The sequence below is a fragment of the Periplaneta americana genome, chromosome 5, assembly GCF_040183065.1.
Source record: "Periplaneta americana isolate PAMFEO1 chromosome 5, P.americana_PAMFEO1_priV1, whole genome shotgun sequence".
In the NCBI taxonomy this organism is placed as follows: Eukaryota; Metazoa; Arthropoda; class Insecta; order Blattodea; family Blattidae; genus Periplaneta; species Periplaneta americana.
The window spans coordinates 155,141,689-155,258,999 of NC_091121.1; the positions used below are offsets into that span (position 1 = coordinate 155,141,689).

The 117,311-nt window shown below is 34.3% G+C and overlaps 3 protein-coding genes, 1 long non-coding RNA gene and 1 other non-coding gene across 12 annotated transcripts; 3 read left to right on the forward strand and 2 right to left on the reverse strand.

Annotated features, from left to right (window-relative positions):
- Positions 1-2,065: 2,065 nt before the first annotated feature.
- On the forward strand, positions 2,066-12,983 carry LOC138700447 (uncharacterized; the record flags this gene model as incomplete). The annotated part of the gene is made up of 4 exons (XM_069827061.1): positions 2,066-2,271; positions 7,174-7,363; positions 7,745-7,928; positions 10,256-12,983. Coding segments are annotated over 4 exons (1,143 nt in total), but the record flags the coding sequence as incomplete, so codon positions are not given.
- Positions 7,935-8,997, forward strand: LOC138700228 (uncharacterized). The gene is made up of 2 exons (XR_011332308.1): positions 7,935-8,274; positions 8,341-8,997. It is a non-coding gene; the product is annotated as an uncharacterized lncRNA (long non-coding RNA).
- Positions 12,984-15,226: 2,243 nt separating the features above from the next.
- Positions 15,227-79,988, reverse strand: Mlf (myeloid leukemia factor). Of its 3 annotated transcripts, XM_069826703.1 has the most exons (8): positions 79,778-79,988; positions 59,371-59,566; positions 57,361-57,444; positions 52,028-52,229; positions 47,888-48,026; positions 37,976-38,056; positions 33,239-33,303; positions 26,596-26,738 (listed from the first exon to the last, which is right to left on the reverse strand). In XM_069826703.1, the coding sequence occupies exons 1-7, from the start codon at positions 79,828-79,830 to the stop codon at positions 33,285-33,287; spliced, it is 774 nt and encodes a 257-aa protein (XP_069682804.1). In that variant the 5' UTR covers positions 79,831-79,988; the 3' UTR covers positions 26,596-26,738; positions 33,239-33,284. The 3 variants fall into 3 exon arrangements, with proteins under 3 accessions (XP_069682802.1, XP_069682803.1, XP_069682804.1); XM_069826701.1 differs by lacking the exon at positions 33,239-33,303 and having other exon boundaries at positions 15,227-26,738; XM_069826702.1 differs by lacking the exons at positions 33,239-33,303; positions 37,976-38,056 and having other exon boundaries at positions 15,227-26,738.
- TRNAC-ACA (transfer RNA cysteine (anticodon ACA)) lies at positions 51,612-51,688 on the reverse strand. The gene has a single exon. It is a non-coding gene; the product is annotated as a tRNA-Cys (tRNA).
- Positions 79,989-80,105: 117 nt separating the features above from the next.
- Positions 80,106-90,214, forward strand: heix (UbiA prenyltransferase domain-containing heix). 6 transcript variants are annotated; one of them, XM_069826698.1, is made up of 3 exons: positions 80,106-80,124; positions 80,486-80,582; positions 80,701-90,214. In XM_069826698.1, the coding sequence occupies exon 3, from the start codon at positions 80,719-80,721 to the stop codon at positions 81,682-81,684; it is 966 nt and encodes a 321-aa protein (XP_069682799.1). In that variant the 5' UTR covers positions 80,106-80,124; positions 80,486-80,582; positions 80,701-80,718; the 3' UTR covers positions 81,685-90,214. The 6 variants fall into 6 exon arrangements, with proteins under 6 accessions (XP_069682799.1, XP_069682801.1, XP_069682798.1 ...); XM_069826700.1 differs by having other exon boundaries at positions 80,110-80,247; positions 80,680-90,214; XM_069826697.1 differs by having other exon boundaries at positions 80,110-80,247.
- The last annotated feature ends 27,097 nt before the right edge of the window (positions 90,215-117,311 follow it).

Genomic DNA, 117,311 nt, shown 5'->3' on the forward strand with positions numbered 1-117,311 from the left:
TGTTTATTCAAGCCTATGCACAGACAAATTTGATTAATAACCTTAACAATGGTAGTATTTAAAATTAAGATGATTGCTATATTAAAGGAAAACTGACAGCAATAAAACAGAATAACAAACTGTTTTTAATAGTATGGTTAATTCTATAGAACAGAAATAGACCAAAGTAGGCACATTTTTTTTAACATTGCGTACTTCGAATAGTATAGGTCTATTAAGCACGTGGTTTTACTTCCGACACCCAATACTTTTCACAGAATAATCTGGAAATATTCACCTGTTGTTTTATGGATATATCTCGCCTTAATGGTAAGTGCTGATGAGACGTGTAATTTGTAGGCCTACTTAAGTTTGTTCGAAGTCCACACCTGTGGAGTAACGGTCAGCGCTTCTGGCCGCGAAACCAGGTGGCCCGGGTTCGAATCCCGGTCGGGGCAAGTTACCTGGTTGAGTTTTTTTCCGGGGTTTTCCCTCAACCCAATACGAGCAAATGCTGGACTCCGGACTCATTTCATCTTAAGAGGTCCAGGTGCAAATTTCTGGGTGTTTGGAGGCCTGGACCGCATCAACAAGAAAGCATTTTCAGTGCTAATGAAAATAAGGCTTATGTCGAAGAAGGACATATTTCGACATAATTAACAATCTTGTTTTACATTTAAATTGTGATCCGTTCACTCCGACGTCTGATGTGCACAATATGGCAGCGATACCCTATTTATTAACTACGTACAACAGGTGAATAGTTCTAGGTTATTCGGTGGAACGTACTGTATTTGGTCCCGTGCTCTATAGTCTACCAATCGTAGTACGCAATAAAATTGTAAAAGAGAAAATGGTGCCTCCATTGGTCTAGTTCTATATAGAATTACCAACAGGTAGTAAACGTCTGCTAACAGATTACCAAATATCATTCTGATAAAATATGTTGGAACATATGCTAGCCTATACGTTATAGATATGCCGGCTAGGAGTATTCTACAACCTTATACAGATTTCCTGTTGCGAAATACAGTAATAAAGAGATAATGCTGTAATTATGTAGTAAGCACCGGCCAGGCCATCTTTCCGCAACAGAGGTCCAGGGCACATGCATTACCAGATATATAATTACATTTTAATATTTTATGATTTTTTATATATTGTCAGCCTCTTTACACTATAGCGGGGAAAATAGACTTAATGTTCCCTGGACCTTTCTTGTGGGAAGATGGCGGCCTGGCCAATGCCTACAACACCTAATAATAAAATGTACGTCTTTACCGTCTGAACTTTAATAACTGGAGTCGATTATAACGTTGGTCAAGAGCAAGCCTGACAGAAAGACAATGTAATCGGCGTGTAAAACACAGTTACAACAGGTGCGGTAGGTAGCCGAGGCTCAAAGACCTTTACACATTATTTATAATTTTGCCAATACTTCGAAATTTATATACTGAATAAATCATGAGACATTTTTATTTCCGTTAGAATAATTATGCTTTTATCTTGATTGGACAATAAACGTGCAAAATAATACCACAAAACATGTAACGAGGTTATTAATTTCAATACAGAAGATTCAGAAGAACGATATTAAAAAGCATATGACAGTTATTGTTTTCACTTATTCACTAGTCCGAACTCACCCAATTATGAAAAAGATTAAATTTGCTGCTATAACTGATACGAAAACCTAGTTCGTCATCTTTCATCTTGCTTTGAAGTAATGTTCAGTTGTTTAATTGAATTTTTAGTACATAGCCTACACTTGAAGTGTGATTTTCATTCAAAATGCTGTGAAGGGATTTAATAGAACTTAAACTAATTATCCTTAATAAAATATTCTACTGAATAGAGAGTAGGGTATTAAGTTTTCTGATTTTCTAGTGCCAATTTTTTTTTTCTCGAAAGCCTTTATTGAAAAGTCATTTTTTAAAAAATGATGTTAACTGTGTCTATTTCTATTACAGAGCGTGAGAAGAGTCTCTTATTAACGGATCCCCCTGTAGAGCCTATAAGCAGCTGCAGGGATGAGTCTGGTTATGTGCCAACGGTTGGCCGCTGGGGAAATGAATGGCCGAGTTGACTCGAGACTGAAAATTGGGAACAGCTAACGGGGAGTGGCGAGTGGCCCTTGGGCCACCCTTTGCCTCTTCCCTCATGGGGTAGCCCAAAACCGGCACTATGTGTGCCAAGCGTGGAACAATATGAGGACCTTGCCTCAAGAGTAGAGCTGACCGTGCAGCAACTGCTGCAGGCACACAACTACAACAGTGTGGGAAACCTGGTCAGGTAGGTGTCAGTGTTGTTTGTATGAGTAATCAAATTCTACAGAAACAATTACAGTATTAAGTATTTTCAATTAAAGAATATGCATATACAGATAAAAATGTCTTAGTTTACTTGCAGTTATAGAAAAACACCGAAATGTATATAATCAGTACACATTATGTTATACGATCTTGTTCTTAGATAATTACACAGAGCTATTATTATCATACGTCCCAGAAAAGAGCGGCCGGCCGGCCGCGCCCTGCTTGGTTTCCGCCGAGCGCATAATCATTTCTCCGGCGCTTCTCCAATATATAAAAGTACTAACAATAAATGTTCAATAATTTTGACTTACCATGCTCACAGTCGTTGCTGAAAATGGCCCTAATTTGCCGCCACACACAACTGACATCTTCTGATGAATGAATGAACAACACTCTGAAGTTCCACATCATTGATAGCTTGGATTTCTTCTCGTATATAGTCTTTTAGTTCATCTATAGAATGAGGATTTTTCCTATAACCCTACCTTTTAGTGTTCCCCATAAATAAAAGTCACAGGGTGTTATATCTGGGCTTCGTGGAAACCACAAATTATTACTGATTGATTAATCTCGTACGCGAAAATACGCCTCAATTCCCTCATTGACACGGCAGCTGTATGAGCAGTGGCGGAATCTTATTGGAAATAAATTGACAATCGTTCCGCGTAAGAACACTACGTTTCCTGCTTGATTTTCGATTCTTCTCAGAGCCTGTTTCTTTAAATCTTTTAGCGAGTCATCTAATTGTTTTGGCAGAAGGACAGGTCTGTTTGGAAACTTTATTCGAAATTTTCGTCTTGTTTTCACATACGACCTTCTGCCTTTTATGTACGTATTGTACATATACACACGTTCACACAGTGAGAATTTTTGCTAGGCATTACTTAAATACACAATAATCACTAAACTTTATATACTAACGTTGTACCCTTTTCTGCTAATTTGTGATGGAGTTAAACGAGCGCTGAGGTATACTTGTTTTTTGAAAGATGGGACATGACAGGAGCGTTGCGATCGGAAAAAACAACTGAATGTCACATAGCGTGGTAGGCCTGTTGCTATGGTAACAACGGTTGAGTTGCCAAACTTTACAGTTCGCACGTGGCGAGTGCTTAATAGCTTTCTTGGCGACATTTATTGTGCACACAATGACAGCATTGATACATTTCGTCTTTGATTCTCTGTCGATTTTTGTATTGTTTTCTTACCTTCGCGTCAATTGTCAATGAATGTTTTAGCGTCAGCCATCTTAACGACAATTGCTAGCTTCCATCAGCTGGCACCGTGGTAGTCCATGTTGGCAACATGGCACTGTAGTTCCAAGCTCGGCTGCTTAACTGTCATGTCCCATCTTTCAAGAAAACAAGTATAGTTCCTTTCCCACTTCGCTTCCACACTTTCAGCCGTCTCCTATGTAATACCAACATAACTTTGGTGACATTACGAAAGTTTCACGCTAGTGTACACTCAGATTATGCCTTGCATATACCAATCTGTGACAGGTTAGGTTAGGTTAGGTTAGGTTAGGTTAGGTTAGTTTAGTTTAGTTTAGTTTAGTTTAGTTTAGTTTAAGATTTTGTTATGTCTTGCATATACGAATCTGCAGGATTTTCAAAGCTTGGTGGTTTTTGTTTAGTGATGTCAGTACGAGCAGGTGTAATGGTCGACGTGAAAGCGAAGTTACAAATAGAAATTTTGTGTCTATTTCATTATTATTTGTTGTGCTTCACTGTATTCCAGTGATTATTGAATTAATATAAGTTTTACGTTCTTTACATTGCATCGTGTGTTTTATGTCCCTACATTTCTTTCCTTCACTAAAAACCACAATGTCTGCACTTGCATTACCACGCACTTCTCATTTCACACGTAATTTACTACATTTTCGAACAATTTCCTTTTCTTGAAATATTTCCCTATAAAATCCTTAACTTTTGAAATCCGTCTTCGCAAGAAATCCCTTACAAATTCGACAATTTTCACGTTCAAAATCACTGGAACTATCTCAACGCTCGTTTTTCCTTAACGTAAAAATAATTACCATAATTTCAATATTTTGATCAAGTATCTATATGGGACCACGCAATTGAATAAACCACTGTGAAGGTGATCTAATCCATACAAGCATTTTAAGGAACATGTTTCTATTACGTCAGCATGAAAAATCTGGTTTTAACATTTCCGTTAGTTTGCCATTCACTTGTACTGTTTTTACAGACATTTAATAATTAAAATACTCATTCTATTTACACACTAAATATATTTATTCTACTTAACTACTACTGGTATTTTCAGAAGAGTGAATTTTTTTTAAGCAGGTCTTCTCTGGATCCCAATTTTGCAGCAAATTCCTGATAGATCATGTTGAAGTTGGTTAAGGTAGCAAGCATGACTCGAACAGTTTCTAAGCTCATTCTGGATTTTTTGGATCTCTACTTCTTGTTTATAGAGGGTATATCAGCAATATACTGTCAGTGACTCAGGAGAAGGCGACGGAGTGAGGAGAAAGGGTGATTAATAATGTTACGACAATAGTGCAATACTCGTACTACTAGTAAGCAGAAATAATGTTTCCACTTACTAGTAGTACAAGTATTACACGTGTTGTCGTAACGTTATCTATTGATCACTTTTTTTTCCTCACTCGCTCGTCTTCTCCTGAGTCACCGACTATACACTCCACAGATATCTTATCTTGTGGATGAATAATCCAGGCATTGAGATATTCAACAGCATTTTCATAAAATTGTAATAATTAACACTTAAAATCCGGGATATTTGGGGACAAATTATGAAATTCGGGGATGTTCCTCAGACGAAATTTGTTTGGGGACAAGAAGCAAAATTTGAGAATTGTCCCTGGGAAATGGGGACGTCTGGTAACCCTAGGTACTTTAGAAAGGATGATATAACATGTTGAGCTGTTTACTGTCTGTAAGAAGGCACTTCTTTATTCCTTTGGTCACGATAATAGCGGATAGCAACTAGGCTATTTTGCTGAAGATGTTAACTTGATATAATATCCATCCATACGTTAGGCGTGGTATTTTATTTAGTGTCTGTTATCTGATTATTTTTTAAGATGCAGAAACGAGGCATTGGATAAGTATTGCTTGAAAGTCACTTCGTTCTCTGCACACCACTTGAATTTTATTAACAGCTAATTAATGCAAATATGCCAGTGAATGAGATTCGACATTATATTAATTTGTGGTGACACAATGTCCCAGATTACTGGTTTATCTACTCTCTCAGCTTTAATACTGGCTAATACGGTATATACTCGTATTTTCCATTAACTTAATGTTTAAGATTTACACATTGGAAGAGTGTCTAATTACCTGTATATTTATTAGAAAAGGAACGTGTTCATATCATATGGTTGTTATTTGTAGGTGTTTAACAAAGAAGGTGTGAAATAGCCCTTTAAGGTATGAAGTACTGATCTCCTGTCCAATTCGCTCATCATTTATGGTCATTTCGGATAGAATGTTCAAGTTGGTCCATGTTTGAGCACAAAGCAATAGTGGTTCGTACAGTGATCATTTTCCTTTCAGTAATTTCTTCTACACACTTTGAGTAACAAAGTATTGATACTCTCACCATTTTCCGTAAATTTGTAAAAACATTTTATACAAACTTAGCTCAAACACATTAAAAAAAACGGTATTCCAATCTTTTGGCACATTTAAAATGTTTCGTGCAAACCTAGCTTAAATATTATTACTATTTAATACGAGAAAAATTCGTACCGGCACCGGGAATCGAACCCAGGACCTCTCAGCTCTGCTCGCTGAGCGCTCTTTCCAACTGAGCTATGCCGGGACACGATCCACGGCGCCGGCCGAACCCCTCTCGTAATGCTTTTACGGCCTTACTACCTGCATTTGAGATGATACAAGTCATATATGCAGGAGCGCATATTTTAAATGACTTTGTGGCCATATTCACCATCAGTTCGTGACAACTGCTAACAGTTAATACATCACATATTCATTTTGAGGTCTCGCCCACCTCATTGAATATTACACGGCTACTATGAAGTAGCCAATATGTATTATTACTATTTAATACGAGAAAAATTCGTACCGGCACCAGGAATCGAACCCAGGACCTCTCAGCTCTGCGCGCTGAGCTCTCTTTCCAACTGAGCTATGCCGGGACACGAATTTTTCTCGTATTAAATAGTAATAATACATATTGGCTACTTCATAGTAGCCATGTAGTATTCAATGAGGTGGGCGAGACCTCAAAATGAATATGTAATAGCTTAAATATGTTTTAAATTTTAGTCATACTACATTATTGAGAGGGAGTACAGACCATCTTGATAGCTCAGTTGGCAGAGTGCTGGTTTACGATACTAGAGACCTGGGTTAAAATCTGGTGATTGCGGAGTCGTATTTGGGGTGGACAAGTTTAAGGTTCTTGAGGGTTTATCTCGGATTTCTCCCATTTCTCTTCATCATTCTACCGTCACTCACCATTTCAATATTATCTACTCAAATTAGTATGGCATGATGTAGTATTCTGACTGGCATACAGTTGGCATCAGTCTGAGGAAGCACTCGGGGATGAAAGTACACTTTAGTGAGACTTCATAATCGGACCATGAGCATACATGGCTGCATTGACAGATGGCACCACATAACCGAGTTATGATGTCTACAAAGACTCGACTAAGGAAGTGGTAAACTACAATAAGCCTATTTTAAGACTGCAGTGCTAGCCTTCAGTTTTTCTTCCATACAAAAGGGATGAGGGAGTACAAGAGTATTACGTAATTTCATAGCTGAAAGGGCATGCGAGAAACAGGCACACTTTTATATTGATGGATACCATTAATACATATATAAATTGATTATCTATTCAATTTCAGATTCTATGAAGAGTTCCATGCAAGTGGGGACTCAAACTTGGCTGACTTCTACCGCAGATACTTGCCGCCAATTACACCTGAACATTACACCTGTGTTGGGCTGGCACTTGAATTATTGCGTAGATTGTCCAACCTTGAAGCCAAGTTCCCTGGGCTAACCAATCGACTGTATTTGGCCTCTTGTGAAGAAGTACGTATATTAACGGGAACAAGTATTCTGTTTTCATTAGTGTAAAACATCTCTCCAAAATTCATATGACTAATCTATTTTCATCTCCAATTACTCTTTAGAATATAATTTTACTCCAGGTTAGTTCTTTTGAAACTATTACTTATAAATCTAAAAAAACAGATTGTTCTTAGAAAAGACTAACTAATCTAAGATGTAATATACATATTAAGCATTCCTTATAGAATTTAGCTATGAATATTTAAATCCTAAATCCTTTATGGCAGATGTATATGTTTAATACGTAATGAAGCAAACAATTTTAACGTATTGAAATCATACAGTGGCAACTATTTCCTGTGAAACTGTAAAGCGTTTACTAAAATGATGTGTTCTTTGCAGTCAATTGAAGATGTTGATGGCTATGTAAGAGAAGAACCATGCAAAACATCTGTAGAAAAGGAACACGTGTTGGTGGCCCTGCATGTAGAAGTTGCAGGAAGACCTGGAGTATTACTGTTAGATCCTGGTTACCATATAGCAAGAGTCATTACCGTCATGGCGGACAATTTGTATCCTCATACTGGTAAGTAGCTGCCAATTTTTGTATCATTAAGCAATTAAAAGGTTTTAATTTTTTTTCCCTTCCATTAAGACAGAATGTTCATTTGATTGATTTTATGTTAGTACAACCATCACAAGCTTTCTGTAATGACACTCTCACTTCTCTCTCCACACCCAAAGTCCTCTGATCTTATTTGATTGCTTAGAAGTCAACCAGTATGACTGATCTTGTTTTAATATTATTTGAAACACTTGTAATTAGCATTCTATCAGTGAGCATGCTTATGTGATGGATACTTAGCAGGAAAATAAATCTACATAGTATTCTAACAAAATAGACCATTATCCATCTTCCAAACATGTATTAGGTCATGTGGTCTGTTACTAGTATTCTAACAAAATAGACCATTATCCATCTTCCAAACATGTATTAGGTCATGTGGTCTGTTACAGACTCGATTCATCTTTTTCAGACATCCTGTTGATCTTTTTCTTGGTACTCTGTAACAAAGGATAATTTTCTGGATTCTGTTGTTATTCATTCTATTAACGAAACAGACAAAAGTACATAAATTAAGAGAAGGCCCTTATCCCTAGAATACCAGGCACTCTCAAAACATTCATATGCATACATACATACATACATACATAGTGAACCGTAAGTAATGTCATTAATTTAAGAGGTTATTTTTTGAGATAGGCCTATATCAAACAAAAAAGTTTAACACAATTTTGCTTGTTTTTGCTTCCTTTCCAAGATAAAAATTCTTTTATCAGTGCAGTATATTATGATAATGAACGATTGAAAGAATTTTAGTTTTGCTCTTTAAATGTGTAGAAATTTGATCAGAACAAATGTAATATTAAAAAATTCCTTTCCAGAATAAAAGTTACATATGTTCGGATCAAATTTCTACACATGTAAAGAGCAAAACTAAAATTCTTTCAATCGCTCATTATCATATAATACACTGCTCTCTTAAATTGACTAGGCATATTGGGAAATCAATCAATGGCTTTCCCAAAACAGGCTTTGAAATGTTTCATATAAAACAATTTTTATCTCGGCAAGGAAGCAAAAACGAGCAAAATTGTATTAAACATTTTTGTTTGAAATACCTCAAAGAATAACCCCTTGAAATTAATGACATTACTTACGATTCACCCTGTATATATATATATTGTTACTAAATCTATATATTACTCTGTGAAAAGATTTATTAAATCTACATACTTAGACTTCAACAAACAAAATTTGATAACACAATCTCAAGGGAAAAAATGGAACTCTCTGCATTAAAATCCACAGTTAATTCCCGATTTACCACGAAAATCGTCTGTAGCTGCATTTAGATTGGCAACAGGCCATGATTATTTGGCCAAACACCTGCATAGAATTGGAATATATCAGTCCCCTAACTGCCCATTGTACAACTCAAACCAAGAAATCAAACCAAGAAATGGATTCGAAACACCTCAAAATCTGTGCTTCAGTGGCTGACTAATGATAATATCTTTGAAAAATATTGGAGTGCAAGAGGTCAAATGACTTTATTGTCAAAAGCCTGGCATTAGAAAACAACATATATATATATATATATATATATATATATATATATATATATCTATATCTATCAGGTAATCTATGGCGAATTGTCGGCTTCATCTCGCTATCACCAATCCCATCAATGCTAAATAACCTCATAGTTGATACAGCGTCTTTAAATCACGTAAAAAAAAAAAGTATAACATGCTAATGCTATTGTGATTCTGTTGTAGCACATTTCAAATCTCTCAGTCAAGATTATTAAGTGCCTTAGATTTATGACGTTTAAATAAATAGAAGAATGCTCCTGTTCAACAAATAGTAAATGTTACAAAATAAAAAGTGAGAACTATACAATTTTTCGTCACATAATGTCCACAAAAATTAAAGTGCAATGGGTATGACTGTGATGTTAAATGACAATCAATCCATTCATTCATTTATTTTATTCCATAGATCTTACATGAGCAATGAAGTTTTAAGATGTGGAACAAGTCAAAATTTTACAATATTACAATTACAATTTTTACAAATTTTTATAGTTTTACAATTTAGTAATTTTCTAAAATTTTTACAATTTTGTGCAATCTTTTACAATATTTTGGCGAGATGTAGTGAGATGAGGTGAGGTCCGAGGATTCGCCAAAATATTACCCGGCATTTGCCTTTTGGTTGGGGAAAACCTCGGAAAAACCCAACCAGGTAATCAAATCAAAGGGGGATAATCTAATCAAAGGGGTTGATGCCAAGGATTCGCCATAGACCATCCGGCAATGTGTGTACAATCTCGTCATTTCTTTCAGGTTGGTTTACACAATCAGATGAGCCTCACTGCCGCAAGGAATATCAGTACACTCTGACTGCAGATGGAAAGTACATCTTGTGGAGAGATCGTGAAACTCGCAGTGGCCTAGAGTCCATATCTATGGCTGTTGTATATGTTGGTCGACCATTCCTATGTCCAATAACTGTCACCGAACGTCGAAATCTTGTATATAACTTCCGAAGTTTGCTATCGAGGGACACCAAAGGTCATCTTGTGGCAGGAATATATTTCAAGATAACTGACAAAGTGGGAGAAGGCATAGAAAATGGTTCAATGGGCTTCACGGCTTTTCATCAAGCAGGTGGAAACACTAAACGAATTAAAGTAGATTTCAACAGATACCTTAATTTGCAGCAGCAGTCTTCCAGTGATGTAAGGATAGATGCTTCCATTGCACTCTGTGGTCAGCAGCTAGGATTACCATCCGGTCGACTGGAGGCAATGCTCAGCAGTCTTGCCACACTTCTTGCAGATGACAGTTTCCGAGTACAGTTGCTGGGAATAAATCAGGACATTAATGAAGTTGCATGTGACAACTAGGTGGAGCTGCACCGGTGCCAAGCCGCGGTACCGGTGCCATGTCACCAGGGAAACACGACCTTGTGGGAATATATTATTCTTTGTTGGGTTTTAGTTGCTTTTATATTTGGTGTGTTATGTTCTACAGTTTTATAATACAGTTATTTACATATACTACATGGCAAATATTTACGCGCACGTTCCATCAGACTAGAACAGCCTTTGATAGTATTTGTCAAGATTATTATCTACTACACATTTCGTATAACTGAGATGGTATAACATTTGAAGAGCATGATTGTGTGAGCATTTGGCTGTGTCATATTCGAGTATAACTGTATGACAGTGGATAAAAAGATAAGTTTCAGAATGTATCAACTGAAACAGATTAATTGTAATTTAATTCTATTTTGAATGTAAAGGCATTTCAGTAAATTAATATATGCGTATTTACATGCTATGTATATGACGGCTTTCTGCAATTTTGCATAGTGTTTATGACATTGCACCTTACATACAGGCACAGTTAGTTTAAATAGAAGAAAGGTGTTAATCCAATTTTTAATATTAAAATACTGATTACATATGCACAGGTGTCAAAAAAAACCTAAGAGAAATCACAAATACAGTCTTACTGTTTCTTTAACACTGCTTTGGCACTGATAGTACGTGAAACTTCTGTGAAAAAGGAACAATCATAGCAACCGGAAGTCAGACATTGCCAAACGTCATCTCCTACAACTATCCTGTAATACAGAATTTCTTCACACTTCGTGCCAAAAATTAACAGCCATAAATAAGCTTAAACAGTGCATGAAGCAAATAATTTGTTAGATCTTTTACCAGAACCTTGATATTCAACTACTATTAGTCCTTAAAGGCACTCAAAATATTTAAAAAAATAATTTATACTCTCATTAACTAGAAAACAGTTTTATACCTTCCGAAAATATTTATTGTATACATTTTTTTTTTATTGTCATGACATTTTCGCTAATTCAAACAATCTTGACCATTATATTCTTATATTGTTATTGATATCTCTATATCAATTCATTTGTAAATAATTCTGTAAATCAAATTGTTAAGCTTTGTCTAGAGACAGCAAATTAAACAATAGTATGGCAATATACTTCTAACAAAAGAATGCCAATGAACGTGGTCTGGTCTTGACAAAATAAAATATAAACTAATATATTCAAAATTGTTTAAGTTACGCGATTCATAACTGGAAAGTGATCAATAGAAGAAACTCGCCAAAATGTTTATTTCTAAATATTTTTGTAATTCCTACATTTATTAAAGTATTGAATATGTGATGTTTCTGTCATACCTAATTGTTAAATTCGAAATAACCCATTAAAATTGTAACGACTGACAGTTTATAAAGAATGGAATATGTATTTTTTTCCTAAAAAGTTTATTAAAATAGACTATTAATGACACCTTTGCTGATAAAAAGTGTGGATTAACAAATTATTTTCATATTACGAGCTAGGACATGGTACTAACAGAGGCTGTGTCAAGATTTATACCACATTCTTTGATTCCACTGACTGAAATCAGAGGGGCCAATATTAGGTTATAAGATACATTTATTATTATTAATATTAATATTATTGTTATTATTAATACTATTACTTTTATTATTGCTGTTACTAATGGTAAATACTCGTACTTTATAACGAATTAAAAGGATGTGTTTCCCTGGAGATAAAAGGTTTTCTAGCAGGCAAATGATAATGGTATTGAAAAATTGGTTGATGTGAAGGAGCTTAATATCGCGTTATTGGGAAGACAATTGTAATTGCTAACACTAAATGCACGCAGCTTGTCAATACATGCACATTGACACTGCACTGCCTTTTCATATCAACTTTATTTTTCATTTTACTTGTTTTAATAGTAACTAATTAACTTTAGTTACTTGAAAATAAATATTAATCTAATTTAATGTAGCCTATTCATGACGTTTTACTTAATATCAGTAACAATATTTTACTAGTAAGAGGTTTTCCATTCCAAAATTTGTAGTGTGAAATTTTGTTTCCTTGCCTAAGAACAGTGGCCAAGTATTTTATGTTCATGAAAATTTGTAATTTTTATAAGTTATTTTTATTATGTAAAATTATGCCATGGTTTGTATTTTTCATCATACAGAAATAAAATAATTATGAGTGAACCAGTGTTGGTATTATGTTATTTTCATTCCTATACAACTAGCCGAAACTTCATTCCACAACAGACCCATTCCTGTAAACAGTCGTAATCAGTGAGGGAAGTGGGGGAAAAAACCAGAGGCAGTATGCTGCCCAAAGATTTTCGCCTGGCATACCTCGATTTAAAAAAGGCATACCCTCTCCCTTACAACATACACATTAAATTTATTAATAAAATAATTTCAGTTATTTACTAGATTATTACCCATTGAGTCTTATTTAAAATAATGTTAAAGCTTCAAAGTGCCTTACTTATTAAAAGTGCAACAACAAAAATTACATGGTCACTAAATTGGCAACAGTGGCCACTACAAGCCACACACTACAGCCTTCTATACTTGAAATACTACCTTTGTAAGCATTCCAGGGTTGACTTATCAAATAAACGTGTCTAAATACACATTGAATTCAGTTCCAGAAGGCTGTGGTTTAGATTTACGAAGCAAACAGATAATACTCTTTGCTGTGTTGAAATTTATAAACAAATTTTTACGAATCACATTTTTTCAGTGACGATATGTCATTTTTCACTAACAATATGGTTTCTGGCCATAAAAACCAGTGGCGGTATTCCATACCGGCGCATACCGTGCCACTTTCCTCACTGGTCGTAATGACACCAATTTGAAGAATACAATGCCAGTTGCAGCACATATAACTCATTTTAGTAGTCAGCTGTGTAGATTGTCACAAAATTTCACTCTCATATTAGTTGTGCAATGAACTAGAAACTAAAGTCATTAATACAATAGAATTCAAAGCATACATGAGCAGTGGCGATTTCTCTTATGGAGCACAGGAGCAGTAAACTATGTGAGTGACATAATTCTTTATTATAATACTATGTAAAAATAACCTGCATGTGTACTGGTCTTGTTGACGCCTGAGACATTTTCCACACAACACTTGTGGCACACTATTCCATTCAAGCATGCTCACTAGTAGTGTTTCACTGGCAGCCTTTGGAGCATGGTAGGGAGGCAGTACAGTGTGCGTAGAATGGTTTAGCAGCACTTTCAGATGTGTCCTCAAGCTGTCTACAGTAGTAGTTAGCTCGTTCCATCATAAATGTTACAATGAATAGTGTGCAAAATCTTTTAAATAAGACATTTACATGAAAATAACGAAATAAAGAAGTCGGGTAGACCTACACCTAAATTGAAATTACAAGTGACGAAAAACAGTAATAGAGAAGTGACAAGAAATTTAACAGTCGGACTTACGAAAAATGTGAGTGGGTATGCAGCTGCAATATAAAAAAACACTCTCTTTTGTTTTCCTTGCCTATTGTTTGACAGCAAACATTCATGGTCAAAACAAGTACGTCTCATCAGTTTTATTTATTTTTCTGTTTGAACTTAGGACTGTGCGAAGTAACTTACTCATGGCTTTTAAGGAATCTGGAAGTTCATTGCCATCCTCACATAAGCCCGCCATTGGTCCCCATCCTGAACAACATTAATCCAGTCTCTACAATCATATCCTACCTCCCTCAAATCAAGTTTAATATCTTCCCATCCACGTCTTGCTCTCCCAACTAACACTCTATATGCATTTCTGGATTTGCCCATACATGCTACATGCCCTGCCCTTCTCAAATGTCTGGATTTAATGTTCCTAATTATATCAGGTGAAGAATACAATGCACGCAGTTCTGTGTTGTGTAACTTTCTCTATTCTCCTGTAACTTCATCCCTCTTAGCACCAAATATTTTCCTAAGCACCTTATTCTCAAACACCCTTAACCTGTTCCTCAAGTTTCACAACCATACAGAACAACGGTAATATAATTGTTTTATAAATTCTAACTTTCAGCTTTTTTGAGAGCTGACTGGATGATAGCTTCTCAACCGAATAATAACACGCATTTCCCATATTTATTCCACATTTAATTTCCTCCCTAAGTTGGTGCACAAGTTCGTAGCGTTTTTTCGTAAGTTTATTAAACACATCAGATACACATAAGAGAGAAGTTAATCATCAAAACTATATTCACCTTCACTATTTACAACAGTCTGCCTACACTGGATTAGTTTTTCGATTCCACGCATGTAGAAATCCCGTGGTTTTGAGTTAAAGAAGTCGTCAAGCCATATTCAGAGGAATTTTAAACACAATCGTCAAATTCAAACTAATATGAGAGTTTTATTTGAAAACTTTAAATTTAAAGCAATAGGTTTCAGGTTGTATGCTACAAAAATACAAATAAGTGTTTTATTAAGATTTATTTTAAAGTAATACCCCACACACAACTGAAAGTACAAACATCCTATAACACAACACTTTGCGACATTATACATAAATATGAAGTGAAACATGTACTGGCACAAACCAAAATTAAAACCAACTTTCACACCTACCATGAAGATAGGACCTATTATTTTTGTGTTGGTTATATCTTCATTATTACTATAATAATGATACCCTATCACTAATCATTGAGCTTTCATCATGATATCAAAGTTTCACTACTAATCTTTACACAGGTAGGAAAAAACGGATATTCCATACTAAAAGTAACATGAGCTATGAAGCTTACAGTATGTTAAGACCTCAGAGACAACACAGCATGTATTAACATATGTAATAATCATTTAAATTTCAACTTGGTTGAAGATATGAAGGACTATTCTACACTTCTAATTAACTATCTCATACCAAATAGAACAATTATTACATTAGTCTAACTTCTTCCAATTTTTGTTTACTTCAGAACATTATATTATCAGTATATTTGAATAATTTCTTTAAGAGTAAGAACAAAAAGAGTTACATGTCTTGTAACATATGTAATACTATTTATTTTACGCAATACACTTTCCTATACATTAATTACGAGTGGGGGAAGAGATGGATTTACTCATAGGGGAAATTTGCTTACCATGGTGGCAATTCACTGCAAATGAAATCGTGCATTAGCAAAACTGCAGAAACAGTTTTAAAAATGAGTATTTTTTTGCAATGCCTAGCAACAAGAAAGAAAAATAAAATGTCAATGGCAAAACATGTTTACTTCGTAATCTCTTACTTTCCCCAACATCAAAGTGTAACACATCAGCAAATCACATAGAAATAACCAATTTATCAGCTAGGTACAAACTTCTTAAATTAATTATTAAAGAGTATCTGGCAAGGCCCATCTCTCAGCACTTCTTTTAAACCACAAGCTTCCTATTCTTGTGCGAGCTGTTGAATAAGAGACATTATTTTCCTATAAAAGAGAGTTTACAAAAAAAAAAAAAACAATAGAATACCAAAGCATAAATGAAACTGGGTATGTAAATAAAAGTACAAGTTGCAATATATGGCTAAAATAATGGAACAGGTTACTAGTTTAATTCAAATGAGGATGACGAAGAGGCAATTTAAATACTTGAAATGATTTATAGTTGCAGTACCATACTACCCTTCTGCTTCTATATGCAATACATTTATGATGTAAGCACATATATGCTTATAGTTTTTTAGAAGTACAAAATTTGTTATGTCTGGGCAAGTCATTTTGGTTGCAGGGCTCCATCATGCTCTCTGCCTTCTCTATTCCCTACAGCAATGTGTTTTGTATCTTCAGCACTTGTACTAACTGATACAAAAACATTGTTACATATTTATTTCAGGTGCATTCACACTTCCATCAGTATGAAAAGCATCCATTAACAACCGTCAGTTCAGTCTGTCAGTCTTCCAAAAACTGCCCAATTGATTAGTGTGTGTTGAAGCTCCGATAGACAACTCTGCTACACAGTTTTTGTGTGTACAGTAGAAAGCAATTCAATTTGGACCTGCCACAGTCAGCTACAGCATATGCTGGAAATGATGTCCCTCCATTTGTTCACATGTTTCACCATGTTCTAGCAATCTTATGGAGCATTCTGAAATCTACACTTTGGATAGCAGAGATCTTCAGCTCTTCTAAGGTGTGTGGATTGTGTTTGTACAAAATTTGTTTCAAATGTCCACATGAAATGTAATCTGAACTGATAAGATCTGGAGATCTTGGAGGCCATAGTCCTGTTGATATGATTCTGTAGCCAAAAAATCCCCTCAGCATTGTCATGGTTGCACCTATTGCATGACAAATCATACTGTCTTGCTGTATCCAGGAGTTACGTTCATCCACTTTCAGTAAGGCTATGAACTGCACTGACAGTATCTTGGTAGACTTCAGCATTCAAGGTTGTTTTAAAAACAGGAGCTTGACTATTTGTTGTCTTGATATGGCACACCAGACGCCAATTTTCAGAGGATGCAGAGAAGACTCAACCAATAATTAAATCACATTCACAATAGTCAAAGCCAACAATGCAAGTGATTGCTGCACATGGTTACTAATTACGGCATAGGAATATATATTACAAAAAAAGAAAAGTGAAACCTCTCTGAAAGACTACTCCTATTAACAGACCAACCCTCTTAGAGATTGGTTTTTCTTAGAACCAATTTAAAAATCCATAAAAAAATCAAATGCTTCTTTTTTTTTTACCTCCATTTAAGTACCACTCATTGAATAGCCTTTTCTTAATTTTACCCCTTTTAAGAGACCAGATTTCAAAATTAATGTACAGTATTATAATTTTACAATGCAGTAGTTGAGGCATTAAATACATTCTGAAAATCTGATAAGAGTACTGCACTGTACCTTCCAAAGTTTAAATGAAATTTGAAGTTAAGTATTCATAGTCAATGTCCGATTCTTTAATCCTATATCTGAGAAATGTTGGAATTTCTAGTGAAAAAGAGGTTTTTGTTAAGGGTTGTGACTACTGCACACAGCCTTCAGGGTCTGACCATAGAATACCTATATGGTATTTGCTACCTTGTTTAACAGTAACATGAAAAGTGCATTATTGTTGGAGGATGAAGTCAAAGTGATTCGCGAAAGTGACAGTGTTTTATCTGAAAGACAATTAGCAGAAAATTTAGATGTGACAATACTCACATTAATTCAGTTTTAAAATCGAAGGAATAAATTGAGAAGTTTAATATCAAAGACGGACATCTGTCGTCTCCATAGTTTTGATCTAAAGGTAATTTTTTAATTCACAGTGTTCTCTGTAATATTTAACACAATTTATTTTATAAATGTAGTGTTAGAGTTTGCATATGGTTTCACTATAACTGGAAAAAGCATGAAAAATTGTATAAAAAAACCACAGCTATCTAGATTTTGATTGAGGTCAGATGTCCGTCTTTGATATTAAGCTACTCAATTATAACCGAGTGAAATGCCATTGAAAGACTGTTGACTTTTAACTCATTACTTGTGTTAAAAAAAAGGCCTCTCCCTATTAAGTAACCAACCCTCTATAACAGTGATTCCCAAACTGAGGTTGTGTAAAGAGCTTAGGGGGTTGTGAGATGATTTACAACATAAACAAAAAAAATGCCTTATTAACATACACTTATTGTGTATAAATGTTTATCAATATTGATATACAGAGAATGTTTGTGTGTTTGTATGAAGTAATCTCAGAAGCTACTTAACCGATTTGGATAATTTCTTCACACTTTAAAAGTGTAGTTTCTCTCGATGGACATAATGCTATAATGCTATTACAGTAACTCCTGAGTGAATCGAGGATTGGGGAAAGATTAAAATAGAAAACTTGATTCAGTATTCTGTCGCAATATTGTAGTCTATTATTTGATTATGTAAACTTTATTTGGTCCACATAAACTACTCTAATTTTATACACTTCAGTTTCTTTTTATCCACAGAACATAATATTTTTAAGAGTTTTGTCGTAAAGATGAGTATTTTACCTTTGAGCTCACTGTAGCCGAGTTATTTTACAAAGTATCACGAAATGGCGCTCATGCGCCCATAATTTACCCATATTCGTTTCCTGTGTTTCTTAAAATAATATTGAAGTACATTTATTTTCTTTTTTTTTTATTTACATAAACAATTATGCTTAACCGAGCAAGTTGGCTCAGATGGTAGAGTTTGAGACGCCCATTCGGGAGGTTACGGGTTCAAACTCTGTGGCTGATCAATCTGACTGGGATTTTTCATGGTTTCCCTTAGTCATAAAGGCAAATGCCAGATTGGAAATTTACGTATCATGATTCATCACCACCTCAATTACCAATACAATAAACATTAATCAAAATCTATAACCAGTTACATGAATAAAAGCCATCTACAACACAAGACAGAAACAGGAACTCAACAAGAGTAAAAATGGCCTACTGGTATACCCACACATTCTGAAGACGCAACATGACCACAGATGTTAAAGCGTGTATAAATAAACTTAACAAAGAAACAAAAGATGCACAGTGAAGCCAACATAAAAAATTATCTTCATACACAATCCACTCTATATTTACATTAATTTGGAGTGATTTATTAAAGGATGCATTCAAGACTAATTTAGAAATATGTTAAATGAATTATCCTTGGACCAAAAAGGGATGTTCCCTGAACCAAATGATCCTATTTTAATTATTTGCATATAATAATTAGGAAACATGTTAAAGGAATTATCCTTGCACCAATTAAGTGCTCTCTGCACCAAAATGATCGCATTTTAATTATTTAAATACAATTTCTTAAGTAACATATTAAACAATTTACCTTCCTATCAAACACGGATGTTCCCTGGACCAAATGTCCTATTTTAATTATGTAATTACTTTACATTTATTTCTAACAAGTGCAGCAAAGTGCACAGGTATGGCTAGTTTATGTATAAAGGCTCTGTGATGTAATACTTAAGGGTCCTGTCCAGTTAAAAATATCTATTTATTTTATTAATTGTTAAAGTCAACACTGAGATAAGAACAATGAGGGTGGGGGGAGGACACAAACCACGTTTTTCTACCATGTTTATTTTCTGTTGTAATGTGGCATGTTACAATGATGTAACAGCAGATCATACTGATTTTGACACATGTGAAGAAATACTAAGCAGTATTAAATAGCCGTGTTTGTCCCAGTCTTCATTTTAATCAGTATTTCTAAGGCAATGGCCGGAATTAAATCGTTTTAACCCCAGAAGGGAATTAATGTATTAGTGTCAGAAGTCGGTTTACTTGAGAACAGAAATAATAATCATCATCATACATGGCAGGACAGCCCATTACAGGCCCTAGCCTTCTTCAGAATGTCCTTCCAGACTTCTAAATTCTTCCATTTTCTAATTTTACTAATTCTAATATCCTGCAAGACATGAACAGAAATAATACAGAATGGTTTAATTGCAGTGAAATTAGGTCATGCCATCAAGAAAAGTGTTTTTGTTGCTGAGAAAGTGTTAGCATAAATAATATTGAAGGAATTGCAGAAGGTATAAGTTTTTCAAGATTCTTTCTAAAGTGTTGTTCTAAACATAGATACACTAACAAAGAAACCATCCAAGGTCGTGTAGCTTGACTTTAATAAAAATGCATATTTAAGGTATTTTCGTTTGTTAAGGAACATGGTGATAGTCGTTCGATTCACTTTTTCCTCATTTACAAAATGACCTGAAAATCGATGCTACTTATGCCGCTTCTTGCTCGCATTCGGATCCTCATAGTTCCGCAACACAGTATCATAGCTCCCACATTAATGCTCTAGTCTATTTTCTTTTCCTCTTAACTCATATTAATAGAGTACTCTTGCTGGAATACAAATTCAATTTGAATTTAAAATATGTATTAACATTGTGACTCACCTTAAATATGATAGTGGGATCGAAATGAAATGGTCGGATGAAAGAGCCATTGAACAGTACAAACATTTTATATATTTAATAAAAAAAACAGAAATTATTCCAGAAATCCCACGTAAACCTGCGGTAGCAAAATTCAGACTGCTTACAGAACACGATTATTTGGCCAAACACTTGAATAAAATAGGAATTTACACAAATCCAAATTGCCCTCTATGCAACAAAGAAGAAGAAATGACTGAAGACCATCTACAAACCTGTGAAGTTCTACCTGATGGATCCACCAAAGAGAAATATTGGAGAGCAAGAACGCTAATGGCTTCGTTGCCAAAGCCCAGCATTAGATAACAACAACACACATTTTATATAGGTTGGTTTTTCACACTCTTCTGTGACACACACACTGTTTCCAACATGGAACATTGTTGCAAGAACATTATCAAACTTCTTTGCATGTTTCTCAGTCACAAATCACGTATAGACTATTAGCATGTCTCAGAAGACAGGTGAATGAAACTGTTGATACACAACAGAATGGAATGTCATCATGAAGCATGTGTCTGGAATGTTTTCACAGATAATTTTGTCTGAAATACTCTTCTAGCTTTCGAATTACAATTTTATATTGCCTAAAAGAAACACACATCCAAGAGTTGCAAAAATCTTGTAGTTTTTGGGGGGATAATTTGTGTTTTGCCTTATCATCTAAAGTATTGTTTTCTCCTTCAAAAGTAAATATAGTGTCATCTGACCACTCCAGGAACTCAGTAGTAATGGTGTCTCTTTCTTAACATCCAGGAGAAATAAATCTCTTGTGATTTTTTTGTCAGTTTACCAGAACTACTTGCATCGACCACAACATTAATTGGCTTATAATTGTCTACACGTTGTTTTACTTTAGGTCCAAATTCCCCTTTTGGTTCTTGAAAGCATAGTATATACTTCCATCTGCATACCTATAGATTTGGACGGTGTATGAATGAGTGAAAGATGTCATGGATTGCACTACTACTGTATTAATGTGAGTTAAGAGAAAACAAAGTGACTGGAGCATTAATGCGAAAGCTGTGAGGATCTGAGTGTGTGCAAGAAATGGTATAAGTAGCAATGATTTTAAAGTCTGTGTATTTCATAAACGAGGAAAAAGTGAAACGAATGATTATCACCATGTTCAACGAATGTAAATTAGTTTAGATATGCATTTTCATTAAATTCAAGCTACACGATCTGGGACGGTCCCCTTGTAAGAGGCTACAACTAAGTAATTATGGTTAGGGCGAGGCCTTTAGATAAGAGAGAGTAATCACATTTTTATATGCCTGTTTTTCTAGTTATCCTTCTGCAACAACACAAAATCTAAAATGTTATCCATCATATTCAGTGCCATATATGTAATGTATTTGTCATTAAAATCGGGGCTGTCATAGTGGCCATCACCAGCTATCTGAACTCTGTTTTACTTTCCCATAATTTTCAACTGTTCGTCTCTCTTTTGTTTCCACACTTTAATTCCAGGACCTATATATGTTTTTAATATATAATGCATACTATCATGTCCCAGAGTGGCTACATTTGTTTCACGAAAACGTTTGAAAAGTAAAAACCCATACCATTTACATATATGGATGTAGCTAATCTCGCATACATTACGATTGCCTACTCGAGTTTTCTTGTGAACATCACACATTTCTGTGCACTTAGTTTCAACACATAAATGTGGTCCTTTGGCTCAAAGTTTCACAGTAACCAGTTTACCACATTTCATACAGGAAACAAAAAAAGAACATGAAACATTCTCTTGTTACAAAGAACATTTTATTTTTCACTCCTTCACTTTCGACAAACACATTATTTTTTTATTCTTCGGTTCCACCACTCTGTCAGGTAGTGTGAATGATTTATTCTGAATTGTTGCTGTTTCATTATAGTTCTCACTTTCAATTCGAAAATTTCCATATATTTCATGTCTCATTCACACTGTACACAGATTTCTGGCAAATTAATATAAAATTGTGTTTTTTCCGTTGATTGGTTCTTCTTCCTAATATTCATCTGGATTGAATGTCTTTTACGAAATTTTCGTAACTAACTTCATAACACTGAAAACTGGTACTTTCTTCCAATCCAATATTACTTCATCATGTACTACTTTTTCTTAGATAGGCAGTTTTTTCTTACATTTTAATGACGAATCTAATAATCATTTCTCTGCCCTTAAATAAACAGAAGGAATCACATTCTGTTTTAAAATTCTGCATTCTTCAGTTTGAAGTTACTGGATTTTAAGAGGCAGGATTGTTCATAGTCATCTTTAGTCAAATGAACAGAGCATACTTGTGTATATCTGCTTGGAATAAACTCTTTGCAATTATTCCTATTCAGCCATTTGTGTATACCATTCTGAAGACTTTTCCCTATTCGGAGATTCATGAAAACTTGTAATATTACTATTCTAATAATGTTCAGGACAATTAGTACAACCACAAACACTACAAATCATAATTATTATTGCAATAGTGGACACAAATACAGCGTGATAAAGAAAATAAGCAAACAGCACTACAATGATGCAATCTAACTGCACATACGAGGGCTCAACTGACATCATCAACGCTGAGGGGATTGCTAAAGAATGATCGACCTTACAACATTCAGATTTTCTTTGCAGTTTTTGTGAGGGAATAAGCTCGTCAATTATAAAAACATGAAATTTAATCAGACAGGGCCTTTAAGTTTAAGCTTCGACAATGCATGAAAACCACATTGTCAGTTGTAATCCAGCCTTTTGACGAAACTCGTATAAAATTTTATGATTTGAAGAGCAAGTTCTAACTCGTCTAACACATCTTATAGATATAAATGGTGGGAAGAGAGAGGGTGAACGACTTCAGTCATTTGTACACAGTGAATGTTTTCCTTTTGTGTGTGTGTAGCAAGTGTAAACACGTAATTTCAAATGTTTGAAATGGGAATAGATGAAATAGGGAAAATTATTTCACAGAAAAATTCTAAAGAGCCAACATTACGAACAATTCTATCTGCTTTTAAATAATAAGAAATGAGCAGTAAAGTGACGAACCTATTAGCAGTAAAGAAATTACATGCATGCTAATGAACATCAGTCTGAGGCAGTTCGATGCTATAGCATCGAGTATCAAAGCTAAAAAAAAATGTAGATGATGTCGAGAGTCAAAAAATTGTGGCAATATTTTTTATATACTGCTATTAAAGGGAAAGAGCATAATGTAATATCCAACAGCTCAGAACTCCTTTTTTAAAATAAGACTTCAAAAAAATAGATGCAAAATGTGGCATGATTACAATATTTCTTTGGACAAGATTAAAGGACTAACTAAACTCTGCAAATTGCTTCGGTGTCCTATGCTAATGGAACCTTCCAGCAAATTTTGTTGAATACAATCAAAAGACGCAGTAAACCACTGAAATATAAAAAAGGAACACAGCTATTACCTGGAATATATTAAGGTGATAAATACTTGTTCGATATGTAATTTTTAATGGGCTCTAAGTAGGTCTTCCAATCTCATCTTTCATTCCGAAATAAGAGCTATTAAATAAGAAAATTGTAGTCATCTGACAAAATCACACAACATAAAAGTTTTCTCAATACAGTTCATTTGTGAACTGTTTAAAAATATATAAAAAAAAAAAAAAAAAAGTATTAATATTCAAGGGAGCATCTGCCAACCTGAAGTGAAATGTTTACCAAAGGACCTGAAGACTTTTGAGTGATTTCAAGGACACAGAACAAGGAGGGGGAGGGGGTCAATTTTTATACATATGAGATTGACTGAAGTTCACTTTACAATAGTGAAATTAAAATCACTTTGTTATTTCACGGCATTTATAAAAAAAATAACAATATCATCTCCTACATGTATTTAAACAAATTTTCCAAGTGCGTAACACATGTAAATTAATTTTATTTAATACTTATTTTCGAGAGTTTTAGGTAGCTAACAGTCTAATTTCTTCTTTAGTCATATTCATAATTTGCTATTTAGGCCAGAGGGATGAGGAAAGAGGGGAAGAGGAAGGGAGGAAGGAGAGAAAAAGACAGAGAGAAAGCTTATTTAAACTTTATATGCGTTTCATAAATCCACACTACACAATTGTTCGGAATTTTTTTTTCAATAAAATCTCTTTTCAAAACTTAAAATTTATTTACGTATATAATTATTATTACTGATATATATATTTAAATGTATAATATCCAACACTTCAAAAAAAAAAAAAAAAAAAAAAAAAAAAAAAAAAAAAAAAAAAAAATCGAGTATTCTGTTATATATTTATTCAACACACTTAGATCCCTAAGATTTTGCAAATAAAATCTCTTCCACATTACAACTAGCAAGTGAGATGCAGTTTATGACTGGTACAACACAACATTAAGGTACGACTAATTGTGCTACTCTCAACCTGTTTTATCTTCACAAATGTTCGTCTAAAAGTCAATTTAAGAGCTTAGCACAGGAGAACACAAAAGTTTTTCTATTCTATAACCGGCTGTCAATATATGATCCTTACTTTCTGCAGCTTACAATGATTACAAATTTCCAATGTAAATGTATATATTTATTATTTCTGAACGATGATATATGAAAAATCAAATCCCACTAAAAGTGGCACACAGAAAGTTCGAAGAGTAGCTGTATACTACCACAAAAATCAGATGAATACAAACTTGTGCAAGATTCCGAACATTTTGAAGTACAAATGCAGAGGACTAAAAGATGCTGATGCTGTAACTCACTAGCGGCCTTATGGTCTATCCTGCCGAAGGTGTACTCTTGTGCACAATAAGCGACCTAAAAAGAAATGCTCTTTTGGTTCAATTTTTTACTTTAAGAACTATGATTAGTAGAGCTTGAAAACATGACAAAATATTTTCAATCCTTTGTTGAAAAACTACAAAGACTAGAGAAGTTATGGTGTCTTCATGGAACCACAGGGCAAGGTTTAAATTCAAGTAAGAGAAGTGACTGGTACAAAATAAAATTTAAGAAAAACGATCCAATAAAATAAAACTCTCAGTAAGTGATACTACATAGATATTACTCCACACAATCATCTTTATTGACAAATGGAGAAAAAAAAAATCCAAATGCTTTCCTTTCTTTCTAATTGATGCAACACTATACAGTAGCTTTATACCATGAATTAAATTTCCATGTTTTCTGCCTAACTATGCACATGTGTTTGTAAGTTATGGTGCATGTTTCAGCATGTACTGGTATCTAAACCTACATTCATGATAAACATCGACAAATTCCATTTTTTTTTTAAATTTCTTACATCCGGAATACAATTTTATACATTCTATTATGAAAACTACTGTACGCAAATTCGAAAATCTAAAAAACTTTAAGCTGCAAATTAATTATTTTTGTCATAATATTCTACAGAGAATATAGAAATCATAATAAATGACAACTGAACAAATAACAAAAAGAATTCAGTCTGTAAGGTTCCACTAACATACTGGCACAATACAACATTCATGAATTTTCAAGAAATTTGAAAATTTACTGATTTCAACCATCTCTAAAGATCTCTGCTATGTTACATACAAACAAGCAGAAAGACACTGTTGTAATGAAGGATACTCCAAGAAGAAATACTAAATTAATCCCGATAGAGTGTCCTACTTTACAAGTATTACAAGACATTTTCACTGGAATATTCAGCAATGTAACTATCTGTAGTGTTTGTATATCTTAATTATCATCGAAACTGTTGCATATTTGGTATTCATAACGAGAATTTAAAATGTGGGGAGAAGTGTAACTCACACCAAATTACGCCCATAAAACAATATAATTTTAAAGGTACAGTATCAAGGTGAAAATATCTTATAATACTTCACAAGTCTATGACAGTCATTCACATATTGGTGTCATCAGATGATTGTTGTGATGGTTTCAAGGCCTTGTGCTTTCTTTCCACATCCGGCTCATGATCACGCTTTCTGGCCCGTTCATGCTGTGGTGGTGGTGGTGGAGGTGGTGATACAGTAGATGCTGTGGTGGTGCTCTCTGCAGGACTGAAAAACACAATCATCATAGGACCAAATTAATATTAAATGTAACTAAGGTATACAATCAGAAGGTAAGCCTTAGAGAGCTGCAGAATAGGGCTTACAACCGGTTTTCATTCGACCAGTCAGAGAGCATCTGACCGAATGTTCGAATTTCAACTGGTTACCCCTGAAGTTTTGCAGGCTAGACAAAACATTGACTTTTCTGAGTACACAAACGAAGTAACAATTGAAGGAAATTTAAAAAAATGTATTTGCCTAATATAGACCTACAATTGACTATATACTTTATTACACTTACCTTCATAACATATATAGATGAACAAATGGACATCGGTAACAACAAAGGAAATAAGTATAATGCATAATATGAAATCTGATGTACAGAAATTCAAGAATAGAATAAATTACAATTACTTACTAAACAGAAGAGAATAAGTACATACATTCTATTGTTTTGTTTCTTTATCAATGCCTCCAGGTTGTCATTTGACATTTCTGGTCCCTCCTGGCAATGGCAAGTGTAACCCAACCCACTTCTGAGGTTGGAGTGCCTGGAAGGCGAAGTTACACTACCCTGACGATATGATAGGATGATTATGAAGTGCCAGAAGAAGTCTTAAACCTAAGTCTAACTTAATTTCCAGACCATGGACGAACACAGGAACAATCCCTTTAAGGAAAAATTCCTGTGTTCTAACCAGGAATCGAACTTGAGACCTCATGAACTGTAGTCAGAAGCTCTGACCACTAGCCCATGAGGCTGGTCACATTCTATTGTAACATTTACACTTTGAACTAAAAATGTATACCTCTAAAACAGTAGTTAATGTCTTTACTTACTCTAAGCAGATACATTATTTCATTAATAAATCATTTTTAGGAAAACATGTTTTGCTCTTCACTATACCAGCTGTAATAAATGAATGAATCAATCAATCAATCCATTAATGAATGAACCAATCAGTGAATCAGTCAATGGATGGATGATTGACTGACTTTAGTAAGAGAAGAATTATCAATTAAATAGGCCTACACAATGATAATCGCGTCCTTGCAAGGGTTCTTGACTCAATGTGGTCTGCCTTTGCTGTCCACCCACAAAAAGTGAGAAACAGCTCGAATATTCGTTAAACCGAATCTGGAGCACTCCAAGAGATGGAAGAGCTTTGCATACTGACTACAGTGTCAGACGTTTAAATAGCAATATATATAATTGCTATTTTTTGTAACCGGTTGTGCACAATTCTAATAAGTCTAACTGAACATAAAACTATACATCCTAATGACAAATAACAATGATACATATTACTTTCGAACCATAGACAAAGTGAAATGCCAACACTAGGCAATTAATTTAACTGGTTAAAGTTATGCTCATAATCCGCAGTCAATGATATTGCAATAGTGGGGCATCAACGAAATGACCTTTCTAGGAGGAAATCAAACAAGATTAACCTCAGAAACATTCTCGCGACATATTTTTTTTATTCACTATTTCATATACATCTTTGGGATTCCAACCAAAATCCCAGAGGTGTCCTTTAACTTTGCACAGGGGCTGGTATTATTTATGGAGATTAATTTTACCATTTGTATTTTTTAATATTGGTGTCAACGGAGATTGTTGGAGATTGATTTGTACTTTTCGCGGAGATTAATGGACATTTTGGAAAATACAATTATTTTGGAATTAAGAGTATTAACTCAGTATAAATATTACTTTCCAAATAATTAACATTAAAGGTTCGTTGGATTCTGGTAAAGGTGTGGTATGGCCAATAGACAATATTTGTTGGATTGAGGCTGTATTTAACACACATTCATTAAAAACGAAAAAAAACTTGCAGCCCTCAAATTAACACTTTCAAATTATTAGTGAAATGTTGAATTCTCCGTCTTTTGAGTTCACTAATGTAACCAGAACACCTGCAATACTATGTAATGTAGTCTACTTGGATATATAACAAATTCAAGTGAAAAAAAAAAAAAAAAAAAAAAAAAAAATCCGAAAAAAAAATCGAGAATATGAAATTTGCTATAAAAAGACACTATTGTAATAATTCGCCAATGTGTTCATATTTCGCTATTAGAACTCTATTTCGCGATTTGTCGCGTTTTATCCGCATATTATTAATCAGGATCACTTAATTCGTAAAGATTAGTAAAAATCTATTGTACATCTATTATGTCGTGATTTTTACGATATCCATAAGTACCTGCCCTGACTATGCACCATAATGAAGGCCTGTGATTCATATGTTGAAGGAACCACATCCAAATTAATTCCACATGCTCTAAGAAACAAATCGAAAGTACTTTCAATCATCTGACTTCAACATAGTTTTTGTATTCTTTATTATAATTACTCAAAAGAAAATCAGTCGGTTGGTAGAAGTGCCAATGGGCTTAAGGTACAGGTTTGATTCTATTGTATTGGTAAGGGATTAACTTCATAACTTCTGGAAAGATGAGGCCAATTTTATTAAATTAAGCATCACTTCTCTTTCCATGAAATAAAAATACCTGGAGAATCGTTCTCATGATGAAATGAAAAAAGAAAGGAAATTTCTTCACCTTGAGTCCAAATTTGTCCTCAAGACTGTGGAGATACATACAGTACATTATTCATCAAATGCATCCTTATGATGGTTAAGAAAACTATATTAATTCGTTTTACAAATTCTTGGATTCTGTGCTTAAAAGAATGTGGCTACTCATCACAATATGACACTGGCCTAATATTTTATTTATTTTCTTATTTTCTAAATACACAAAAAATAAACTTACTACCATAACTTACAAGGACAGTGGAATATTGTTAAATACTAATGGATTGAAATTTCTGTTCAATACAGATCAAGGTACTATCTACATATGAGGTGTGATCAATAATATGGTGAGTCAAAGCCCACTCCTCAAGAAATAGCAGCAAAGATTTTATGAGGGTGAATCACCCATTTCCATGGAGGAATTTCGTTTACAATTGGAGTTTTAGCAATGAGTGTGTCTGTGATATAGATTGATATTTCTTCCTTGTATTTCTCCTTCATCTGCAAAGTAAATATTGAAGAGTTCATGCAGATAATCGGAATTTTTCCATTGGAATTTGAATCAAGGTTTAAGAATTAAACCTTCTTAGTCAGATTCCCAGCTATTTGGTTCACCATATTCAGTTGATGTAGATCTCAAAAGAGCAAAGTTACAGTTGTCAACAGAGCAGAAAAGTGCATAGAACTGTTGAAATGTAAATAAGCAATAAATGTAATCATTAAGTAATTTGTCTCTCCTTCTTGCCATTTCCAAGGCTTGTTATATGTAACATTCGAACAGCTGTATCTTCACACCCATTGAAAATTGGACATATGTTATATGAACTTTTAAATCAAATTAGTCCATACTATTACTTCAGTTTGTGACTTCGGTTTTATCACCATCCCTTGATATATTGTGAAACAATTTTCACACTTTCAAAGTACAGTCATTGACTTTTCGAAAGTGATTCTGTATTTCCACTAAATTTAGGAGAATGGAAAATAACAGCTGTAATTAAATTTTTAATTAGTTTTCTTTGTAACTCGGCATTATTTTTCAAACCTTTTGGTAAAGTAGATTTCATTTAAAGGTATTAATACATCTACTGTCTTAAAGCTTGTCCACATGGTCATTCTTGCTTCAATCCAAGTTTCTTGACAAATGGCACATGAAACACCAAAAATTGAATTCTGATATGAACTGTCAGCTTTGAATCTTAGCACTTAATCATATAAATGCAACAGTCAATTTAAGCTTCACTCTTTCTTCCGTCATATTCTTTTGATTCGATGTTCATAGTTCTGTGTGCTGTCAACTGAATGGCTAGTAAGTGGAAATTTAAAGATTTTATTGAACTATACAATAGTTTTCCATATTCGTGGAAAAACGTGAGATGGCAACTACTAAAAATTGGATAAAAAATACTGAATATTCTGGAGATCAGCCAATTACTACAAAGGAAACAGTAACATGGGAAAATCAACAGCATAAGCTCATATTATAGTATAGTGCAGCCATTTTCAACTGTGTGCTGCGAGACAATAAAAATAGTAAAGGTTGTAACAAAAACTGAAAAAATAAAAGTGAAAAGAGTAGTAAAAAGTGAGTCCACAAGAGTCAACATTCAGTAAACATATTCCCTCCTAAAACTCTTAATCCTCCTCCTGTTGTGAACCACTGGTTTAGATTATACTAGTGGCTTGTGCAGCAAATGCTGCTGCAAACTAAGTTCGTTAGACATTCAAATAATAATTTTTCAGATTTATTTTCAATGAAGAATACTTGTCTTTTTGATAGTTATTTGCTTCCATAATAATGAAACATACTCCCTCTGAATGGATATTTTTAGGCCAAATACTTTTTCTTGAACCTATCCAACTTCAGTTTTTGAGATTCAATGCGAAAATGCAAGCATCAATGTCAGGACGATAGCAGTAACTATTTCAGGTTATTGTGGATTGTAGGCAAAAGTTAAAAAAATGTCAGGTTTGCTAAGCTTTCGAACAATAGCATTTTCGCATAACTGCTGCATGTAGAACTTGAAATGTAGAGCGTAAAATCATTTTATCCTACTAAGAGATCTTGCTTAAATGATCTGGAGACTACAAAATTTTCTAGGCCTCTTATTTTATCAGTAAGTAATACCTTTTGATCTTTCCTTAGGAACTGTATTTTTTGCGCTCTCTCGAGCCAATACTGAAGACAATGACACAAATCAATATCTACACTACACCACCATTAAGTATATGAAAAAGACCGAACCCCACTGGGTTAATAAGTATAAAAATATTTGATTTTTAATAACAATATTATCATCTTACTCAAGTTTTGTAGTTATATATAGCAGACACTCGGTAAATTATAGAAATTAAGATCTAAATTAAGATATTCTCTACATTTACTTACATAACCACAAAACGTTTCACTTTCATGTCATCAATATAGCATCAATATTATGTACAATTAATGAAAAATAGATGCATCATGATATTAGCAATAATAATATTTAATTTCTAATGGTAATAATGTCATCAAACCACCTCAGGTTTCGTAGATTTGAATATCCAATACATAGCTGCACTCAGAAAATTATACACAGCAGAATCAGTTTTTCATAACAAATTGAATTGAGCTCTAAATATGTCGGCAATTCTGCAGATCATGGCCTTCGTGTAGTAGCCTATTGTTTATTGTAGTGTGTGTTTTGTTCTGAAATTCAATCAAGTTGGCCGTGATTGAATAAACTTAGTTCTCAAAACTGACAACAGATGGATTTTGGAAAATAGGAAAATTTATGTAGGAAAATTGACGTTTCACTGAAAACTACTACTTTTCCGAAAAACTTTGGATGCCAGGCATGAAAATGAGGGGTCACTCATTAAAATCCGTTCAGCCGTTTTCCCGTAATTTCCATTACCAGTTCAAATTATATATATAGATGTGTGTGCAGCAGGATTTTAAATTACACCTTTAGTGTGCCACATGCTAAAAAAGATATAGAGCATAATACAAAGTTCAGTTAACCTTCAGAATCATATTCTGCGGCCCAAGATATCTCTCTGTGATATGATAAATTATTAGATTTGTCTGTGATCTAAGATGTTCCTAGAGAAGGACTAAGCAGTATTGGCTATATGGCCCTTAATGAGGATATGGTAGGAAATCCTGTAACCAAAAATGTTATTTGTACTATAACATATCAACACAGTACAAATACATACATTTTAATCAATTCATATTAGCCTTAGCAAAATACCTACCAATCAATTACTACTACTAATATTGTTATTATTATACATATTATTATTTGCTGATGCAGAAAAATCAACAAGAACTACATGAACTACCCTGACAAATCAGTGTTAACAGACTGATTTATTATTTGAGATACATGAACTTCTAAACTCTGTGTAATGTATCATTTTATCAATGCACGTAAGAATAATTCAAAATAACAAATGAAACTAGAACTAATGTCTAAACGCACCATCGCACTTTAGTTGGCTGAAGCTTGAAATGATTGTGTAAATGGCCTTTAAAATATTATATCAATTTAAAAAAAATTAATATCTTATAAAGTTCCTTAAAACTTAATAATTTTACAATATTTTATTACAAGTTTAATAATAATAACCATAAGTTTAAAGTCAGAAACTTCTATTTCCCTGTTGGTTATCTACCAATAATGCAAGTTAAACCACACTCTACCAGCTTAGAAAAAAATTCCATTGCCACTAAATCGCCTCTAATTTATGGTAAAAAAAAAAAAAAAAAGGTAAAATGAGATCATGCTATAAACGCAGAGTTAATGAACACATTATATTAGTGTAATAAAACAATCTTCTACTGTCAAAGCATGAGTGAAATCTTGGATATTAAACAGGCAAAGGCCTTAGTATTAATAGAAAAGCATTAGCAAGCTCAATAATGTTGCAATAAGCGACTGACGACTAAAATGCCAAATTACTTACATCCATGTGCCCTCCCAGTCTCTTGGTCTCTTTACCAAACCTTTTATCAATATTTCCTTCCGTACCTGTAAAGTGACAAACACAGAACAACATTCCCACCATATGTTCAGCAAGCATATTAGTTATGCAAGAAGAAGTAACAAAGTGATATTTCAACATAAGAAAAAGAATATATGCAGGAAACAAAGAAACACTAGCAAAAGATCAGCTGATTAACTAAACATAGATCAGGCAGGATTATTTATTATACCTTAATCACTGAAGCTCAGAACTACATTTATAGATCAACGTGCACTCTTAAATTTTCTTACTGACAATCAGAACACATTCCCAAAGTTAGCATGCATCAGAAGTGTAAAGTGGCTATTCAGAAGAAATTGAATTTACTTGACATGTTTGCTAATTTTCACAAAACAGTGGCACACCATGATAAGCGCCCGTGAATGTGGTGTTCACAACATTTCAGACATTTAACTAAACTATACATATTCTCTAATTTCCCACATCTCGGGATTATAAAACAAACATAGTCTTCATTGCATACGAAAGAGGATACTTGCATGTGTCTATTCTGCATAATTTGTTTTCTTCACCATCAAAACACTATTTTTTAACATTTTTAATATCATATTACTAAATACCAGAAAATAAGGAAATGGCTAAACTATGAGTGCGGATAGAAGAGAATAATGAATAAATAAAATATATTACATGTATGAGTTTCAATTTCAATGCACCACTCAATAAGGTGTGTAAGTATACACATTCACAAAATTTAAATTGACCTGCTATACTTACAAATATCTTTTAAAGAACCTGGAGGTTCATTGCTACCCTCACATAAGCCCGTCATCGGTCCCTATCCTGAGCAAGATCAATCCAGTCTCTACCATTATATCCCACCTCCCTCAAATTCATTTTAATATTATCCTTCCATCTACGTCTCGGTCCCCCTAAAGGTCTTTTTCCATCCGGCCTCCCAACTACCACTCTATATCAATTTCTGGATTCACCCACACGTGCTACATGTCCTGCCCATCTCAAACGTCTGGATTTAATGTTCCTAATTATGTCAGGTGAAGAATACAATGCACACAGTTGTGCGCTGTGTAACTTTCTCCACTCTCCTGTAACTTCAAATAGTTTTCTAAGCACCTTATACTCAAACACCCTTAGCATCTGTTCCTGTCTCAAAGTGGGAGTCTAAGTTTCACAACCATACAGAATAACCGATAACATAAGTGTTTTATAAATTCTAACTTCCAGTTTTTTTAGAGTAAACTGGATGATAAAAGCTTCTCAACCGAATAACAGGTATTTCCCATATTTATTCTGCGTTTAATTTGCTCCCAAGTGTAATTTATAATTGTTACTGTTATGCTGCGATAAAATGATAAGTAGGAAATAATGACTGATGCAGATCCTGATTGTGAAAGAAAATACGTAGTCTACTGGATTATTATTATTATTATTATTATTATTATTATTATTACTACTACTATTAAAATAGCTGTTCCATCATACAAATGATTATTATTTGTGTGTTCATATTCAACAGCAATTGTAGAATATGTCACGTGTTGTATGTAGCATTCTGGTCTAAGGCATCATGCTTAAAAACCCACGTTACAGAGTACGCGCTGATTCCAGTCCTTTTGGGAAGGAATTTTCTCATGAAATTTCGACCTGTATATGGGACCGGTGTCCACTCCGTATCATGATGACTGTGATGAATTTGGAATGCTAAGTAGCGAAATTTGGCTTTGAAAACCAGATGTAACAGCTGTAGTGTATATATTACGTTGCAGGATGCTATTTAACAGAGCACAGCACTGACACTATATCCTAATGCAGTACAAGGAGCAAATAGTAACAGAAGCTGGCTGACTGACAACCAATGTTCCCACCTCTGTGTCTGGGTCTGGTAAGGCTAACTAGAAATATATTTTTTTTTTTTTACAATTCATTTTTATATTTCAATATGCCTAGTGAATTATTAAATAAGTATATAATAAATTTTCGATCTTAAGACATATCAACTTGCAAATGTTTATTTGCTATTTAATAAGATATATGAACATTTTCGCCGTTTAGGGCATCTTCAGATATAACAAAAACATATAATCTGAACCTATAATAATAATAAATTATGCAAATAACAAGAATAAAGAACAATGTATTATGCAATGAGATTTATGCGCTTTATGTAAAATGTGAAATAATACAGGATAATTGTTGATATATTTGTTATATCTGAAGATGCCCTAAACGGCAAAAACGTTCATATATCTTATTAAATAGCAAATAAACAATTGCAAGTTGATATGTCTTAAGATTGAAAATGTATTATATACTTATTTAATAACTAGAAATAGCTGTTTCCCTATACCCATTATAAACAGTGTTGCCCTGCTGTTTTCAAATCAGTTGCGAGTAATAAGTTGATAGTGTGAGTTGAAGCAAGTTGTTCTTAAAAGTTTGTGGGATAATGTCATATGCGTTATGTAAACATATGTATTTGTACAATACATATACTAAAAAGAAAATTGTGTGTGGCAACAAGATGCAAATTTCAGTATAACCTAACAGATCAGTGCCCATTGCCTTTACGATAAGACTATAAAAAGCTTATGCAGACAGGTTCAATAAATGATCTAAAATACCTAGAAGACAGCATGTTCTTACAGAAGAAAAACTATACGAGACTGGTGAAAGACTAGAGCACATCTCTCTCTTAGGTGTTTGGTGCAGGAAACCAGAATAAGCAAGCATTCTGCTGGAAAAGCACAAGATTACTTAACTTAAGGCCATACAGAATTCTAGTAGTCCCAGAGTTGTAACCTGAAGTTCCTATTAAGAGACTGCTTAAAGACTACATAATAGCTGCTATAAAGTTAGTCGGTAGTGATGAACTTGTGAAAGTGAACAAAAATTTCATAAAAAGATGTGAACAATGTGTTTGCAGTGAATGGGGAACATTTTGAGCAACGAATGTCAGGTAAGTACAAACTCTACAATATTCTTATTTTAAGTGTTATATCATCAGTGCTGGGGACACAGGCGCACACCTCACAGTAACCAAGCCATAGCTTGGTGGTGACTGTAGCACCTAGATCTGATTATGATAAATGTTCCTCACTGTATCAACAATGCCATACAACTTCGCAGTTGATACAGTATTGTGTGTGTGTGTGTGTGTGTGTGTGTGTGTGTGTGTATCTAATGCTCTGGAATTAACAATGAAGTCATCATCCTTCTTGCTTCCCAATATTTTGATGGAAGGTCCACAAATGTCCTAAGAGTTTCACAATTAGCCAGATGCTCCATCTCCATGTCCTCTTCTCTGGTGCACAGTAAGCATTTAGGTGAATTCAGTACTCTAATACGATGGAGGTGTTTACTGAGGCAATCATGACAAGTAATCAATCTAAACATGGCCACGGCAGATTTTCGAGGTAGATCAGGAATTAGTTTTGTATCTTTAAATGATTCTTTCCATTTTGAATTTTGATGTTTTGCCTGTTCGCTGTTACTTATTCTTTTTATGACTCGTTTTATTTATTCATAAGGGAACTTTAAATTTGTTTTTACGTTGATTTTAGTTCCTTTCTTTGCTAACATACCTGCTTTCTCGTTACTGTTCAGTCCACAGTGGGCCGGGATCCATTGGAAGACCACTTTATTTAGCATTTGAATTTGTTTTACCATGCAATGAATTTCTTTTACTTCTTCCATTTTAGGGGATGTAGTTGAGCTGATGGACTGGATTGCAGCTTTGGAGTCAGACAGGATGACTATGTTTTCGCACTGGTTTAGCCAAACAAATACATTTTGAAGTGATGTATAAATGGCTTCAACTTCGCCATCAAAATTTGTTGTGTACTTGCCAACAAGTATTGTTACAGTACAGTATTGTTAAATAACTGACAAAAATATTAGAGAATTGGGAAAAGTTATGATTTGTTAGAACTTTTACCACATCTTGTTTCCATATGCCATCAAGTATTACATCTGGATTAATAACAGAAGCCATGGAAAATGTTTACGACTGAAATATGCAAAACACATACTTGTTAGAATTTAATGGTACAGCTTGTCCAAGTCAAGTCTGCGAGTGGGGATATCGGGATGGAATGTAGAGGCAAAACACAGTTGCCACATAGGTCACTTGACGCTCAGATTTCAACGTGTGCACATCGTTTAAAATACACTACGGAGCGCACGCATTTTTTGTTCTTGTCTTCAGATAAAGGCAACAGTTACGCTGTCTCCCAGCCTCACCCCTCATGCAACTTTCTCTACTACGCCCACGCTTGCCAATCAGAATGCCAAACCTCACTGTCAAGCAGAAGTAGAAGTACAGTCTATTTCAAAGTGTCTTAAAGTGTTAGCGCTCTCTGAACTGAAGCGCAGTAGGAAAACTTTGCTATCATATGAGACTGTACTGGTTTCTTCTCGTTACCGCCTCCTTTCACTACAGAACTGCCTCCAACTTCCCCTCTCAGCTCGCAGACTTAACTTGGTAGAGCTGTAAAGCTTCATGACCTCTTCCCATAGTAGTTGTGTTAAAATACACACAGTTATAACATGCAATGCTATTTCAATACTCAGAAGTAAATGTTAATTTTTAAAACTATTACTTAACAGATCAATTGTTGTTACAGTAATGATAAGCTGTTTTGCAAGTTCACACACGCATAGCAATATTACTATACCTTTCAGGTTACTGAATCTTACCTTATAGTCACAGGAGAAGATCGATGATGGCTTCTGCGATCATGTGATGATGATAAATAACTGCGTGATCTATGACGGGAGCTATGTGAAACAAAATCAAATACTTGGGTGATTACTTTAGAAATAAAGAATAGAGAAAACTAAGGGGGATGGAAAGGAAGTAAAAATGAACTATTACAAAGGAAGCATGCAAAGAATACTACAATACAGCAGGCATAAAATTCTTACAGGAATATAAAGACATAAAGAGCAATCTTCAGACTGATGATGCAAATTAACAAGACCTTAAATTAAGCTTAACCACCAAGTAAAGTTTATGACAGCGTGTATAATATAAGTTTTGGTGTATCAGAATAAGTTAATCTGTTTTATACTAATAAATCTCTTCTGTTCAAAATATGGTTTACATTTAAAAATGAAGTGAAGGGAGTAGAGAGTTATTAAGTGAAATTTTGTGGAAAAAGTATTTCATTAAACAAGAATTTTACTCATCTCTTAAGGGGACACTGTGCTGAATTTCCAAGTTCCATATTTTTAAGGGTTCACAATAGGGAATCAATAACTAGCCTACCATACTTCTGAAGATTCAGCAAATTTTGATAACTTGTATATCTGGTTAATAACTACAAACGTACAAAAATTTCATCTGCCTATGATAAGTGGTTTGCATTTTATTAATATTTTATTAAAATGTTGACTAACTGTAGCAACTTTCGTGGAATATCACTTCTGTTGACGTCTTACAAAACTTTGTCCAATATTCTTTCGAGAAGATTAACTCCATATGTATATGAAATTATTGGGGATTATCAGTGTGGTTTTAGACATAATAGATCGACTATTGATCAGATTTTTTGTATTCGACAGATATTGGAGGAAAAATGGGAGTATAAAGGTACAGTAAATCAGTTATTCATAGATTTCAAAAAGGCATATGACTCGGCTGAGAGAGAAGTTTTATATAATATTCTTATTGAATTTGGTATTCCCAAGAAACTAGTTCAATTAATTAAAATATGTCAGCAGAGTCTGTATAGACCAGTTTCTGTCAGATGCTTTTCCAATTCACTGCGGGCTAAAGCATGGAAATGCACTATCACCTTTACTTTTTAACTATGCTCTAGAATATGCCATTAGGAAAGTCCAGGATAACAGAGAGGGTTTGGAATTGAATGGGTTACATCAGCTCCTTGTTTATGTGGATGACAAGACTATAGTTAGGAGAAAATCCACAAACTATTATGGAGAGCACGGGAATTTTACTGGAAGCAAGTAAAGAGATAAGTTTGGAAGTAAATCCTGAAAAAACGAAGCATATGATTATGTCTCATGACCAGAATACTGTATGAAATGGAAATATAAAAATTGGAAATTTATTCTTTGAAGAGGTGGAAAAATTCAAATATCTTGGTGCAACAGTAACAGATTTAAACGATACTCGGGAGGAAATTAAATGCATAATAAATATGGGAAATGCGTGCTATTATTCGGTTGATAAGCTTTTATCATCCAGTCTGCTCTCAAAAAAGCTGGAAGTTAGAATTTATAAAACAATTATATTACTGGTTGTTCTGTATGATTGTGAAACTTGGACTGTCACTTTGAGAAAGGAACAGACATTAAGGATGTTTGAGAATAAGATGCTTAGGAAAAGAGGGATGAAGTTACAGGAGAATGGAGAAAGTTACACAATGCAGAACTGCATGCATTTTATTCTTCACCTGACATAATTAGGAACATTAAAACCAGATGTTTGAGATGGGCAGGGCATGTAGCACATATGGGCGAATCCACAAATGCATACAGTGTGTTAGTTGGGAGGCCAGAGGGAATAAGACCTTTGGGGAGGCTGAGACATAGATGGAAGGATGATATTAAAAAAGGATTTGAGGGAGGTGGGATATGGTGGTAAAGACAGGATAGGGACCGACAGCGAGCTTATGTGAGGGCAGCAATGAACCTGCGGGTTCCTTAAAAGACATAAGTAAGTAAGTATTGAATAACTTAAAAGTCCTTTGTGCCACAATTAAAATTATTCTTAATTGATATTCACTTATATGGATCCTTACATACCGGATGTTCTACTTATACAAATTTAATGATGAAACCAATTGTTAAAAAGAGTGAAAACTGGATTTTTTTTTGTCCCATAAACCTTAACATGGCTTACTTTAGTGGCATGGGAAATGTCCAACCGGTACTCTACCTCGAGCCGTGTTATGAAGCATTTGTGGTGTGACACTGTTGACAGCAACATAAAATCTTTCCTGTAAGTCTGCCAAATCACATACTGGTGCCGTGTAGACTTGGTCCTTAACAAACCTCCGACATTTTCTTCAGAAACTTTATGCTTGGAATGTTTACCTGCTTTGGATAACAAACTTCCTGTTTCTCTGAGCTGCCAATCCCATTTCATTGTTGATACATATGTCAGAACGAATTCCCTCGCTTTAAGGTTGTACTGACGACGACAAAACACTTTCTGCTGTTCTGTCCACATGGCGACTAACTCTTTCCCAAGATACGATAAGATTTTTCAAATGAAATTATCTGTGCATGCACATGATGTATGATTCATCTAACAACAACGGGTTAAAACTTTCATATTTCCTCTTTAAAACAGTACCAACCTTTTCCCATTTGAAAGTGTATTCTTTTATTGTACTTATAAGCAGAACACCACGGTGTACATGGGATCAAAACTTGCTATAGGGTTTTGCTGTAAAATTAGTAGAATTTTTTATTATAAAAGAATAATGTACAGAAAAACCCAATAGTAATGTTTGTTCCAATGTACATAAAGAATAATATAAGTGAATATCAGTTAAAATAATGTAAATTGTGGTGCAAGGGACTTTTATATAAAGCGATACAATATTTTATTAAGGCATTAATAAAATGCAAACCGCTTATCATAGAGGGATGAAATTTTTTACATGTGTTATTATTAACCAGATAAACCAGCAATAAAAGTTTTCTGAATTTAGCTTTAAAAACATGAAAGTTGTTAATTTCAGAATAGTTTCCCTGAAGTATTTACATTCCAGCTATCTCTGATTATGGAAGAGCAAAATTTCAATGAATATACCTGCATAAAATGTGTTCTAAAGCTGCGCAAAACACAATCATATTAGCAAAACGATCTAAAATGCAAAATAAATAACGTAAAACATGTGAACTATTTCAGAATGCAATTAAGAAAACACCATGATGTTGTAAATACATATTATAAGGTGAACAGTACGAGTATTTCAGGTTTCATCAAAGATGTGTTTAGTGACAAAAAAAAAGTTTCAGCTACATAAGTTCAAGTTAACCTTTGCGAATTTTTGCGACTACTATGAATAGAACAGAAATTATGTTAATACTTCAATGCTTCAAATTAATTACTTAAGGGGACACTATAGTGAAATTACAAACTTCCATGTTTTTGAAGCTAGATTCATCAAATATTTATCATTAGCATATCTGGTTAGTAACAACATGTGTACAAAATTTCATCCTTCTATGGTAAGTGGTTTCTGTTTTATTAACATTTTAATAAAATATTGTATCACTTTATATAAGCAGTTCCTTGTGCCACAAGTGACATTATTTTTAACTGATATTTATGTGGGAACAAAACTTGCTATGTTTTGCTGTAAAATGAATCGGTTCATAACTATAAATTTATTATTACTATTTTCTTTATTATTTTTAAATTAAAATTTCTAGTTACTTACTGATTCACTTTACAGCAAAACCTCATTGTAAGTTTTGTTTCCATGCACATAAGGAAACACGTAAGTGAATATCAGTTAAAAATAATGTAAATTGTGACACAAGAAACTTTTTATATAAAGTAATACAATATTTCATTAAAATCATAACATAATGCAATCAACTTATATGCAGATGAAATTTTGTTTATTAACAAGATATACCAGTCATAAAAATCGGTTAATCTAGCTCTATAGATATGGAAGTTATTAATTTCATCATAGTGGACACTTAAAAATATGAACTTTGGGCATTTCAGTATAGTGTCCCCTTAAGAAAACATCGCACTGAATGCATCCACAATATGCATTATATTACTGTCTCTGTCTGTCTGTCTGTCCATTCCTCTGTTCATTCACAAAATCCATCCATATATATATATATATATATATATATATATATATTTATTCGATGTTAAGCAACACTTGCCATATGTTCAACTACAGTGACAGCATCTGAGATAATTTCCATAGTGAAGAGTGTCGTTTCTGAACTTCAAAAGTGTCACAAAGTGGACTGGAAACTGCTACAGCAAGACAATCTTGCTGGATGCAATTAATATGCAGTACTTTGCCTCGTGAGTACATTTTTGCGCTAATGATATTTTATACTAAAAACCAAGATACATTTAGTACAAATAAAAATATTCATAACTTTAGTACAAGACACAAATCAGATCTCCATCTACCCTCTGTTAATCTAAGCTGTTATATATATATATATATATATATATATATATATATATATATAAAAGGAGTTCATTATTCATGTATTACGGTCTTCAATGCACTGCCTAATAAATCTTAAAGCTTTGAAGGGTCACGAGAGGAGGTTCAGAACAAAATTAACCAAATTTCTAAATACTCATACCTTCTACACAATTGATGAATTGTTTTGCTTGGAAACTGAATTAATCTACTTACGGTACTGTGTAATTATTGTACAATTTTGTATAGCTTCTAGAATTATACACTTGCAGAATTTGTAAGCTTCCTTTATTGTAGGAGCAATGAATGAATGCTTTGTACTAATAAGTATTAAGTGGGCATTTTCTTAAGAGAGTTAAATTTTAGTTTAAATCCTATTTTATGAAAGTATTCTATCTTGTGATAATGGACCACTTCTGTAACTATTTTTGATGTATGATTTCGAAGGAGTAAAATTTAAATAATTCGACAAGTTTAAAGAAATAATGATTCTTACTTTCTCGGAGAAAATATTTTATTTTAAATTTGTTATTTTACGACGCTTTATCAACTGCTGTGGTTATTTAGCGTCTGAATGAGGTGAAGCTGATAATACCAGTGAAATGAGTCCAGGGTCCAGCACCAAGAGTTACCCAGCATTTGCTTTTAATGGGCTGAGGGAAAACCCTGGAAAAAATCTCAATCAGGTAACTTGTACTTTCCAACCAGAATTTGAACACAGGCCCATTCATTTCACAGTCAGGCATGTTAACCGTTACTCCACAGCAGTGGACGTTGAACACAGGTCTCTGACCCAGCAGGTTCGGCTTGAACATTCAGACACAGGTCTCCAAAATATATAATTTATTTCCAAAAAATAGTCTGCCCAGGCATCCTGGGTTGCCAAAAACACAGAATAACACACATATAAGAATAATATCGAATACAGTAAAATAGAGGAGTCAAATTGAAATGTGAACTAGGAGCTTAAATTTAAGAAATAATAAATTTGCACATATATCGTAACAATCACACACTAATGAATAGAAGGGGGGGGGGGGAGGATTATGATATTCCATATAAATGATTTTTCAGAATTTCCACAGACCCTTTAATGCTACAAGTAATTATTTTTGGAATGATGTCATGGATTCCAAATGTTTTGATAGTGTTTACAGTTGATCGTGGGATGGTACCCCTCACTCCGATCATTAAACCATGTTATTTATCAAATACAATTTTCAAGAAATACTTAAGATTTACATTTAATATTTTTTCGTATTTTCAGAATGCTACTGATTTTGGGATAAATTTACCGAAACCTATCTACCGATTGATTTTTAATTGTCGTTTTATGTATTTTTTTTAATATTGTTTGATTTTAACTTAATGTATATTTTATGATTCAACTTTGTCAGAGGACTCAATGAGAATAATTGAGGGGCTGGGTGCAAGAAGGACATTTTAGAGGATGTGCCCTTTTTGAGTAAAATGCTTTATTGTGTTCTCTGATCTGTTATGCATATGATCACCAAGCTGTAGTTCAATACTGTGATCATTGAGGTCAGGAGTACCCAAAATGTAAAGGCATGCATAGTTAAATCATTACGGTTTGAATTTTCAACGTCAATTTTCTCAAAACTTGCATTTGAGAGAAGTGCCTTTCTTGCACCCAACCCCTCAATTATACCTTCAACTGAAAACTATTCAAACAAAAAATTTAAGCTTTAATTTAAGAGATCAGAAAGCAGTAATACATATCATACAAGTCTGAAAACGTAGTTAGAATTCGTTCCTTGTTCATAAATATAACCAGAAGGAACATCTGAGCTCAAATCACTTATAAACACCATTTCAGATGTCTATCAAAATATCAATTATCATAAATAACTTAATATTAAAAGTGACAACATATGAGGAATTATGTAACAAAAATCTGTGCATAATTAATTAGATCAAATTTTATTAAACATTACAATTTATAACCTAAAACAGATAGCGTGAGGTACTCAGAGTAACAAAAAATGTTTTATGTATACTTCTGTGAAGAAATCCGTAACATGTTTTATGTGTTGCAACAATTTCTTTATGTCGACAATGATACTCCTGTTCGTAGTTTAATTCTTTAAACTATCATTTATGATTCTATTAAACTTTAACGCATTATATTCTTTGTAAACTTCGATAATATCAAGGTAACAGATTAAAATCATTCATTATTAGTTTATATTTCTCAAGTAGACAATGAGGGGAGAAGAAAGGAACCATAATTATATTCTGTATATGTGTATTTCCAATACATGACAGTGTACAGCACAAAATTATTCAAAATATCTGCAGCAATAACTTCAATTTGAAAGGAAGTACAATTTACTGCAAATATATGCTATTAATCTTGTATTCAGAAATCATGAAAATTTTAACAAGTTTATAATACATATTTACTTATAAATATTAATAAATCGAAGAGAGGGGCTCATCATTTCACTGCATTCTTCCATCTTGATTCACGATGTGCGACGTGAATGGTAGCAATTTCTGTAAGTCATACCAAATTATGAAAGACCTGTATAATGATTCTAGTAACACTATCAAATTTGGTCTTATTATCATCATCATCATCTTCCTCCTCTACTATTAACTAGTATCCTCCAGTAAGAAAAAATTGTCTTGTGTTATAATATAATCATTTTGGGAAGGACAATAATTTTTTTCACGAAATTCTGACTCATCGGTTTTTATTGACAACTGCCACGAGTCCTGCATATACAAAGTTTCTTTATATACTATACAGAGAACAAATGAAAGACATATCAAAAGGTCCAGAATCATGCTGATCTCACACAATGGCTAGTGTACTGGTCTATCGGAATTGCCTCGATGTTGTGTTGTTGGGTGCTCAAAAACTACAAACACATACATTGGATTAAGTATTCATGGATTTCCTAACCGCGAAGGATCATCAGTAGATTCAAAGCATGGTTGAATCGAATAAATTGGCATAATTTCAGACCTACAGAATTCCATCATTTGTTCTAAACACTTAGTGAACGAGGCATTAGATTATATGAATGGTTTGAGCATTGAACTGGAAAAAGATCATTCCTGGCCAAAGATGTTCCATGATATATCACTCCCGTGGACTGTCCTGAATCGCTGAAAGCTGTGAAGAATTGTTCTTTCTTGGGGTTCAAGGAACTATAAAGGTAATACTCGTAATAACTTTGTCAAATAAAAACTTCCAACATGTATATTGCTATCAAATATTTAATACACAAGTCAACTGGTACAAAGTCATTAGTTTTTTTGCTATATATGAGTGTTTCTTGTTTAGTCAACTGTCCAAGACAGGTCTGAACCTCATAAGTGACACCAATAAGGCATCGTTCATGAGGGAACTAGCCAAAAGATAATGGGGTAGGGTTGCCAGTTCCTTTCCCCCCTCCATTGCACACATCGTTGACTAGATATATATTACACTATTTTGCTACTACTTCATTACTATTGGAGATGCAGAGCTGCAATAATAAGCACATCTGACTGTAAAACAAGTGGGCCCAAGATCAAATCCTGGTTGAGCCAAGTTACCAGGTTGAGGTTTTTTCCAAGGTTTACCCTCAACCAACTGAAGCATAATTGCTGGGAAATATTCGCACTGGACCTCCGATTCATTTCTCTATCATTTATTCACACTGCAGCAAGTGGTATATGCAGAGAACGACCATTGGAAGGGGGGTGGTGGAGGTGGCAGTGGTGGTCGTGGTTGTGGTCGTAGCAGTAGTAATCACAGTAGTAGTGGTAATCACAGTAGTAGTAGTGGTAATCACAGTAGTAGTAGTAGTAGTAGTAGTAGTAGTAGTAGTAGTAGTAGTAGTAGTAGTAGTAGTAGTGGTGGTGGTAATCACAGTAGTAGTAGTAGTAATCACAGTAGTAGTAGTAGTAGTAGTAGTAGTAGTAATCACAGTAGTAGTAGTAGTAGTAGTAGTAGTAGTAGTAGTAGTAGTGGTAATCACAGTAGTAGTAGTAGTAGTAGTAGTAGTAGTAGTAATCACAGTAGTAGTAGTGGTAATCACAGTAGTAGTAGTAGTAGTAGTAGTAGTAGTAGTAGTGGTAATCACAGTAGTAGTAGTAGTAATCACAGTAGTAGTAGTAGTAGTAGTAGTAGTAATCGTAGTAGTAGTAGTAGTGGTAATGACAGTAGTAGTAGTAGTAGTAATCACAGTAGTAGTAGTAGTAGTAGTAGTGGTAATCACAGTAGTAGTAGTAGTAGTAGTAATCACAGTAGTAGTAGTAGTAGTAGTAGTAGTAGTGGTAATCACAGTAGTAGTAGTAATCACAGTAGTAGTAGTGGTAATCACAGTAGTAGTAGTGGTAATCACAGTAGTAGTAGTAGTGGTAATCACAGTAGTAGTAATAGTAATCACAGTAGTAGTAGTAGTAGTAGTGGTAATCACAGTAATAATAGTAGTAGTAGTAGTGGTAATCACAGTAATAGTAGTAGTAGTAGTAGTGGTAATCACAGTAGTAGTAGTAGTAGTAGTAGTAGTAGTAGTAGTAGTAGCAGTAGTGGTAATCACAGTAGTAGTAGTAGTAGTAGCAATAGTGGTAATCACAGTAATCACAGTAGTAGTAGTAGTAGTAATCACAGTAGTCGTAGTAGTGGTAGTAGTAGTAGTGGTGGTAATCACAGTAGTAGTAGTAGTAGTAGTAGTAATCACAGTAGTCGTAGTAGTGGTAGTAGTAGTAGTGGTGGTAATCACAGTAGTAGTAGTAGTAGTAGTAGTAGTAGTAGTAGTAGTAGTAGTGGTAATCACAGTAGTAGTAGTAGTAATCACAGTAGTCATAGTAGTAGTAGTAGTAGTAGTAGTGGTGGTGGTAATCACAGTAGTAGTAGTAGTAGTAGTGGTAATCACAGTAGTAGTAGTAGTAGTAGTAATCACAGTAGTAGTAGAAGTAGTAGTAGTAGTGGTAATCACAGTAGTAGTAGTAGTAATACTGTATTAAATCTAGCAAAACAATTGTAACATACAGTATATTATTTACCGGATCAATGTATGAAAACAAAAGAGAATCTCTCTCTTACATCAAGTAATAAAGTAAATGAAATGAGAAAATCGTGTGCCCAAGAAAAAAGACACCTTACCACTGTCAGGGAACAATTGCACAAAGTGTTCTATCAGTGTGTTACGCCCACAGCCACCAAATTAACTTGTACTAACAGAACTCAGTAACAGCAAAACCAAGAATAATACGAATTATGATAAAATTGTAATCATAATATGAATTACAATTACAAACATATCCTATGCTTGAAAAGTCCCCAGAAGAAAGACATGCAATCACATTTAACTTTTATGACATACAAGCATCATGCTAACAAACTAAGACAGATGGCTGTTAAACAATATCACCTACCTTTAAGTATGGGAGACCAAATTGTACTTTTATAAAGCAAGTTTTATCTTACCTGGAAGAAGATGGCAATGCCAGTTGTGGCTCACGATGACGTCTAGCATGTCGATTTGAAGAGTTTGATGAATAACCAATTGCACCTAGAGAGTGTCTTGTCCTCTGCTCAAACTCTCTGTTGAAGTCCTCTGCTTCTTCTAAATGAAGAAAAAAAAATCATTGGCACTCGAAAGGATAACTAACAAGTGTTACTTTCCTTTATATTTTACATGTGTTGTGTAAGAAGAGTCTACATTTTGAAGTCTTCCTTCCTACATGCTAGATCTATAATGGATGGTAACTACAGTGTCCTTTAATGCAAATGACGAACTCATTTTGCATTTTTATTTATGCAAGAATCTGTGCAAAATGTAATGCCATTTCGAGTTGCTATGAATATTAATATGTAATGTAAGAAGAGTATCTTAGCAGTAGCATAGATATACAGTAAAACCTCGATAAGACGCACCCGCTTATTATGCTATCCCGTGTAATACACTTTTTTTGTCCAGTCCCGGCACATTTCATATATAACGCCTTTATAAAATACCCCGTTTGTTGCACTCAAGTCCTGCATAATACACTGTTTTTGTGGAATATTTTCGATGTAATTTTCAGCAATGAAACATCTTGGTAATTGAACTCACTGGTGCCATTAACCTGAAAAGTATTGGTATTCGACCCTTTACCTGCACATTTAAACCTTCATACTTCATACCTTAGTACTCATTTCATATTGGCAAGTTGTAGCCGATTTAAGTGAACACCATATTTTAAAGTTTTGGTGGCGTGCAATTCAAACCAAGAAATGGATTCGGAACACCTCAAAATCTGTGCTTCAGTGGCTGGTCATGATAATATCTTTGAAAAATATTGGAGTGCAAGAGGTCAAATGACTTTATTGTCAAACGCCTGGCATTAGAAAACAACAACAACAACTTCATACCTTAGTATACCCCACCCTCTTGTTACGCTCTTTTATTCGACTCCTTATCTGCGTTGTTAAAGCCTACAACAGTTACAATACCTCACCCTCTTGCTAACCCTCTATCTCAAACAGCATTCCTCATTCGACCATAATAAAATTCTGGAAATTATTGCTGGGCAGTTTGTTGTCCTTTTGTGTATTGAAGTGTCTGTGAATGTGATTACAATGAGTGTTAAACGAAAAGCCCTTTCTGTGTTGGAAAAATTGGAAATCTTACGAAAGTACGATGAGAACAGTACTCTTACTCAGAAACAACTCTCTGATGCATTAGGAATCCCATCATCGACATTAAGGACGATAACAAAAAGACGCGACTCAATCACTACAACTGCGACATCGGGAGGATGTAAGCGCACAAACTGAAGTGTGGTAAACATGAGGACTTGGAGAACACGCACACGGCAAACAACTATAAATGTTTTTTTTTTTTGCCAAAAGAATTAAGTAGGTACACTACATAAAGTAAATGTCTTTGACGTAGAGTACAGTAATTACATAATGGAGTAATAGTGTATTACCTTTCACGAATCATGTATTTCAACAAAGAAAAATGCTAATAGATACTGTATATAAGTCAAAATTAGTATACCCGCCTAATACGCGGTCCTGGTTAATACGTGTTTTACACCCAGTCCCTTGAACAGCGTCTTATCGAGGTTTTACTGTACAAATATTCAAATGTTTTATCATTCAGTTTATGAAAATCGAATATTTCGACAATCCCTGTTATCAAATATGTTATTTTCGAACTTGGTATGTCGTCTTTGGTGGTCTAATGGTTTCCATGCTTGCAATGCACCCACGTTTTGATGGGTGGCCATCCATGATGGATTTTTGGAACAAAAAAGCCCGAAGTACAATTTCCTCTGAGTGGAAAGTAAAGATGGGGCTTAAAAATTATACTCAATTTAAAGCATGTGAAAGTCGGCATGGGCTGGGGACTGCCCTCACATGTAGTAGATTACTTGGGTGGGTCCATTGTACTACCTGGAATGAAATGATGTGCATGCCTTAAGGCCTCTTGCACCACAAATTCCCGTTTGAGCTGCCTATGAACTCTCCTACAGTTTACAGAATCCTTTTACCTTTCTGCTTAGGCAACATTGTGGTTCCACAAACTACAACGAGTACAGTATGCCATCCAAGATGTCTGCTATTGTAGTTAAGGTACGGTCACACGTCGCTACTTTTGCAGCGATGCAGTACAAAAAACTGCGCAACTCTCGTACTGCGACATGTGAACAATGGTACAACCCGAAAAGTAGCGGCTGCCAAACCTGCTGCTCGCTACTTTTCCATGCTGCGCGCAGTTTAAAAGTAGCGACATGTGGACATGTGAACAGGGTTCTCAGGGTTGCAGCCGCAGCATTTTTGATATTGGTTTTGTTGAAACTCTTGCTGCGGTTGCGACCAGTGTTGCCACCCAAATGTGCCAATGATACTTTTATTGTTTGGATGTATTTTAATGTCAGATGTGATGAAAATAAATTATTTGTAACAGTGATTAAATGCACAACACAGTCTGAGCATATTTGCTGACGATATAATTCACTTTTTTAATTTTCTGTAGCGTAGTTTCAAACAGGAGGGTTGCCAACATTGATTACGTGAATATGTTGTTGGTTATCATTTAAGTATATAGGCGTTTTTAAAAGCTTTATAGTTAAAATAATGCCAACTTCTGAATACTAGTTAGGACAGGAAAGCAAATAATAGATAAATAATTTTTCGCATGAGTTTATTAATAATGCAAACATAACCACAAAATGTATATTGAGAAGTCAACACGGAGATGGAAACCTGCAGCATGACTGCGACTGCAAAAATAGCGCCTTGTGTGTGAACAGACTCGCAACCTCCAGTTGCAACTTTTGCAGCACTCGGGTTGCACAGCACACTACTTTTGGCTTACATGTGAACACGACACGCAACTTTTGCAGCTGCAGTACAAAAGTTGCGCAGCAAAAGTAGCGACGTGTGACCGTACCTTTACAGTAACAGCTGCTAGGTTCGCTACATGTGCACACAAAAAAACCGCTGGAGTGTCCCTACTGTTTAAATACACATACTGTGAGTTAGGTTAACTTTCAGTCATATTTAAGGGTAGCTACCAAGATCTGAAACGTCACAATATTTCATAATTCTAATTAATTACACTTTATATCACAATATTCATGACTTAATGAAATGTAATTTGTTTTTAATACATATTATGCATCATGATTATATTGTATGGCTTGTTTTAACAGTGGTTTTCTTGTCTAGTATATGGTAATTGTAACTATATAAAATTTAAATAGGTGTGCATTTTTGGTAGTGTTCCAATCAACAAATTATATGTGAGTAAATTCAAAACTATTTATCCAATATTCAGAATATGTAGGAATATTATCACCATTAAATCGAGAAAAATTCGTTCCGGCACCGGGAATCAAACCCGGGACCTCTCAGCTCTGTGCGCTGAGGGCTCTTTCCAACTGAGCTATGCCGGGACATGATCCACGGTGCCAGTCGAACTCCTCTCATTGTACTGTTTTACGGCCTACTACCTGCATTTAAACCTATGTAAGTCAATATGCAGGAGCGCATTTTTAAATTACTTTTATGTACATATTCAACAACAGTTTATGATAACTGTAAACATTTAATACATCAAATATTCATTATATGAGGTCTCGCCATCCTCATTGAATATTAACGCGACTATTATGAAGTATTCAATGTGTATTATCACCATTAAATCGAGAAAAATTCGTTCCGGCACCGGGAATCGAACCCAGGACCTCTCAGCTCTGTGCGCTGAGAGCTCTTTCCAACTGAGCTATGCCGGGACACGGAGAGGAGTTCGAACGGCACTGTGGATCGTGTCCTGGCATAGCTCATTAGGAAAGAGCCCTCAGCACGCAGAGCTGAGAGGTCCCGGGTTCGATTCCCGGTGCCAGAACGAATTTTTCTCGATTTAATGGTGATAATACACATTGACTACTTCATAGTAGTCGTATTAATATTCAATGAGGATGGCGAGACCTCATATAATGAATATTTGATGTAGGAATATATTAAGATTTTAGCAATGTGCAACACAGTAAGTACACAAAAAGGAAATTAAGCATAATAAATTATGTACCTCCTAAACTCTATCTAATGACAGCAGTAAATCTAGTAACTCACCTTCCTCCAGATTAATAAATTCTTGGCGTTCCTCTCGCTCTCCAGAATGGTAGTTCTGTTCACGCTCCAATACATGTGCTCGTTCACCAATATGATGACCAATAGAAATCTTTTTCACACCAGATCGTGAGTCACATACAGACTTTTTCGTTTCCTTCACACCACCTGGCACAGTCCTTGTTGATGACGAAGCCTGGTATACCTTTTAAGGTAAAAACAATGAGAATAGGACATTGACACTAAATTTACAAATGAACAAACAGTATTAGAATATTAATCTCTCATATACAGCTATATCCTTTCCAATTCTCTGTGTTCTACAGTGCACTCAGCAAAACTTTCTGTCTAGCATGAGTTCTGATGAAATGTGTGTAGCTGGAAATAGGTTTAGCAACACTTTTTCTTGGGAGTACAGTGAAACCTCTCATTTACGGACATCAAAGGGACGTCACAATCTGTCCGCTTCTGGGAGGTGTCCTTTACTGGGAGGGAGGCTCCCCAAACTAACAGTAAATTTATAATATGCATTATGTATTCCTTGATGATTTAAATGAAATGTATTACTGTAGTTTAATTCTAAATACAGTATACAGTACTACAGTAAATTCTTTGCAACTTTGAACTACAGCAGATAAAACTGAAAAAGGAAAATACAGTACTGTGCCTTGCAATTTTATTCTAGGTTTGCAGTTATTGTAATTTACAGTTTTCAACTTATCCTTTACGTTCAGGTGCCATGTCTCTCGAAAGAGAACAACTGATTGAAGTGAAGAAGATAATCCTACTAACCCCATCATGTGTCAAATACAATTTCACAATAGCGGAAACCTTGGACCCATCAGACAGGTTAAATTTTATGACTTTGTTTATCCACCCGCTTCCAGCTAACAAGGGGTAGCTGGCTGGGCTAGTGATAGCCTACGAGACCCTTATGTTATGTTTCATGTTAAGGAATTTCTATACAGTTCTCAAAACTAAATTTTCCATTTTTGTAACACATTAGGTATTGAGAACCAAGTTCTGTCCACAGTCAGGCGGTAAAGCAAGCTTTAGGACTGTGAAACAGCTGTCCATGCCCGTGTCTAAGAGTGTCCGTAAACGAGAGTTAAATTTATCATTATTTCCATATTATTTCAGTTGGGACATAAAAATCTGTCCGTATTTGAGGAGTGTCCGTATCTTGGGGTTGCCAATAAGGAGAGGTTTCACTGTAGCTGGAAAAGGTTTAACAACAGTTTTTCTTGGGAGTATTTGCTCTTTATCAATCATAAGTATATCCTCTGATTGAGGTTCTGACTGATATGTACCTCTATTATCAGTACATCTCACTTGACGATATTTGTCAGAGGAAGAACATGCATCTGAAGTCTGCTTAGTGTACCATGTAGCTAATCAGTGATGTACGCAATGGAGGGGGAAAGGAACTGGTCACCCTACCCTGTTATCTCCTGGCCTAGTTGCCTCATAAGCAGTGCTTTTTGGTATCACTTGTGAGGTTCAGACCTGTCTTCTGACAGTTGACTAAACAGCAACATTCATAAGTAAGAATGTATGAGGAGAAAAGGCTTTTAGCAAAGCAAGTCTTGTAAAATGATTGGGGAAGATGTTACTTTGTACTGAGAGTCATTCTTGTTTTTATAGGGCAGACATGACCAGTAAATGAGTCAGTTATTGGAATGAATCCAAAGTTTCTGTACAATCTCTGAATGACCATTACAGAATGAAGGGACATTTGAAATAATAATGGTGGAGTCCTTAGCATGAGCAATACCTACTTCAACAAGAGGACTGGGAGAATATGTTAAAAACTGTTATTACTTCCTACACCTCGCACAGCATGAGGGCTCATTTAACCGCCAAGATTGTTCTATCACTCATATGAGAAGATATTGCATATGATATAAGTTTTGAACCATACAATCTCTCATCCTAATTTGAGAGCCAAATACTTAGAAAACTAAACGGAAAACTGTCATGAATATAAAGTAAATATTTTCTTATATATTTCTAAAATATGTTACACTTTAGTTCATCACATAGAAAATAACTTTCATGTTCTTACGTTAATTATGCTAGTCATCAAGATTTTTATGACATGGATAAAAAAAACTGGTATTCTCTATTAATTTTTACATGCTGATTATGAATATGATATCCTTACATCTTTTGTTTATTTTAAAAAGTGATAATTTATAGTACAGTCCGTAAAAACTGACCAATGAGTTTCTTTCTTCAATAAACTTCTTTCATAAAACATTTTCGCTCTTTTTAATTATTATTATTATTATTATTATTATTATTATTATTATTATTATTATTATTATTATTATTATTCATTTTTGAACCAGATGAGTTCCAGTTCCAAGGTAGTATATTCCATTATTACGTGCCTGATTTCTTAAACACAACATTCCAAATGTCAGTGTTAGTGATAGTCTGCATTTCAGATGCTTACACATATCATAATTAAGCAAATAATTCCGCGAAAATACGTTGGTTTGCGCGAAGTGGTCATGAAATAAACCTTTCAATTCAGAAACGCTTATATATCACAGATTGCAATGACAGTTAATTATTTTTCTGTCACTTGGTAGCATTCCTATCTCTTGGTGAATTTACTATAAAATGTTTGCACACAGTGTGTGTTTCCAACGTCATCAATGCAGGCAACACAAGTGGGTTTTCTGCGTACATCAAAATACTTACTTTGTGTTTTGTGTGTGTAAAATTTTAAACCAAGGCATCATGCATAAAATTTTATAATGAGAAATATGCGTTCAAACAACTACTGGTATTTATTTAACGAAATAGCCACTGAAATGGAATATGCACGACACCAAAATCAGGAGTTTTTTTTTTTCACCAATTAATCAGACCCTTAATAATTATTACTATCCTTATTAGCCTATGCAGTTGAACGAAAGGTAGGAAACATAATATTTCTATTAGGTGCTAACCACGAGGGAGAAATCCGATAAGCATGCATTTCTGAGACCAGAAATGTTCATTTTAGGAGTTATTCTTAATGTAATGAAATTATATAACAATGGAACATAAACTTCGTGAATTCATGTAAAAATACAAGAAATAGTTTGTTATATTTGTGGACAATTTATCATAAAAAGACAATTCTGATCAAGTACAACATACGTACATAGATAACATAAAAACAAAACCATCTTGAACTTATAGTCCTTTAAAGCAATACTTTTCTTTTTACAATGAATGCAATTCAAATAGACGTTTTTAAAATCATACAATTTTTTCTCAAGAAGCTTTCAAAGACGTGTATTCTACAGATAACTTCCAGTAAACTGGCATTTTATGCTTTAAAATATTAATTTTAGAAAAAATTATCTTATGTGCATTATTCCACAATGAATTTACAGGCATTTTGCAGCATGAACATTAAAAACGCTTATGCAAGTGAAGATATCGAAATCACTTTTGTGTTAAGAGCATAATGATACTTTGTTTATATTTCATATAATAACAAATACCGTATATACGTGAATACTCTGCACATATATTTTTCCGAAATTTGGTGAAGAAAAATTGGGGTTGATTTGAAATTAATTTATTTACTTTTTTTTATGTATTTATTTTGCTAATAATTGTAACATAAATAATATAAACAGATAAAACTTTAGCTCACCCCTGAAAGAGTATAACTTGTGCTCAGGGGTGGATTCCTAAATTTAAATTAAGAAGTAAGCCTATATAATACAATTTGTCTGATGTCTACTACACAATAAGAATACATAAATTTAAATTTACAATTTTTAATTATTTATAAAATCCATACATAACTTTTTAATTGTAATACAGTAACTATTAGAATTGACAAGATTAGGATATTTAAATATAAATTCGTTATATATTCTTGGGCCTAAATTACTACTATGATTAAATATTGTAGCAGTGTTGCATTTTGGTTCAAACAATCTTAAAGAATTCATACTTTTTGTTTCATAACTATGAGAATACAATTCAAAATTATTTCGATTTTCATGTATGAATTTTATTAATACAATATAATAAATTCGTCTGATTTTAAGAATATTACAGTCTAAAGACAATTATCGAGATGGATTGTCTCAAACACTTTTAAATTTTCTCTCCTAAAATTAGGGTGCATGGATTTTTTTCGATAGTGCAGAGTATTCGCATAGATATTATACAGTATTAGGAACACAGGCTTGACAGACCCTACTGTAAAGACTACAAAATTAATTAGCTACTATAAAGCTCACAATGTTCAAACATACCATACCAAAATAATATATGTTTACATATTTCGTGAATATTGAACAAACTGCAGTTTTGGTTTATTAATGTTATACATTATAGGTCAGTTTCTGTCAGATGCGTTTCCAATTCACTGTGGGCTAAAGCAAGAAGATGCACTATCACCTTTACTTTTTAACTTTGCTCTAGAGTATGCCATTAGGAAGGTCCAGGATAACAGAAAGGGTTTGGAATTGAACAGGTTACATCAGCTGCTTGTCTATCAGCTGCTTGTCTATGTGGATGACGTGAATATATTAGGAGAAAATCCACAAACGATTAGGGTAAACACGGGAATTTTACTGGAAGTAAATCCCAAAATGACAAAGTATATGATTATGTCTCGTGACGAGAATATTGTACGAAATGGAAATATAAAAATTGTAAATTTATCTTTTGAAGAGGTGGAGAAGTTCAAATATCTTGGAGCAACAGTAACAAATATAAATGACACTCGGGAGGAAATTAAACACAGAATAAATATGGGAAATGCCTGTTATTATTCGGTTGATAAACTTTTATCATCCAGTCTGCTGTCAAAATATCTGAACGTTAGAATTTATAAAAGTTATATTACCAGTTGTTCTTTATGGTTGTGAAACTTGGACTCTCACTCTGAGAGAGGAACATAGGTTAAGGGTCTTTGAGAATAAGGTGCTTAGGAAAATATTTGGGGCTAAGAGGGATGAAGTTACAGGAGAATGGAGAAAGTTACACAACACAGAACTACAGGTATTGTATTCTTCACCTGACATAATTAGGAGCATTAAATCCAGACGTTTGAGATGGGCAGGGCATGTAGCACGTATGGGCGAATCCAGAAATGCATATAAAGTGTTAGTTGGGAGGCCGGAGGGAAAAAGACCTTTGGGGAGGCCAAGACGTAGATGGGAAGATAATATTAAAATGGATTTGAGGGAGGTGAGATATGATGATAGAGAATGGATTAATCTTGCTCAGGATAGGGACCAATGGCGGGCTTATGTGAGGGCGGCAAAGAACCTCCAGGTTCCTTAAAGCCAGTAAGTAAGTAATGTTATACATACCTGTGGTCTGCCATCTGGTCCACTTGTCATGGTCATCACTGTGCTACTGCTGAATGAGTGGCAATTGGGATTTCCCAGTCGATCCTGCAACAATTTTTACTTTACAATTCATCAACATCATCATTCTCTCCTACCGTGTTAGACCTAGTGATCTGTGACAGTCTCCCTTCATCTTCTGTATGGCCTTAACAACAAGTAATGAAAGTACATACTCAACGTCTGACATATTTGACATTTAAAAACTTAAGAATGAGTTAAGAAAAAAGTGGAAAATCCCTCCCACACACGACTGGTATACAACACAACAGGACTTTGGAATCCATAAATACAACTCTAACCAGAAATAAACATTATTTTCAAAACAAACTATAAATTCAACTGAATGACTAGGAAATTTACCATCAGCAAAACAGATATTCAGAATTAGCTTCAAGATTCACAGAACTGGACATTAAGTCAATGAAGATCATTAATGACCTTGAAGTTTCCCTCCCTGTACTAAATGCTGTAGTGAAGAATCAACACATTATTTAACATTTGCAGACTTTCAGTATAAGTCAACAGGTGAAGTCTACTGGGAAGTAGGTAGACAAATGGCTTTGTGCCAAGTGTCCAGGCATTAAATTAAATAAATAAATTTAACTTTTACAATATACCAGGTGTTTCAGAATTCAACAAAAGAAATTGATCTGGTTATATAGGGGTTGTAGACAATTTAAGATAGGCAACCCAGGGTCTCTGACCATATGAAAGTATTATTTTATCATATTGATTTTTTCATAGAGTCAAGCCTTACCTGCCCAATCTATTATTTATGTTCATGATACCCTGTGAGAAGAGATTTCACTAACATTAGTTAAGTTGTTTCTTTGTCTCTTATACACTATTCGGCATTAGGCTACAAACTATGACATCAGACTTAACGCTGAAAGAATCGAGCAGTTGCCAACGAATTCCCCAGACTTGTCACTGTCTACAATAAAATTGTCTTTCACCTCAAAAGGAATTTTTATGACCGGTTATAAATAGAGGAGGGCAGCCGGGTAGCTCAGTTGGTAGAGCAGCTGGCTACGGATTGGAAGGTCCGGGGTTCGATCCCAGGTGGTAACAGGACTTTTTTCTCGTTGCCAAACTTTCAGAACGGCCCCAAGGTTCACTCAGCCTCCTATAAAATTGAGTACCGCATCTTTCCCGGGGGTAAAAGGCAGTCAGAGCATGGTGCCGACAACACCACCTCATTCTAGTGCTGAGGTCATGGAAAGCATGAGGCTAACCTCCATGCCACCCAAGTGCCTTCATGGCATGTGACGGGGATACTTATATTCACCTCAAAAGGAGTTTTTGGATATCTCTGAATTTTCAAAGGTTCTAGGGCAACACCTATAATGGGTAGTGAACATTTTTTCTTATTAAAATAATGTTATCCATACTGCATGCAACAGTGAATTTACATTCCCTAGATCAGAGGTTATCAGCACAATGCACCCTCGGGCTAGCGTCTCTTACCCGTGGAAAAGACATTGCACTATTGTGCATCTGTGGCTGCTGGCAGATATGCTCACCCCCTCTTCCTGCTGCACAACGGGGCATATTACGTCGCACTGCTTACCCGTTACCCATTTCAGCGAGTGCTGATGACCACTGCCCTAGATGATTAATCTTATCTATGCAGTTAAATGTCAGTGCCAAATAAAACAGTGTGACTATACAGTGAAGACTAATTACCATACAATGCATAAAATAATTATTTCAGCAAATAGTTTCGCCACATTCACAGTGAACAACAGTTGTGATTAACAGTTATTGTAACTGATTTACATTTTAATTCGCCTGTAGGCAGTATTAACCAGTGATCACAGCTTTTAGTTAACAGACATGTACCATTACTCAGGTTAACAGTTACTTACTGACTATGGTTTAAAACACAATAGGTAGTTTGAAGAAATCAATACGAGACTCAGTATCTATGACAATAAAAATTAAACTGAACTGGCAATCTGAGATACATACAATGTCTTCAAACATTCTGTTCATGTTCATGTTTGGGAAACCAAATGGCATCAGATCTGTCCGTCCTCTGTCTGGTCCGTGGGATGAACCAATAGCTGGTGGTCCCATTCCACCCATTCCACCAAACATGCCAAACGGGTTTGAAAACATGGAGTTCATCATATCATTCATCTGGCGCATGGAACGCATATGAGATCTGAAAACAAAATTAAGAGATCCTTTTCAAAACAGGAACCTTCCAAATATGTTGTGGACTTACTGGAAGAAGCTGGTAACTACATAGGAAAGCAATGTGATCAACTTTTTTTTTTTTTTTTTAGTAAGCCCACAATACATTCCATTAGAAAGCTGGGACTGACCATCAAACTTTTCCATAACATAAAATGAGAAATTTGAGTTTTCCAAACACAATATGAAAATCAAGATGAAAAAAATCACGATTTTGAAATAAAAATCAATAATTTATTTCAATAATTATTGTGTTTAGGCTTCAATATTTATGTTCCACTTAAGAGGACTACTGAAGAATTAATGTAATGTTTGCAGAGTTGTTGTTATAGCACTTTACAAAATAAATTTAAAGCAGCTCTTCACATTTGAAGTGTCGTGACTATTTGTTATACAAAAACACAAGCTTAGAAGCTCAGTCAGTTGTACCAATACCACGACTATTGCTCAATTTAGAATAAGAAAAAAAAATCGTGTTTTACAACAGCACATTTTGCTTATCTGTCAACGGTCTGCTAATTTCGTCCATCAAAATTTTGTTTACAACACTTTCTTCGAGCTTTCAACAGCTGCAAATTGTCAGTAAACACGACTTAAAGGTTCAGATTATGCTGGAAATTTCAAATGTGTTCACAAACATGAAGATCCTGCGAATTTAGAGCAGGAAAATAGCAATGTAGAGTCACACTCAAATGCACGCAGTTTATATTTTGAATTATGACAATGTCAGATCAGTCCTTACAGACAGAAAATGTGGTGCTACAAATGACTAATGGATTTTGATTTCTTTTTAACCATTCGCAATTTTTCCAAGCTGTCCTTCAGCTCTCATGTTTTCACTGCTTGCCTAATTGCACAGTCATTTCTCTGGCATACATCGAGAACCAGTGCTAATGGTTTTATTAACACATTTAGAAGCCGAAGATAAAAAATGCAAGCTGAGCAGTTGTATGTCGTCCCTTTGTTACAGAGAACTTCCCATTTTTGCTGTAGCCTATTGCTTGTGTTGCTACAACATAATTTCTCAATATTACACTCAAATTCATTCTCAGTTTCTTACAGAATTTACAGCAAACAAAATTACCTATATTTTAGCATACAGAATGTCCAGATCTACTGACAATGTTAAAAAAATACACATCTACAGTTACACTAGGCATTGTGAAACACACTAGTTCATTATAAACATTTGACCAGCCATGTACATTCAAACTGCTTTCCATTTCAGATTCATATAACAATGGCATTGTAAGCAGAAGAGAAGATACTAAAAGATATGCTATTGGAACTAAATGACAACTGTGAGCAGTATGGGGCGAAGATAAATGCAAATAAGACGAAGAGCATGGTCATAGGAAGAAAAATACAGAAGATAAATTTATTTTTTATTTTAGTATGTTATTTTACGACGCTTTATCAACAGCTTAGGTTATTTAGCGTCTGAATGAGATGAAGGTGATAATGCCGGTGAAATCAGTCTGGGATCCAACACCGAAAGTTACCCAGCATTTGCTTATATTGGACTGAGAGAAAACCCCGGAAAAAACCTCAACCAGGTAACTTTCCCCGACCGGGAATCGAACCCGGGCCACCTATTTTCGCGGCTAGATGCACTAACCATTACTCCACAGGTGTGGACTACAGAAGATAAACTTGCGAATTCTAAATGAGGCATAGAGGACGTGGACAGCTTCAAATACTTGGGGTGTACTATAAGCAGTAACATGAGCTGCTGCTGCTGCTGCCAGGAAGTCAAAAGGAGGATAGCAATGGCGAAGGAAGTTTTTAATAGAAAAAGAAGCATTTTCTGCAGACTTATGGAAAAAGAACTAAGAGACTAGTAAAGTCCTTTGTATGGAGTGTGGCATTGTATGGGGCAGAAACATGGACATTACGGTGAATAGAAGCTTTTGAAATGTGGATATGGAGAAGAATGGAACGTGTGAAGTGGACAGACAGAATAAGAAATGAAGCTGTGTTGGAAAGAGTGGGTGAAGAAAGAATGATGCTGAAACTAATCAGGAAGAGGAAAAGGAATTGGTTGGGTCACTGACTGAGAAGAAACTGCCTACTGAAGGATGCACTGGAAGGAATGGTGAACAGGAGAAGAGTTCGTGGTAGAAGAAGATATCATATGACAGATGACATTAAGATATATGGATCATATGAGGAAATGAAGAGGAAGGCGGTGTGCCGCAAGGATCAATTTTGGGACCTCTTCTCTTTCTAATTTATGTCAACGACATAAAATTTCTTCATTTACATGGGACTGCCACTCTTTTTGCAGATGACACTAGTGTATTTTATATTACTGACTCCATTGAAGAACTATTTGAAAAGTTTGAGACAGACATTATTACTCTTGAAAACTGGTTAAGCGCAAACAGGCTTTCTTTGAATTTGAAAAAAAACTGTGTATACGATTTTTACTAAACCTTTATTTTATTATATTATTACGAAAGAATTAAAGTTTAATGATTCTGTAATAAAAAAAGTTGCATCTGTTAAATTTTTAGGTTTGATTATTTGTCGAACATTTAACATGGGATAAGCATATTTTGGCTGTCTGTGAGAAAAGTGCTCCAATGTCTGGTATTTTGAAAAGGCTTAAAAGATCTTTGCCTATATCTTGTCTCTTGAATGTATATTATGCTTTTATCCATTCTCATTTAATGTATATGTCATTTATTTGGGGACATAAGAAAACTGCTTTGAGACCTTTACAAATTATTCAAAATAGAGCTTTAAGAAATTTATTGGGTTTTCATTATTTGACTCCAGTTAAATATCTGTATCAATTTTCTTTCGTTCTACCAGTTGAATCAATTATCAAATTAGGTGCTGCTATTTTCATGTACAAAGTTATTAACAATTTACAACACAGTAATATTACATTTCAGTTTAATAAAGATACACATATTTAACAAGACAATATATATTTTTCTCAGCATAGCTCCATAACTTATGGAATGAAAGTACAACCATTTTTAACAACAACTTTTAACAAACTTCCTTTAGAACATAGACTTTTACCAAATTGCTGGTGTTTTAAGAACTGTTTAAAAATACATTTTTGGGAAGATTATTTATTTTAATTCTCAGGTGATTTATTTATTTCATGGTTTCAAACTTATTCTTCTTTCTGCCCAAAACTTTATGTTATCTTATTATTTGTTCTTATTTTGCTTTCTTTCTTTCATAAATTCTTGTGTTATTGTTTGTTTTTCACAGACTGTAGTTTCATGACTTTTCAATTATATTGTATAACATATGTACGTATGTATGTGTTCTTGTATAGCCCCTACATATGAGTTATACTCGTTGGGGCATACTCGATAAATTAAAAAAAAAAAAAAAACTGGAGAAAGCTGGGTTTGCAGTGAAAGACCTTCCTTGAGCAGAACACTAAATGAATGATAACAATGATCTCTCTCTCTTACACTTCTGATCTTCTACAAAAAGGGGTTCAGCTACTGCAGTAGGTGGAGTGCTATAGCCAGATCGCAACAAGCTGCGAAAGAAACTGCTTATAGCACACTAGAATTTTGCAGCTTGTTTACCCAGCAACTCCTGTTATACCCTTGTTCAGAAGACAAAAGAACCAAACTCTCTCAGTCACCTTCTGATCCACAATGATCTCTTGTTTAGGTTCTGAATGTGCGACTACTGGAATAGTCCAAACCATTAATTTACTGGTGACTTTTGAATGTAAGTTATTGGAATATCATCATTGTTTTCTGAACAGTCTTTTGTGCTGTAACATATCTGTGAAAACGTAATTTTATTTTGGCAACTAACCCTCGTATTTTTCAAACCACATGATTTGCATTTAGCTCTCATGTCTTACATACTTTGGATTGGAAGTTATTTTAATTTATCTTCACATAGGGCATTTTAAGATAATACCAGGAACCTACTGTTTTAATTTTTCTGCAACAACTCAACATTATAAATGATATGATCATTCTCTAACACCTAAATTATACTACCATTAGTACCAGTACAATAACTCAAAAATAATTGGATGAAATGCAATTAGTAAATACTGAGTGGGCTGAAAAAATCTACTTACCTTATATCTTTTTAAACAGTAGATGTTCCTCAGCTTTTCTATCAAAATATTTTTTGTAACACAGATCTCACAAAAAAAATATAAAAACACTCATTTTCACCCCCAAACAGAATGTAGATGTAACAATATAACTTGTCTCAGAGCACTCTGTTAACCAAGGATATTTCTTATACCACGAAAATTGAAAATTTATATATATATATTTTTTTCCTCCATCCGCTATTTTAATATGTAAATGTAGTGTCGATCTCCTATCTCTGTAAGCACATTTTGTTTAATACGTCCAACTAAAACTGTTTCTCTTTCATTTCTACAAATAAATAATAATGACCTCAATGTTCTCTCAGAATGAGCCATTTTACACTAAATTAATATGTAACACATACACACGCAGGCACTTTTGATTAAACTAATGCTGAACAACACAGCCCATTCATAGAACACTAATATAGTGCGACATATTATAGTGACAGTAGCTCGCTTAGAATGGAGATGTAGCAAATCGACACCCCCTCCTTGCTCTCCTCCTCAAGCTTACTTATGAGTCAAGGTCGTAACAAGCCTCGCCTTACAGTGAACTCTTGGATCCTGGAATGACTGCCAACAGTGAACTTAATATGTGGAAGGATAGGAGTTACACCAAGTGTTACAATATATCGTTATTATGAACTTATACATGTAACTAGTGGCTTGTGCAGCAAATGCTGCAAACTAAGTTCATTAGACGTTCGAATAATTTTTAAGATTTATTTTCAATGAAAAATACCAGACATTTTGAAAGTAATTTGCTTCCATAATAATGAAACAAACTCCCTCTAAATGGTTTTTATGTCCAATACCTTTCTTGAACCTATGTATCCTATGTCTCTTGAGTTTCAACGCGAAAACGCAAGTAACAATGTCAGGGCGATCAGTGGGTTTTCATGTGGGAGTAAAGCAATAGCTATTTCAGGTCATAGTGGATTGAAAGAGTCAGGTTTGCTATGCTTTGGAACAATAGACATAGCATTTTGGTATAGCTGCTGCATGTAGAGATTGAAATGTAGAGGGTAAAATCATTTTATCCTCCTAAGAGATTTTGCTGAAATGATCGAGAGACTACAATAATTTGTAGGTCTCTTATTTTATCAGTAAGTAGTAATACCGTCTTTCCTTAGGAACTGTAATTTTTGCGCTCTCTCGAGACAATACTGAAGAAAATGACGCATATAAATATCTACATCACACCGCCATTAAGTATATGAAAAAGACCTAACCCCACATGATTAATAACTATAATCATATTTCATTTTTAATAACAATATTATTATTTTACGTAAGTTTTATATATATATATATATATATATACTACTAGGTTCAAAAAGTTCCCGGAATTTTACTACCATTTTTCGTATTAATATATAACAAGGGATATTATACATTTGTTTTGTTGGTAACATTCATGATGTCATTTCCTTAAAGTTTGCTGATAATGGCAATTATTGGGTTTGAGTTGTAGGCAATTGTTTATCATAGTGTTTTGTTTGTTCGTCGCATTTTGTAATTATGTCCACAGAGCAAAGTACAAACATCAAGTTCTGTGTTTTGCTGGGGACATGATCAGTATGGCTGATGAAGATGGTGATTTCTTAAACAAAATGAAACTGGTGCTACTTGTACGACCCAGTCCCTAAACGACAGTCATCTGAGTGGAAATCGAAAACATCTCCTCGGAAGCAAAAATTTCCTAGGGACACTTTCAAAGGCAAAGTTATTTTAAATGTTATGTTTTATTTAACGACGCTCGCAACTGCAGAGGTTATATCAGCATCGCCAGATGTGCCGGAATTTTGTCCCGCAGGAGTTCTTTCACATGCCAGTAAATCTACTGACATGAGCCTGTCGCATTTAAGCACACTTAAAGCAAAGTTATGTTGGAAGTTTTCTTCGACTCTCAGGGTCTCATGCACCATGAGTTCATTCCAGAAGGTCGTACTGTAACGAAAGAATTGTACGTAGAAACCCTCCGTCGCCTCTGGGACGCAGTGAGAAGGAAACGTCCAGAAAAGTGGGTAGAAAACAACTGGTTCCTTATGCATGACAATGCACCTGCTCATCGCGCAATTATTGTAAAGAATTTTCTTGCCAGGCACAACATAACTGCTTTGGATCACCCACCATACTCTCCTGATCTCTCACCACCTGATTACTTTCTGTTTCCCCGTCTGAAAAGTCATCTGAAAGGACGGAGATTCAATGCTGAAGAGGTTATCGCAAACGCGACGAGAGCACTAAGACGGGTTTCACAAAATGGCTTCCAGGAACTCTACACGCGTTGGCAAAAGTGTGTTGTTGCGGAAGGCAACTATTTTGAAGGGAATGCTGTAGAATAGTGTTTAAGGTACGTTGTTTCTATGATGCTAGCAAATTCCGGGAACTTTTTGAACCTAGTATGTATATATAATAGTCGCCACTCAGTAAATTATAGAAATGAAGATCTAATTAAACACATTCTCTATATCTACTTATGTAATCCCAGAAGTTTCACTTTCATATCATTAGTATATAGCATTAATATGTATAATTAATAAAAAATAATCACAGCATGGCATTAACTATAATGAAATTTCATTGCTAATGGTAATAATGTAATCAAAGCACTTAAGTTTTGTAGATTTCAATATCCAATACACAGCTGTACTCAGAAAATTACACGCCGCAGAATCAGACCTATAAATTAGCGAGTACAAGTTTTTAATAACCAATTGAATTTGAACTCTAAATATGTCAGGAATCCTGCAGGTCATGGCCTTCGTGTAATAGCTATTGTTTATTGTAGTGTGTGTTTTGTTTTATTCTGAAATCACGGCCTTGCTGAAATGCAATTAGTTCTCAAAACTGACAACGGATGGATTTTGGAAAATAGGAAAATTATGTAGGAAAATTGACATTTCACTGAAAACTACTACTTTTCCGAAAAACTTTGGGTTCCAAGCTTCAAAATGAGGGGCCATTTATTACAATCCGTTCAGCCGTTTTCCCGTAATTTCCATTACCAGTTCAAATTATATATATAGATGTTACTAGGTATAATAGCTCAACTTTTTGAGTAGGCTAAGCCTCAAAAGCTTCCTAAGAACTTCGCCACTGTTAGTTGGCCTTGGATCCATTTTAACAGTCTAGTGCCAAGATCATGGAAGCCTGGAGTTTTACCTCCATGTGCCATCATGGATATGTAAAGGAGAAACTTTAATGTTTAGTATTTTACAAAGCATTGGGAAAGTCAATGTGCACTTGTATGACTCAGCTAGTGAAACTTTTTGCTTGCAGTTGTTACAATTCCAAGTCATAACTTGATTAATTACTTAAAGTTGCATTGATTTTCAACTTGTTCAGGTGACAATCCTACATTCCAACAATAACTGTTGCAGCTGCTATGTTCTATCGACTATAGAGTAGACACCTAAGTTTCTTCCCAATAATGTGTTTTTCTTGTCGAATATGTGCTTCAGGAAGACAATAAATTCTGTATTCATATTCAGCTCAAAAGTTTCCAGAATATATTTTTTTCACCAAAATGAATAACGTTATGTGGTACATTTCTGTTTCTGATGTTAGCATCATTCATGATATCACTTCCGCAGAAGTTTCATAATCGTAGTCATTTGTTGTGTGGCAACTGACCGTCGTTGTTTGTGTGATATTCATTTGTCGCATTTCAGAATGTGGGATACAGAGAACAAATCTCCTTCAGAGACATTGAGAATGCTTGAAGAAACTTATGATGAAGCAACAATGAAAAAAACGCAGGCCTATGCCTGAAATAAACGTCTTTCTGAAGGTTGACCGGAGCACTAGTCATCTTTGAAAATGCAACAAACGAATATCACACAAACAACAGCCAGTTGCCACACAACAATGACTATGATCACTAAACGTCTACGGAAGTGACGTCATGAATGATGCCAACACCGAAATATACCACATAAAAAATATATTCCAGAAACTTTTTTGAACTGAGTAGTATAAAATTAGTGCAGCAGAAATTTTCTTGTAAATTTCCAGAAACATCACTTCCACATTGTAAAGCAGTTCATTTACTTATTGATAAATTCATAGGTTCAATGGAGTGGAAGAAATCCGAACTGGAGAAGGATAAGCTAAAGGCAAATAAGCTATTGCAAATGGTTTACACGCCACATCATCATATGATTAGGAACTTAAGGAGTTTAGATGGTATTTTTAGACATATTATTGGTTCTAGTTTCTTTAATGAACAATCAATACTGAATGTTAGAGTGACATTCTGTAACGATTTCATTGCTCAACTTGAAGATGAAATCAAATATGCAGGGTTCGAATAAGACAGCGCCACAGCATACAGAGTTGACAGACCTCATCTTTTGACGTGTTTTTTGGAAAATACATCAACTGTAAAAACTTATGGTCCCACACTTCCCAGAGCTGACACCACCAAATTTATCTATGTCGAACAGCTACTGATGCTCATGGACACCACTTCCAACATAAAAAAGTTCACAGTGGAAGAGCATGCTGGCAGTCAAAACTCTTAGGATGTCTTATGTAACATTTATGGGTATTTTCCTAGTACCCGGTACTCGTTACTTACGTCAATTTTGGCCTAACTAATGTGATTGTCATGGTAACGTATGATGTGATAATACTATTTTTGTGATGACAGATCGGTTACACAGATACAGGTAAGTATACGCCAAGTTGGGTGTAAGTTGGCTAAGTCCCCAATAGGCGTTAAGCAAGAAAGAACACATAAAATATAACTCGTACCTTCAACCCAAAGGTGATGGACCGATTAATTAGGCTACTATAAATTAATTGTATGAGGGTTTGGGGACCAAGTCCCCAACAGGGGTTTTTAGGGGGCGGAGCCCCCTAAAACAAGAAAGAACATATTATAAAATGTAACTCGTACCTTCAACCCAAATGTGATGGACCAGTTAATTACTATAAATTAATTGCACGAAGGTTTGGAGGCCAAGTCCCCAACAGGGGTTTTTAGGGGGCGGAGCAAGAAAGAACACATTGTAAAATATAACTCGTACCTTCAACCCAAATGTGATGGACCGATTTATTACTATAAATTAATTGTATGAGGGTTTGGGAACTAAGTCCCCAACAGGGGTTTTTAGGGGGCGGAGCCCCCTAAAACAAGGAAGAACACATTATAAAATATAACTCGTACCTTCAACCCAGATGTGATGGGCCGATTAATTAGGCTACTATAAATTAATTGCTTGAGAGTTTGGGGACTAAGTCCCCAACAGGAGTTTTTAGGGAGCGGAGACCCCTAAAACAAGAAAGAACACATTATAAAATGTAACTCGTATCTTCAATCCAAAGGTAATGGACCAGATAATTACTATAAATTAATTGCACGAAGGTTTGGGGGCCAAGTCCCCAACAAGGGTTTTTAGGGGGAGGAGCAACAAGTTATACTAACTATTAAAATTCTTTTCAGAAAGGAGCCATTGTGTAAACATAAAAACGACCTATGTAACGAGTACCGGGTACTAGGAAATTACCCATTTAATTATGCTAGGAAAATAAGAACTTTATTCTAAAATAAACTATTTATGAAAAATCTCTCTTTCATTCTCTTACACACTTGCACGTGCAATATTATGCTACAGTTAAATATATTGTAGGCCTAAAATGATTTTAAAGCCTGAGACATTTTTCCAGAATTAAATTTTTTAGGACAACTAATTTAGAGCCTATTAAGTAACTTATAGAAAATACCAGAAATAATTATTCCTATATTTGTTATGATGCTACCACCTTTCAGAATCATAAGTTATTCCTTTAAACTTCTTTCTTTATTGTTAGAATTTCCCATTTATCACTGACTAAATAACAAAATGGAATAACAAGCAGTCAGAATTAAATATTCCATATGTAATAATTTTGTTGCAGATAAAATAAATCTATGTTTATATACACTTGAAGATTACCTTGGAAATAAGTCTTTTAAGACTGCCATTCATTTGTTTCTCTGAGTTTACACCACTGCCTGCTGGATTGCACCCTAGGCTGCTTACACTGTCTGTTCAATCAACGCTTACATATTCACGTCATCCATATAAACAAGCAGCTACTGTAATCCGTTCAATTCAAAATTCTCTCTGTTATCCTGGACTTTCCTAATGGCATATTCTAGTCTAGAGCAAAGTTAAAAAGTAAAGGTGATAGTGTAGCTCCTTGCTTTAGACTACAGTGAATTAGAAAAGCATCCGACAGAAACAGGCCTATACGGACTCTGCTGTACGTTTCACTGAGACACATTCTAATTAATCGAACTAGTTTCTTGGGAGTATGAAACTCAATAAAAACCTATACTAATAATAAATCTGTAACCAAAATATTTCTGGTAATTTTCGCTTTTCCAAAAATGATTGGTGTTAACATGTATAATTAACCACCCTGAAACCGAAAATCGCATTTTTGAAATTTTTGTTTGTATGTCTGTCTGTACGTTTGTTACCTTTTAATGTGATAATGGCTGAACAGATTTCTATGAAAATAGAAATACACATTACGTTCGTTTTAACTTAGATTTTAGGCTATATGGCATTCAAAATACTTTATTTAAATGAGGGGTTATTAGGGGACCTGAATTAAATAAATTGAAATATCTCACTTATTATCGATTTTCATGAAAAATGTTACATAACAAAAGTTTTTTAAAAATGATTTCCGATAAGTTTTATTCTATGCAAAATTTCGAAAGGACTGGTATTTAACGAGATAAGAGAGTTTTAAAATAACAATACATTTTATCACTGCCGCCTCTAACAGGCTCTAATGAAATGAAAACAAATGACTCCGTCTATTTAAGGCGGCCTTGTACACAACAAACTGAGAATATTATTCATTTAACACTATTTCTAAGGGCTATATTTCTATTTTATGATGGGAATATATAAATGTTTATCAATATTAATATACAGAGAATGTTTGTCAATCAGTCCTCAAATAACACGATTTGTGTTGCCTGTGCAAGAAAGTTGTTAATGACGACCAGCAAAGAGGAGAACAATAACTGGAGAATATTATTCAAATCTCCTGCAGCAATTGACAGGGAAAATTCGCGAGAAGAGGCCAGGTATAGCCAAGAGGAAAAATTTTGTTTCATCACGACAATGTACCTGCTCACACATCTTAAATTGCAGTTGCTAAACTACACGAACTACAGTTCGAATGTTTTTAGTTGGTTATTTAACGACGCTATATCAACTACTAGGTTATTTAGAGCTGATGAGATTGGTGACAGCGAGATGAAGCCGAGGATTCGCAATAGATTACCTGCCATTCGTCTTACAGTTGGGGCAAACCTAAAAAAAAAAAAAAAAACAGCCGGGTGATCAGCCCAAGTGGGAATCGAACCCATGCACAATGGGCCAGAATTCAAATCTAGCTGGAAAATATTGAATTTTTTAATGTTTTAAATACCATTTTCTCGCTATATAGTCTCGAAGTACTAAAACTGATCTTCATAAATCTGTATGCCATCAATTTATACCGAGCGAAATGCCAACAGGGCTGGCTGCTAAAAGTCGGTAAGTGTTAAGAACCCGAGCGCCGAGTGCCAGATGGTTTATGGCGGGAGTGATGTGAGGGTCATCTGTGTGTTGTTGATGTGGAGAAAAGTGTCTTTCTATGATGGAAGTTTTAACAGAAGGTTCGTACTTCCTATTTCCATTAGTCATACTTTAATTGTATACATGAAATATTACCAGGGATGCGTTAAACATAGCTTTAAAATATTGCGGAATTATGTCTTTACTTCATTTTAAATTAGAGATATAAAAAATGTTGCACCAGGTGTCACCTTAAAAATCTACATCAGATTATAAAGCAATCCTTACAGTTTATTACAAAAGTTAAGATTTGCTTGCGTCTGCTTGCCTTTTTCTTATATTTGCATTTTTATCTCAGAGGTAGATCCCCCATATCCAGTCCAGTGTGACTCGGATGGACTTAAACGAGGTGTTGACTACTAAAAAAGGGTCTACTCAAACTCTCACTGATTTCGTAGTGACAAAATTAGAAATACAACATTGTTCCAAGGATATTATACGGTGTGTCGAAAAAGTTGTACGCACATTTAGAAGTAATTTAGAAAAACGCTTAAAACAGTGCTCCAGGAAAAATGACAGGTTTTTGCGTAAAGATTCGGAATGGTTAGTGAAATCAATGGACCACGGACATCCTCCTCCCTTCCCTCTACTTTTCCCACATGCCTGGCCGATTACTCCAGACTCTTTCTTCTCTCCATTAATAAATTATTGTCAATATTTTAGTAAAACCTGAAACTTTTAACAGGGGAATTAAATACACTATCAATTCACAGTGCTAACGGCTTCAAAGCTGGGTACTTGGTTCAAATAAAGTGCACTGGTACAAAATTTAACATGGAGGCATTAGATAATTACTCTGCTTCCCATTAAAATTTCACTTTAATTCATGTGTCCCCAATTTAAAAAAAGGATATCAAATTTCCCCAAAGAGTTCTACAATAAATAAAAACTCGCCAAATTTCCAAGGATTTAATGCCATCCGTTTCAGGAGTAGATAGACCTAAAAAATTGTTTGAAGAAAGTGGCATGAAAACAAGAATTAAACATGTAGAGTACGGTCTCTGAAAGATCAGCGTTCTTAAAGTGAATTAGTTCTAGCTACTCAATTATCTTTGTGGGGTTCAGGGAAAAGAGATGCAACATACGTTCTACAACAACTCACCACAAATTACTCCAAAAAGAGCATCAAAGTATACGATAGCCTATAATAAATCTCCAACTTTACCAAGACCATATACACCAGAGAAAGCATTACAGATATTTAATAGATAACGTCACCAAACATAAATACAATGTGCAGTGTTACCTATAGGTTTGCCCAAGAAGCTAGGCATTAGGGCATTAGAAAGTACTGTGAAGATTATTCAAGAAAATTTTCTCGAATTCAATGTAGGATATCTTAAATCATCTTCTTGTAACTCCTGATCCTATCATATCAAGTATTTTTCCGTTTTAAGAAAATAAGAAGAATTTCTTTCCCGCTGAAGTGCGACAAAATGTTGAATGAACTCCATACTTACAGTACAAGTGAAGACGAGCGTGTGACAAGAGGGAAGGATGATGAAGCGGACGAAGAGCAGCTGCAGCTGGAAGAGGAGGAAGGAAGGAAGGAAGATAAGGAGTACGATGATGCAGACGATGGCTCCTCCTATTAGAGAATATTGGAAACTACAAGTTCACGAAAAGAACAAGTGATATTATTAAGTACCTAGTAGGCTCCATGGAAATAGTTATTCAAACTCGCACTGATAGCTCATTACTACGGATAACATCCCATACTGGCTTATTATTATTCCATAAGCTCTTAGAAATCATTATTTAGTAAAACAGAATCATTTAAAATTATATTCCATACTTATTTAATTTTTTCCCGCTAGATTTGAATTCTGGCCCACTGTGCCATGTCCAAGCGCAACTCCGAATCGGCAGGCAAGCACCTCAATCAAATTGGTTATGCAGATGACCTTCAAAATGTTGCCACTCACCAGATCTCGCACCTTCAGATTTCTTTCTTTTCCCAAAGCTCAAAACTCACTTGGCTGGGAAGAAATTTTCGTCAAATGAAGATGTTATTACAGTAACAAAAGGTTTTTTTTTTTTTTTTTGGAGACCACGAGGAATATTGTACAAAGAAGGTATAGCAGCACCGCAGAACCGCAGAACCGGTGAACCAAGTGTGTGAATCTCATTGGAGATTACGACGAGAATTAAAGATTGTTTCTTTAATTTCTGTTAAGTTATGGACTTTTCAAACAACCCTCGATAATGTAGATACTGCAGAAGGCATTACTGAAGTAGTAAATAAAAATCACTGGAGCTCTGGGAATCAATGCTGATGTCAGATATAGATGTGGCACATAGAATACATGTCAAATAGAGGTCTGCATTCCAATAGAAACAACAGATCGAGAGTCATAATATTAAGACGTGCAGTTGGTCGAAATATGCAGTAGGCTGGCTGCACGTATACTGACTCCACATGAAAGCAAAACATCCAACCGAAGCATCATGGTCGACCGGTCGGCATTGGTCATTTCAAGCTTTATCTTAGGTTGAAAGAACTGTTCTGTTCAACTACAGGATAAAGACCAACATCTGACAGCCTATATACCTATTAGGTTCATTAATCAGGTGATAGACATCAGGCAGTTTAACACTGTCATAGCGCATACTGTAAGTGTAAACACATCAACTGAAAACAATTGAATATTGCTGTGTATTTAGTATTTAATGAAAAGAGTATCCAGTTGTGTGTGATAATAGCATCTCCTCAGAAATAAATGCAAGACTGGTAGCAGCGAATAAAAGTTATTTTGGGTTGTTAAAACTTCTAAAATCGAGACTCCTTTCACGAAACATCAAAATCAGCTTGTATAAAACCTTGATTCGTCCAGTATTGACTTATGGTGCAGAAACATGGATGATGTTAAAATCTGATGAAAATTCTCTTGCATCTTTTGAAAGAAAGATACTTCGACGAATTGAGGATCGTTTTTGCAAAACTTGCTAACTGAAAAAACTAAATTTTACAGGAGAGACAAAAAACTGAATGAAGACAAATAGGTTATAGGTGCAACTTTGACACACTATAATGAAGAGAAATAATTCAATTTTACTAAGATAACTTTAACATCGTGTAGAGGCCTGCTTTATGTTAATGAATCCACCAAAATTTCAATTTTGCAAATTTTGCAGTTAGCAAGTTTTGCAAAAATGGTCCTCAATTTATGGCCCAGTTAACGATGGAAGTAACTGGAGAAGGAGATATAATTACGAACTATACGAAATGTTTTTAGACCATGATATAATTACCATCATAAAATCCTCAAGAATAAGATGGCTTGGACATGTTATGAGGATGGATGGCAGAGAAACACCCAAAAAACTTTTACTGAATGAAACAGGGGGATACAGAAAACGAGGAAAACCGAGACATAGATGGTTGGACGAAGTGACAGAAGATTTGGTAAGGATCGGAATTGGAGAAGGAAAGCACAGGAGGGAGAGACATGGAGAAGAATTGTTGAAGATGCCAAGGCTCACCTTGGGTTGTAGGGCAAGTGATGATGATCCAGTTGTGTGTCCATAATAAATGGAATGCTCCCATTGTCAGCATATTGGAATACCACATAACCAATGATGGCCTCCAGTCCTCTAAATCTATCTTGCAGATGAATGGCATTCACAAGCAACCTGATGAGCCCACTGTTATTCAACCTCGTAACAGAGGTACAGCTTTTTGGTAACCTCAAAGGGTGAGTCTATACTAGTGTGACCAGACATCCCTTATTTGCCTAGGTGTCCTGTTCTCCCAAGAAAAAATATATGGGACGCATATTGTCTCATTTTTCCTGAATCGTCTCATATCTTTTTTTTTTTAAACGCAGTGTTTAACACAGCCAAGTGGAGAATGATTGTGATTAAACCTAGAGAGTATAGAAATACACAAAATCTATACTCTTTGAGCAAACCAAACCGCACAAGAGACGAATATTGAAGTTCGTTCTTTGGTATGATGTCACACTTCCATATGACTTGGTGTGACGTTACTGTTTGTCAGTTCCAGTTTCTTTGTGTTTCTCTATAACTCCAGCTAGCTTGCCTCTTGTAGAAGTATGGTTAATGTTACTTGAAGTGAAACATTGCAAATTTTCCATTAGAAATGCTCAAAAAGAAAGTGTTTTTACAGACAATCTTAAAACTGAGTTTCCATTTCTGCTATTAGAACAGCAAAGTAATAGTAAGAAATTATTTTGCACATTGTGTAAAAGTACTTTCTCAATCGACCATGGTGGCTGATCTGATATAGTGCAGCACATTAATGTGAAGAAACACAAGTTTGCTGTTTCAAACAAAAGTATGATTTTTTTGTTACAAAACGCGAGAGTAGTGTCAATATGAAGGATGAAGAAAATTATCTTTCTGCTAAGGATGGTTTACATGCTTTCCATATGATGAAACAATCATTCTTTTAGATCAATGGACTGCATTGCTGTGATCATTAGAAAGTTGTTCCAGAAGAAATTTACGTGTTCAAGAACTAAAATTGTGAATCAATAATAGCGAATGTATTGGCTCCATAATTAATGTATCAGATCTGTGAGAAACTGAAATACGTAAAATACATGTAAATTGTAGTGGACACTTTTAACCACAAAAGTGTAAAATTGATACCAGTGCTTGTGACTTCGCCCCAGCCCAGTTTTACTATTGCAAATGACAGATGAAATAAGAGGGAGGTGGAGTGTGTTGGTGGAATGATAGAGGGAAATGGAAGTACCCCGAGAAAACCCTATAAGAAATTTATGTCTTTGTTCACAAATTCCACAACAACTTCACCAGAGATTGAACCCAGGCTGCCTAGATGGAAGACCAGTGCGCTAGCACTTAAGCCACATATGCAGCTCCACTTTTAACATATGTAGACTAATCTTTAGTAACAGGATCGGATTTACATAGGCCCTCTGTGCCAGCATGCCTGCGGAGGACTTCAGATAGCCTATTCATACAATTAACTTATGTCACAGCATATGAAAAAATGTACAAATTAATCAACTGTTTAATTTTACACAAATGTAATATTAACAAAGTAAAAGGAAGTAGGATACATAGAGACAATAAAAATGCTAATTACATACAAACTCTCCTTAATATCTTTGCAGCAAACATGTCAATAATGTCTTTAAAGTCTATTTCATGAAGATCACTTCCCATGCTAAGTAAGGAACGTTATGTTATTCGATCTTGGTTCATGGTTGTATGGAGACGATTCTTTGTTAACTTTATTTTTGAAAATGACCTTTCCCCACTACAGTTTGACACTAAGTACTACAAAACACATTCTTAAAAATATTTCAACATTGGAAAATGTTGCTCTAAAACTGTGTTCATTGAGGTTTTCATAGAAGAACATTTCCTTTTGTGTCTGACATTTAGTGCTGCAAACTGTAGGCCTACTAGTTCATTCCTCAGGAATGGTTCGAGATCATTCTTATATTCAGTGATGAGATTGGTAGCTGTAAATAATAACTCTGGTGGATTTAAAACATCAAATTGGTCCAGGAATCCAAACCAATTTATGACAGTAACATAAGTAGACAGCCTCTCACATAAAGATGGAAGTTTTATAAATTATGGCAATGAAACTTTCTACCCGAAACTGCTCTCTCTGTGATAGCTTGATTTTGGTTGCTTTGTTATATTCAATACGATTAATCCTAACATTTTTCATTTGCTGACATATGCGTTCCTAGGCACTCTTTTAATTGGCTAATATCCTGAGCCATTTTCTCATTACTATAATCAAACAAATATTGCCAATTCAAGTATATCGTCAACCATCAAACAATTAGTTAGCGACAGTTACGTAACCAAGGGCCTGCCGGTTTTTGAAAATACTTCGAAACAGACACAGCATGATGCAAGGGAAGCCAATGAAATGAGTTAGCGCGAGAACTTGTAGTCAACATGGATTTTCCTGGTAAATAATTCAACTGTCAAGCAGGACTTTAAATTTAAATTGCATACTCATCAATTTATTATTAAGAGTTGTGACTTTATCTTGCGTTCCATTATTGTGCGAGGGAGGAGGAAACACAGGGATGAAAAAAACTGCGCATGCAAGCAGTAGCACTCCTAACATTTTATCGCATTTCCAGAAACATCAGTGGTTATAAAAAATACATAATTAGGCCTATGTATTTTAAGTTGGTATCAGATATAGGTAGCTACTTATATTGGTGTTTAGCCAACAGTCCGAAGACAGGTTTGAATCTCGGGTAATTTCCTAGAAGACGGGCAAGATCTAACATGGCTGACGAAAACTACCAAAAACGTTCTGCCAACTATGAAGTCCAAATGTCACCAAACATCGCAAAATCAAAGATGAAAAATCAAATATATATTCATATTTTTAAAGAAGAACAAGCCCTCCAAAAAAATGAAAATATATTTAATTTTTCGCCTTCGATTTTTTTTGGCGTTTCGTGGCATTCGAACTTCATAGTTGGTAGTACTTTTCTGGTAGTTTTCGTCCGCACTTTACCCCCAAAAAATCACTAAAACACAAAACAAAACATAATAATTTATCATCTTATCAAATAAAATTCAATTCTCATCGACGTCTTCAACGACAACCTCTTCACTTCCAGTATATATGACACAGGCTTTAAGGCAATCTAAACTTAAACCATGCAGGCAACAAAGAACTAAACCAACACTTTGTCGTACAGTCAACTTTGCGTAAATAAACCGCGTGTTTACACTAAATGAAATTCTCTTCGAACACTTATTACATCTTAACTTCTACAGAAAATTCAGTAAATAATTCCTTTAAACCACAGAAAAACAGTTTTCTTCTCAACATTCAACACAATCCTTCTTCACCAGCGAAAGAACTAAACCAAAATCGACACAAAATTTAATAGATAAATTTCAGAACACGGTTTCCTTCCTTTCCCACTTACTTCAAAATTCCAACCTTGTGCACACAAAATAAATTATTGGAACTGAAAAGTGGCTTTTCGTAAGCATGATGATGCGCATTCGACAAATGCAGACAAATCTACAATGTAACACCACTCACGTCAAACAACCAAGAACAACAGGGCAACGTCATTATCCATGAAAAATTAATGAAAATTCTAGAATAAAAGATAACTATAACCAATCAAATCGAAAGAAAATCACAAAAAATCATAAAATGAGAAACTTTCAATAGCTTTAGCCATCAGACACAACATAACACCACTCACGTCAAACAACCAAGAACGACTGATAACGTCATTATCCATTCAAAATTAACGAAAATTCTAGAACAAATGACAACTATAACCAATAAAATTAAAAGAAAATCACGGCGGCACCTAGTACAAAAACCTATAACTAACATGTAAAAGTCACTAAAAGATCACTAACATTTAACTCTGAAAGAAAGAAGTTGGTAATAGGGCCTACTTACTACATTCAACCAAGTGCCCGTCTTCTATGAAATTACCGAATCTCGTGACACCAATATGGCATCACTCATAAGGCAACTAAGCCAGGAGAAAATGGGGTAGGGTGGCTAGTTCCTTTCCTCCTATATAGGCTAGATAGATATACATTAAGTCTAAGAATAATTCACAAAGTCCACTTTTCTCTTACAAATAAGGTATAGTCCAATTCATTGAAACCAATGCTACACGTGCGCATCTGAACTTATATTTTTATCGTGAGTTATAGTAAAGCATCCTCCTGAAGTGCCAGCACTCTACCTATTTCATGCAGGAAGAACATTATTGTAGGCACAAAAGTTATTACAACTCTGCATGCTTATGCAAATTTCCTATATTATTATATTTATTCAAATCTTATTTGTACATATTACTAGTTAGGTACACATTTCCCGCTACATGTTTAACAGTTGCAGTTATAACCATAGAGTTTCACAGTAAAAACTTTAATGGTGAACTCATTGTAACTTGTGATTTGTTTAGACGAAACTTGCCATAATTTGGTGAAACTAGCGCTGGGGAAGTTTAGGTGATTATATCTTTGGTCCAGGGAAAATACTCGTATTTTACGAAAATAATACCGTGACTCACTGAAGTAGGCCTATAGCGTCTTAAACACTGAACAGCTAAGCCTACAAAAGAAAAAGTTGTGTAATCAAGATGTACAAAAGAATGTCATAAATTCGACGATTTTCACTTCCAAAATCACTTGAACTTCCCGTGCACTAGTTTATTTTACTAGTCAACAGCCAATTGTCATCAGTGCTAAAATAATCCTAAATATTAACTCGTAGCCTATTCAAGGAAGAAACTGGTTAGGTGCATACTTCACAACATTGTTTTCTTAATTAAAGACTTCCCGTAACAAATACAAATGTTACACTACAATAATACTTGTAGGTACATTTCGGCTTAGGATGCACAATTCATGCAAATATAATAATTATTTTGAATTCGTATGCTAACTGCTGTTAAACGTCGTTTTTCTAGAAAGTTAATGAACATCGAAGACAACTCACCCGAAAAATGGATCATCTTCGAAATCACCCAAAAGTGATCCAAACATTGACATAGTTGCTATAAAAATTCACTATTACTCCTTTTCAAATTTTGCTTTTAATGACACAAAGATATCTGTCACCAAACTGCAGTTCGTTAGCCCCGTTCACACTGCAATACGATCGCGCAACCTACAATGGCGCAAAATGGCGATTTCTCTAGAATGGTTCCAACGTTGCCAGTAATAATTACTGTTTGCAAACTCGGTGTTGCCATATATCAACACATGGCCCACTTCGTGTGTTATCGTAATGACATTTTGACGCAGTGTCGCCAACAGTAAAAATGACATGATTGTTTCGGTGAGGTAATCACTGACAGTTATTGCAGATGTGTATCTAGAATTTTAATGTATACAGTGATGACATTTGAATAGAATATGGAACGATAGGAGACCAAATACTGTAGCATGCATTACATATAGGAAAAGGTGTCAGCTTAATTACAGAATATGACAGTTGATTAATATTCTTATGCACCATCATTTGTTTCACAAATTAGAAACACGTCACCAACGTTTCCCGCAAAAACAAATTTTTCCTAGTTTAACAAATACTAATTAATAATAACAAGGTTGTACAAGACAAATAGTAAGTAACAAGCACGATATTATGCCTTACATTTATCAGTTAATTTTGAACTGTATTTTCTGTCGATATGTTTTACAGTATGATCCTATCAGCTGAGCCATGCGATTCTAACCTCCAGTGAAGAAACTCTGGAACTAGTATGAAAAAACTTTATTGCTCTGGGATTTTATATTAGGTAACAATTTAATAGCTATGTTACTGATAAACTGAATGTTGGATCTAATTCATAATGAGCTTGTGAAATAACCAATGTTCAATTATTGGTTTTAAAGTAATCTGATTGTTTGTTGAAGGTATCTTCTTGGATTGCAATGGGAAACGGAGAAGTGAATAATGTTCAGAAGAACAGCACAACAGTGAATGATAAGCCAAAGTTAATGAAACTCTCTTCCTATGTCTTGGCTTTGCGGCCATGGTCCCTTAGTGCATCACTCATGCCAACATTACTAGGTTCTGCTATTGCTTACAAATGTAATAACATAAGTGACTTCAGCTGGCTTACATTATTGTTTACAATGTTCACTGTGGTATCTGTTCATGGTGCTGGAAATGTCGTCAATACTTACTTTGACTATGTAAAGGGAATTGATAATCGAAAAAGTGATGATCGTACCCTTGTGGACCATATTCTTTCCAAGGATGAAGTTGTAACTCTTGGTGCTATGTTGTATGCGGCTGGATGTTTGGGTTTCATATTTTTAGTAGGTATATCTCCAGCCAAGATGGAGCATTTAGCCTTAGTCTATTTTGGTGGATTATCCAGCTCTTTTCTGTATACAGGTGGCATTGGACTGAAGTATATTGCTTTGGGAGACGTATTGATATTGATAATTTTCGGGCCAATCTCAGTTCTTTTTGCTTTTATGTCTCAAACAGGTCGTGTGGAATGGGCAACAATTTACTATGCCATTCCTTTGGCTCTAAACACCGAGGCTATTCTGCATAGCAATAACACACGAGACGTGGAAAATGATCAGCATGCAGGCATTGTCACACTTGCTATTCTTATAGGACACACGGCTTCACATGTCCTTTATGCATTCCTTCTCTTTACACCATATATAATTTTTGTAGTCTTAGGTCTCCGACATACAGTATGGTTTCTTTTGCCACTCATCACCTTGCCTGCTGCCTTCCGCATTGAAAAGCAGTTTCGCTGTTCTGATACAATTCAGAAGGTACCGAAGCAGACAGCAAAACTGAATTTATTTTTTGGTTTTCTTTATGTCCTTGCCTGTAGCCTTGCTGATACAGAGCAGCTTCCATTTATTCATTAAGAGAAGATCAAAATTGACTCAGTATATTGTTTTGTCTACCAGTTAAAATCCCTGATTTTGAATCTTAATGTTAATGGCTTCTGCAGCCAGCACAAAGATCTGCTCTGCATTTTAGTGCAGGTCAGTTTTTCTCCTGCATAGAGATGTACCACTATCCTTGTAACAAGTTGTGACAATAATCTTAATATCCTGTCTCTGTGCCCAATGTTGGGACATTGTAACAGTTACTACTGCATTTTATTGAAATTAGTAGGCGAAATGTTTTGAAATAAAGTAACTTTTCATATTAAATTATTTCATTGTCCATTACTTGTAATGGCTGAGAGTTAATCATGGTTATCTCATACTACATGCATTACACTGTAGATCCACTTGCATAACTTTTTTAATAAGGTACATAGAGGCATATGTGGATCTTAAAAGTAGGTCATACATAGACCAGTAGGTATTTCATAAATAGTATTTTTAACTATAGAATATGTGCTGTAAGAATAAACATTTTAATGCGGTGTGTGAGTTAAATGTGTATTACAGTTGTAGAGATAATCATGATTTTTTACTGGCAGTTGATGTGCGTGATGTAAAATATAGTTTCTTGTAGGTACTGCATTTAGGCCCTCACAATAAATAATCAAGTGCATGTGAACAGCTAAAAGTTACATATTGTGTGTAATGATTAACTGGTGTATTTGACTTTTCATATTTTGCTTAATTTGTGTTACATAAAATAAACGTATCTTTAAGAATGATATATTTGTGTACCTGTAATTAAGAGCATAAACACAGATAAATGTCGAGTTGTAGAATATTAGCCTTCAAAGGTTATTGAATTTTTTATGATTTTATATTTATGCTTGGGATATGCCTACTTACGAAAATCCAGTTATAAAAAATAGTAACGTAAATGCATACATCATAATGCTTCATATTAGCATAAATGGGTTGTGAAATGCAATTGTATTAGTTAAATGCCTTTTAAAACTTCAAACTACAGTAGGCTACTATATTTACAATAATAATTTTGAATGTAATTCGTTGCCATCTTTGGAGATAATTTTCATGATGACAGCATAAATGTTGCATATTAGTCGTTATTAAAAAATATACCATATGAATTAAGAATATTGTAATTGGACAGAGCAGTTATATTGTTCCATATAGAAACAATGATATGTGTGCTGAAAGAATTTATTTCTTACATCAACATTTCCCAACTGTATGCAGCTTGGATAGTGTATATTCAATTTCAGGACAATATAAATTTGTCTATTCTGAACAATAAAAAAGGAATAGGTGTAACTTTTGTAATATTACAGTTTGTTAAAGCAAAGAACACTAGAAAGAGGAAGGTAAACCATGAAACTACCTAAAGTAAGAATGATTTGTTCTTCTAAATCATAACAATTTTCGTTTATATATTTAAGTGGTACTTTATAAAAGAACAACGTAATAGGGAGGTAACTGAATAGTGTATGATGTTGGATCATTTCAAAAGCCTTGTTGAGCTACTGCCAAGATATTCATAAGGAGAGTGTAATGAATAATGGCCAAAATATGGCTCTTGCAAGGAAGGAATAAGACATTAGAAGAGAAGTTTCAATTTTTGCTGTCTTTGCAAAGTATCAACAACATAATTCATATCAGTATTCTTAATTATTTATTTCAGGCCTTGCAACTAATTCAAATATATGATACAGAAGCCCAAAAAAATAAAAGATGTCAGTAATAAATACAGAAATTTAATTTTGACAAACTCAGTCATAATACCAAATGATACGGGATCAGTTCATTACTTTGGAAAGTATTGTTATCATTAATGCAGATTGTTTATTCAATTTAACTACTCCAAACCATATACTGTAATTGCAGTTCATATCAGAAAATGTGGAACAGAGGCTGAGACATCTCATTAGACAGACCACTTACTGCTTTGGATATAAATATTTCAAATATAAGAAAATCATTGGTAAAAGTGCAGAGTTAATTTCTCGAGAATTACCTCAGCGTGTCTGTTCATTCACAATGTTAAGGGGAGAGGATGGTATTTTTTGATGAAAAATAATAAATTAAAAAAAAATGTCTTCCTTAAAATACCCTGTGTTGTGTGGAATACATTGCATAACATTTTGTGGGTATTTATGCGCTTATCGGATGTTGAGATGCCATTTTTAAACTTCCTGCGCTCTAGATTATTAAATCACATACTCCCTTTGATTGTAACTTAATTTTTTTTTGCTGCTTTGCCAGATAAAAATGGATATAATTTCTGAATTGTTAAAGATATATACATGAAATTTAGAACACACATTCTCTAGACTATTAGGAAATTTTTCTCTGCAACAGAATTTTGCTAATTGATTTCATTTTAAAAACATGTCTGTCTGTTTGAAAAAAAGGAGATAAAAAGTGTTATTAAATTTGAATTATTTTACAAATGTAGGGACTAATATCAAGATTCTGTTACAGACAGTTTGTAGAGCACGCTTTTACAAGTAAATTCTAAAAATTGTTTGAATTTATTTTTGAAAATTGCTTAAATATATCGGTTTTAGTAAAATCCTGAATTGGGTACAATTTTTTTTTCAAATCTGGGCCCCCAAATATTTTTTTTTTTTCAAAATATTTATATTTGGTTGAGTTGCTATGGCCATGTGCTCTCTACATACAAAAAATTAATATTTTGCACTAAAAAAAAAACACTGTCCTCGCCTTTTAAGTGCAGAATGTAAATCATTATGGTTAGAGTGTATGGTTTGGGATTTATATTGAGAATGAAGTAAAAATGTTAAGTTTGTATATTTCTATTTGTTTTTAGGCTTTCACGGTTACTGTGATCAGAATTAGGTTTTTGGGTATTCCACTGTGTCCTGGAACTTGAAGGTTCCAATGTTTCGAAACTACTTACAGGCTTCTTCAGCAGGGCAGATAGGTAAGACCAGAAGGGTCGCCTACTCTGTTGGGCTCATTACACAAAGTCATCTGGATTAGCCTAGAGTAATGAGCTCAACAGAGTAGGCGACAGAGTGCTGCAGAATAGTGCTTACAACGGTTTATATTCGACCAGTTGTAGATCAACTGGCGAGGTTGGACATTCGTTCGAATATTGTTTATTTCACCATACAGGAACTCTGATAACATTTTGTAACTACACAAATGGAGTAATTGAAGGAAATTTACTTTTCCTAATTAAAAAAAAAGGATAAGCTTGAAATTTTTAGAAAAATATTTGGGGCTAAGAGGGATGAAGTTACAGGAGAATGCAGATAGTTACACAACGCAGATGCACGCATTGTGTTCTTCGCCTGACATAATTAGGAACATTAAATCTAGACGTTTGAGATGAATAAGGCATGTAGCATGTATGGATGAATCCAGAAATGCATGTAGAGTGTTAGTTGGGAGGCTGGAGGGAAAAAGACCTTTGAGGAGACCGAGACGTATATGGGAGGATAATATTAAAATGGATTTGAGGGAAGTGGAATATGATGATAGTGACTGGATTAATCTTGCACAGGATAGGGACCAATGGCGGGTTTATGTGAGGGCAGCAATGACCCTGCGGGTTCCTTAAAAGCTATAAGTAAGTTAGTTAGCTTGAAATGGGGTTATAATTGATTGGACACTTTGGTACATTTGTCTTCATAACTAATATATAAATCAACTAATGGACACCGGACAACAAGAGAAATAAGCGTATTGTGTAGATGAAATCTGACGTGTAAACAAATACAAGAATAAAATAAATTACAATTACTTACAAAAGAAACGAGCAAATATGTACACACTTACTATTGTAACGTTCATACTTTAAACTCAAAATACACAGGCTACCTCTGAAAGAGTAGTTGTTAATATAGTCTATGTCTTTTAATTATTCTAAGTGGATGTATTATTATTTCGCTAATATATCGTCTTTAGGGAGATAAGTTATTAACAAAAATAAAAGCACTCTCAAGTCTAATGATTGTATTTTCATGATGCGTGCTGCAATCAATGAGGAGAGAGAAGGAAATGTCATTTGAAAGGTACACGATGATAATCTCGTCCTTGCAACAATTCTTGGAACTCCTGGATCGCTCAATATTATCTGTCGTTCATGATCCAGAGAGTCCAACCATGTGACACTCGGACATTCGTTAAACCGAACATTAGACTAGTCAGCGAGATGGAAGAGCTTCGCATATTGTCTATAGTGGTAGGCATTCAGTAGCAATCTCTCTGTTCTATCTTTCGTAACCGGTTATGCAGGACTCCAGTAGGCGACCTATCTGCCCTGAAGATGGAACCTGTAAGTATTTCCGAAATGTTGGAAATTACAGGACACGGTGAAATACTCAAGAACCTAATTCCGATTGTATATTTCTGTTGAGATTTGTTTTTTTCATTAGATTTAGAGAGATCAGGATATAAACGTGTTTAAGAAGTAAATATAATTTAAATCAGGTTGTATGAAAATAACCCCATGACATTTTAAAACATAAATAGTTTTGTATATCTAATTTGAATGGTCACAGAAATTAACGTATGAATTCATTAATATACATAAGCACTGTATATTCATTAGAAACTCTCTCTTACTTATGAGACAAAGTTTGTAGAAAAATTATATGAGAACAAATTATTTATTGTAGATTTTGATGTTCATATGGTGACAAAATATTACAAGTACTATTAAATTGAGATGGATAGTGTGTGATGCATGTGGGGCATTTTAGTATATATTACTTGTAAATGTGAATCATTTAAGTTAATTGGTCCGAGAGAGTAAAGAGGATTTATGTATTTTATGATAACGCTCAGTTTCTAATGATGCAGTGAATATCTGTATTAAACGTTTTTTCTCCAAACGATTAAGATTGGTGTTATAATCAGTTATTTCGGAATATGTATGATAAGAACTTTCTTGTGTTAAATTTTAACGTACCTTGTTAACATGTTTCGACCTATTTTGGGTCATCTTCAGAACTGGTCGTTGTTGGTCTTGGCGCCTCTTGTTTCCTGTGAGGGTGCGTTCATAGTGAAGAGTCAAAGAGTGTATGTGTTTTGAAATTGAGTTGTGTGTTGAGAATATTGTTGGGGTGTGTTTTCGTGTGTCTCTACACTACGAACGCACTCTCACAGGAAACAAGAGGCGCCAAGACCAACAACGACCAGTTCTGAAGATGACCCAAAATAGGTCGAAACATGTTAACAAGGTATGTTAAAATTTAACACAAGAAAGTTCTTATCATACATATTCCGAAGTGATACAGTGTTAAAAGTTGAGTAATCAAGATGTATAATCAATGATTGTTGTTGATTTTCCAACAAACAAAATTAACTCAATTGTATAAAATAGGAATTGCTCACACACTTACACATAATACGTAACTATTTCATCTCATTAGCTAATTTGGTCTACAGTTTAATTACATACATGCATAATAATGTCATGGCATACAAGAGGTGTCCCTGGTAATTAGCTAGAATTAATGAGTGTCTCGCAGTGAGTGAAGGTGATAAAAAAAGTAATACATAGTCACAATACGACAATAATTGTATACATACACACACACACACAAATGTTCATGGATCTGCTCAGAGTAGTGTAATTTCAGAAGATCTTTGCAACTGTACTTGTTTTTTTGAAAGATGGGACATGACAGTTAAGCTGCCGAGCTTGGAACTACAGAGCCATGTTGCCAATATGGACTACCATGCTGCCAACTGATGGAAGGTAGCAATTGTCGTTAAGATGACTGACGTTAAAACTTTCATTGACAATTGACGTGAAGGTAAAAAAAAAAAACAATACAAAAATCGACAGAGAATCAAAGACGAAACGTACCAATGCTAACATTGTGTGCACAACAAATGTCGCCAAGAGAGCTATTAAGCACTCGTCACTTGCGAACTGTAAGTTTGGCAACTCAATCGTTGTTACCATAGCAACAGGCCTACCACACTATGTAACATTCAGTTTTTTTTCTGATCGCAACGCTCCTGTCATGTCCCATCTTTCAAAAAAACAAGTATAATGCATCATATTGCGTGCAGTATGCAGAAATGCATACACTAGACTCTTATTAATCCAGCCCTCAATAATCTGGCCTCCTTCAAGTGTTTCTATCACTTTACTGTAATAGTTTTCTGGGAAATTTGCACCAGGGCCTTGTGTTATGCCGAGGCCACACAAAGCGCTATGCCATGCATGCTGTGTTTGCTACATCCGGTGGCCACACTGAAGGCTACAAAGCTCTTCAGTCTACTGGTTGCAGCTAGCAGAGTACGATATTTCCCATTCCATTGAACATTTATCATGTCAACTCCTATGATAGTCAGTCGGTTGTGCTGTCATTTTTATGATTGATACAGAAAGCATAGAAGAACAATCGAAACCAAAATAGTCGTTTTGAAAAGTGAGAAAAAAAAATACTAACTTCTAAGTGATCTGTTCAAAATAGACATTTACACCTTCAAAAGTTTATTTTTCACTTTAGATGGGGGAGGGGTCCTCAAAGCGAGAGAAATGTTGATACAGAATGGAAATTATTTTTAAAACTTGTTGCTACCCAAAATCCTTACTGTTTCCAATTTACAGTACAGCGAGTTAAATGAGTGTTTTCACTTTGTGGAGGACTCCTGTTAAAAGAGGAAGTTAATAGTGGATTCTTATAGAAATCTTCAAGCTGATTTCAAATCTGTTCACAAAATGTTTCATTGCCCAGTGTTTTTGAATTAATTGTGAGTTTTGAAATTTAATTAATATATTTTTATTACATAAGTAACATCTATGTAGAATTTTCCTTCATCGAATTGGACGGAGTTATGCAACAAGAGACCAACTGTTAAAACCCTGTTTTCGAGATACAGATCATTGAAATAAATCTGGTTTTTATTAAACATTTTATACAAGAAGTATTGTAACATTCATGCTATTACAAAAAAAAACAGCATACATAATACTAGAAAAAGCCTAAGCGATTTTTAATAACAGACCAGGAGTTGATTTAATATTGCAAAGCAAAATAAATAAATGTTATGAAAAAAAAATGTTTGCTTATAAATAACAATTTTTAATTATGGTTTATTTAACGACACAACTGCCGAGGTTATATCAGCATCGCCAGTGTGCCAGAATTTTGTTCCGCAGGAGTTCTTTTACATGCCAGTAAATCTACTGACATGAGCCTGTCGCATTTAAGCACACTTAAATGCCATCAACCTGGGCCGGGATCGAACCCGCAACGTCGAGCATAGAAAGCCAGTTCTATACCAACTCGCTACCGAGGTCGACTAAATAGCAGCAAAATGTATATATTGCATTCTTGATTTTTTCAGAGTTAAATAATACAGCCAACGACAGATCTGTGCAAATATTTTAATTTTTTCAAATTGTCGATTGGTCTATTGTTGCATAACTCCGTCCAATTCAAGTTCTTATAAAAATAACTTTAATGTTGAGCTACTAAACTTTTGTCTGAAGATATATAGAAATATGTATTAATATTGCTTAAACAGTAAAATTTCAAGAAAATTATGTTAATCAGGTAGTAACTATAAAAATACTGTTGGAAATGTTGATGGTTTTTAGATGCGATAGATATTTCACACAAGTGAAGGCCTAAACTGCATCATTCCTCAAAATTTTATGCTTGCCCAACTAGTGGTTGTTTTCCTACAATACTGGCTCAGGAACTGAAGTAAATGTAGAATTTAGTATGTTATTTCGTGCTTAGAATACGGAGTGCTCAATTTTATTCATTGGTTCACTTAAGCCAGTGAGTAGAAGAACATACATAGTCTTTGCTTGCCAGTAAAGAAAATTGTAACCATTTACGTGACCAGTGTTCAAATATGCTTTGTCTCTATCAACTGAAGAGTACTTATATTTATGAACATGTTGCCAAATATATTAAGAATTACTTCTGCCCAACGAGTTAACAGAAACGAACATTTATCACAAGATTTTAAACTGCAGCTAAAATACTCTACATTTTCATGAATTATTATTGTTCTTTGGGTGAAAGTTGGAGATATAGCTACTTACACATTTTTTGCGGAAATTATGTGCCTGCATCTAGTAGGCGTTTAAAATCATATTTATTGCCAACTGTTTCTCGCAAGAGTACTTATAAGTAGAAAAGTCACTGCCAGTTATTTTATTTCTGGTATAGAGGTATACTTTAATGTAACTTAATTGTTTCTAAGATACTTTTGTTGTAATTTGATATGCTTGCTTTCTTGTCAAGCTTTGGTTGTGAAAATGAAGCAGCAAATTAAATATAGCCTTATATAATCAATAAGATAAAACTGTATTAAGTGATATATGTTTCATATCAATTGTAAAATCTTACATGGGTTATGTCAAAACAAGCTTCATACGTGGTATTGCTAATCCATATTTTACATCCTATGTTTCAAAGAACTTTTGAAGTACTAAAACGACTATGTATATTTTTAATTTATTTACAAAGCTCATTAACCTTTATCAGTGCCCTTTCTTTAACTTATAAACACATCATATCTGAAATAAAGTCTTTTGTATGAATTTTGTAAGTGCTTATCCCTATACTCAAAAAGTTTTACTTTTAAGAAAATGTATATTACCTGGTGAAGGATAAATAGGTACAGTGTGTCCCTAATTGTCATTGATAACGTTTTAAAATAAGTAATACTAAAGGTACGGTCACACGTCGCTACTTTTGCAGCGCTGCAGTACAAAAAACTGCACAACTCTTGTACTGCAACGTGTGAACAACGGTGCAACCCGAAAAGTAGCGGCTGCTGAACCTGCTGGCCACTACTTTTCCATGCTGCACACAGCTTAAAAGTAGCGACATGTGAACAGGGTTCTCAGGGTTGCAGCCGCAGCATTTTTGATATCGGTTTTCTTGAAACTTTTTCTGCGGTTGCAACCAGTGTTACCACCCAAATGTGCCAATGATACTTTCATTGTTTGGATATATTTTAATGTTAAATGTGATGAAAATAAATTATTTGTAACAGCTATTAAATACACAACACAGTCTGAGCATAATTGCTGACGATATAATTCATTTTTTAAATTTTCCATAGCGTAGTTCCAAACAGGAGGGTTGCCAACATTGATTACGTGAATATACTGTTGCTTATCATTTAAGTATATAGGCGTTTTTAAAAGCTTTATAGTAAAAATAATGTCAATTTCTGAATATTAGATACGACAGAAAAGCAAATAATAGATAAGGAAGCTTTCGCATGAGTTTCTTAATAATGCGAACATAACCACAAAATGTATATTGAGAAGTGAACATGGAGATGGAAACCTGCAGCATGACTGCGGCTGCAAAAGTAGCGCCTTGTGTGTGAACAGACTCGCAACCTCCAGTTGCAACTTTTGCAGCACTCGGGTTGCGCAGCACGAAAAGTAGCATGCAGCTCGCTACTTTTGGCTTACGTGTGAACACAACACACAACTTTTGCAGCTGCAGTACAAAAGTTGCGCTGCAAAAGTAGCGATGTGTGACCGTACCTTTAGGCTTTAATTTGTGTAACAAAGTAAATGTAAGAAAGTGTTACGTGCAGAATATTAAGACATCCACTTTTTAAAAATGGTATGAAGGCTGAAATATAAAATTGGTAAGCTTGTAGTCTGAAGGAAAATACTTAAAGCTACTTGGGTAGAACTAATGTGTAACTACATCAAGGACACTTCGAGGCATTCTGTATATGCAGATGATTTTTAAGTTCTAGTCAATTTTAAGAGCTCATTTACAATAAGAGATCTGTAAACAAATTATTCAAGTTTCTTTATAGTAGAAAGCTGTCCAGAAATGTTTACTGAAATACAATTTCTGCAAGCTTTCCTACTTGTGTTTGTAAAAGAAAATGTACTGTTGTGGCATAATGCTGCAAAATACAAATCTTATCCTGTAAATGAAAGATGTCTTGTTTCTGTGAAGTATTAATTTGCAATCTGACATGTTATTGAAGTCATAGTATTTTTCAGATACTTCCTTCTTGCAAAATATTTTCTAATTGAATCGGTTATTGTTGAAAGGAACTAAGTCCACTTTTTAAAGTTTTGAGATAATCGAAAAAAACTGTTTTGTGGATAATCTATCGAAGATTAAACCAAAATATATTGTACACATATATTTCATGTGTACAATGTATTTTGGTTTAATCTTCGATAGATTATTCGCAAATCAGTTTTTTTTATTATCTCAAAACTTTAAAAAATATACTTAGTTCCTTTCAACAATAACCGATTCAATTATTTTAATGAGAAAAAAAGATACACTAGCAGTTTTTATAGATTTTCAAAGTGCATAATGATACTATCTGTAGAACAAAATTACTTTAAAAAAACTATACGATTTAAGCATACGATGTTACCGTTTTCCTGGATCTCACATTTCCTACTCAGTGTTTAATTGCAACCAGATATGATAGACGGATATATATACAGATTCGCCAAGGATTACCTCAAGGTGTAGTTCTTGGAGTGGAATGGAATGGAATTCCAGGTGCCATTCTTAGTACAGAACTTTTCAATATCTACATCAATGACTGGAGTAAAGTGTGCTCTTTTCACAGGTAGTTCAGTAATGTGGACCTCTAAACCAAGAAATAAGAGCACTGAACTTATAACAACAATTGAAAATTTCTTTAAAAAACTACGTAACTGGTCTATATAAAGCTTAACGTCAGTTAATATTATATGTAATTTATTATCTTGTGAAACCAAAAACAAATGTGTGCCGTAGCTTACAGTAAGAACCTTATGATGGGAGTGAGTTAGCTAGCTGCGAGTAGAAGCATAGCAAGGGAGGGAAGCTTCCCAGTCCACTTTCTGCTTCCCCTCATGTGCAGATAGGTTTACGAGATAACGAATGGTCTACACCAACTAACTACCAATTTTTTTCATTAACAAAAGAGCCTTTGTAACTATTATCAGCTAAGAATTCAGTAAAATACTTAGGGCTGATTTTTTATACTAATTTTACTTGGAATAAACATACAGAACAGAGATGTAAAAATGTGACTTGCGGAGTGATTTCCCCTCATTACCTACTACTGATTTAGGTGCGCATGATAGAATTGAGGCAGAATCGCATGGCTTTGACATAAACAACTCCTCTCTCAGCTTCACATCAGTGCTGTAGGCTGGTAAGGAGGAAGCTATTGTTGGACCATTGGATCTGTGCCCCCGTAAGATATATGAACTGAACCCAAATTCCTTCTCAGCCTCGGTAATTAATTTCTCTCCCTGCATTCCTATCTCTCTCTTTTCTAGCTCTCTCCCAATACTCACAATTTTGAGCCTTCTTGCAGGACAGTTTATTTGCACTTGCAGTCCAGTACTGCCAACTCAACATGAAGACTGTAGCATGGAGTGGCGAAAGAAATATTATTAAGCAAGTAGGCCTACGTAATAGCATTTTGCAATGAAGAGAAACAAACAGGTCAATATCTATTTCCTATAAATCAGGCAACGAAAAGAGCAGCTGCGATCACAGGTGGGGCTTATTTTATTTCAATTGATTATGTATTAAAATTACTTACTTAACCAATACTAATAATACAACATTTTTATGTAATTTATATAGGCAGGTCAGAGCGCCTAATAAAGAAAATCAGGAGAGAGGGAGGCTGTGCAGGAGATGAAAAGCTAGAATCACCACGGAAGAACAGACCAAGGGAACCTTTAATTCTTGTAGATGATATGAACTGATGTATTTTAAGAAGAAAGATACAAGAATTTTATACCGTGTAGAATGAAGTTCTGACATTGAAGAAATTACTGAAGGTTGCGAGAGACAATATTTTCCAAGGTTGGAGAGAAACACTGTGGAAAGTGATTCGAGACATGGGATTTAGGTTTAAAAAATTTAGAAATTCAAGATGTATTTTGATTGAAAGAAATTATATTGTAGCATGGAGGACCAGTTATTTATGATACCGTTTGACGGAAGTTTGGCAACATCCCTATTCGGCAAGGTTTGCTGTTTAACATGGTGGGAGGAAAGCGGATGGAATGGAGTGAGTACAGGCATTAACTTTTTCAAGAACAATGACAGCGCTGAAGGGGCACAGATCCGATGGTCCAACAATAATACATCACGCATGAGTTCTTCTCATTTAAATCCCTGATATAGAATATACACGACAAGCTGAAAGGCATTTATCACTTATAAAATGTTTATCAGGCATGAAATGGGAATATTTAAAAAAAACTCTTACTAATACTTATGTCTACATAAAACCAGTAATTACATACTGCGGTAAAGTTTTAATTCATTCATTTAGTGTTCTGCCCAAGAGCAGGTCTTTCACTGCAAACCCAGCTTTCCCCAGTCTTTCCTATTTTCTTCCTCTTTGTTTCTTCATATGATCCATATATCTTAATGTCGTCTATCATCTGATATCTTCTTTTCCCCCGAACTCTTCTCCCATTCACCATTTCTTCCAGTGCATCCTTCAGTAGGCAGTTTCTTCTCAACCAGTGACCCAGCCAATTCCTTTTCCTCTTCCTGATCAGTTTCAGCATCATTTTTTCTTCACTCACTCTTTCCAATACAGCTTTTCTTATTCTGTCTGTTCACTTCACATGCACCATTCTTCTCCATATTCACATTTCAAATGCTTCTATTCACTTCTCTTCACTTCGTCGTTTTAATAATAATCTTGAAAAGAATAAAACGATTAGCATACTAAAATCTCCAATTAATTATAGCAGCTGTCGAATCTACTCCAATACCTGCAGTGCAACTAATAGTCCATCAGTCTTCTATTAAATATAAACTAGAAAAGGATGCTATTATTCAATACGAAAAATTGATCAGACTTTCATAGCAATGACTTAGCAATTGGAAGCTAAGAAATTTCATGGAAAGCTTTCTCTTCTAAGTACATGAAATTAAGAAAAAGGTAAACAGGTAAATATCCCAACAAGTAAAGAAAGTCTATTTCATAAAATTAACTCTGCACAAGCAATAGAAATGGATTGGGTTATTTTACGACGCTGTATCAACATCTCAGGTTATTTAGCATCTGAGTGAAATGAAGGTGATAATGCCGGTGAAATGAATCCGGGGTCCAGCACCGAAAGTTACCCAGCATTTTCTTCTATTGGGTTGAGGGAAAACCCCAGAAAAAACCTCAACCAGGTAACTTGCCCTGACCAGGATTCGAACTCGGGTCACCTAGTTTCACAGCCAGACGCGCTGACCATTACTCCACAGGTGTGGACAATAGAAATGGAGTATTATCTAGACCTCATTGAAGATACTAAGAAAGAGGTCCTAAAATTGCTAGCATTGGGAACTATTCATAGTACATTCTCTAACATAGAATGGCTTCATATTTTTACTGATGGATCCTTACTGTCCAACCAAAATGGAGCAGGTGCTGGTGTACATGTCTACTTTTCTCGTTTTATAAATCCTTAAGTTATGGAGCTACAAATTTTGATGGAGAAGTTGAAGGCATTCCAAAATCTGCTGCACTGGATCTCTTATTTTCAACAAGCTATTACATTCAGTGATTCTAAAGCAACTATTACTACTATACTGTCACCTAAAAGTAAAAAAATGACTTCCTGTTGGAAAATTATACACCACCTGATGAAGCTTAACAAAAGGATGGTTTTTCAATGGGTACCAGTACATTGTGGACTATCTGGTAATGAAGCTGCTGACCAACTTGCTAAGAAGGAAAGTAATATCTTAGAAAATCCTATGTCAACTTGTATCATTTTCAACAGTTAAAAGATTTTAATCATATCAATATAATATCTTACCTTTCCACGAAATTTTCACCATATAATTCTTAGGTGAATACTTTTCTATTTACAAAGATTCTTACAATATTTAGAACAGACACTACGGCTAATGCACATGCCTCCCCACCCTGTTCGTTCCTTGTGACATCACCGGGGAACCAGAGCTAGTCACTGCATAACGCTTATACATGTATATTTGCTTACAGTTTTTGTACACAAACACATACAGCAAAAAAGAAAAGAAAAACGAACTGTAATACAGAACAAAGAATGACCGTGAAGTTAGAAACATACTGTAACCCCTAGAACTGATCAAGAGGAGAGAACGAGATGGGAAGGCTTACTTGTTAGCCATACCGAATCTATGTACAGTAAAACCCTGATAAGACGCTGTTCAAGGGACCGGGTATAAACCGTGTATTAACCGGGACCGCATATTAGGCGAGTATACTAATTTTGACTTATATACAGTATCTATTTGCATTTTTCTTTATTGAAATGATTCGTGAAAGGTAATACAGTATTACTCCATTATGTAATTACTGTACTGTACGTCATAGACATTTACAATATGTACTGTACTTAATTCTTTCGAAAAAAAAAAAGTAATTTATAGTTGTTTGCCGTGTGCGTGTTCTCCAAGTCCTCATGTTTACCATACTTCAGTTTCCTGCGATTACATCCTCCCAACGTTGCAGCTGTAGTGATTGAGTCGCGATTTTTTATTATCATTCTTAATATCGATGATGGGATTCCTAATGCATCAGAGAGTTGTTTCTGATTAAGAGTACTGTTCTCATCGTACTTTCGTAAGATTTACAATTTTTCCGACACAGAAAGCACTTTTCGTTTAACAATCATTGTAATCACATTCACAGACACTTCAATACACTAAAGGACAACAAAGTGCCCAGCAAAAATTTCCAGAATTTCATTACGACTGTGTGAGGAATGTTGTTTGAGAGAGAGGGTTAGCAAGAGGATGAGGTATTGTAACTGTATGTAGGGTTTAACAGTGCAGTAAGGAGTCAAAGAAGAGAGCGTAACAGGAGGGTGGGGTATACTAAGGTTGAAGTATGAAGGTTTAAATGCGCAGGTAAAGGGTCGAATACCAATACTTTTGAGGTTAATGGCACCAGTCAGTTCAATGACCAAGATGTTTAATTGCTGTTACAGTACATTGCTGAAAATTACATTGAAAATATTCCACAGAAACAGCGTATTATGCGGAACTAGAGCGCAACTAACGGGATATTTTATAAAGGCGTTATATATGAAATGTGCAGGGACCGGACAAAAAAAGCGTATTACACGGGCTAGCATAATAAGCGAGGTTTTACTGTAAATAGAAAAGTATTCGCCAAAGAATTATATGGTCAAGTGTGTGTCAGCCAATTCTTTTTCACCCTTCCTGGGTGTGATATGTATGCATGTGCTCTTGTGTGATATACTGAGTTTACAACACTCGACAACATTCAACAAATTACCTACAAATAGGTGTAAATGCAATAATTAGAGAGTATTCAGCACAGTTACTCAAGAAAAACTGAAATGCTTAATCAGGTGTTCAATAAGGAACAAACAAAACAAATCTAGAATTGGGAGGTACTGCAGATTATCTTTCAGTTATATACCACTTCACAGAAACACTATGAAACTCATCTAACACTTGACTTAGGGGAAGTTTATGCTTCGGTTTCTAGATGCGAATTATGGAATGTTTAAACTACTTTAATGTTCAATCGCAAATAATAAAAGTTGAAAATCACTTTTTGGATTCTAAAATGCCATATTGAAAGGTATACTGCAATCCCAAGACATGCTTCTTTATTATGCTGTCCCATGTAGTGCCTTTACAAAATATGTATCTAGTTTATTGTGCATAAGAATGCTATGCTTTCAATTCATGTTTCTTAATGTATAGTTTTTGTCATGGCTAGAGCACGCAATCTAAAAAGCAGTGAACCATATACTTGGCAGTCCATAGGCGGAGAGAGAACCGTTTCCTTGGGGGGGGGGGGGGGGAAGCAAAACTATAGAATCCCCATATAACGGGGTTATGAGGGACATCATTTACCTCCTCCCCCCATTATAGCTTGACCGTGGTACAGTATATTGGAATATGATCATTTAATAAAGGTATTTTCGGGGGGGGCATGTTTCTTAGTGTTACATCCATATCCCCGATATTTCTGACCGAGTATAGGACTTGAACTGTAGGTCTACTACAAATTATAATAGGGCATAACTTAAAACAATCTCCCTCTATTTCTCTTTCATACAGAAACACATGCATGCATCAATAAAATTACATAACAGTGCTAACAGAAACTTTTTTATATGAAGCTTAGCTTCCTGAAGATATCATACGAAATGTAAACTCTACAATTATTTTATTATAACCTCGTCTTTAAGTTTACACATTATATCGGGATCACTTTTCTTTTTTCTGCATTGCTGTGCAGTATGTTATTCACATACATCTCCAAGTGGCGGCCTGAACACCTGCAGACTTCTAACACATGAGTACAGGCTGTTACAAAGAAACACTACAGTGCTTCCATTCCTCAAATGAGGTATAGGAATTCTTATACATTCAGAAATTTAAAATACATATTATAGTCCAGACACATGATCTGAAGACATTAATTCATAAATTTAAGCACAGAAACTTAATCATAAACAAAAGCAAAAAAAGATATTTTGAATTCAATATTCTCTAACGTTAATAGAAAAAAAAAGTTCAGACAAGTTTCTCATATCTCCGTCTATGCTTGGCACACAAGTCTACACACAATATCCAACTCCTTTGTTAATATTTGTCACACATTCCTTGCCACGTGTGCTTACCCCAATCCTGGACCATTCTCCTCAACTAAAGTCAGCTGGGACAGCCGGAATTACCAGTGCTTCAGTTCACAGTTTTCAGTTCAGTGACTTGTGTGTGGTTTGTACGTTTGTATGTGACCTTGATCTGCCAGTTCGAAATGCACAGATAATAATCTGAATAACTTATTGATTTATTAAGAATCCCATAATCTACATTAAGGACAATTATTACGTATTACTCTGTGAAAAGATTTATTAAATCTACATACTTAGACTTCAACAAACAAAATTTCATAACACAATCCCAAGGGAAAAAATGGAACTCTCTGCATCAAAATCCACAGTTAATTCCCGATTTACCACGAAAATCGTCTGTAGCTGCATTTAGATTGGCAACAGGCCATGATTGTTTGGCCAAACACCTGCATAGAATTGGAATATATCAGTCCCCTAACTGTCCATTGTGCAACTCAAACCAAGAAATGGATTCGGAACATCTCAAAATCTGTGCTTCAGTGGCTGGTCATGATAATATCTTTGAAAAATACTGGAGTGCAAGAGGTCAAATGACTTCATTGTCAAATGCCTGGCATTAGAAAACAACAACAACATTAAGGACAATAAAGAATCATAATTCAATCACTACAGCTGCAATATCGAGAAAGTATGTGGAGGAAAGTGGACTGCAGAAAACACGAAGACTTGAGATTTTTTGGTTGACTTGTTTGGTCAGTCTCGAAGTGCAGGCTGTACCTTTAAGCAGATCAATCAAGAAAAGATGCATGAAATAGCACTCAAATTAAACATTGAATTTTAACATGTAGAAATGTGTAAAGTTTCAAAAGTTTATTCGTCAATGCAGAACTGAATTTTCTGCCTCCAATGCACAGTGGGACGGATTGCAAATCTAGCAGGGAAAAAATTATGGACATAATATTTTCGAATCTGGAGTGCTTGATACTTGCTATAAGTGAATGTTATGTGATTTTGGATTTAAACTGAGATAAATATTGCACTGCAGGACAGTTTTACAACTCTGTGGATTGAAACTTGTCGCTCTTTTGGAGGTTGTAAATTACATCTGCACTGCACAAAAGGAGTCCATTGCCATACCACTGCAAACTGCTTAAGAAAAGCAAAGCTGGATTTAATAAAGGAAGAAACTTCGATAATTTTATTGAAGTTTATATGTATCTTGTAAAATTCTGTTCTTAATACCCCTCCTTTTTAATTCCTAGTGTTCTGATCATTCAGTCTCTGAAATTTATCTCACTGCTAATGTAACAGAACAGTGGTCTTGGGCTGTTGTGTGCAAAAAGCTGAGAGACGTTCACTTAAGAGGATTTCGTGCCTGCAGACAAAGGAATAATTCAAAAGAAGTGTTCGATATAGACGATATCATCGAAAATCATTCTACATTTGGGGAGGAGATGAAGAGGAATTGATTGATGAGCCAGTTTCTACATGAAAGGAAGCCCTCACGGCAATGAGGATGATGAAACAATTCATTAATGTTTCTTTTAATGAAATGTTAGTTTGTATTAATTCGTACATGAATGATGTACAAAATGTAGTTTTTCATTGCATGGATTCATGTACAAGGCCAACAAATATGAATGACTTTTTCCAAAAGAAGTGAATGGCGTCATATAATATATAAATTTAGCTTCCCTTATGAAAAGGTTGCCAGATTTGACAAAGCGTATTACATATAATTTGGAAACACACCTAAAAGGTAAAATGATATACATTTGAAATGGTTAGGGAATCGAATATGCAAAATGTCAAAACATTTACACCGAAGTAGTGTTTGTGCTCATTTACAGTTAAGAAAGGGGGGAAAAAAAAATATCATCAGATAGGTTAGAATGATTTGAATGCCATATACCGCGAGAAAAATAATAGTACGGATTTATTGGCATTGATATCTAAACCAATCAACAGCCATCGGTTAAGATAACTTGAAATCTTTGAAATATGTATCTAAAATACCAGGTGATTCAGGAAAAGCATGCGAAAATTAAACAGGAAATAGGAGATGCTCTACTAAATATTTTGAGATAGAGGGATTTGGAGTATGTGAAGCAAGACTAAGGTGATGTGGACATAAACATGTCTGCTATCGCCTGATCTTAGAGTACTTGTTCTGCTGCATGTGCAATGCTTCGCAAAATAACACACCGCAATTGCTCCACCACGAGCATTTACACCCATAGCATCCATAATGAGTCCATGGATTGGGTCTGAATGACTTTGCGTCAAGGGTCCAATTGTGCCAGTGTTTACTTCAACGATGTATTGCTTGACCAAACTTCCTGTAATTTGTGCTGCTTCCCGACGTGACCTCTTTCATTCGCAATGATATTTTGAACAGCAGCAATATCCATGTGTGGAAGGTGGAAAAACCCGAAAGTTACAGTAAAATTTCACTACAAATTCAGTTTTGCTGTAAATTTCTGGGTCAGCATTGTACAAGACCATTTCATTCACCCAGCTCTCCTACCTACTCATCTGAATGGCCACATGTACTTGCAGTTTGAGTGGATAGTTTGGCCTGGGTTGGAGGGCATGCCCATTGCTTATCCGTGAGAAGATGTGGCTGCAATATGATGGAGCACTACCTCATTTCAGTGTTGATGGCTGCAACCATCTGGCTACATTTCCTGGTCACTGGATTGAAAGGGGAGGCCTTATTCCATGACTTGCGTGATCATCCGACCTGAATCCACTCGCTTATTTCCTATGGAGATATCTAAAATCACTTGTTTATGAGACCCCAGTGAACACGGGCACGGAATTGATTGTCAGGATTGTAGCTGCCTCTGATGTGATTAAAATACGCGAAGGATATTTAAAAGTGTGTTGCAGAATCTCGTATGCTGATGTCATGCTTGCATTGACGTTGGTGGCCATCATTTTGAGCAACTCTTGTGAGGTATAAAATAGTATGTTAACTCAAGTTTGTAAATAATATGAAAATACGCAGGTAATTTAAAAATGTAAACACTTGTCAATCAATCTTCTTAATGTATCCAGCTGTTTGCTGACAACATAAAGTCCACTACAGTCCACTGTAGTCTATTCAGTTGTTGTTTTTCACGAGAAATGAGGGATGATGTAAACACTTGTAAATAACATGGATTTTCCACTGCAGCTGGCACGTGTTTATAAACTGTGAGACTGGTCGTAATTGAAGTTCTTGCATGATATTCTCATTTCTTTTGCGGTCTGAACAACTATATCCTAATGTTACTCTCATAAATTTCATTTCACAGGCCGTTATTCTGCTGATATCCATACTTCTCATTGTCCATGCTTCACTTCCGTAACATAGTACAAGCCTAGCTAAGGTTTTATGCAAACGTAAGTAATAAATTTAAATAATTTGCAAACAGTAAATGATAGTGATAGACAGGTTTAAGCCCATATCTTCCTAATCTGACTTTGCAGACCCCAAGTTTCCTACTTCAAAATATTTAATAGAGCATCCCTATTTCCTGATTAATTTTTGCATGCTTTCACTGAATCACCCTGTATTTGAATATTTTAATAAAATGTTAATGCATATGTTTTTTTTAATTGGCTATTTTACTAAGTTTTTTTCAACTGATATGGTTACATACCGTCTGCATGAAATGAAGGTGATAATACCAGTGAAATGAGTGCAGGGTCTAGCACCGAAAGTTATCCAGCATTTTGCTCTCCTCTCAATTGGTTGAGGGAAAACTCCGGAATAATCCTCAACCAGGTAACTTGTTCCAACCACGACTTGAACCCGGGCCTGCTCATTTCATGGTCAAGAATGCTAACCGTTACTCCACAACATTGGACTTTAATGTATATGTGAAAAATATAAGTTGTGTATAAAGTGCAAATTAAAATTAAGGTGACATTCAACATTTAATTTTTTAAGGTGACATGTATTTATCTAGCCTGACGAGTTTACTTCCTTGGTTTGAATTGTAAATTATTTAAAAATAGCGTGTAAGAGGGCCTTAGACTAGAAATGTTTAGTTTAAATGTAGTTCTGTTTATAAGGATGCAATTATTTGACTTATTTGAACTGTTGTATCAGTGAAGCGAGGTGAGTCAGTGAAGTTATGGTTTTACAGTGCAGTGAACAGTTCCGATCAGTGATAATTTATAGCGTCAATGAAATGTGTTCTATAGTGTCAGTGAAATGTGTTACAGAGTGTCAGTGAAATCTGTGCTAAAGTGTCAGTGAAATGCGTCATAGTGCCACTACAGGGAACGAGATGAGAGTAAAGTGAAAGACTATTGAAACTTTGTAGGACCTATACATAATTATGTAGGTTGTGTTGTAAAATTAGGTGTTTTATTTTATGTTTTATTATTATTGTGTTAAATTGTATTGTGTATTCTTATTGTATTGTGTATAAAATTGTATATGTGTTGTAAATTCTATTGTGTATTGCTTATCATTTTATTGTGTATTGTTAATATTGTATATACCACTGCCACCGGGTGCTTGCCCACTTGCAGTGTAAATAAATACATATATGAGAATACAGTAACTTTTCTACTTGGACATATTCAGTCTCTTTAATTTTTAATTTTTATTGTGGAAGAGAAGATAAATGACAAAGGAATAAAATAAACATGTAAACTAAACAAAAATGTTTCATGTATAAGTTTTTGTCTTTTTTTTCTTCAATGTAGCATCTGAAATCATATTCATGAACATCTGTCAATTTTTTATGGTAATCCACGAAGGTGCTTGTGGAGCATGGAGATAGAACTCCATACTTTCATGATCTCAGCACTGGAATGAGGTGGTGTGGTTTGCATCATGCTCCAACCATCTTTTACTCCCAGAAAAGACAAGGTACTTAATTTGATAGGAGGCTGAGTGAATCTCAGAGGTGTTATGGAAGTTTTGGCAACAAGAAAAATTCTGCCACCATCTAAGACCTACAAACTCTACAACAGAGCTATGTAACTCTGCATAAATAATCATATCTGATATAAAATTATGACTCGGAACTATTCTGAAAATAATCCAATACATCGGGATTTATTCAGAAATCTTATGAAAATGTCTGCAATTGATTCTGAGTCAACAGTGCTATCCCTGAAAAATAAGAGATTTCATAACCTGTATGAATTTCAGAGTTTGTAAAGAACTCATACCCTTTCCACTATTCAAAATAATAATTCAACTATTTTTTGCAGAAAAATTTACAATACATTACCAATGGCTATGGAAAAGCTTTTATAACATGCATGAAAGTCTGAATGTACCTCAGAACAACTTTAATAAAAAAAAAAATAGTAGTTAATAAAAATGCTCAGTTTAAGAACTTCAAGTTTACTTTTCACATTTTACTCACTCACATTAGGAAAAGGAGCACTCACATTTGGAACACACTTATAAATAATGGCTGAAATGGAAGTCAAATTACAGTATAAGGATAAAAAAAAAGAACATAGTCTGAAAAACCAAAGGAAATTCTAAACATGATCTAAATTTCAAAAGTGAGCAAAAATCTTTACATATATCAATACTTGTAAGAACAATAGAATAAAATTAGATTTCTGATGTAACAATCTTTTTCTATTAAATATATCTTATTCCAGACTTAACAAAGGTTCCACAATGCTCTAAACTTATTAGGACACCATACCTTTTCCCACTATTTTGGAGGGAGGTAATAGCTTTACTTGGCCTTCATTTACATAGTTATATACTATTTACATAAGAAATCTTACTCAAGCAATTCTTATAACACAGTACTGATCTGTTTAAAATTCAACTATAGGTAAACTGAAATTCTGGATTAAAAAAAAGTCACTACCGATCAATATAAATCGGGACAGTTAATGAATTAAACAATTTCAAGATGAAAATACTGCATAACATAAGTGTTACAGATTGTTTCTCACATAAGTTTACATTTTAGTAAATGCAATATTTCTATGTCTCGGTTAATTTCAAGATCAAACCATTCTGCAAGGAGTGGCAAGATGTTCATGCTAAAAGGGAGAGAAGAAATTGCAACATTATTAAATATGACACCATACTTAAGTTATTTTATCAACTTTTGTTACCCAATAGTAATTATAATTTTGTAAGGGAATTGAGGTTAAAAAATATAAATAGAAAGGACTTAGATTATTAAATATGACAATTATAAAATTATTACATATAATTTGGAAGAAAAATTAAGTGAAATAAAAGGAAATAATATTAATTTAATGATTTCAAAAATTGAATCCGAAACATTTCCAATCTTTCGCTGTAGTTAATTTCGAGTTTATCTGTTTTACGAGAATTGGTGGTATTATCGTGATTTGTAGAAGGAAAAATGGAAGTAAGTGTCATATTTATCCTTCCTGAAGAACTAAGACAAGACTTTAGCAAGATTGTTACGGGAGCCCAATCACATATAACAGATTGATCAGCTCAATGCACTTTCAAGACAACTTCTATCAATTTCACACTGTTGCCATCTAACGACTGCAAAAGAAGTTGTTATATATAATCTTGTTGAAATTGCATAGAGTAATAGCTTGCAGCAATACTTCCACCTAATGGTCGTTACCAAAAATATACATTTTCGACACTGGAGATCCTGGTGGTTGTTCTCTTGTATATAATGCAATTTCATAACACAGGAATGACCAATCTGATTATATATTATATGTGATCAGCGTGAGAGCTAAGTCTGAACTTTGTAGAAAAGTGATCAAAGCAGAATTAAATCTAGTGAAATGAAGTTTATGGGTATAATACTAGGGCATTCGATAGGTAATGGCAACAATGCTGTAAATCAGTGCTCCTAGCAGTAACCACTTAAATCTTGTACTACGTAATAGAGCAGTGACTGTTTCATAAATTTGCAATATTGAAAGTCTCGAAGTAGCCGTATTTTGTAAATACAGTGGCTGTTTCTGATTTGTAGTAAACAATACAGCCCTAAAGGTACAAACAAAGGTGCTTCATAAAAATCCTAGTTGCAAGAGAAAAACATGCAACTCGGTGCTTTAGGACATTACAAGAAGCGTGTGGAAGAGAAGTCATACCATACTGAACTATTGCAAGTTGGGTGGAAGTGAGGCATTCGCTTTCAATCAAAATTTGACATTCGAAGAGCTTTAGATTGATCAGTGAGAGAAAGATCCAGAAATGCTGCTGCAGATGGAATCCACTGTCTTCCAAGAATTTGGCAATGTATTGTTGACATGGCAGGAGACTAGATTTGAAGTATGTAATGTCAAAAGTAACCTAAATATATTTAGTGTGAAACAGTAACTATGTTGCTATTACTTTTCGAATGCCCTGGTGTATAGGTTCATAACAGAAATGAAGGTATTTTACATGAAATTAAAATGAAACAAATGCTGGAACGTATATTATAATTATCAAAATAACTGGCATCAACATATTAACCAAATGTTCAGAGTCAGAATCCTTAGGGCAATCTTGAATTACAAACCAACAGGGAGAAGATCACTGGGATAGTTGGATGGCTAAAGAAGAATTGGGAAAAAACTTTTTGACTTTTGTAGACCTAGTTCTTTGAGAATTACAGTCTATGATGATGATGATGATGATGATGATGATGATGATGATGATGATGATGATGATGATGATTAGGGCTCGGTAGTTGATGACCTAAAAATCACAGAAAAATGACCTTAAATTTCTAAAAATATAACATTAAAATTTAAAACAATGACCAAGGTTTTTAACAATAATAATAATAATAATAATAATAATAATAATAATAATAATAATAATAATAACAACAACAACAATAATATTGAATGTCTTCGAAATCACGCCAAAGCACATTTAAATATTAGCAGAAATAAAATTTCCAGACATACCTCTTATTCAGCATTGCAGTAAGTAGGGCCTAGGGTTTGATGGATTGCTGGTTGCTTTACTTTCAGCATTTTTACGTCTTCACTTGTGAGATATAATATGCTAACTGCAGGCACTGCAACTGCAGTATTTGTTCTGATGCATTGAAATGGGGGAAGCACGTAACACACGTGATCAGGAGTCAAGATTGATGCAACCATAAGAAAAATTTTTGTATGATGCACTCGAATTGCATAAGCAATCTGCAGTAGGTTCTCGCATATAGACTACGACTACACTGTAAAAAAGTCCGTTCAAAAGCAGAAAAGGACAAAAATGCAACAAAAAGTATAACATTTCCTAAAAAGTAACCAATAGATAATAAAAGATCGGAAAATGCAAAATATTGCAAAATAAAAGTAGGCTACCTTGGTTCGGTGTTAAAATGAAACGAGTTTATATTGCATCCTGCATGATCTGTGATGTCTCAGAAAAAAAGATGATATTTCATCAACTTCCGAGCCCTAATGATGATGAACTAAAATCTATAGACAATTTATTAAGAAGCAAATTCATTTAAAATGAAGATTATGGAATATTGTTAAGAGACACAGGTTAAATCCAAGAACAAACTTATCTGTAAAAGAAAAAAGACAGAGAGAGAGAGAGAGAGAAAGTGGAAATCTTTTATATATCCTATTTATAAATCAACACCATAACCACAAAGGAAGAAATTATGAACATATTAGTTAATTAACAATCATGTTAACTGAGATTCTGTTTTTACAACAGATGATTCAGTTTATCTATGGTTGAAGGAGGAGGTACATAAGTAGTGAGCAGTACTGTCCACTGTCATATCAATGTACCCATTATCCACAATTATTTATACATTCTTTTAATTCTATGTGTGCACGAACTGTGTGATATGTTACAAAAAAGAACCTGCTTGCACGAACGGAAATGTTCTATTAATTTAGGAAAAAAATTTTATTCATCATTATTGTTATTATTTAAATATTTTGTAGACAGTTTTCTGTAAAACTCAATATTGGACAACAGCAATGTTTCACATGTCATTCATTTTTTTAAATGTGTCTATAAATCTAATTTTCATTTATATCCTCCCCCCCCCCCCACCCTCTTCAGGTTAAGCACCTGCTGCCTGAGCCATGCCAATAGCTAAAGGAATGTCATATTGAAATATAAATTGTTCTAGTAATAATGCACTTCAAAGCTTTCGGTAAACTTTTGCAGCACATGCTATTTAATTTAATTTATTGATCTAACCCAATATTTTGGGTTTGCCCTGCGACACAGAATAGCTCACAATAAAATTTAAAATGAACAATTATATAAACAGGTTTCAGACAAAATTGATTAAGATATAAGAAAAAAAAAATAGAACCAAATATAATTTAAATTGAATGTACACCATAAAGATGCTGACGAAATATAGCTTCCACTGAAATGATGTAATCTCTTGTGTTGTTGTGGTTGTCAAATGGCAATTATACTGTTTTCGCTGTAAGAAAAATCCTAATGTAAACACAAGCACGTGGCTGTCATACCCGTGATTGGCTCACAGTCTAAACACTCACACGATGCAGGAAAATATAGTCCGTATTTGGAAACTATCATCTTGTATTATTCGAAAATAAAAAATTGAATTCTAGTTGTTAAATACGATGAAATATATAACTTCACTCATATGTAAAACGCTTTGTAAAAGAAAAGCTAATTTTATATTTTGTTATGTACTATGAATGCGGATGAATACCAACAGTAATACCGAAGTAGTCTGTTCTTGTAACAAGCTGGCGTCACTTGAGCTCATAGTTGTTCACGTAAGTACGTGTTACTGAAGTATCGCTTCTGCATCCTCGGTGTGTTTAGTTATTAAACATAAGAGTAGAAACCCTCTCAAAAGCCAGAAAAACAAATTTAATAGTCTTAAATGTATATAAGAAGTTATGTGAGTTTTAATTAGAGTAATTATAAAGTAAATGTTTCCTAAGTAAATGAATGCATAGTAGTGAGGTTAGGCCTACTTGACGAGTAACGGGAAATGTTCAACATGAAACAGAATGTACAACAGTAGGCGAGAACATGTACTGAGAATCTATGGCGCCAAACAGCGCCCAATGAAGCCTCACTTGAGTCACGTGCTATTGTTTATATTAGGATTTTTCTTACAGCGAAAAGATTATAGTTGATTTGCATTACTCTTTCTCTAGCTTCCCAATAAAATGTTTCAATGTTGTTGTTCTTCCTATTATTGGACTTCGGTTAGGTACAGAGGAGAAAGTGCTGTAAGTTTGTCAGTGCCTTCCATATTCTGACCACGTAACATTGTATTGTTAGGAACAGATTTAATGGTGAAAGTTAAGACAAAACAGAGATGAAAAGATTTAGTTTTTAGTATTTAAAGTTACTGGATATTAAAACATATTATACTGATCTTTTATTATATCTCTGCCTCTTGCAATGTCAAAGTTTGTGGTGAGAATGAATTTATTATATCTCTGCCTCTGTGCAATGTAACAGTTTGCGGTGAGGGGGAAGAGAGACACCAAAAGGTTGTACTAACCTATGAGAAAAGTATGTCAATTTTCACTTTACTCATGAAAGCAGTGACCAGAGTATTGAAATGAAGGCAACGAGATATCTTTTGTTTTGCTTTTTGGTACTCTAATGCCCACAACCAAGATAAGCCACTGGAATCTCAATGGTCAGTCACCAGCAGAAATATAATACAACATCTGTACCACTTATTTATTGTCTTCACTGAATTTGGTGCTATCCATTAAATATGTGTCTGCAATATGGACATCGAAAGTAAAAACTGGCAGCTCACTACATATGACATTCCACTGGAATGTTTACTTAATGAATATGATAAAACTTTGATTGTTATCATCATCATTAAATTTAAGTACATACTAGTAGTTGATACATGGAGAATGAATATGAACTCTCAATGTTTTATGTTGTACAATACAAAATATGAAAGATCGTCTTATGTAACGGTATATAATCTTTCAGACCAATCAAATGGTTCATATTTTTTAAAGCTGTGACTAGCAAGAAGTTCTGAACAATTTATGTTAATGCCAATATGAAAATTGATTGTAATTTTTTTGTTGTATGTTACTTCTTCTCACTACACTATTTCATTTCTCCAAATTCATTGTCTTTATAATTCTGTTTCTCTCTCACAGTTTTATAATCCTTGTTGTTGTTTGTATTTTAAACCACAAACTATATAAATTTGGACCTACTGTTTCCTTACATAGCTCATATGATGAAATTAATAGTTTATCTTTCTTCAGTTCCACTTAACAAAGAAGCATTAGGTATCAAAATATTGCACTTTACTATTAATATTGTTTCTTCTCACACGGAGAAATCAATGTCTCCTTTGGCACATGATATGTAAAAAACTATCCAGACTCAACACAAAAGGAACAGAAATACACCAATTCATTGGAATTTATAAAAAAACATTGCTGTCAGTTTTTGCCCATTTGTTGATAATCATCCTATGCATTGTAAATTTGCTTACTATTACAGTAAAATCTCAAACTTTTGAAGCTACTTGTGTCACTGTATGTAGGCTTTTAAATAATAAATTTGAACAAACTTTTCCCTATGGTGTAACTACAGTACATTCTATGAAGGCAGAGAAGCAGATACATGTGCTTAACAGATTGATTTGTTCTATGAGACAGTAGTAAAAAATTACCTGTTGATATTAAGAACTCAAAGAATACGTATTTCTGCCAAAATAAAAGAAACTTTAATTTTTTAACTCTGCATCAATATTTCAGACAACATAATACAAGAATAATGTTTTTTATACATATAATATGTCACAAATATAAGATATATTTTGTATTATCATACCGAGTTTAAATAAATTATGATAACTTTATAATGTACGAATGAAGGGGGAATTCAATGATTGTGTACTTTAAGTTATATGAAAAATGTGAATGATATATTAGAATATAATTACAGCAGCTAATTACGAATTTTTCATCTTCATATTTTGTACATACTTTTAGATTTCCAGTTCGTATTTTCACTATGTACGGTAATATAAATTTTTTAGTTATGTATGTACAGTATTCATAATTATTAATTTAAAATTAAATTTTTAAAACTTTTGTTCTTGTTATAAGAATTTTAATGTATAAGCAAGCTTTAACAAATACATAAATTTGTAAGTAAATGCTGGAAAAATATGAATGATAATGCAAGATTTTAAATTATTTTAAAATTACGACAGCATTATGTAAATTTCGCTTGTTATTGGGAAGCTTTGTAGAATCAACTGTTATGCTTCATTCTTTACATTTTTAACAACAAACCCATTCACCCATATGAAAAGAAGTATGACACAGTAACAGTATCTGCTCACTACTTGATTTTTGTAACTATTGAATTATTTAGATCTGCCTTGAGTTTTTCTTGTAACTTACAATTACTAAACTTCCCATTGTCTTCATACACTATTATAAAAGCTTAACTTTCGAACCTCACCAAGCAATGTAGGAATTCAATATTGCTGAAAACATTTACCATTACATAACAGTATTTCTCAGCTATTATTCTTTTTAAGAATTTATATCTGTGGAGGATTCCATTAAGAAATGGCACACTATTAGTTAAATGAAGACAGTATCGACTTTCAACTTTGGAAATCTAGATTTGAAACCAAGCTAATCTAAATGAAATTTGTTGTGGACAAAGGTAGTGATACGGCAGGTTTTTTCGGGGCACTCCCATTTTCCTGCAATAATTTCACCAATTCCTCCATCACATCATCATCACTGTTCAGTGAGAAAGTGTCTGATATTTGCCAGTGCTTTGGCATAAAGTAGAGGCTTCATATCTGACCAGCTACTCGAGATGAAAACAGATTACGAGAGAGAACAGAAACTTAATTTTGTACGTAATATTTATAACACATAAAATAACCAGCACTGTATGCTTTAATTTATAGGAAAATAATGTTTATTACTGCAAACATATTGATTACAAACTGAATTAACAGGACTTCATTGTTATAAAATACGAAACGTGTTTAGTTATAATAAGCATGGACTATTGCAACAATAAAGTTACTTGAAAGAATTTTTTGTTTTACTTCCATTAGTAGGTCCGTTTTCTCACTTGCTTCAAATTTTTATAAATTTGCATAGCATTTAAATATTATATACAGTAATATTTTTAACATATATGCAAATACTGTACATATTAACAAAAAAAGTCGCAAATGTTCTCTGGAAGTGTGCACATTTATGAAGAAAATGTTTCGAATGTGCTTACTGTATAATTCCAACACAAATGCTTTATTTAGATACTGAGAAATTGATAAATGCTTTTAGCTGAGTCACAAAATTGAACTTATTTTATTTTGGTTTGGGGGAAACCATAAATGCAGTTGCTTTTTTTAATTATTTTTTATTTATAATCATGAAATGCTAAAAGGACAAAATGTATTACTGCCTGCTTTTCACTACTACATACAACTCTTCTATATTAGCCCAAATTCTTCGATTGATATAATTACGTTTTCTTTGACCAAATCTAAAATCAATCACCCATAACATGCATCCTTTAAGCATTTCATGCAGTTATTGTAATAATATTTAACTAATATTAACTTACATAATCTTTATCAATTCTTTACAATCCTTCTCAATAATATTCAATTTTTGTTATACCTTATTACTCACCAATATCAGTGCAAGTCCGAATTATATATTCTAACCGTCTGATGCATAGGTCTGTTCAGTGTTCATTAATAACCATTATGATGGACCTATCATTCATTAGGCAGACTTCCAAGTAAACCAAAACAGCAATTAAAAAAATCAAATAAAACAAACATTCATACATTGTGTATCACTTCTGTGAAAAAATGAAAATGAACATTATTACAAGTTTCATAAATATGATAATATGCAATATAAAATCTATTGCACTGCGTCAGCTTAATTTTTAAGCATTATGACCTTGACATAATGATTCTCTACCTTTAATTAGGGAACTTTCAGTATTATTGTGCAACTTCGTTGTACCACATGTGAAATACAGTGATTTCAAAATTATATAATTATTCATTATTATTTCAGATATTTCTAACATAATTAACATAGACTGTTTCATACGACTGTCAGAATTACTGTAAAGTCAGATTAGATGTTTTAAGATCTGAACTGATAATTATATAATATCACAATATAAAGATAACATCCATGTTTCTTCTGATTTCTAAATGTACAAATGCCGGTACTGTGCAACAGAAAGAGTGATAACAAAATTAATGCTTCCATCAACCAATATTTAAAATGGTTTCCATCTTTATATTTATCAGTAATGAGAAATGATATTCATACGTCAGCAACAACTTTTATGGAGAATAATATTCACAGAGAGTACTAATTTTATATAAAATAACTTTTAGTTAGGTTTGTCCAAGCTTTTGACCTTAAACTTTAAGTATAAAAAATAAAAAAAAAAGTACTTTTTTCATATATGTATTTCTAAGGACACATCTGACATGACTCAAATAATTCTAAGTTTATTATACAGAACTTATTATCCTCAGTGCAGATCATTCCATATTTCCTTGAGTCCAACACATCAGACTAGGAATAAATAAAAGTACAGAATTAACGACTTTTCAATTCACACCCAATAAGTAGTAAGTAACTGATGACTAGAGCCCAGATTTTATGTAATATGCAAATGAGAAATATGTAAATAAATATGCAGCTAAAAATGGCAAAATATGTAGATAAATATGTAATAAATAAAAAATATGTAATTTAAAATCCAAGCTTTATTTTTGCACACTGATAGAAAATTACAGGTGTACATGTGATTCAACCTCATTTAATTATTGTTTGGAGGCACAATTAATAATTAAATATTTTTCCATATTTTCTGTGGTCATAGACTGTGTCATGAACAGTAACCCATACGTAGAAATCACCAAGTTCAGCTCTAATCATTTTCACTGTGTAAGTGTAGCAGGAATTCAAATATTTTTTTGGAGTGTTGATTCATCCCAAATATTGAAGTTGCAGTATTTGCATAGGAATGCTTGAAACTTCGGCACTCCAAGCTTATACCACGGTATGTTTGCAGCAACCATTGCCATGTACAAATCTTTATTACTTTCACTGGTAGAAGACGAAGAAGGTTCCAGCACCACTTGTGTAAGAAAAACTTGTTTTTTCGTTTTTTATTTTCCACATGAAGTTCGGTTTTTAAATGCTGTTCTAATCGTGACTTCATGGAACACCTAATGTGTTTGTCACACACTTTGCACAGCACAATTTTGCCAGCACTAGTAAAGGCATCGTCAATTAAAATTCAATCTTTTAACTTGGATGCTAAATTGAATGCAACTGGTGCCATAGCAGAATAAACTTTTCAAGAAAACTGAAAGAACTACCATTTTCTTTCAGAGCAACTGATTGGGGGAGTTTGTGCCAAATGGTCATATTCGCAGGGTAATTTTCACTCTGTCCTTCGTGCTGGTATTTGTTCCTACTTTACCGTTACTTCTTAAGGGATACACAAACTGTTAGCATGGCAAATGAATGTCCATTTTTTTTTGACAGAATACGTTATTATTTTAAATTATTAAATTATATTTATGCATTAGAGATGGAGGGATAAGCTTTATAAACAATTTTCAAACATATAAATTATGAATTAAGTCGAGGGAAAATTGGTGAAAAAAATGTTTATTCTTTCAAAATATGCAATATGCTTCAAAATGTGTAATAAAAGCCAAAATATTTATTGTTATTGTTGTTTAGTCAACTGTTCGAAGACAGGTTTGATCGTTACAAGTGATACCCAAAAGCACCACTTATGAGGCAACTAGGCCAGGAGATAATGAGGTAGGGTGGCCAGTTCCTTACCCCCTCCATTGCATACATCGCCAATTATTATCTACATGTTACACTAATCAGACTTCAGATGTATATAAACAATTGTTCTTCCTCTGACACATATCATCAAGTGAGATGTATTGCCTGATAATAGAGGTACATATCAGGCAGAACCTCAATCAAAATGTACCCAAATATGTAACTTAAAACTTCGGAACAATGATCCCACTGGTGTGATTTACAGACATTTTTGCTTTTCTTATAGCTACATATATAGGGACAGAATATGTAATTACATAAAATCTGGGCTCTACTGATGACAATACAGGAGAATATCACAGTTTTTTTAAACAGCAATGGTCCAAATATACGAGAATTGCAATCTCAAATTAAATATTGAAAAATTGGTGTCACGTTATTGATTTGTTCCATATACTATTGCAATGCCATCTAAGATCCGAGAATGAGTGTCTTAAACACTGCATTTGTAGAATATATACTTCCTTTTTTTATACATCTTGATTACACAACTTTTTACACTATATCACTTTGGAAAACGTATTATGTGTCTTTCACATGTTAACAAGTCAAGTGAATGGAAATCTTTTTAATTCTGGCACATAAACAAATCGAATGTAGGTACCGTAAAGTCATTAAGGCATGTAAAATGTGCCTATAAATAAGATGAATGGTGATGGCTAACTGCTTTAGAATTTACTGTAATATCATTAAGACATGTAAAGTGCCTGTAAGTTAGAAGACCACTAGTGATGGATGACATTTGTTTTGTACAACATTTCTTATATTCCACATTCCATTTCAATATACAACAAAGGGAAATTGAAGGATAAGGAACACAGAAATAAATTAAATAAGTAATATAAATTTAATTCGGGACACCTTTCATACTCACTACCATCAAATAATTGATTAATCAGACACGAAATTTAGAAAATTAACTTTATAGACTGTATCTTACAATATTTTGCTTAAAATTCATTAAACAGTGAAATATATGCGTGGTTAATGACACGAACTATTGGCAAAGAACCAGGTTTGAAGTTCAAGTGTACCGGTATACTCGAAGTACTGGCTAGACTGAAAGCTATACACTTACGTATTGTATTTAATTCATTTCTACAGGATTGCAAGATAACAAACAATTTCAGTGCCAAATGGAGGGAATTGCAAATAAACACACATTTATTATTAAAACTTAAATACAGCACTAAGGATAATGCATTCATCTTTTTTTTTTTATTATTTTGAATAAATTTTATTTTAATTTATTTATCTGTTGTGATACTAGTATTCTTTACTATTGACATCGAGCTTAAGTTGGTTATGTTACTACAGACTTTTTTTTTTACATAGAAACTGAAATACAAAGGGTTCTTTGGACTGATTCTGTTTGTTTCTTTGTTGCCAAAATTACATGTTATTTGTTTCCTGGCTGTCTTTACATGTAATGAATAATGAATGGTTTATTAATTACAATATTCTCTTGAGCGTGTACATGTGACAAACATAACAATAATATCATCATCATCATCATCATCATCATCATCGTTCTTGCAGGTTTTAGGCCTAGTGGCCTGTTACGGTCTCCGTTCATCTTTTCAGGGGGCGTCCCAAAGATCGTCTTCCATGTGGTATATAGCAGAGAATTTGTCAATTTGTCAATAATTAATCAATTATGTTACTGATTCAGATTGCTCCATCCTACACTTCAAAGGCTAGAATAATAATTTATATTCTTAGTATTTAATCATTTAAAAACAGTTGAATGTCTTCTAGTCAAAACTTTAAAAATAATGTTTTTATTGTTATAATGTTTGCACTAATCAGAAATGAATAACAAACTTTCTCTGAGACTAATTTGGAAAACTAGTTTTTGAATTATATATTTTAGTTCCATGAGCATCTTCTGCGGACCTCTGGAAAAAGAACTAAGGAAGAGACTAGTGAAGTGCTTTGTGTGGAGTGTGGCATTGTATGGGGCATAAACATGGACATTACGACGAAGTGAAGAAAAGTGACTAGAAGCATTTGAAATATGGATATGGAGAAGAATGGACCGTGTGAAATGGACAGACAGAATAAGAAATGAAGCTTTGTTGGAAAGAGTGGGTGAAGAAAGAATGATGCTGAAACTTATTAGAAAGAGATAAAAGGAAATGGTTGGGTCATTGGCCGAGAAAAAACTGCCTACTGAAGGATGCACTGGAAGGAATGATGAATGGGAGAAGAGTTCGGGGCAGAAGATATCAAAGATAGACAACATTAAGACATATGGATCATATGCAGAAACTAAGAGGAAGGCAGAAAAAAGGAAAGATTGGAGAATGCTGGATTTGCACTGAAAGACCTGCCCTGGGGCAGAACACTTATGTACAGTATGTGTGATATTTTGTAATCAATTAAGAAATCGAATACTGAAAATAATTACAGAACTGTGTAGCTACAAAATAGAAAGTATGAAAAGAGATTTATAATACACTTAAAATTAAATATAGCAAATATTTCACATGTGGAAGTATGAAAAGTTAAGATACAGTATTACCCCTTATTAGGTAGAGAACCATTTTATTATGTAATGCATAAAAGAAATATGCAAAATGTAAAATTCCACATGCACCTTATTTTTCTCATACCTGATAAGTTCCTGCACTTTCAAGTATTTTATTTCTATTGTAGTTAATTCGGATATTGAGCTGAATGTAAACAGATTGGCTCTGTATGTCCACTGGATCAATATTCATTTTCATATTTTAATGATTACGTTTTAAGATACTTAATGTGAAGCAATTAGAAAGAAACAAAATTCCTTAGTCTTGAGAAATAAAAATATAATCTTGTATTGATTATGTTCTGATGTGTCAAGTGAAGCTGATGCATTACAAGCTGACAACTTGTATGATAGGTTTATTAAAATTTGAAATATTTATATGCGATAACAAGATAGTCTCAAATTAAGTGGTAAAAACAGTAAAATTGATGATTTATTATGTTCTATCAACTTCATTGTCATCAACATGACATAAATTAATTAGGACATTGCAATTTAAATATGCTTTCAACAAACCCTTAACACTATGGATTTATATGAAGAAATATTGATAAATTGTATCATGTTTTTGTATCTGAGATTAATTTTGATGCAGAACAAGTACAAATGTCTTAATTTTCAAAAGGTATAAATAGATTACTTTTAGGTAGTTGTCATACTGTAACGAAAACAAATTACAGAATAAATGTAAATGACACAACTGTAGTACTATATGCTTTATGAAGTAAGCACGAAGAA

What these genes read in the sequence shown, in the direction of transcription:
- heix (XM_069826698.1), top strand. Translation starts at nt 80,719, where the DNA reads ATGGGAAACGGAGAAGTGAATAATGTTCAGAAGAACAGCACAACAGTG.
- Mlf (XM_069826701.1), bottom strand. Translation starts at nt 79,830, where the DNA reads ATGTCAATGTTTGGATCACTTTTGGGTGATTTCGAAGATGATCCATTT. An exon ending in ACAGAATGTTTGAAGACATT is followed by an intron (nt 57,445 to 59,370) that starts GTATGTATCTCA and finishes AAATTGTTGCAG; the next exon opens with GATCGACTGGGAAATCCCAA. An exon ending in TCTTCTCCTGTGACTATAAG is followed by an intron (nt 26,739 to 37,975) that starts GTAAGATTCAGT and finishes TGTGTTTTTCAG; the next exon opens with TCCTGCAGAGAGCACCACCA.